The 129,289-nt window shown below is 38.3% G+C and overlaps 2 protein-coding genes and 1 pseudogene across 8 annotated transcripts in view; 1 reads left to right on the forward strand and 2 right to left on the reverse strand.

The window, feature by feature from the left end:
- Positions 1-19,949, forward strand: part of LOC106881670 (cubilin) — a 217,162-nt gene extending 197,213 nt beyond the window's left edge. Inside the window, exons 60-68 of the mRNA XM_052967022.2 lie at positions 1,500-1,702; positions 3,907-4,106; positions 8,262-8,409; positions 9,900-10,111; positions 10,716-10,845; positions 14,011-14,192; positions 15,692-15,857; positions 18,801-19,060; positions 19,653-19,949. Coding sequence (XP_052822982.2) covers positions 1,500-1,702; positions 3,907-4,106; positions 8,262-8,409; positions 9,900-10,111; positions 10,716-10,845; positions 14,011-14,192; positions 15,692-15,857; positions 18,801-19,060; positions 19,653-19,766 — 1,615 coding nt within the window. The 3' untranslated portion in view covers positions 19,767-19,949. The remainder of the gene's footprint in view (positions 1-1,499; positions 1,703-3,906; positions 4,107-8,261; positions 8,410-9,899; positions 10,112-10,715; positions 10,846-14,010; positions 14,193-15,691; positions 15,858-18,800; positions 19,061-19,652) is intronic.
- A 37,362-nt stretch (positions 19,950-57,311) lies between these two features.
- LOC106881688 (retinol dehydrogenase 14 pseudogene) lies at positions 57,312-75,164 on the reverse strand (annotated as a pseudogene). 2 transcript variants are annotated; one of them, XR_016241471.1, is made up of 3 exons: positions 74,496-75,164; positions 69,842-69,894; positions 57,312-62,678 (listed from the first exon to the last, which is right to left on the reverse strand). The product of XR_016241471.1 is annotated as a retinol dehydrogenase 14 pseudogene, transcript variant X1 (transcript). The 2 variants fall into 2 exon arrangements; XR_016241472.1 differs by lacking the exon at positions 69,842-69,894.
- A 24,492-nt stretch (positions 75,165-99,656) lies between these two features.
- LOC106881699 (retinol dehydrogenase 14-like) lies at positions 99,657-120,289 on the reverse strand. Of its 5 annotated transcripts, none has more exons than XM_052967024.2 (4): positions 119,518-120,289; positions 118,250-118,311; positions 115,727-115,845; positions 99,657-100,822 (listed from the first exon to the last, which is right to left on the reverse strand). In XM_052967024.2, the coding sequence occupies exon 4, from the start codon at positions 100,817-100,819 to the stop codon at positions 99,929-99,931; it is 891 nt and encodes a 296-aa protein (XP_052822984.1). In that variant the 5' UTR covers positions 100,820-100,822; positions 115,727-115,845; positions 118,250-118,311; positions 119,518-120,289; the 3' UTR covers positions 99,657-99,928. The 5 variants fall into 5 exon arrangements, with proteins under 5 accessions (XP_052822984.1, XP_052822985.1, XP_052822987.1 ...); XM_052967025.2 differs by having other exon boundaries at positions 115,727-115,842; positions 119,518-120,236; XM_052967027.2 differs by having other exon boundaries at positions 115,727-115,842; positions 119,823-120,227.
- Between the last annotated feature and the right edge of the window lie 9,000 nt (positions 120,290-129,289).

Genomic DNA, 129,289 nt, shown 5'->3' on the forward strand with positions numbered 1-129,289 from the left:
ATGAAGAAGAGAATTACATGATGGTTAAAATGTTTGTTGAAGAGGTAGAGAGAAATATAAAGAGCTTAACAGAAATTTTTTTTAAATGATGTAACATATTATTGTACTGGAAGTGAAATAACACAGCAAAATAAAAATTATCCTTTCTCCCTTAAATAGCTTCTCTTAATTTTTTTTTGTTCTGTGGAATTTCCAAAGGTCCCACTAGTAACAATGATAATAATGATGATGAAGATGATGGTGGTGATGGTGATGATGATTGCAAATTTTGACACAAAATCATCAAGTTCAAGGGAGGGGATAAGTTGATTAGAGTAACACCAGTGTTCAACTGGTATTTATTTTATTGATCCTGGAAGGATGAAAGGCAAAGCTGACCTTGGCAGAATTTGAACTCAGAATGTAAAGACAGGCTAAGTACTGCTAAGCATTTTACTCAGTGTGCTACTAATTTTGCCAACTTGCTGCCTTATAATAATAATAATAATAATAATAATAATGATAATAATAATAATAATAATAATAATAATAATAATAATAATGACGACGACGATGACGATGACGACGACGACGATGACGATGACGACGATGACGATGACGACGATGACGACGATTGCACTGATGCAATACCAGGCAGTAGCTCTCATGACTTCTGATCTTAATTGATTGGAAGTGTTATCATATACATTGTTTTGTCTTGGTATAAGAGATGGACTACAGCAAATATTTTGCTCAATGCCACAGATTGGCTTGTCAATTGCTTGACCTTAACCAGTTGAGCATGTCCCTTGGTGGCTGACGATATGTGCATCCCTGATCATGAGCAGAAGTAGTGGGGGACCATCATAGCCATGTATTGAGAGAAAGTCTTTGAGGTTTGGATAATTCACCTTTGGAAACAAGGGTGTTTTGTTCATCATCCTTAAACAAACCTTTATTCAGGGACCTTTTGAGTGAGATGGGCTACTCAACCTGAAGAAAATTCTAACTGGGCCCCACCTGCAAGGTCACGCACTGTTTATCTTGATATGGGATCACCATGTGGCACACATATGGTTGTGATGCATGTGCCTGGTGTACCCTTATCAGACGGGTAGCCATGATGGGTATACTGGGCTTCGTATATTTTAGCCCAGTGTCACTTTGTTGGCATGCACTGCTCTCTCACTCAATAATAATAATAATCCTTTCTACTCTAGACATAAGGCCTGAAACTTTTTTAGGTTAGGAGTTTAATCGATTACATCAACCCCCAGTGCTCAACTGGTATTTATTTCAATGACCCTGAAAGGACAAAAGCAAAGCTGACCACAGCAAATGCTACTAATCATTTTGCCTGGAATGCTCATGATTATGCTAGCTTGTTACCTTAATAATAATAATTATAATAATAATAATAATAATAATAATAATAATAATAATAATAATAATTTTTTCTTTGTTTGGTGTTTTTCAGTTTTTTCTGCTCAAATTTCTCTTTTTCTTTACAATTTTCATAGGCTCAACCTCCTTTCTCCTTCAACAATTAGTTGTTATTATACTTATATTTTAATACTTGATGGAGATAATCAATTGGGGAAATATTGTGGCAGCGATTCATCTGAGATTGTTCGTTCAAGAAGTAATAAAATGACTATTAAATTTTTATCAAGATACAGTTATAATTTCCAAGGATTTGAAGCTACTTATGAAACAGTTTTTGGTGAGTATTTTAAATATCTTTACAATATATTCACTCTTTACAATATATTCACAAATTGATTTGTCCTGTAAACACATAATGGTGACACTATGAAGACACAACCACAAGAAGTAATACTGCAGTTTTTTCAAATATACATGTGTTGTCACTATCATTGGTATTTATAACAGCAGCTATAGCTTTGACAACATCAGAAAAATACCAATCAAATAGACAAGTCATTTATATTTGAGAATTCAAGCAACACTCAATTTTTTGCCCATTGTGGTTCTATCATCATTTCTAGTAAACTGTGCTCAAATTGTCCATGTACAATAAAAAAAATTCTTCTTCTTCTTCTTGGTTAACATTAAGGCCCTTTGATTCTAGGTTTTGCTTCCATACCTGGGATTTCTTCTCTAATTCTGCTACAGATCCTTTCATAAGAGTAAGGTCATCAACATATACTAGTTCCCACGGGTGTGCAGTTTTGAATTCCCCTGTTATGACCTGGAAGACTATGATGAATAAGAGTGGACTGAGAACTGATCACTGGTGAACCCCTACTTATACGCTAAATTCATCATAGCTGACTCTCACCCTACCGACAGCACCACTGTACATGGCTTGTACAGCTCTAACAAGCCACTCATCTACTCCTAACTTCCTTAGAGACCACAAATAACAGAGTAAGGGACTTTGTCAAAAGCTTTCTCCAGGTCAACAAAAGCCAAGTACAATGGCTTACTCTTGGCCAAATACTTTTCCTGCAGCTGATTCACTAGGAAGATGCTATCTGTGGTACTCTTCCCAGGTACAAAACCAAACTGCATCTCATCTTGTTTAATTCTATTCCAAATCAATTGAACTATAACTCTCTGTGTAACTTTCATGACCTGGTCCAACAGTTTGCTACCGCTGTAGTTGTTTCTGTCTAAGGCATCACCTTTACCTTTTAGCTGCTGACTATAATACTACTACACCAATCATTATGGATCATGTCTTCTCAAATTAACTATACAAGTGACTGGATTGAATCCTACACTACCAGATATTTTAATCATCTTGGCAGTGATTCCTGAATGTCCAGGAGATTTTTCTGTCTTTATATCCTTAATTGCCTTGTCTATTATACTACCGGCTGGTCCCTCAGTTGGTTTGATATTTGAAAGACTCTCCTTCTCCCATGCATTTTCCACATTTAGTAACCTTTCATAGTGGAATCTTTCTTCTCTGAGCCATTAAGTGCAAGCATACCATTATCCATTTACACACATTTCTCACCCATCACATCACTATTCTCTCTGATACACTACTTTACAATATTATTTGCAATATATTATAATAAATAGGAAGACTATATCTTATAAATGATATATTCTTACATCCAGAATATAGATTTATGTCTGTGCACTGTATGGTCTGGATTCATATTTTTAATATAATCTCTTGAAATATTATGAATTACAAAGAATGAGTAAAGACAATACACCTGCTGTTTAGGTGTTATTAAAATAGGTAATAGCTTGCATCTAAAGTAGCAAGTTTCCCTTGTTGAAGAATAACTCTTTCTTTGCAATAAACTTTGAAACAGGTTTTAAAAGAAAATATGTATGCATGTATGTGTACATGTATTCATATTTTCTTCTATCTTTAATTATTTGAAGTCATTCTGCAAGGAAGAAGCTAGTTTTTAACAAAGATATGAAGCATCATTGTTGCAAATTTACATTTTGAAATTGCAAATTGCAAATTCACATTTTGAAAAGCAAATTCACATTTTGAAATTGAGAGAACTTCTACTTACAGAGTATATTTGTAATGTGTGTGTTAGCTGATTGATTTCTTCTTTTGAAAATACCATTATTTCCAGATTGTAACATAAACATTTCCTAACAAAACTAGGTGCACCAATTATTATCATTAGTATGTATATAAGTTGGCAAGCTGGCAGAATTGTTAGCATGTCAGGCAAAATGCTCAGCAGTATTTCATCCATCTTTACATTCTGAGTTCAAATTCCACCGAGGTTGACTTTGCCTTTCATCCTTTCCAAGTTGCTGAAATAAGTACCAGTTGAGCACTGGGGTTGATGTACTCAACTATAGCTCCTTCCCCAAAATTTCAGGCCCTGTGCCTATAGTAGAAAGGATTATTGGTATGTATGTGTGTGCATGTATGTACCCATCAGTAAATATATAAATGTTATGTATATTACTTGACAGGAATCGAACAAGGATGTGGTGGACGTCTTTTCAATAAAACAGGATCAATATCATCAGTTAACTTTGAAAACATCAATCTTTATGAGAAAAATCTTAATTGTGACTGGATAATCACAGCAGGTGCCAATGAATACATTGAACTGTCATTTGATTCTTTTGATCTTCAACAGACAGAAAATTGTGAAGCTGATTATCTGAAAGTAAGTTGTCTTGGTCTTATCTTGTGGATTGGATATCATTTCTATGTTTGATGTACATATGTACAGAGTTTTGGGGCTAAATTTGATGATTTAGCTGTCTGAATTGAGCCTAAGGCCCTGTTCGAAGATGTGGGGATGAATTCCAGCATGTGGACACAGTCAGAACACCTGCCATGTCCCTTTCTGCTGAATTTGAGTCTGTGTTGGAGTTATCCATGTAATATCTTAGAGCCTTTAGTGTTCACAGAGCGCTGAGTAGCTCATAATGTTAACAATTTGATACCTGGTGTGAATCATAATGATAGAGGTAATTGTTTTCTAATATACAGATGGTTTCCAGTCATTCATGTCCACTAGTTTTTTCTCAACTACAGCTTTAATCTTTATGCTTTCCAATACCATTGATTGTACACAATACAAGCTGTTCTTGAGAAAACAAGACATAAAATTGTCAAATTTAGCCCATACAGCCTGTACATACACATAAACATGCAAACATGGAATATTACATAACTGTGCTGTTATATAACATGCTGTTTCAGTATTCAGTGAGAAACTGACTGGTATGATTGGCTGTTATGGATCTATAATACTGTATACTCTGATTAATATTATGTACACACACACAGACACACACACACACACACAGATATGTGTGTGTGAGTGTGTATGCACACACGTGCAATGAAAGTGTATTGCAAAATATGCTTAGTGTATGATCTAGTTATTTCAAATTCATTATCTCTTAACATTCTGTTGAAAATGTGTCAAAATCCCAGCCCTGTAATGATTCTGTTACAGAACAGAAATAGATAATGGAAAAAGTGATTAGAACTTTTCCCTAACATTAAAGCGTTTGTCATTTCCTTCAAAATGAATGTAAACAAGGTTAGTGCAATAGTTGTAATGTGTGTTTCAGGACTGGCTCACCAATGCTGTCCCCTGTGGTACTATCATGCAGGAAGTCCCAGTGATTGATCATAAATTTAAATAGTGAAAACATTAACACAATTCTTGCTGTAATAAATCTAGCCTATTAGTATCATTTTTCTCTCATAGTTGAGATATTCAAATATCACAATTATTCAAATTTCTATTGCCTCTAAATCACATCAATATAATTGTGAAATTCATTGAAGTGTATTTATGCCACTTATTTACGGAGTGGGAAAGATTCTAAACTGCTGACATTGACGTCATTATGTATCAGTCTCAGACAATGCATTGATATTTATTAAGATTAGTTTATCATTCTCAGGTCTTATTCATGATTAAATGAAACTTATCTTGTATTTGCTACCATCTGGATGAGAAACTGATGGTGAGGCTGAGATGTATTTAGCTGAAAACAAGTGTAGCTAGTTTTATACTACCAGATAATTTTCCATTCTCCCTATCTTTTAAATTGAGCTACAATATCTGTCAACCCTATAATAAATGCAGAACAGATAAAAATATTGTAAATATTGTAATTCATCGAATTCAGAAAATTTTTCATGAGATGGAAATTACAGTACACCCCTGTCCCTCCTTGTAGAGGCAGAAGATGAAGTCACAGAAAAAAAAATGTTTTATTTTAGAGTAATTTCATCACACTCATTAAAAAGCTACCCGAAGAAGATGTAACGAAAACTGTATTTTATAGCTAATAAATAATAAGAGGCATTTCATTCCATCTTTTGATGCATTTGTCGAGACAGAAGATATTGTCAGAGTTCTAAGATTTTACACCAGTTATTTTGATGTCTGTTCACAACTTTTCCACACTACCCTCACCACAAAATCGAAAATTGTGAAAAAAAGCTCCACCCTAGTATATACATATATATGAACAGTAGTAACATCTGATTTCAAATCTCAGTGTTTGAATGTTTAGTTTATAAATATTTATGCACCATGTGCTCTGTTTTTGGTGCAAAACAAAACCAGTTGCACAGTCAGAGTTTAACGTGACAGTCATGGATTATTAACCGGTAGGCCACACCGATGAGGCTCAGGGTTTAAATACCTAAAAGCCGAAACCTGGTTTGTGGATGTCCCTAATTGCATAATATTTTTATTTGTACTGTTAAATGTTTTAATTCTTTCTGTTTTCCTCGCGTACTGTTTTTCTCTGTTACCTTGGTGCGCTACGGTGGATTAATTTAAGACTTTAGCTCTTATTTCTAGCAGGTAGATGCTTGTTAAGCATCATTACGCTTTGAGCAAATTTATAATTCATAGCTATTTAATGCTATTACATCTGCGATCCACCTATGTCACTGCTGGTGATATCATCAATTTTAAAATTTATCCACAGATGATATGAACAGTAGTAACATCTGATTTCAAATCTCAGTGTTTGAATGTTTAGTTTATATATATATACCCAACCCATACTAGCATGGAAAGCGGACGTTAAACGATTAAACGATATATATATATATTATCATCATCATCATTTAATGTCTGCTTTCCATACTGGCATGGGCTAGATGGCTTGACTGGAAGTGATAAATCAGAGAGCGGCACCAAGTTCCAGTCTGATTTGGCATGATTTCTACAGATGGATGTTGTTCCTAATGCCAACCACTCCGAGAGGGTAATAAGTGCTTCTTACGTGGCCGCGGTGTGGGTGCCATTTACATGACAATAGTAACAGCCATGACTACCATTTCATGGGTGCCACTTAGATGACACTGGTAATAGCCACGACTATGGTTTCACTTGGCTTGGAAAGTCTTCTCAAGCACAGCTTATCACCAAGGTTTCAGTCACTTGTCATCGCTTCTGTGAAGCCCAACATTTGAAGATTATGCTACTGGCAAAGGCCATGATTACAATTTCATAGGTGCCATTTACATGTCACCAGCAACGACCAACGACAACAATTTTACTTGGCTTGACAAATCTTCTTAAGCACAACATATTGCCAAAGGTCTCTGTCACTAGTCATCGCCTCTATGATGCCCAATATTTGAAGATCATGCTTCACTACCTCATCCCATGTCTTCCTGGATCTATCCCTTCCACAGGTTCCCTCCACAGTTAGAGGTCAGCTCTTCTTTATGCAGATGTCCTCATCCATATGCATCACATGACCATATCAGTACAGTCTTCTCTCTTGCACACCACACCCGATGCCTCTTATGCCCAACTTTTCTCTCAAGATGCTTATACTCTGTTGTGCATGTACACTGACATTACACATCCAGTGAAGCATACTAACTTCATTTCTTTCAAGCCTACACATGTCCTCGGCAGTCACAGCCCATGTTTCACTGCCATGTAGCATGGCTGTTCACACACAAGCATCATACAATCTGCCTTTCACTCTGAGGGAGAGACCTTTAGTTACCAACAGATGTAGAAGCTCTCAGAACTTTGTCCAGCTTATTCTTATTCTAGCAGCAATATTCTCAGAGCATATACCTCTACTATTGACTTGGTTACTTAGATAATAAAAGCTGTCAACTACTTCTAGCTATCCTTCCTCTGCATTTGATGGAGTCTATAAATATATATATAGAATAAATAAGTACCAAGTTTAAAAACAAAGTAAGCACTGGAGGCAATTTGTTTGACTAAAATTCTTTAAGGTGGTGTCCCAGTATGGCCACAGTCTAATGATTGAAATAAGTAAACGATAAAAGATCATGATGCAGAAATACCAGATGGTTAACACAACGCAACATTGAAAATAATTAAAAATAAAGTTTTTTAAAACTCAATTCAAAATCAATATTTAAAACATTTTACACACAAGTCAAGTAATTGAACTTCTGAGCCATTTATCAGGACTTCAAACTTGATTTTATTATATGCACTTTAAAAGGGTACATTTATTATCTCACAAACTTGTCTTGTTCTGCCTCTGTTAAAGGTTAAATTGTACCTGCTTAAAAATGTTGGACTAATTCACCAGGCCATGACTCTTAGGAAAACGAAAAAAAAGAAGAATGAAGCAACAAATAAAATAAAATCATTAATTCATTTATAAATTGATTAGCTTATAAACATTTCACAACTTTTTTTTCTGTTTCCATAGAAACATCTGTATTGAAATAAATGTTATAATAGACTATTGAAGATGTTAAAGATTTGGGATTTGGGTTTAAATAATCTGAAATACATGTTTCAAGTTTCACAACTCCTTGTAATTTTTTTAATGTTAAGGTATTTAATCATCTGGAATCAAAAAAACTTTGTGGCTCAACAATTCCATCAAACATAACTTCATCAACAAATACAATACATTTAACATTCAAAACGGATGATGAGACTGAAAGATCAGGTTTTAAAATGACATACAGAATAGTAACAAGTAAGTTCTTGTTTCTTCTTGCATAATGAAACTGGAAATTGTTTTACCTGTCTATCTGTCTGTTTGTCTTTGTCTAACTGTTTCTGTCTTTGTCTCTCTGTCTGTCTCTCTATCTGTTTATCTGTCTGTCCCTCTATCTATTTGTCCATCTATCTATGTCTGCTGTCTCTATCTTTATATATCTCTTTCCATATATCCATCACCTTCATTCTCTCTCTCTCTCTCTCCCTCTCTCTCTCCTCTCCCTCCTCCCCTCCTCATCTCTCTTCCTTGCTCTCTACTTGTCTGTCTATCATTTTGTGTATCTGCCTATACTTAGATATTTTTGGATAAATCTGTTTGTTATAATCATATCATAGTTATACTTAGAGCTTTAAAACATTAAAATAATATAAAAATATTTTAATAGCAATAAAATGTTATAAAAATCAGCAAATTCTTGTGGATTTCATAAATGTATTCTTTAATTCTTTCAAATTTATCACAAATAAAACTTCACTCTATAACCAAATCATTTGTAAGATCTCATTTCATTATTTGCTTTACAACTTTCAAGGTCTAATTGATCTTTCATTGTCACCTCACTGCCAAAAGTTCATCCTAAATACAAATTTTGTGTAAGTCCAGAAAACAATTCAGCCCCTATCAGTTGCAAATCCTCTACAAACCTCAAGTAAGCCCATAACCAAAGTACTCTCATATATCTATAGTATTGCTGCAACTACATGTATGAAGATCTAAAACAAAGGCAGTCCACCTAGCTGGCAAAGGTTTACTCAGAAATATATTGCAACAAATGACTTACATACATGCTATTTCTTGTCTCAGCTTATTACATCTGTAACAGCTTTTATAGGGATGTTAGCTCTATTAAAACATAGTTTAAAAATAAATGTTCTATGATCAATCCTTGCTTAAAGTTGCCTGTATTTTATTTTTAATCTCCTTTGCAGCTACAAAAAAATATATTGTGGAAATCAATTACCGCCAGTATTTTATTCATTAGGAAATTCTGTTGAAATCAGCTACAGATCTCTTTCACTATCAGAAACACCAAAATTTGAATTGTCCTTCAAACTTGCAAACTGCATACTCCCTCCATTTAGGCCAACCTGACTCACCTGTCCTTTCTCCTTCCCTGACTCCTTTTGTTACACCTAGATCCTGGACTAAACACTTTGGTTAACGCTTTTGTTTTAGACAGTTTCCCTCTATAATTTTCTTCTTATCCATGTTTTCCTAGAAGTCTTAGAACTACAATTACTCAAGCTAATCATCTGCATTGATCTCCTCAGCCTTGCAGGACCTAGATGAACTAGATACAAAGTAACTTTTTAACTGTTCAACTTCTATAATATCATTTCAGTTAGATGAGATTCTATAGAGTAGTTACTGGTGATAATCATTAAATGTACTGCCAGTAATGTAGACTTAAGAGTGTTAAAGACTTAAATGTGGTATTATGGATGTTATTGTTTTTTTTTTTTCAGTTGAGTGTGGAGGAAGATATAATGGTACTACAGAATCTCAGAATATTTCTGGACCAACAGTTTCTACTAGTATGGAGCATGTAACAATGTGCCGCTGGATTCTTACTGTTCCAACAAATCTAAATGTTAGAATACAAGTTACTCTAATGAATATGAGCCAGAACTGTTTAGAAGACTACATTTTGTTCAAATGCTTAAGAATGCCAAATATGGTATGACTTCAATTTTTAAAAAATCTTTTTTTATGTGTGTATGATGATGATATTGATGACTACTATTGCTGGTACCATAATTAATACCATTTCATTATTGATTTCATGGTTTCTTTTTAACAATGATTATCTTTCTTCGAATTTCTTCTTAATCATAAAAATCATCTTTATATTTTTTCTTTTGACTCTTTTTCAAGATTATGTATACATTCCATGTATGATATCCAAAATTTGCTTATTCATATTTTGCACAATTATCCTGCTCACATGATATTCAAACTATTATCCAACAGAATTAATTATACACCCATTTCCTTGCTTAAGACTACAAAATTAAAGGGCAACTAAGTACTCAATTTTAACAAATTTTCATTCTCTGTATATGTACATTCCAGCCTCTCAGGCCCCCAGTAAGGATTTGTGTAATGTTAATAATGTTAATAGTCTTTTGAACTCCAAGAAAAATCTCCCCACCCCTCTCTCTCTCACACACACAAGCTTTTATAGGGATGTTAGCTCTATTAAAACATAGTTTAAAAATAAATGTTCTATGATCAATCCTTGCTTAAAGTTGCCTGTATTTTATTTTTGATCTCCTTTGCAGCTACAAAACATATATTGTGGAAATCAGTTACCACCAGTATTTTATTCATTAGGAAATTCTGTTGAAATCAGCTACAGATCTCTTTCACTATCAGAAACACCAAAATTTGAATTGTCCTTCGAACTTTCAGGTAAAATGATACAGTTGGTTTTAAAGATATTTAATTTTCATAGGAGAATATTGTAGTTTGCTTGAAGCATTGTGTATTTTTTGTAAAATATAATGTCTTGAATGGTACAACACTGCACTATAATAACAACAATAGACTATAATAACTGTTATAATTCAATTATCCATAGTTTGATATAATAATAGTATTTTGGAATACAAAAATTCTTTCTTCAGATATCGCTAGGAATTGTTCGAGTCACTGCTACAATCGGTTTTCCAACGGTTACTGCAATTTTTTTTTCTAGAAGCATCTCTGCAGTGGTCTCACAAAGCTCCTTCTGGAATCCCTCATGAGAAGTGCATGAGCATCCATGTCTCAGGCTCGTATGTTTTGGCACATCCATAGTGCTGCTTCTAAGTTATGTATTATACTTGCAGTTTCTATTTTTTTTTCCCCTCTTTCTTTTTTTTAAAATAGGACATGAGCATGTTATCAAAAATGAACCTACACACATCCAGATATAGCTAAATAGTATATTGATTGCCAACCTCCATTCTATTGTTAATTTGGGGCCCTAGTCTGTCTATGAGGATAGCTTCCTTTATTCTTAGATTACCCAAATTTCTTTCATTGGCCTTAATTGTGACTGTTATGCATAGACAGACAAGGGTCCCAAATTAACAATAGGCTAGAGGCTGGCAATCAATATATTATTTAGCTACATCTGGATGTGTGTAGGTTCATTTTTGATAACATGCACATGTATTATTTAAAAAAAAAAGAAAGAGGGGAAAAAAAAAGATACTGTACATATAATACAACTTATAAGCGGATGTGCCAAAACATACGAGCTTGAGACATGGTCGCTCACACACTTCTCATGAGGAATTCTGGAAAGAGCTTCATGGGACCACTGCAGAGACGCTTCCGGGGGAAAAAAAAAATTTCAGTAACTGTTGGAAAACCGATTGTAGCAGTAACTCGAACAATTCCTAGCAATATCTGAAGAAGGAATTTCTTTATTCCGAAATACTATTATTATATTGCCGGAGCAGCTGTCTGGCTTCTGTGCCTGTGGCATGTAAGTAGCACCATTTGAGCATGATTGTTACCAGCATCCCCTTACTGGCACTTGTGCTGGTGGCACGGGGAAAAACATTCAAGTGAGGTCATTGCCAGTGCCGCTGGACTGGCTCCTGTGCAGGTGGCACGTAAAAAACACCATTTGAGCATGGCCATTGTCAGTACCGCCTGACTGGCCCTCATGCTGGTGGTATGTAAAAACACCCACTACACTCTTGGAGTGGTTGGCGTAGGAAGGGCATCCAGCTGTAGAAACTCTGCCAAATCAGATTGGAGCCTGGTGTAGCCACCTAATCCACCAGTCCTTAGTCAAATCGTCCAACCCATGCTAGCATGGAAAGTGGACGTTAAACAATGATGATGATGATGATGATATCAAACTATAGATAATTAAATTATAACAGTTATTATAGTCTATTGTTGTTATTATAGTGCATTGTTGTACCATTCAAGACACATATTTTAATTTTCATAGTTTTTCCATCAAATCTTTGCATGTTTTACTTATTATATCATTCCATATATCTAAAGGTGCAAATATATATATAAAAAGATTGTACATTTTATTGTAAGATTGTGCATATGTACTGACATAGCTGTGAGGTTATGCAACCATATATTTCCAAGTGCAATCTCACTGCATTGCACCTTAAGAAAGTGTCTTCCATTGAAGTCTTGGTTTGATCAATACCTTGTGGAATCTCATGAATGGAAACTGTTCAGAGGCCCATCATCTATATTTGTGTTTTATAACAATATGTTTAAATGCATAAATATGTCTATATATGAATAACTGTAGCCACTGAGTCACAAGCATATAGACTTACCCATTACTGTTTAATATTGTCAATTATCATATTGAAATATTTTTGTTTGTGACTAACAGCTGCTGCTGATTATGAATAAGAATTAGCTATAATGTAAATGGTTAAGCTCTGTAAATATATATATATATATATATATATATATATATATATTAGATATTAAGAAATTCACTGTACATGTGGTTCTCTAATTTCAATCTCACTGCATGTGACCTTGGTCAAGTGTCCTCTGCTATCGTGAGTTTCAGGTTGAGTAATATTTTGTGAAAATTTAGTGGATTGAAACTGTGTGGAAGCATCTCTCTCTCTCTCTCTCTCCCTCTCTCTCTCCTGTTCTCCTCCCTTCTCTCTCCTCTTCACTTTCACAGTGTGTGCATGTGTTCATTGGTGTAAAAACTATTGTGTCAATAAAAGTTATATATAAGCCATTCAATAACTAGACATCAATAAAATAAGTACCTTACTGAAATAAATATAGGTATTGACTTGATTGACTAAAATTGTTCAAGGTAGTATCCAAGCATGAGTTCAGTCCAGTGGAGGAAACTAGTAAAAGTAGAATTGGTGCAACATGTCCCATCTGTCACATTTCATCCCATATAATGTGATACTATAGACTAGCAATGAAGGATATGTACACATGCCCTTTGTACTAGATTAATGAGCTGCTTCGAAATATTTCATTTGTACCATAGAACTGTTGAAAGGGCTAGATAAAGTAATTATATGTTTTTGCTCTACCAGGCTGTTTATCTGTAATATCCATCAGTATTAAATATCTAACCCCCCCCCCCAACGGTAGAGGAGTAGGGGCCGAAACCGGACGTGGTTCCTCCTCATGATGTCTTGAGCTAACTGGATCCTATAAAGGAGCTGTTGTGGTAGCAGACCACGAAACATGGTTGAAATTCCTCCTATCTACCTTATTTTGGGGCTAGAATTGGAAATGTAAAAAATTAACAAAGCTCTCTAGTATTATTTATGACTATATAATATTGCTTTCTTAGATTGGGTACAAAGCCAGTTTTGTTGGGTAGTGGTATAGTTAAGGGAATCTACACAGCATATAATTTGGGGCTTATTTTGTTGATTCTCCATGAGGATGGATTCAAAGAATTTAAAATTAGGAAAATAATATGTAATGCATTAAGTCCAGTCTGCCACCAATTCTAACAATATTTTTTTAATGTTCTAGTTTTTATAATGAACATTTTATTGTATTAATTTTTTATAAATCCATTGTTAATTTTGATCATTTACTTTATCCTGCTGCCAGGTTGTAATCGCACCTATACAGCTGCTAATGGAGAAATTTTCAGTCCTGGCTGGCCCGATAACTATCCAAGCAATAGCAGATGTTCTTTCAGAATAAACACACCAGAGGGCACTAAAGTCTCATTGTTCTTTTATTATTTTAATATTGAGTATCATTATAGATGTAACTATGATTATCTCCAGGTAAATATCTATATTTCATTTCATCTTATTTATCCTTTTAAGCAGTTTCACATTTCTTTTCTTTTTTTTTTAGCTATAAAAAACAGTAACAATATCAATTGACTAAGCTGTTATTACTAATTTTCTTTAACTGAAATAAAGGAATATATATAAACTAATATTGTGAATAAATTGTGTGAGAAGAATTTTCGATGCAATCAACAATTATATCAACAGTATATGGAAGATAAACTGAGAGTTAAATATACAACTGAATTACACAATTGATTCAATGCACAGCAGGACCTATATGATAATGAAAATGCAGGCACTATGTACAACAATATTTTTGAATCTCATAAGGCTGCACCTGAGTTTAGCATCCCACTGAAACCAAAATTTAGACAAAGAGTTCCATGGGAAAACAGAAATGTAACCAAAGTGATTTAAAACCTCAAGGAGCTGAATATTCGTTTCTACTCTAGGCACAAGGCCTGAAATTTGGGGGGAGGGGGCCAGTTAGTTAGATCGACCCCAGTACACAACTGGTACTTAATTTATCGACCCCAAAAAGATGAAAAGTAAGGTCAACCTTGGCAGAATTTGAACTCAGAATGTAAAGACAGACGAAATACTGTTAAGAATTTTACAGGCACAACAGAAACATGAAGAAAGAGTGAGAGAAAGTTGTGGTGAAAGAGTACAGCAGGGTTTGCCACCAACCCCTGCCGGAGCCTCGTGGAGCTTTAGGTGTTTTCGCTCAATAAACACTCACAACGCCCGGTCTGGGAATCGAAACCGCAATCCTATGACCGCGAGTCCGCTGCCCTAACCACTGAGCCATTGTGCCTCCTCTAGTGGCATGTAAAAAGCACCTTTCAAGCATTGGGCCTAACAGAGGCAATTTGGCTGATACTGGTGTCACATAACTAGCATGTAAAAGCACTTTTCAAGTGCTGGGTCTTACAGAGGCAATGACAAATGACCTTTGGCAATATGCTGTGCTTGAGAAGAAGTTCCATCAAGCCAACTGAAATCGTAGTCATGGCAGATACTGGTGTCATGCAAACTGGCACCTGTGCTAATAGCACATAAAAGCACCCACTACACTCTTGGAGTGGTTGGCAATAGGAAGGGCATCCAGCGATAGAAACCATGCCAAATCAGATTAAAGTCTGGTGCTTACAAGCCCTGGTCAGCTTACAAGCCCTGGTCAGCTTACAAGCCCTGGTCAGCTTACAAGCTCTGGTCAGCTTACAAGCCCTGGTCAGCTTACAAGCCCTGATCAAACCGTCCAACCCATGCCAGCATGGACAATAGATGCTAAATGATGAAATAATCAGGCTGTAACAAATATATGCAGTTAAAATTGAAATAAACTAAGAATACTTCTTCAGAATTCTGTGAAATATAATAGCATAAAAAATTTAAAAATATCAGTTTTCTATCAAGGCTAGACTAAAATTAAAATTTTATTTTAAATTCAGTTGCTTATTCTAAATAATAATTTTTATTTTTAGATTCACTATCAATTCAACTCAACAGGTAATTATTCTTCACAATACTGTTACCATCGGTTACCAGGTCCAATATTTACAGAAAGTAATTTCATAAACATGAGTTTTTACAGTGATCATATTGTTAATAAGAAAGGTTATCATCTAATATTTACGTCTACAACAAAAGGTAAGTATACACTATGTTTCTGTTCATTTATTCAATCATCATTGTCATCATTTTGCATTTACTTTTCCATGCTGGCATGTTTTGAGACAATGTTTTTCCATGCAGGGATGTTTTGAGACAATGTTTATGAACTGATGTCCTTCCTGACACCATTCTTTTAGTCACTTCTTACAACATGCAGGAATATGGTGTATCTCTTCTAAAAACAAAGACACCACAAAACACACACAGAATCTTTGTAGTTTGTTTTACAAGTGTAAATAATATCCTGTAACAATATGTCTTTGGAAAATCACTGAGTATTTTGGCTTCATGCAGTGTGTACTTGGCAAGCCAACCCTGTAGAGCTTATTTCTTTTGGATCTGAACCTTTGAAAAAAAATTGTAAGGTTACAGAGCATTTATTAATTACATAATAATATTACCGTTTGCTCAAGTGAGCTATATGATAATATATAATACCTACATATATATATATATATATATATATATATATATATATATATACATAATTAAGGGATCAGCAAATATTTGCTTCACCATATATTTGCTGATCCCTTAATTATGTTTATAAATATATATGAGCTTTTAAATATGTTCTCCACCAATAATGGTGCTCTCATACCGATGGGCTTGGTAAAAATTATTAATTGTTAATTGATTTATTAATTAATAAATTGATAATCCTTTACCCTTTTAATTTGTAATATATATATATATATATATATATATATATATAAACAGGTTTGGTTATGGTAATGGTTTTTATTAGACAATCTTTCACCCAACAGATGATCTCTTATTGACTAAGTCAACCTTGTCTTTTTCTTTTTCTTTTTATTTTGAATTTTTTTATTACCTTACACATAGTTTTACAATTAGTTTAACTTGATTATTATCATTATTCGTTTCCAGTTCAAAGGAAATTTTAAGCAAATATTAGGATTTAAAGGAGGAGAGAAACTGACCATCAAGAAAAATAAAAATGCATAGATGTAGAATAACCAATATCTAGTGCAATGATGAATATAATAATTTCCTCATTTACATATGGTACCCTAGATTTATAATGTGGTAGTGTCAAAAGAAGTTCTGACATTTGTATTTTATCTTTTAGCATTGGCATATTAATACTTCATAAGAACCTATATAGTTAGTATTTCTCTAAGACACTTAGAAAGAGAGAATGTGTGTTTAATGAATGAAGTATCAGGATTTTGACCTAGTTATGATGGGTGCTCATTAAAGATTTCCCCTGACCCACTTCTGGTTATTGCAGAAAACGGAACTTGTACAGTTATAATGGTACATGTCGTTGCATGCCACATTGTAAATTGCAGCTTTCCACTTGTATTTGTTTGTTTTTTATGGCTGCTGAAGTGGACTAAGCTATTATAATGGAGGTAGTTGAATGCAGATCAGTAATCAGGTTCTTATACTTGAAAGGTTGCACACCAAAAGAGGCTTTCAATGAGATGAAAGAAGTTCATGGTGATGATGCACCATCATATGACATAGTCAAGTACTGGCATCGCCCGTTCAAATTTGGTTGGACATCGGTGGAAACTACTATTCCTGGATGACCACATTCCACCATTGATATCAACACCATCCATAAAGTGGAAGCTGCCATTTTGGAGGTTCGCTTCATAACTATTCGGCAACTAGCCCATGAAATGAAGATAAGTGTAGGGTCTGTGGAAAAAATCATTCACTACCATTTGCACATGTGGGAGCTGCCTGCACGATGGATTCCCCAGATGCTCACACCTTTTCAGAAGCAGGAACGAGTAAATTGCTCTCAGGCTCTTTTGGCAATGTGCCAAGAAAACGAGGAGGACTTTTTCAGCAGACTTTATCACACAGGATGAAACATGGGTCCATCACTATGGTCCTGAGACTAGAAGCAATGAAAGCATGATAACTCACAACCTCTAAAGAATGCTTGTGTCCAACCCTCAACAGGCAAGGTGATGCTCACAGTCTTTTGGGACCAGCACGGAGTAGTGATGATGGGTTTTCTGGCAAGGGGCACCACAGTTAATAGAGCATATTATGCTTCTCTGCTGCAGAAATTGCGGGATGCCATCAAAGCAGAAAGGCATAGCATGCTGACCAAAGGAGTCCACCTCCTCCAAGACAACACCCCAGTTCATAATGTGCATGTTGCTCAAATGAAAGTACACTCCTGTGGCTATGAAATCCTTCCTCATCCCCCTTACTGTCCCAATCTCGCACCATCTGACTTCCGTCTCTTTCCAAATATGAAGTCTTTTTTGAAGCGGAAGCACTTTTCAGAAGATGATGAACTTATTTTTGGGGTAAAGACTTTGTTCCAGACATAACCTACTGACTTTTACAGATGAGGTCTTCACAGCTGCATAAAACAATGGAGAAGTGTGTCACCATTGGTGGTGACCATATAGAGAAAGAATAGTAATTATGTCAAGTTTTATTTATCCCAGTTTATCCCAGTCCTTGAGAAGTGGGTTAGGGGAAAGCATTAATGAACACCCCTAATACATTTCATTTGGTTCTTGGTATAGTTAAAATTATATCTACTCTCTAGTTAAGCATTTAGTTATCTGCGTTTAATTATCTGGTTGTATAAATTTGACAATAAGTGCATGACAGGAATTACATAACACACCATAAAACGAAATAATTCTGTTAGAGATATTTAGAGTTGCAGTAAAATAATTTAGATAATTTGCCTGGAAAGCCTGTATAAGTCTTGATTCCACAAGTGCTGAACAAGATCCATTTAGCAATAAATTGTGATATTTTGCTTGACAGAGTCTCCTCCTCCGCCGCTGCCATCATCGCTACCACCACTACTACTACTAAAGCCAAAGATTTAGGATTGAATTTAATACTCTCTGCCTTTTCTTTTCAGTATGTTTACAATGTTTGTTATAATTTTTCCAATTAATACATTGACAGAAAGTGGCTGTGGTGGAAATCTGACAACTATGAATGGAACATTTGCCAGTCCAAATTATAGACTATATGGCAACTTCAGTTTGAGCAATACAGAATGTGTTTGGAAGATTACTGTACCACATGGCAGAAAGATAAAACTGGATTTCTCTCAGATTAGTTTGGATGACAAAAATGCAACAGTTAGCTGTACTACAAATTATGTCAGTGTTTACAGTGGTGTAAAAAGACCTGAAAATTTCATTGGTTCTTATTGTGGACAAGTAAGTTCCCTTTTTATAAGTGTCTCTGTCTATTGAGCTAATCTCCAAATTTGTAAGAAGTGGTTAAGTTTTTTTGAGCACAAACTATTCTATCGTGATGAGGATACACCAAGAAAAGATGAAAGGACTTTGCAACATTTTAATGCAAGATTAATATGTCATGAGTTAAACACTTAAAATTTTAAGTTTCTATCCTATATCTTACTTTTTTTTTTATAAATAGTTTATAACTTCGATTATTATGAAAATTTGTCCAAACTATACTTTGGGGTTTTACCAACATATTCATATTTTTCCAGTTCTTAATTATAATATCATGTTCTACTTAAGATTATTATTATATTAAAGATATCACTCATCACTGATACTCTTATTTTCAAATCCAATGAAAGAAATATTACCTAGCCCACAATTCAACATAACATTGTTATATGAAGTGAACTGAATATCAAATTAAATGTAGCTCTGAAATCATTTATTGTAACTTATTTAGAATTTCAGTTTTTGTTTTATATATATAGTTGAAACTAATGAAATTTGTAAGTTGAGGACGTTATGTAAATATATTATTATTATTATTTCTCCTTTCCAGGATCAACCAGATACTATTATCTCACCATCAAATGTGTTGAGTGTGATCTTAAAAGTTGATGGCATTTACAAAGCTCCAAAGTTCATAATCCGGTATATAAGTGAGTGGAAATAAACATTTAGATTTCACATGCAGCCTGTTTGGATCACAGAATCACATCCGTTCACATTCAATTAATTAGATTTGTTTTTTTTCTCCTTTTTGTGTGTGTATGTCAATTTACTGACAATTTTGAAGTATGAACAGTTGAATCTTAATGTACTTGTCTTTAAAAAGTAAAGTTATTTATATTCCAAATTAGAATTTGTTTTTATTTATCAATTTCTATAAGTGCAGGCATGGCTATAGGTGCAGGCATGGCTGTGTGTATATATTTGTATGTTTGTGTCTGTGTTTGTCCCTCCACCATCACTTCATAACTGATCTTGGTGTGTGCAAAAGAAACCGATAGAATAAATACCAGGCTTACAAAGAATAAGTCCAGGGGTCGATTTCTTCAACTAAAATGCAGTGCTCCGACATGGCCATAGTCACAAGTAAAAAAGTAAAAAAGTAAAACAAGAATTTTGAAGTGATGAATTAAAACTGTGATTTGAAATCCCTCTGTAAACTGGAACTCAAATCAATACTCGCATGATTGCAGTTTTGAAGTTGAAACATTTTAAAGAACATATATATATATGTAGTGAAACTACCTATCGTCATTAGATACAAAACTACTATCGCCATTACATACAATCTTCTCATTTAAATATAAATAAATGCGAGCGTAGTAGAGAACCCATTCCTTGTCCATCACATGACTGATCATTATTCGAATCGGCAACTTCTTCGAACCTTGGAAAAACAGAGGACTCCTTTTATTTAAACGTGTCACACGGTCGAACATACAAATATATATCAAAGATGATATACATGATATGTTATGCGACGATAACATAGATGACCAGTAATGAAAGACCACAACCGTATAAGATGAATAACAGAGATATTTATTATAGCGTTAAAGATGTATGTCTGTGTGAGAGTGTGAATGCGACATATAAGAACATAATCAAAGACAGGCCGTCATACAAAGAAAAGTGTGTATGTGAGTGATACATGTGTGAGTTATTACGGCAGATAGAAAGAGTCAGTAAATGACACGTGAGCAATTATACCAGTTCGTTAGTACACTATAGGAAAAGTTCTGTATGTGAAAGTGAGGAGAGGCTGAGTGTGGCAGTGCTGATCACTAGTTGTGATGTCGTGGCATCGATGCCGGGCCGTGATTCTTGTTATACAGATGTTCGTCGCTGGCTGAGAATTTCTTGTCTGTTTATTTACCGTGGTGAAGCTGAGTCACCTAACAGAATCGAAGAGAGAGATGTGCCGCGGAGGTTTGGTGTGGTGTACATAGTAAATCGTGTTGACGCTGGTAGCGTAGAGGCTGCTTGGTAGGTGCTGGTTAGTAGTCGTAGACTCTTGTTGCTGATATGGCAACGGCGGAGGTCATCGTGGCTGGACGAAGCTGCTGAAGTGGTCGCTGGCTGCTGCTGCTGTCGTGTGGTACACGGAACAGTTCTCAAAGAGAAACTGGACCGAGACAAATTATTGGGTATGAGTTAAAGCTATTTATAACAAACTATGGGCTCCCGAAGGCTTCAGAATTTTACTCTATCACGTGACCTTATTAGGGGCCGTGATTGGTCAGTTTGTGTTCTGGCGGGAAAGGTTCGAAGAAGTTGCCGATTCGAATAATGATCAGTCACGTGATGGACAAGGAATGGGTTCTCTACTACGCTCGCATTTATTTATATTTAAATGAGAAGATTGTATGTAATGGCGATAGTAGTTTTGTATCTAATGACGATAGGTAGTTTCACTACATATATATATATATATATATGTAAAAGATATATATATATATATAACAAAAGAAGGGGGGTGTTTCCATGCAGGAAAAAATATAGGAAAATTTAGTGTTGAAAATGGATCAATTACAAGTTTTCTGAATTTAGGTGCATTTTCAACACCAAATTTTCCTATATATGTATATATATATATATATATATATATATATATATATATATATATATATATATATATATATATATATACACATACATATATATATTTATAAAGACCCCCTTTGGTCATGAATGACCATAAGATTGCACCTAGAAAGTTCCCCTCTAAGGCACACGTCTGGGCAAAATTGTTTATGGAAGACCAGCAGTCACCCATGCATATCTGCCTCTCCTCTCCACGCCACCAATGCTATCCAAGGAAAAGACAAAGGCCAACACAGCTTGACACTAGTGACGTCTCAATTCATTTATTTCTACAGATGAGTGAATCGGAGCAATGTGAAATAAAGTATCTTGCTCAAGAACACAACACACAGCCCGGTCCCACAATTGAACTCTCTATCTCATGATTGTGATCCCGATGCTCTAACCACTGAGCCATATTCTTAAACAAGAATGTCATCGACAGTGACTTTGAAGTTTCGACCAGCTGAGCCATCACCGGCAGTCCGACGATGTTTAATTGACACAAACTTCGAAGTCACTATCAACAACATTCTTGTTTAAGAATAATAAATTTGTACTCTATGTAAGTATAAAGTAACTCATATGATAAACTTTTGATCTATTTCCACCAACGAAATTTCATTCACATGATAAGATAAAAAGACACTTAACTTGCACACTTACACAGATCAAACATGAGGCCTTGTGGTTGCGAGTGAACTTATATCATTCACACACTCCATTGTTGTAATTTAGCCCTTCCTTCAAAAATGAATTAAAGAAGTTTGTATTATAAAACAATATTATGTCATCTGTTTAGAATGTAAAAATGAATGTAACTTGATATCGTATTTATGTATAACCTGGTGCTGGTGGTGGTGCTGCTGCTGCAATTGTTGCATTAGAATGTCAAAGTTATCAGCCAATTATATTATCTTAAAATTTAAAAAAGGGTGAAGAAATTTTATTAAAATGTTAGGCTTGTATTTTGTTAATTAACCGTGACACTATGTGGAACAAAATATATTTGTGTGTGTGTGTGTGTGTGTGTGTGGATGAATGTGTTATGAATTTGAGAACGTATGTGTGTTTTTGTGTACATATACGAATGTGTGTATGTGTGCGCGTGTGTAAGCTCATGTGTGTGCGCGTGTGCATATGAATGTGTGTGTGTATTTGTGCACATGTATATGTGTAAGTGCATGTATGAATGATAGTACCCGGTCTTCTTTTATCTTCTGTTATTGGAAGAAGTGTTGTCGCAGACCTGTCAGGGACAACAAACATGAAACGCTCTTTTGTTTCTCTACAAATACCTCCAAAAACCCATTGTTGAGGTAGTTGACGTCCGACGCAATTTTTTCAGTAGTCATGTTGTGTCCTCCGATCACTCTTGGGTTAGCCAACATGTGTGCAGCACAAACTTCTTTCAAATAGTTATTCCAGTCAACAACGCAATTGGCTTTCATTTCAAGCCCACGTTCACAAAATTTGATATTTGTCATGTTTAAGATAAGACATATAAAGTTCACTTGAAGGGAGATAATCCAAGCTTTTAGTGGGAAGATAACCCCATTTTTTAATGGTAATTTCTTTTAATAGGGGTGAGATAACCAAAAAGTACTGTAGACGACCGTGCGACCAAGGAGAATAGTGACGAAGGAAAGGCTCCTTTTAGTGCGTCGCACAGTCGACACAACATATATAAATAACTCACAAGTGAATGTGATGAAGTACCAACAAGGAAAAGAGAGAGACACAACTGGTAAAGATTATAAAGAGAAAGGTTTTATTGGAGGATTAAACTGTATGTCTGTGTGTGAGTGAATGCAACATAATAATAACACAATATAAGACAGACCGTCATGTAAACAAAAGAGTGTGTGTATACAAACATGTGTGTGTGAGTGCGAGAGAATACAGAGCATAGAAAAGAGTCTATAACAAGGACGTTAAGTGTCCTGAACACAAGGATGAGAAATACCAGTTCGTAGTCAAAGTACACAGTAGTTGAAAGTCTGTACATAAGAGGTCGTGGCCGAATAGCAGAGCCGAAGAGTCACATGTCGTGAGAAGAAGTTGAGGCTACGATGCTGCGACCGGTAACTTGGTACAGATGGTTCTCGCAGGTTGAGTTCTGGCTGTTATTTCGTGGTGAAGCAATTCACAGTAACACTGTTGAGAGAAACTGCGGGTGCTGTTTAGTTGCTGTGTACGTAGAGACGTCGGTGTAGACGCTGGCGACGAAGCTTGTAGTAAACAGTTGAACGGTGGTGTTGATTCTCCAGTAGAGCGGAGTTATGTCGTCGCTGGAAACTAGCTGGTTGGTGCTCTGTGGTCAACGGCTAGACCTCAAAAGGTCTGAAGCCGCAACAACCTAGCTCAGACGAAGCTCAATCCTGCTGCCACACGTATGATCTTCCAGCAGCAACCTCTCTAGCCAGGATTTGACCACAGTCTCCAGTAACTTTACATGACCATTTGAATTGAACCCAGGATCTTGTTCAATGATGTGGAGATGAATTCTGGCAAGTAAACACATTCAGAATGACTGCTGTGTTCCTACCTGCTGGACACAGCTTTGTAGTCTCAGTTGCAGCTGCCCATATCATGTCTTATAGCATTTACAATGTTCACAGAACATTGGGCATCAGTCATGATGTCAGCATTCTGATATCTGACGAGAGCCATCATGATACAGGTAACTCTTTTTCAACATTCAGATGACTTTCATTCCTCAGTCAGCTAATTTTTTCTCAACTGCAACTTTAAAACCTTTTTGCTCTCCAACACTGTTGACTGTTTACCAAAGCTTCCAGTACAAAACTTTCACATCTTGGCTATGTCTCCATTTCTTATATTCTCCCTGATCCAGGGTGTTATATGGACGGTTAGATTTGTTTGTTGTTCGTCTGAAGTCTTATATTTCAATATAGTTCGTCTGAGGTCCTTGTTTCGTTGCTGTTTTGGAGTGACTGTCGAGGTTGAAGGTTATTTGGATATATATGGCGAGGACAACATTCTTGTTTCTTGATAACTAACAATTCGGTGAGTGAGTTCTTTGTTTGTAGTTAATAAATAAATGTGATAACTAAATTGTATAACTCGTTGTGTTTTCTCTGCGAGTCCCCCGAGAGGAATACAACAGAGTTTAGTGGCGTCGCAGATAGGATAACATGCATACTTTGCTGTAAAATTGTTCATCTTAATAACATGGCGGAAAAACAAACAGTAGAACTTATAAAGTTGTTTAGGGAACAAATGGAACAGCAAATGCAGCAACATAAGAGAGATATGGACACTCTGTTAAAACTGTTTGGTGCCCGACAAGTTGAAGGCGATTCCAGTGGCTGTTTTTCAGCTTCTTCGACAACAGTGTCGATTCTACCATTTGCTGCATTTGATTCAACGACAGAACTATGGCCTGATTACTGGTCAAGATTCCGCACGTTTGTGGCTGCTAATGCTGTACCTGAACAACGCATGGCACAAGTGTTCCTGACCAATCAGACCGCTACTATTTACAAGGAACTTGCTAATCTGGCTACTCAACAAAATCCGCCTAAAGATATCAACAACTTGATAATGGACGAAATCGTTGACTTCATGAAGGAACAGTTCGACCCAAAACTTTTCATTGTGAGAGAGCGTTTCAAGTTTTGGAGTGATATGCAACGGAAGCCAGGCGAAACTCTCCAGGAGCTGGCAGCATGTATACGTCAGGATGCGGCTACCTGTGATTTTCCATCGATTACCAACCCACAGGATGAAGCTCTGAGACAGAGATTCATATGTTCGGTCAACAATGAAGCGGTTCTGAAGGCGCTTTTTAAGTTCAAAGACACAGAACTAGATTTTGCCCGTGCTGTCTAAGTTGCTATCGAGACTTAAGACGCAGCAAAGGTTGCAAAAGAAACTGTCTACGGTTCCAAAACCAAGCAAGTCTACAGGGTCCAACAGAGCAAGAATAAGAGTCCTCAAAAGAACCATCAGCAGTCTTATTCCACAGACCAGGAGAAATGCTACCGATGTGAAAAGGCCCACAAAGTGACAGACTGTCCTTTCAAAGAAACCAAATGTCATTTTTGTGACAAAAAGGGACATTTGCAAGCGGTGTGTAGAAAGAAACAACATCAGCAACGCAATGGCCACTCACAAACTCCCGTGAAAAGAATCACAAAAGCTGAACTAGTCAAGGCGATCCTAGGCGAAGTTTCCCGAGATACTCATAGTTTGATTGTGCCAATAACAATCCAAAACAGACTGTTCACAATGGAATTGGACACTGCCACTACAGGCAATTTTGTTTCCTTGTCAGTCTGGAAACAGCTTGGAAAACCAAAGCTGCAAGATGTCAAGCATCGCTATGAATCTGCCAGCAAGCACGACCTGCCTGTTCTGGGAACTTGCATGGGCCAAACCAAGGATCCAACAACCAGTAAGCAGAATCTAATACCATACATCGTCACCAAAATCTCTGATCTTAATTTGCTGGGACGAAATGCTATCCAGATTCTGGGAATTTCCGTGGACACTGCTCTAGGTTTGAAAAGCATAGACAGCCAAGCCAAGAGGGAAGGTGCAGAAGTGATATATCCAAAGACCTCAAGTGAGCCCTATGTTTCCCTGCAACAAGATTGTCACAACATGTGTGATGAATTCCCAGATCCTTTCAAGCAAGAATTGGGATGTCTCAAGAACTTTGAACTGGAAGTGAAATTCAAAGCGGACGCAACACCAGTCTTTCACAAGGCACGTCCGGTCCCGTTTGCTCTTCGTGATGACCCGGCCAAAGGTTACGAAGAAGGCATCGCCAAGGGAATCTGGAAGCCAGTCCAGTTCAACGAATACGGAACGCTAGTGGTACCGATTCGTAAAGCACACGCTTCAAGCAACCTGAAGCCCAAACTACGGATTTGTGGTGACTACTCTGTGAGAATTAATGACCAACTTGCAGATCACCGTCATCCAATGCCACTCCCTGTTGAACTGATGCAGAAACTCGAAGTTGGATTCGGATATACAAAGATTGACCTTGCTGATGCCTATAATCAGATCAAGCTGGCTCCAGAAAGTCAACGCAGACTCGCACTCAGCACTCATCGTGGAGTACTCCTGCAGCAACGACTCCCTTTCGGAATCAAGTCAGCACCTTGTTACTTTCAGGAGATCATGGAAAACCTGACCCATGATCTACCTGGAGCGGCCGTCTTCCAGGACGACATGCTCGTCAGTGGGAAAGATGCAAACAGTCACCTGAACAACCTAAAGTGTCTGCTCACACGTCTAAGCGACAATGGACTCAAATGTCGCTGTGAAAAGTGCCAGTTTGCACTACCCAGTGTAGAATACCTTGGACACATTTTGTCGGCTGAAGGGATCATGAAGGGATCCAAGGTCGAAGCAGTCTTAAAGATGCCACCTCCAGCGAACGACTGGGTTCAGTTCAGTTTTATGGAAAGTTTATCCCAAACCTAGCCAGTATAGCAGAGCCACTCTATTGCCTTACGAAAAAGTCAACTATTTGGAAGTGGGGAGATGAGGAACAGTCAGCTTTTGATCACTTGAAAAATGTACTTTCATCGAGTCAAGTTCTGATACACTTTGATCCAAACAAAACTTTGGGACTGACTTGCGACGCATCAAACGTTGGTATTGGAGCAGTCCTGTTTCACCGCTATCCTGATGGAAGCGAGCGCCCAATATCCAATATGTCCAAGACTCTCACTTCTGCACAGCATAACTACAGCCAAATTCAAAAGGAAGCCCTGGCTATCATATTTGGCTTGCAAAAGTTTTACCAGTATTTGTAAGGTCGTAAATTCGTACTCGTAACTGACCACAAGCCACTGACATCACTATTCAGTCCGAGGAAAGAGACGCCACTTCTCGCTGCAAACAGACTAGCACGGTGGGCCCTGTGGCTGAACCAGTTTGACTACACCATTGAATATCGGAAATCAGCAGATCATGGCAATGCAGATGCCCTCAGTCGCTTGCCATTCGGTGATGACAACGACTTTGACAGAAAGGAAAATGGTGAAGACATAGACATGGTGTGTGCCATCAAAGCTCTCAGTATTCAAGTCCAACCTGTGGATGCTAACGTCCTCCGTCAAGAGTCAGGGAAAGATCCAGTGATATCTACTGTGATGCGTTACGTCCGTGAAGGCTGGTCACCAAAGAACATGGAGATCAATGACGAAGTCAACAAGTTCCGGAAGTTATCAAACTCACTCAGTGTCTGCCATGGATGCCTTATACATGGATCTAGAGTTTTGATTCCACATAGCTTGCAGCCAAAGATCCTCAATCTTCTGCATCTTGGACACTTTGGCATGGAACGCATGAAACAACTAGCAAGAACTGCTGTTTATTGGCCTGGTATCGATGCTGCTATAGAGATAGCCAGTCGACGATGTGATTCGTGTAACGATCTAAGCCTCTAGTTCACCCATGGATGTTACCAGAAAAGCTGTGGAGCCGCTTACACCTGGACCACGCAATAAATTTTATGGGTAGAGATTGGCTGGTGATCACAGATGCTTATTCCAAGTACCCATGCATTCATTCTACTTCCTCCACGTCCTCCAAAGCCACTTTAAATCTGCTTGAGGAAGACTTTGCGCACTTCGGATTTCCTCACACACTGGTCACCGATAACGCACCAACTTTTACGTCTGAAGAGTTCCAGAGCTGGTGCAAAGAACGTGGGATCACACACCTGACAGGGGCACCTTACCACCCAGCTACCAACGGAGCAGCGGAACGTTTGGTGCAGACCTTCAAACAAGCTCTGAGGAAGTCTTCTCTTCCGCCGACACGAGCACTTCAAGAGTTCTTGATGCAGTACCGGAGAACACCGACATCCTGAGGATTCTCTCCAAATGAACTTTTGAATCACCGGCAGATACAAACAAGGATTGATTCTCTGCTGCCATCGCCAGCACACATTGCTCAAAGCAAACAGTCTAAGGTAGCATATAAGTCTCAGGTGACTCCGGGCTCGGGTGATGTCGCTAAAGTTACCAGGCAGTACAAGGCTGGAGATCCTGTGTATGCACTATACTATGGACCTCGCCGAGACAAAGATCCCCGATGGGTACCAGCAATCATTAAGAAGTTATTGGGTACTCGCTGCTTTAACGTCAAGGTCATACCTCATGGCCCGATGTTGAGACCACACTGGGAACAGCTGCGACCGCGGTACACGACTAAGGAAGACAATGAACCTGGTGATGCAGAAGACACTGTATTTGAATTTGCAACAGATCACCCGATGGAGATCACGGAAACTGTGCCACTAACTCAAAGACTGACCAGACCCAAGACCATGTTACCCGTTCCGGAGTATGGACCAGACAACCCAAGACGGTCCAAGAGAACCCGTAAAACCCAAGAGAGACTTTGCTGTTGATACTTCTTGTATAGCATCAATTTCAGTGGGGAGGTGTTATATGGACTATTAGATTTGTTTGTTATTCGTCTGAAGTCCCATATTTCAATATAGTTCGTCTGAGGTCCCTATTTCGTTGCTGTTTTGGAGTGACTGTCGAGGTTGAATGTTATTGGGATATATATGGCGAGGACAACATTCTTGTTTCTTGATAACTAACAATTCGGTGAGTGAGTTCTTTGCTTATAGTTAATAAATAAATGTGATAACTAAATTGTACAACTCGTTGTGTTTTCTCTGCGAGTCCGCTGAGAGGAATACAACACAGGGAGACATAAGAAAAGCATTTCAAGCTGCTTCTCATTTTTCACATAAAGCTTTATATCATCCATAAAAAGATGATTTATCTGCCCATATTTTTTCCCCAAATCATAAGCTATTTTTACTTCTCGTAATATTAAACTGAGCGGTATTATGACCAAAACAAATAGTAATGGAGATAAGGTATCACCTAGAAATATACTACGTCAGATGTTTACGTTTTCAAGTATTTGTTTTCCTCTAATATATACAATATTTCATACTTTCAGTGAGCATTTTCTCTATATTTTTCGCCACTCCAGTCATGCTCAATGTTTTACTTACCAAACTGTGTGGTACCATGTTATATGCTTTTCTGTAATCCAACCACGCTACATTCAAACCTGTCAATCTGCGTCTACAATTTCTAATTATCATTTTATCAACTAAAAACTGGTCTTTAGTTGCCCTACTATGCTTCGTGCTTCCTTTCTGTTCTACAGGAAGCAAATTGTTACTTTCCAAATGATTATATAACTTTTCCTCCAAGAGACCAGTCATAAGCTTCCACATATGCTATATAGCTTGTGTTGCATGCCCCTTGACCCACGAATAAGTCAAGAAGGAAGGCGCAAGGGTAGACAGACAGACAGACAGATAGATAGATAGATAGATAGATAGATAGATAGATACATTTCTTTTATTAGCCACACAGGGCTCAACGAAGATGGGACAAATACAATGTAGAGCTTTTCTTTTTGGGAGGGGGAAGGAAGGAAAAAAAAAAAAAAAAATTGGTGGTGTCGATCAAAAGGGATCGTAGGAAGGGAAAAAGGGGCAGTTCGATCAAAAGGGATCGAAAAAAAAAAGAAAAGGAAAGGCCGATCAATAGGGATCGTGTATCACACAGTAATGTTCTCGTGTAAAAAGAGGGGAGGACAGTTTAGGTTTAGCCGTGGAAGGAAAAGCCCACGGAAAAGACCACGGTAACCTTGGTCAATATTCTCATTGAAGAAACTATAACAGTAAGTGACTCTCTTTTGCCTTTTTGTTTTATTTTTTTTTCTTGTTCATAGGGTTATGCTCAAGATGGCTCCGTCGTTCACACGTGCCATCCTTGCTACATTCACCCATCTTTTTTTGAAGCATTCACTAGACAAGACTTCCCTTTCTACTCTCAACTTCCTCTTCAGGTGATACTTGAAGAAGTTGATAAGAGATTGCCCAGAGAGGAAAGTCTTTGTCTCTAGACCTTTCAGACGCGTCCACCATACACATTCTTTCGCCATAGCCACAAGTACGATGAAAATAGCTCTTCCTTCCCGTTTAAAGGAAGGAGGCGCGACAATATTCACGATAGACTCGGCTGATAGACCGACTCGTCCCACACGCGATAGCAGTTGTTCGACGTAAGCCCACAGCTCGGAAATGGTGGGACACTGTACGAGTGCGTGCAGAACGGTTTCGTCGCTCTGCCGGCATCTCGGACAGGTCGGCCCCGTGTTTCTCGAGCCATGCCTGTAGAGCTTATCCCGAACGGGTAGTGCTTCTCGATAGCACTGCCAGGCCAGGGATCTCTGGAAGTTGTCCATAGGTCCCGGCCCGAAGGTCGTCTTAAACAGGCGGGTCAGGTATTCCTCGTCGACGCCCAGGTTCGCCCCGAGATCGTCGTCGTACCTTCCCTCCACTAATCCACTATAGAATGCGTTAGTTGTGATGCAGTCGCTCAAGGTTGACCCGGGTTGTTGGAGTTGCCGAAGAGCAGCGCGACACTCGCGGTGCCATTCGCCCTTCCTCGGCCTCTTCTTGATCCATGACTGCAGTTCGGTCATGGAGACGAGCTGCGGGAAAGCGCGCCGCACAAACGGTGACCACACCTGTTCACCGCTGTCTACGTAGAGCCGGAGATGTCGCAGTCTCAGCGCGTGTCTGCGCATCATCAACCACGGCATGCCCAGTCCTCCTTTTAACGGGTGTTGGCAGCAAACGGATCGCCTAACCATCGGAACGCTTCCTTTCCACAAGAAGCGGAAGAGGATGCGCTCCAGTTTGGTGATGGTAGGTCGGGACAAGGAACGACGGTCAGGCGGTAGTAGATGACGGACGCGATGTACGTGTTCGCCACCTCCGCCCGACCTTTCAGGGAAAGCTTCCTCTCGGCCCATTGCCGGGCTAGAGTGGCCACCCTTCTCGTTATCTCGTCCCAGTTCTTCTCCGTTTGGAGGTCTGGACCAAACCAGATCCCGAGCATCTCAACCGGACCGTCAGTCCAACGTCCCACGACGGAGGCGCTACTTGACGGCATGGGGTTGCTTCTCCAGGTGCCGAGCCGCAAGCCCACTGACTTATCCCGGTTGATTTTCGCTCCCGTTACTGCTTCGTAGTCTCTCAGTGTCTCGCCGACAAGCTCGATGTGCTTTTGGCTAGACACTATGACGGTGACGTCGTCCGCGTATGCCGACACGCTCGTCCCGCATCCCAACTCTCGCGGGATGCCCCTCAGCGTCGCCAGCTTCCGCAGTAGTGGCTCGAGAGTCAACACGTACAGAAGCGACGAGAGGGGGCATCCCTGACGGACCGAACGTGCAATGTCGAAGTGTCTTGATAGATGCCCATTGACGCGAACTACCGAACGGATGCCTCTGTACAAGGCAGCCATCCAGCCGCGGAAAATGGGACCGAAGCCGGCTGCTATGAGGACAGCCTCCAAGTATTGATGGTCTACCCTATCGAAAGCTTTCGATTGATCTAAATTGATCAGGGCCCCACCCATGCCAGGTTCCTTAACTACCCTCTCTATGATGTAGCGCATCAGATGGAGGTTGTCATGGATGCTCCTGCCCGGCACCGCGCACGTTTGCGCCTTGCCGATCAGTTTCTCGATGACAAGCGCCAACCGCTTGGCTAACACCTTGGCCAAAATTTTCAAGTCTGCATTGAGCAGAGTGATGGGCCTAAAGTTATCTATGACGTCCCCCTTGTTTGGATCTTTCTTCAGCAGCGTTACGGCTGCTCGACTCACAAAACCGGGAATGCTCCCGTTTTGCTGCCAGTTGCAGTACACCGCCACCAAGACGTCTCCAAACAAGTCTGGCTTACAGTTGTAAAGCTCGTAGGGCAGACCATCCAAACCCGGAGATTTGTCCCTCGAGCATCCCGCCATCGCGTCCCTCACTTCCGCCGCCGTGATGGCACCTTCGCAGCACTCCGCCTCTCTTGCCGAGAGTCGTGGCAGGCTGTGCAGGTAGGCACTGAAGTCCACCCTGCGTTCTCGCTCGCCATTCGTCCCAAACAGTCGAGCAAAGTGCCGCTGAAAGGCCTCACACATTTTGCTTGGCTCGAGCAGTTCGCGCCCCTGTTCGTCCACCAGAGACCGAATGGTGGCTTTGTTGCCCCTCCGCCACCCGGGCCTCTCGTGCGGCTCCAACACCTTCGTTTCTTAGAGCACGCATCCTAGCCCTGACAACGCACCCTTCGTGTTTGGCGTTGAAGTGTTGGTCAAGGGCCAACCTCGCCGCCAAAACGTCGGATGCGATGCCACTTCTAATTGCCTCTTCTAGCTTCTTAACTAGTTCACCCTCTACTCTGTTTCTGTCTATGGCTAGTGCTTTGCTATACCTAACCGCTTCTGCTTTTATTGCTCTCTTGAGGGCAAACCACCATTTGTTATTGATGATGGCTCCTGTCAAAGCCCTCTTTACTAACGTGCTAATCCGGTCTATGAAAACTGGTCTCGACGGGAAAGACGCGTTTAGTTTCCAGTAACCGGAGCCCTGCCTATGTGTCTTATCTAAGTCTAGCGTACACGTCACAAGTTTGTGATCCGTGTAGCTGACTATGTGAAATTGTGGACACCCTATGCTATCTCTATCTACTCTCCTACACAGTATTCTATCTAGATACGATCTCGACGACCCGATGCGGTTTGTCCATGTCCACATTGGCGCATTCGGGTAATCGAGTCGGTACCTGTCAGACAGTTGAAAGCGTCTGAGCAGGTCTTTGAGGCATTTGCATCCCCGTCTATTCCTATCTCTGCCCACATAGTCTAGATGCGTGTCCAAGGTAGCATTCCAATCCCCCACTAAAAGTAAAGGACGAGACGTTCCTAGGAATACTTCTAGACGTCGAAAGAAATCCGGCCTACCTGTTAAAGGTGGTGCGTATACTGATATGAGTCGAAAAGCACACCCATCGCTGCCATCGACATCCAGAACAACCAATCTACCCTCCGGGTCTATGAATACTGTCTTTACTTCGAGATCCAGACTCTTGCGAAAGAGTACCGCCGTGCCACTACCGCCCATTCTCGGCAGACAGGGAGAAAAATAAATGTTAAACTGTCTGCCAAACATGGACGATAGGGCCCGCGGATCATGGAGTCTGGTCTCGCTTATGGCTATGATTTCTAGTTTATGTGACTTTATGTCATTTAGGAGGTACCCTTGTTTCCAAGGGGACCCCAAGCCACGCGCATTTACACAACCAATCTTGAGCATCATTTTGATTTGAGTGTTAAAGTTTTATAAAGAGAGTCCCTTACCGTTTGAGAGTTTTTGTGTCTCCTCCTTCGGGTTTTCTTCGAGGAGATCACTATATAGTTTTTTCGCCAGGTATTTTTGGCATTTGCCAACTGCCTTTGGAAAAATAGATTTTAGTGTGTGGTGCAGGGTTGGTGTTATGTGTAGTATTTTGATGTGTTCTGGCGGTGTTGTGTATGGGTGGTTGCTGGTTTTTATGTCTTCGTTTGTTATGTTTGTTTTTGTGTTGATGTATTCCATCAACTCTGAGTTTTTTGTGTTGATGGCAGTGAGCATTGTGTGTGTACTTGCTTTTGGGGTTTTGTTGCTTGTGTGTGCTTGTGTTGGTGTCTGGAGTGTTTTCGGGAGTTGTGTATCTCCCTGCTTTGTTTGTGTTTTCTTTTCTTTTCTTGCTCCTCTTCCTCCTTCCTTTCTGGGCTATTTGCCATTCCTCATTACTTTCATCTTCCGACGAAGGTTCTGAGGAATCGGAAGGGGGTAGGGGCAAATTGTGAGCGTCTGTGTGTGCTTGTGTGAGTGGTTGTGTTGCTGTTTTTGTTGGTGCTGATGGCTTGTTATTTGTGTGAGGTGTGTGTGATGTGGGGGAGGGGGAAACAGTCTTGGAATTTTCTTTCTTTTCCCCTGCTTCCTCACTTGTTGTTTTTGCAGATGCTGTTGTCTCCTCAGTTGCCAGTGTTGCTTGTGTTTCTCTTGTTTTGATTGTTGATGGTGGTGTTGGTAGTAGGGGTTTTTTTCCGGGTTTTGGTGGTTGCCCTTGTTGCTTTTTTTGGTTGGCGGCGGTTGGGCAACTGTCCTTGAGGTGTGCCTCGCTGCCGCATACATAACAACGTGGCCGCCTTCCTTCCACCACTACATATAACTTGTGGTCCTTTGCCAGTTGGATGTGTGTGGGGATCTTTTGGCACTCCTCTTCAGTGATGTGGAGGAGGACTTCGACTTTTTTTCCCCCTTCCCAGTTTTTCTCCTCTGCAGTAGCAATTTCTAATATATTTGCCTCCTCCATTTCGAGGCATATAGAACCTACTATCCACTCTGTTTCCACTTGTGAAGGGACATTCTTTACTGTCACCTTCGTCACTCTCTGTCCAAGATAACTCGGTATCATCACCAAGTCATCTGTGTGGAGAGAGAGTGTTGAAAATTCCTTCGCTAACTGTTCGCTCTTAAAGCGTACTAGGACCGTGGCAAATTTTCGTCCCCAAGTAACATGACTTTGAAAGGGCCATATCGGTTTGAGACAAATCTCAATTTTTTGGGTGGAGAAATTCTCCGGTCGCTTCGTTTTCTTGTTGATAAGTCTGTATGATATGTGCTTCTTGTTTGTATTTTCAATGATTGCTTTTGGTATGTGTATTTGTACAGTGTCACCTTCTTTCGTGAGAAGGGATTTTGTGTCATTGATTTGTTTTTGGGTGAATGTTAATATTGTTCTTTTTTCTTTCGTTGCATCGGCAAAATTTGTTTTTGTGATGCTGGCAGATATGTTGTTTGTGGCGTTTGTGGTGTTGTTTATCTTGTTCGTCTTGTAGTTGTTGATGGTGGTATTGACAGTGGTGTTGGTACTGCCAGGTTCAAAGGTGGTGGTAGTGGCGGCAGAGTTTGTCGAAGTAGTGGTGGTGTTGGTGTTGAAGGTCGGTGTCCTGTTGTTGTTGCTGTTGTTATTGTCACTGGTAGTAGCAGTGGTGAGGACAGTGGTCGTGTTAGCAAGGACATTTGTGTCGTTGTTGTTGCTGTTGTTGTTGTTGTCTTTGTCGTTGTTGTTGTTGTTGTCACTGGTGACGGTGGCAGGCAAGACTGCTGTAGCAGCAGAGTTTGTACACGTGATGGTGGTAGTGGTGGTGGTTGAGGCAGCAGCAGTTGACTCAGAATCATTGCTCTTCTTCATCACTTGTCTGCGTTCATGCGGAACGGCATTAAGTGTTTTCGCCTCTGGCATTAGGAGCGGGAAGTCGGCCTCGTTGAAAACCTTAGCCATATTCGTTTTAAAGAATATGGCTAGGAACGAGGAAGATATGTTTGAATTTTTGGAAATAAGGCTCTAAATAGAGCTATTTCCGATTTGAAAAATATATGTTCACGAAGTATTTTGTGTTATACACAACTTATACAAAATTTTAAAACAAAATAGGTCTTTTAAGAGGTGAAAAATGCAACTTACATGGGAGCCGATGTGTCTACCGTCCGTCCATGATGATAGATAGATAGATAGATAGATAGATACAACCCTCTTAAGTACGAAATAGCCCGGCTATGGAAAATGAAGAAGGTAAAGATAGTGCCAATTATTGTTGGGTCATTGGGGACAGTATCAGAAGACATCAAGAGGAATATAAAAGAAATTGGAATAGAGTGCTCAGTAGAACTGTTACAAAAGGTTTGCCTCCTTGGCACGGCCAGAATAATCAGGAAAGTATTAGAAAGCTGAAAAGAACGGATAGCATGGCACTGTAGGCTACAGGTAGTAAGCCCGCTGCGCATACAAGACTCCAGGAGCTCCAACAAAACCTATGATAAAGAGAAAATATAAATAATAATAATGGTAATAATGATTTCAAATCTTTGCTGCTAGGGCAGCTTGAGGAGGAGATTAAGTCGATTACATTGACCCCCAGTACGTAACTGGTACTTATTTAATCGACCCCGAAAGGATGAAAGGCAAAGTCGACCTCAGTGGAATTTGAACTCAGAACGTAGCGATGGACGAAATACCGCTAAGCATTTCGTCCAACGTGCTGACGATTCTGCCATATCGCCGCTTTAAATAATAATAATAATAATTGTAAGAACGACCGTGCGAACCCAAAAGGAGGAATGGTGACGAATGGAAAAACAGGGCTCCTTTTATTAAACGCGTCACACGGTCGAACACAAAATATATCAAATGATATATATGTTATACTTCGATAACATAGAGAATTCGTAAATGCCAGTAAGTAAGACGATAGGAACACAACCGCATGAGATGAATAACAGTAAGATTTATTGTAGCATTAAATTGTATGTCTGTGTGTGAGTGAATGCGACATAATAAAACACATTAGAAGACAGGCCGTCATGTAAACAAAAGTGTGTGTGCGAGGAATACATGTATGTGTATGCGTGAGATACAGCGGATAGAAAGGAGTCAGTAACACGTATAAGAATTTAAGATACCAGTTCATAGAGTAGACAGTGGTAAGTATCTGTATATAAGAAGTTAAGGCGTGTGGGGCAGAGCGATCACTAGTTGTGATGTTGTGGCTTCTATGCCAAGCCGGGTTCTTGAGTACAGATGTTCTTCGCAGGCTAAATTCTGGCTGTTATTTCGTGGCGAAATGAATCACACAAACAGGGTTAGAAGTTCTGCAGTTAGCTGTTGGTAGCTTGTGTACGTGTAGAGTCATGTTGACGCTGTTGGGGACGCTGGTAGTCGTAGTGCCGTGTTGACGCTGGTGGCGATGCTGGTAATCATAGTGTCGTGTTGCTGCTGGCGACGTCGGGGGCGATGCTTGTAGTTCGTACGATGATGTTGATGTCGTCGCTGGAAACTGATTGCTGCTGTGTTACGCGTGTGTGGTCAACGCCAGCCAGATCTAGGATCTGAGGCGCGACGAATTGGCGGGTATAACTTAGGCTATTTATAAGAAAATAGGGGCTCCAGGAAAGCATTAGAAAAAACACTATCACGTGACCTTATTAAGGGCTGTGGTTGGTCGATTTGCGTTCTGGCGGGAACGGTACGAGGCAGTTGCCGCTTCAAATAATAATCAGTCACGTGATGGATATAGTAGGCTGCTCTCTACTACGCCCGCACTTGATTATATTTATAACAGCGGGGAAGATGGTTTGTTTGTATATAATGGCGATCGAGGTAGTTTCACTACATAATAATATTAATAATAATAATAATAATAATAATAATAATGTATCTAAATATTAACAACAAACATTAAGACAACAAGCTGGCAGAATCGCTAGCACGCTGGGCAAAAACGCTTGCAACATTTCGTCCGTCTTTTCGTTCTGAACTCAAATTCCGCCAAGATCGACTTTGGCTTTCATCTTTTCGGGGTCGATAAAAAAATACATGAGCACTGGGGTTGATGTAATTGAGTTGCCCCCTCCCTCGAATTTGCTGGCCTTTCACCAAAAATTTGATACCAATATTTAGCTTCATTGTCAGTTGTTTATACTGCCGACTAAACACCAGAGTACTTTGAGTGCATTCCAGTTAAATCACCGATATAAATTTAAATACATATAAATTCCCGCGCGGAAGTCTAAGCATGTTTTCTTTGTTCAACTCTGTATGTCTTTTGTGTGTGTTGTTTTGTTATTTACGTTTCAATATGTATATGTTCTAGACACAGTAAAATTAGTTGTTATTTGCTTACAGCCATACCACACTGTTAAAGTTAAATGAGGTTGTCGTCTGCCTGTCGTTCAAGTTGAGCTGGTCAATGAAGAGATATTTCGTTGGCTGCGTGAACAATAACTGAAACAACGCGCGAATATTTAACTGTTTATTGCCAGACATAAAAATTTGCTGACCGAGAAAGAGACAAACTATTTTGAAATTATTGAAAGCTATGTGTGTAACAATATACGGTTGGCCTCAAAATATTCGAAGCCAGCCGCGCAAATCTCTGTAGTGACAGAGGTTCTTGGTTACCCTTAGCCGTCTGCTCTCTAAACTGCACGCCAAACGGTTTTTATAGGAGATTGGAAGCTAAATTCTAGAACGTTCGAGAAAACCATACCATGCTACAGCCTTACACTAATTGGTCGATCACGTGAAACTGTAGATGTTCCATCGTAGTGTCTGACCAATAATCTAGCCGCTGGAGTTTCGAATCAACTTTACAAGATTATTAATTACACCGCTATTTTTGGGGGGCGTGGGGGAGTTTATCATCTGAACTAAAGAAAATATTGTCCCCGTCACTACTTTTACAAATTACACCTATGCATACAAATACATCTTTACCACCAAATCACTACGAATATGCTAACTTTAAGACATTATTTTAAAGATCTTTGGTTTTTGGCACATATATCCGCTTAAGGAAAAAAGACAATCCGGAAAAATGCAAAAATAGACTTTGGTATCCAGAGTAAGTGGGACGAATATGTAAACGCTTAAAAGTCACTAACTAAATAATCTGTTAAATAACCATTAGGGATCTTGGTGAATTTCTTCCAAACACTTGAATTTTTTAAATTTTCACCAGATTATTTTCAAAAAATGTAGTTCTGGTGTAGTCTTGCTTGCTGATGAGGAAAATAGCATCGCGATTTATTTTATTATTTCTTTTAGAACTGTCTGTCCTCCGAATTTTCCCCTACTCAGCTAGAGGTGGGTACAAAGCTAGGTTGTGGGGTTGCTGTTCATGCCACTAGATCTTTCACCAACATGCCTTCTGAGTTCCCAAAGGTCATTCTCAAACTAGACCCCAGGAATGCCTTCAATCCATCAGTCGAGATATCATCCTCTGTGCAGTAAGGGAGAACGCCCCGCAGCTTTATCACTTTGCTTGGCAAGCCTATCGGAAGCCCCCCTACCTCTCCTTTGGTGACCACCCCATCCCATCTGCCTCTAAAGTCCGACAGAGTGACCCACTTGGACCGGCTCTATTTGCACTGGTATTGACGATGTTACCAAGATGGAGACTGACCTGCACTTGAATGTCTGGTATCTTGATGATGCTTGTTTGGGGAGTCCTCCTGATAAGGTTTTTGCAATTGCGAGGACGATGATTGAGGAACTTGACCATAAGGGTCTCAGCGTTAACAGTTCCGAATGCGAGCTCTGGCTCTTCAACCATCAAGCTTCACATCAGCAGACTGTAAACCTGTTTACAGACTCTTTTCCCTCTATCGCGTTTTCACCTTCATCAGCATGCTCTCTCTTGGATCCCCAATTACTGACCGAGCTTTCGAGTCCTTCTTTCAATCCAGGATGGCTAACCTTAAGCAATTTTTAAAAAGCCTTGTGGTAATTGAACCCTGCCAGGTTTTTGTTTTTTTATACTTGTGAATTACTAGTCGATTCCTGAGTTATTGTATTATAGATTATCCTCAAATTTGTTATGCTCTAGCACATGATCTGTTTGGATTCGGAAATCCCAGAGGATTTTGCATGTCTCCGACTTTTCCACTCTCTGCGGTTTGTACTCATACCGCGTCTTGCCTCTCTCTTTAACCCCCACGTTTTGCATAGTTTCCAATGTAGCACTTTCGTTACCTAGTTGTGTTGCCACAACTTGTAGTGGTTTTTGGAAAGTCTAGGGCATTCATTCGTGATATGGGCAATGGTTTTATCAACTGTGTTGCAGATACGGCACAGCGGAGACACTTGCTTATTCCTCAGGTTGATCCTCCGGTTCGTGGTCAGAGCTTGGTCCTGCGCTGCCAGTATAGTGCTCTCGTTCTATTTTTTTAGGGTTCTTTTCATCAGTCACATACTTTTTCCAGCTAGATATCTCATTAAACTTTCGAGTTCGATGGGCACACAGTCTTCGACACTTATCAGTCCCCTTCCTCCATTTGCTCTCTTCATGTATAGGCGATCAGTGTCTTCACGTGGATGATGGGCTCCAAGCATCGTTAGGAGCTTTCTTGATTTTCTGTCCATCTCCTTTTGCTCCTTGTTTGTCCACTTAAGGATTCCAGCGCCATGCCGAACTACTGCGACTGCGAGCGTGTTTATTGCCGAAATCATGCTTCTGGCATTCAGCTTTGAAGCCAATATTTTCCTCGTTCGCCGCAGGTACTCTCGTTTTGTTTTTTATTTCATGTCGTGGTGTTTGATTCCATCTGCCTCAAGTATTCCCAGGTATTTATAGCAGGATTGAGGTTGAATTGCCTTCATCATTTCACCACTTGGCAACCATATGCCTTCTGTCCTGGCAAGCCTTCCTCGTCTCATCACCATCGTAACCATCGTAACACATTTTGAGAGTCCAAACACCATCTTAATGTCATTTGAGAAAATCCTCACAGACTGGACTAGGCATTCCAGTTTTGGCTCAGTTTTTGTGAATAGCTTCAGGTCGTCCCTGAATAGCAAATGGTTTAGTTTTCCCTTACCTCTTCCCAGATCATACCCCAACTGTGTTTTCTGCAGTATTTCATTCAAAGGAATAATAATAATAATAATAATAATAATAATAATAATAATAATTATTATTATTATTGTTATTATTATTGTTATTATTATTATTATTATTATTATTATTATTATTATTATTATTATTATTATTATTATTATTATTATTATTATTAAAACGACAAACTGGCAGAATCATTAGTATGCCGGGCGAAATGCTTAGCGGTATTTCGTCTGCTGCTGCGTTCTGAGTTCAAATTCCGCCAAGGTCGACTTTGCCTTTCATCCTTTCGGGGTCGATAAATTAAGTACCAGTGAAACACTGGGGTCGAAGTTTCAGGTCTTGTGCCTATAGTAGAAAAGATTATTATTATTATTAGTAGTAGTAGTATTAGTACCAGCCATGTATGGGGTTCGATGTGATCGATTGTCCCCCTCCCCCAAACAATTCAGGCATTATGCCTGTAGTAGAAATGATTATTATTATTATTATTATGATTATTATTATTATTATAAGATGACAAGCTGGCAGAATCATTAGCAGTGCGGGCAAAATGCTTAGCGGTGTTTGTCCGTCTCAGCGTTCTGGGTTCAAATTCCACCGAGACCAACATTGCCTTTCATCATTTCGAGATCGATAAAATAAATACTAGTTGAACATTGTGATCGATGTAATCGACTTAACCCTTCCCACAAACTTGCTGGCCTTTTGTCAAAATTTGGAAGCAATATTTAGATTCACGAAGGCGGCGAACTTGCAAAATCGTTAGCACACCAGACAAAATGCTTCGCAGCATTTCTTCCGGTTTTATATTCTGAGTTCGAATTCCATCGAGACCGATTGTGTCTTTCATCTTTTCGGGGTCGATAAAATAAGTACCAGTTGAACACTAGGGTCAAAGTAATCGACTAGCCCTCTCCTCCAAAATATCAGTAGAAAAGGTTAATAACAGAAACTAATATCTAAGGATCTCCGTCGGTTTCGACAATGAGGTTTCAATAGTTGAATCAACTAAATTACCTGGTCATTAAATAAGCGTGTAAACGACTGAATATTCCACAGACACATGTACCCTTAACATAATTATCAGGCAAAATCAACGAATGACACATTGTGCGGAAAGGTTGTTCTAAAGGTTACACTTCTGAGTTACATGTTCCTGTGAGCTTCTGCACAATTTCTGTCAACCCAGTTTCACTCAGAAGGTGACTCGAAGAAATTGTAGAAATCAATTGTCTAAGAGGGCTGGGTTGCTCTTTTTTTTTTTTTTTTTTTTTGCGTGTTGGCTTTTGCAAATCGATCTGAGGTTTGGAGTGATCGAAAAACAGATTGCCAGACTTTTGCTAATGGTACACATAAAAAAGGGGATGGGGAAATCACATAAAAAGTGAATCATAAATAAGCAGAGAAAGACTGTTCAACAGCAGAACTGTTTTCACTGACCTTGTCAATGCGAAGACACATAAAGGAAAAATGGGAACCTTTTAACTCGTATTAAAGATGCGTTACTTGATGTCTGTTGTACTAATATCGTTGGAATGAGTTTGTTGTAAGCTTTGTCTAATAACTACTCAACGTCAAATAAATATTTAAACATGATTCATTACCATCACACAAATCATAAAATGTTCATACGTTACTAATATAACCGTTGACTCAGCGAAATGAAAATAGCATAATTCGATAGGAGTGGCTATGTGGTATGTAGCTTGCTTACCGTCTCTTTGTTAGACGCGTTTTTGTTTGTCGGTGGGCCGGAAGTTTTGTTGGAGCTTTGATTTTTTTTTTTTTTTTTTTGGATTTATTAACTGTGTACCATTGTTGAATTGTTGAACTTCGAACTTCTTTTTGTGCTGTTTCCCAGTGCCGGGCGACAAGGATTGTTTGTGTGAAGCCATTTTGGCAGTTGTTATTTGTTGAAAAATTGAATTTGTCAAAGCTGTTCTGGCTTTATTGTTGCACCCCGCCCCCAGTGGGTGTGAGATTTGAACTGTTGTTCTCATTTAGAGGGGGGGGGGGAACATTATAGGTTTCCCTTTTTGGGGATTTCTAATTTATTTATTTTTGTGTGTAGAATTAATTTCTGCCGAGTATGTCGGTCGAAATAATTCACGAAAAAAGTCCACTGGATGAGCCAGTAAAGAAATTTTCGGCAGTTGCCGCGGTGGCAACTGAAAACGTTGTGTTACCAACGGAAAAACGCTCTCCGAGCTTTTTGAAACGATGAAGGAGGAGGGTGGGGATATAAAGATATTACCCTCCCCCAGCGTCGAAGAATTGAAAAGGAGGACAGTCGTTTTCAAAACGTACTGTCTGCCAACAAGAAAATTCAAACACATCGAACAGTGTAAAATTGAAAAAAATGTCTGACCCCCATATGGAAAGACGTAAATTACGTAGCGTGGTGCCGGACATATGGCACAATAGAGGCCAGATTTGGAACCGAAGAAAAAGCCCAAGAGTACTCACCGAGCCCCTGAAAACGAAGGAGGTGGTGCTTTTGCCAACCTATATGAGGAGAGGAACTGCCGGCATAAAGGTGGCAGAGGTACCACCCGAAATAGAGGCATGGAAGGTAATGGCCGCCCTGTTGTATAACCGGACGGACAAAATAAGATTCCTTCAAATTACATGCACTGCCCCCTACAATTGGCTCGGACAGAGAATTTCAGCTATTATCCAGGGGGCTCAGGAAGACATCGAAATGCTGCCAGACAGAGTGCTCTTGGGCGAGGGCATTGTTCTCAAAATCCATGTCGAAGGGAAGAACCCGACGTGCTACGAATGTGAGAAAAAAGTCCACATTCGTGTAGACTGCGAAAAGTGGCAGAAAAAAGTGGCGCAGACACCCGGCCCTTCAACTGCTCAAAAAGACTTCAAACCCGCACACACATTAGCCCCCACAGAAACAAAACTTCCCACTCCTCCATCTGTGGTACCCGCCCTCTAACACGATACCCAAAACCCCCAGCCTATGCACACATCGGTCCCGACAACATCAAACACACCCACCCCCTCTAAAGTGGCACCAGAACATGTAACTCCCCCGGATGACACCATGGATATCTAGTTTAAACAAGAATACAAATGTGCAATATTTGTATTCTTCTAAGGTGGAGCGAGCTGGCAGAATCGTTAGCCCACTGGATAAAATGCTTAGCGGCATTTCATCTGTCTTTATGTCTTGAGTTCAAATTCTACCGAGATCTACTTTGCCATTCATCCTTTCGGGGTCGATAAAATAAGTACTAACTGAGCACTTGGGTCGATGTGATCGACTTACTCACTTCCCTGAAATTGCTAGCCTTGTGCCAAAATCTGAAACCAGTATTTATCATCTCGGAATTTTAATGAAATATGTAAGACTGGTGTGAACGTGCTTAAGAACCTCACTTTGTAACCGTATGGTTTCGAGGCCAGTTCTGCTGCGCCGCATTTCGGGCAAGTATTTTTATTATAGTCCTGAGCCAACCAATGGCTTGTGAATGAATTTGGTAGACAGAAACTGTGTGGAAGCCTGTCGTGTGTGGATATATGCATGTATGTAATTGTGTTTGTTCCACTACTTGACAACGGGTATTGTTTTATGTCCCTGTAGCTTAGTGATTTAACAAAAGAGACCGATAGAATAAGACTTTAGAAAAAAGTACTGGAGTTGATTTGTTCGACTAGAGTTTTCAAAGCAGTGCCCCAGCATGGCCACAGTCCAATGACTGAAGCAAGTAAAAGATACGTGTATATGTATACACAGTAGCAACTGAGACTGGGGTATTTTAAATCATCGACACTCACAAAGCTCATACATCGACGTGTACATTCATTCATATAATGTTTCTTATTTCTTTACTGCCCACAAGGGGCTACACACAGAGAGGACAAACAAGGACAGACAAACGGATTAAGTCGATTATATCAACCCCAGTGCGTAACTGGTACTTATTTAATCGACCCCGAAAGGATGACAAGCAAAGTCGACCTCGGAGAAATTTGAACTCAGAACGTAGCGGCAGATGAAATACCACTAAGCATTTCGTCCGGCGTGCTAACGTTTCTGCCAGCTCGTCACCTTATTCGTATAATGTTTCTGCACACTCGAACGTGGACATGGCTCTTCATTCTCCGATACTATGCTATATATATATATATATATATATATATATATATATATATATATATATATATATATATATATATATATATATATTGTTGTATTGCGGGGACGGTCATTTTTTTTCCAAATAAACACACGCATTATATATTCGTTCTTCACTTGTTTATTACTGTTCTTATCCTAACTCATGTCCATTGTCCGGAAATCTTTCGTCACACGTCTGTGACTTGCTCAGCGACACTTTTCTCTGGAATAAGCAGAGCAAGAGCCCACACGAAGGCAGAAAATGTCGTTGAGGAGGTCACAGATGTGTGACGAAAGATTTCCGGACAATGGCCATGAGTTAGAATAAGAACTAGAATAAATGAGTGAAGAACGAGTGTATAAGGACGTGTGTTTATTTGGAGGAAAACATTATCATCCCGAAATACAATAATATCTGTTTTAACACACGATTTGACATCAGGAATATTGCAACACAAGTTCATAAACGTATATATATATATATATATATATATATATATATATATATATATATATATATATATATATATATATATATATATATGTGTGTGTGTGTGTGTGTGTGTGTGTGTGTGTGAATCTTCCATGCCTTAACAAGTACCTCCTTGCGGCAAGGTAAACTTTCATTTAATCAAGATATCCTTGGTCTGAAGAGTAGCCTGCGGTATACACCGCGCCTAGATATTTACCACTTCTGAGGTTCCACTCGCTATGTAACATATGTAGCTCAGATCTTATCTACTCCATTCCGTATCTCTTGCTGCTTTCCGTGAAATATAAAAGGAACTTTCTTCAGTTCATCGTACTTCGATACAAAAAAAATCCACAACCTTCCGTCTAAATAAACCACTATTGTCCCTGGAGGTTGTTTTTTTTAACATTTATTACGGATTGCTTGAAGCTCTCTTTCTTCTTACACCTCGATCCCTGTATTGTACACACACACGCACACACGCGCGCAGACGTACACACGCGTGGATGCACACACACACACACACACACACGCACACACACACACACACACACACACACACACACATGCAAAAACTAACACTTCTTTTTCCGAGCTGAGATTCGAAACCGAATCTAAAGATTCTCGTTCGGTTGATCCACCACTGGCCAAACAGGCGCGAAAGAACTTTCTTTGCCCTGTCAAAAAGTAACGGATGGATTTCCCATCGACACACGACCTGAGCTATGTCATTTAAGGTTCAGGTGGACAGGAGGCGACCTACACCGGTAGAAATTACCTCTGTGGTATGCCTGTCCTTCTAGCTGTCATGATCATCACATTTACTTTTACACCACTGAAGTCACACTATTTTACGAACAACAATGCCTGACACATGACTGCCATTATTATCACTGCCTTTCCGCCGCCACCACCCCAAGGACTGATATTTATATGTGTCATGTTTTCTTCAAAAAGTATTATTCCCACTCCTACTTTGACACGCTTTATACTTATAATGACCTCTCTATTTATTTGAATAGATGTTTATGTTTTTAGATTGTGGTGGATTCACGTGGTGAAACCATCTAATAACAACTCCGTTTAGAAGACTAGAATAATACATATATGCCAGTGAGAAAGCGCAGAGACACAACCGGGTAGAATGTTTGAGAGATATTTTATTGATATTAACATTTGTCTGTGTGCGCGTCATGTATACAGAACAAATGACAGGCTGTCATGAGAACAAAGTGTATGTGTGTATAGACATGGATGTATGTGTGCGAGTTAAGTACACATAAGAACAACAATGAAGAGATCAGTGAAAGAGTCTATAATAAGAAGTTGGAATAGAATGCCCAGTAGAACTATTTTTGCTCAACATCCTTAAACAAACCTTATACAGCTGCTGCACCAGTATAAATAGAGTGCCCAGTAGAACTATTACAAAAGGTTTTCCCCCTTGGCACGGCCAGAATAATCAGGACAGTATTAGATAGCTGAAAAGAACGGATAGCATGATACCGTAGGTTGCAGGTAGCAAAGCCGCTACGCATGAAAGACTCCAGGAGTTCCAACAAAACCTGTGATAAAAAGAAATAATAATAATAATCCTTCCTGTTGTAGACACAAGGCCTGAAATTTTGGAGGAGGGGACTAGTCGATTACATCGACTCCTGTGTTTCACTGGTACTTAATTTATCGACCCCGAAAGGATGAAAGGCAAAGTCGACCTCTGTGGAATTTGAACTCCGAATGTGAAAACGGACAAAATACCGCTAAGCACTTCGTCCAGCGTGCTAACGATTCTGATAATAAGAATACTCCTCCTCCTCCTCCTCCTCCTCCTCCTCCTCCTCCTCCTACTACTACTACTACTACTACTACTACTACTACTACTACTACTACTAATAATAATAATAATAATAATAACGGCCTGAATAGACTTCAAAAAGGCTTAAGACATGTTGCCGCATTCGTGGATTTAGAAACACTCGACATGTGTGGAATAGCTGAGAACGTGTGTGCACTAATTAAGAGCAGCATGCCAAGTTAGGAAACACGTCTTTCCTGCAACAACCAGCACTTAGCCGAGATAACAATAAAAAACGCTATCTTTCAAGGAGACTCTGTTATTTGTTATAGCCTTGATCTCACTTTCTGTAGTCTTACGCAAAGTCAACGCACACTATGAGCTGAGAAAGAAAGGACCTCATCTCAAGCACCTTCTCTTCATGGATGATTTAAAACTGTTCGCAAAAACAGAGCTGAAATAGAGAGGCTAGTTGAGACTGTACAAATGAGTAGCAAAAATACAGGACTGGAATTCGGTATCTTGAAGTGTGCGGTGCTTACTTTGAAGCGGCGGGGAAAGAGTAAATTGTAGGGGTATAGAATTGCCAAACGGAGAAAGAATGGAAGACCTGGATGATGATGGGTACAAGTATCTTGGGATCCTGGCACTGGACAATATCTTGCACAAAGAAATGAAAGTCAAGGTCATCACTGCATATTTCAAGCGCCTAAAACTTCTCTTGAAATCAAAACTCAACTCAAGGAACCTTGTGACTGTCATCAACATATGGGCGGTTGCTGTAGTGCGCTATAGTCCACCCATCCTGAAATGGACACAAGCGGAGATTAACCAGATCGATCGTGCTACCCGAAAGACAATGACAATGTATGGTGCCCTCCACCCTAAGGCGAATGTACACGGGCTCTACATGAAGAGGGATAAAGGTGGACGTGGGCTGATTAGCGTACGGGAGTGCATCAACATGGCAGAATATTTGGAAAACAGCAAACAAGACCTGCTACAAGTATGCTGCTAATGCAGAAGGATTTAACAAAAATAGACTTGAGAGTGCTTAGGAATTCCGATCAAGAACAGCCAACGAGAGAGAAGAAACCCTGCCCTGCGTGGAATTACATGGTCAGTTCCACCGTGACATCAACAAATTAAAAAACCAGGAAGCATCATGGAAGTAGCTTAACAAGGGTGACCTAAAAAAGAATACCAAAAGTCTAATCATCGCTGCCCAGGACCAAGCATTGAATACTAACTCAGTGAAAAAGAACACATACTACACAAGTGCAATGGACCTCTGCAGAATGTGTGGGAAGAGGGTCGAAAGCGTGACTCACATTGTTAGTGCTTATGAAAGTCTTGCGCAGAAAGAGTACAAGCGTAGACACGACAACGTAGCCCAAAACTTCCACTGGCTCTTATGCCATAAATATAGATATGAGGTTACGGGTGCTTGGTACCAATATACACCGGGAAAGGTAATGGATAAAAAATGGGAGGGACAAATCCTCTGTGACTTTGACTTCCAGACAGACGAGGTATTAGAGCACCGAAGGTCGGATACAGTGACCTTTAGGAGGGACAAACAAGAGTGCCTAATAATTGATGTGACAGTGCCAGATCAACATATCATTATGAAAGAAAGAGAAAAGGTTGATAAATATGGAGACCTGAGAATTGAGATCGCTAAGATGTGGCAGCTACGCGAGTCAAACATAAAGGTTATCCCTATTGCCATTGGAGCATTAGGTTCAATACCACCCAATCAGAAAAAAAAAAACATCTGAAAACTTTAGAATACCCTACAATCTTGGTGTATTGCAAAAGTCGGTGTTACTTGGAACTGCACGCATATTGCGTAAAGTGCTGTCTCTTTGAGGTCCTTGTTGCGACTTGACAAACAGTACAAACTCCCGGTAGATACAATATCTTCAATCAAAAATAACATTCACAACACCATACTGTAACAAGGGCGTTCTTAGAATGTTTTAATCTGAAATGTTTGTTTAAAAGTTGATCTTGTTACTTCAACGTCAACTCAAGGAAAGTCTGCCAACATAGATAGTTTTTATCTTGTACTTTTAGAGTTTTGGTCACCTTAAGGGTAATATCCAGTGGATATCAATGTAATTATTCCTTTTTGGTGCCACCCACACACACACACAGGCACACGCACACAGGCACACGCACACAGGCATATGCATACAGGCACAAGCACACACACACACACACACACACACACACACACACACACACACACACACACGATTGGGAGCACTCATTACATACAGAAATACGAATGCACGTACAGAAGCATACGCAATACAACACTAATACGCGCATACGAACAGAAAAATGGATGATTAACGATGCTGCCTCAGTTGTGTTAAGTGGTTTATGCGGAAGAAAGTAATTTAAGTGTTTTAAGTATGTACAATCGTACTTAAGCCCACTCTAACTGATCATGAAATTATCTGATAAGAGAAAGGACATTTGTTAGTTGTACAATTTCAAACACAACTAAGAAAACTTCTACGTAAAATATAGAAAAAAATAAGAACTTCGCCCCCCAACATAAAAAAACAAACAAACATACAAACAAACAAAAAACTTGAAATTAAATATTGTGTAATAGCACGCTTCGTTGAGATCATTACAAGAAAAGTAATTCCGTAAAGACAAGCAGAAAGTTCTGCTTGATAAAATTAATATGTTGATGGGCAAACTAAAATCATTAAAACTTGCGGTTAAACTTCGGGAAAAAACGCCTTTGCAGCCTATACAAAGAAATAAAACCCGTTGGACTAGTACTTGTGACATGATTGAGAGGTACATCCAACTCGAGGCATTTTCAGACTCTTTTCAAGGCGATCCAAAGCTGGTTGATCATCTGTTGACTCCACGTGATCATAATAATCTGCAGATTCTAAAAGACAATTTAGGAAAGTTACGCTCAGTAACAGTCGCCTTGCAAAGAACAGAAATAGATTTGGGAGATGCCCGAATTATTTTGACTAAATTCTCGCATTGTACCCTTACAGGGAGTTTTTTAAATATTTGCTTCCATCGGCAGTCATTGTGTACAGCCCAAATTTTGAAAGTGGAATTGTAAAAATTTTACAACAAGCAGAAGCAGAGCTAACTGTGGATGAAGCGGCTGCTCTAGTGGTGACAGACACATCACTGCAGTCTGATTTACCTGTAGAAGATGATGATTTTGCTTCAATTTGTTTGAAAAAACAAAAAACATAAAATGTCACCTCGGCAATATCTGAACTGTAGATTTTTGTTACCAACGCTCAACATCTTGGAACGTTTCTTCAGCAATGAATTTAGAAATGCAATTATTTCTAAAAGTCAATCGCGCTTTCCGGGTTGAAGACCTAGTTTCAGAAATCTACTATCGTTCATGGCCTTTCGCTATATTAGAACATTTTAATTGTGCTATTCGTTTGAGAATACATGCCCCTAAACATATAATGCATATATACTTGCATACTCACATACATTATGCAAGCATACAAACATGCATTCATATATACATGCATTTGTGACTTTAAATTCTTTCACTTTTATATACATGCATGCAGACATACACACATACATACTTAAAAGCCACTGGTCATAACAAACTATATACACATAAATATGAACTCAAGAGTCTGAAATTCCGCTTCCCAAAACCTTAAGTTCAATGAGTCAACATTAACTATAAATGTTCAAGGAATAAATAGTTACTTAACAAATCGCTTATTCGATTGATGAAGGGAAGAGATATTTATTTCAGAGTTTTCGAAACTCATGTTTGGAAAGGAATAAGTTATTCCCTGACCAGAAACTGCTACGGAATAGATTCCAGTAAAGGAGCTCCAGGACCAGCTGATGGTGTTAAATCGGGCTATAAATTAGCTCTTATTACTCAAGAATAGGAATGATTCTTCCGACGAACTACCATACAGTTTTCGTCTATCAAATTTCATTCACAAGACTGTGGTTGATCTGAGGCCATGACAGAGGACATACATATGCATAATGTGTTACCGCAAAATGGATTGAACCTGAAATCACAAAGTTACGAATCGAACTTCTTAACCACACAACCTGCGAGCATGTCATTTGAAATTTTCTTAAAAATATGGAATGGTATTCTTTGTAAAGATACAGCTCTTTTAGGCGAATCTCGGATCTGGTACTAAACAACAACAATTACGAACACATGCGGTATTTAATTGTGCATCAAATAATTTTCCAACTCACTAACTGCACATTGATGAAAATAGCCCATTCTCTAGAAGGTTTGAAATAATTTTAGTCTAAGATCTAGAATAGATCTTTTAACAACTGAATTTTATAGCATACATTTTGGAAGATCTACAGTACTATTATTCGGATTCCTTAAAAAGTCTCTATTGTTGTACTTAGAGCAGAAGACAGAGTCACCACTTGTAATGTCAGCTAGTAGTACTGACTGCTGGATGCTGGCTATTATTTATAGCATTGGAGGTTACAATTATACACAAGACGATGACGAAATCAGTCGAGATTTAGCAAATGACGTTCCAGCGAATCGCGAAATCGGGTGATTACTGAATGTATGTATGTATGTATGTATGTATGTATGTATGTATGTATGTATGTATGCATGCAAGTATGTATGTATGTAATTCTTGCAGTATAAAGTAACAATGTATTTCCACAAAATGAAAATAAATGTAACATCTTATGAGTCTACTTAACTGTTGCGAGATAGTAGACATTTTTGTTAAACGCGCGAACCAAGTCTGAGAAAGAACTTCAGTTTTTGGTATTATATAACATAAACAAATTTTTTTATGTATATCATACTAACATTTCTGGTATGTGAAGTTTCTAAATAAACCTGTTCCTTTGTTTAGTTGGTATTTAAAAACAACAATTGCATATGATAATCTTTATAGTGCAGGGAACCCATTCTAACCGTTTTGTTGATAAGATCGATTTCTAAGAGTTTAAGTTCCTGTGTGGATCCTGAAACCAAACTTATTGTGTGCAACTGCTGTGCCGAACACTTTTCAGTTTTCTTGGTAAAGAATTTGACAGAGAGATGTCTGCTGGTATCGTAATATCCTTCGTAAAATTTCATAAAATGATGTCGGTGTATATCCAGTTATGTATAGGATAGAAAGAGTAAACAAAAAAAAAAAAAAAAAAAGGAGAGTGGATTGGGAGGAAATATTTGCCATGTTTTGATAGTGAGTGTTGTATTATATTGATTGGCAAGGTGTAAGTCACTGATAGAAACAATATTTGTGTCTAATTTATGCACAAGTTCAGCACTTTTCAGAAGGGGGAAGCAGTCGATTATATCGACTCCGTAAGAGTAAAATGCAACGTTGACGTCATCGGGATTTGAACTCAGAACGTAAAATATTGGAACGAATTCTGCTCTAACGATTCTGCAAATCCATTGCCTTTAGATTATTTGTCATATAAAAACAAGACCTGAAACTGAGTAGGAAGAAATCAGTCAATTAAATTGACTTCAATGGGATTTGAAGCCCGCGCTCTTAACCACTACACCACAGAATACGGCGTAGTGGTTAAGAGCGCGGGCTACTAATCCTAAGATTCCGAGTTCGATTCCAGGCAGTGACTGGAATAATAATAATAATAATAACGGCAACAACACCGAAAAGATACCTTAGGAATGAGAACCCAGGTTCGAAATTTCCCCAAGACACCTGATGAAGGCCGGAGGGTATATCAGCCGAAACGTCGTGTTTACAATAAACAAGATGAGGACAACATCCGTCAAAATGTAAATAATGTAAATAATGTTTATTTTTATTTGGGTGCATAAATATATATACACGTTAATTTATATATTATTTGTATACTTGCATATTCTTTCATTCTTTTACTAGATTCAGTTATTTGATTGAGGCCATGCTGGAGTCCCACTTTGAAGGTTTTTAATCGAACAAATCGACCCCAGGACTTAACATTTGGAAGCCTAGTACTTATTCTATCGTTCCCTTTTTACCGAACGCTAAGTTACGGGGACGTAACCACACCAGCACCGTTTGTCAAGCAGTGATGGAGACACACACACACATACATAACATACACGCATACATACATACATATTTATATATATATATATATATATGTGTGTGTGTGTATATATAATATATATATATGGGAGAATATACAAAAAATAACAACAGACGAGGACAGGTGGTGTAAATAACAAAAGTATATATTAGTATGACGCTCGGGAATACGGAAAGTCTTTGACGTTTCGAGCTACGCTCTTCAACAGAAAGAATACGGAGACAAGGAGAAAAACACGGAGAAAAAAAATTGAATAGTGTTCAGTCAACGTTCAATCATATATATATATATATATATATACATACGTATATGTATATACTTACATCTATACGTATATATATGTGTGTGTGTGTGTGTATTTATATATATATATATATATATATATATATATATATATATATATATATATATATATATATATATATGTATAGGACAGGAGACAAACAAGAACACGTCTCCCTTGTTCCAGCTCCAACGGAGAGAAAGAAAGATGGCCGATGGCCACGTGAGCAAGGGAGGAGGAGTGATGGAGAGTGACAGAGTAATAGGATAGAATACTGGGCTCCTCTTCTCCCACTAGAGTGTGTGCCGCCCGGAGCAGCCCTTCCGTTTGCCGCCCTTGGACCCCGCAAAAAGCACGTATTGCTTACAGCAATAGCCTACAACAAGATGAAAAGTGCAGCCCGGGGCGGACCGCCCCTACCGCCCCACCTAACTTATGTAAAATAGGAATCAAAGGGGTCTATAGACAAAAATGGTTGAGAACCACTGTGTTATAGTCTCCTTGTGTGCATTTGGTAGACGGAAACCGTAGAAGCGCGTTATATAGTGTGTGTGTATGGGGGGTATTTGTTTGTATGCGTGTATACGTATGTGTATGTATACTTGACTGTATGTGTGTAAATGTGTGTGCGTGTATGTGTACGTGTGTGCGTGTGTGTGTGCGTGTACAGGATGTCTCAAAAGTCACTATTTTGAGAAAGAATTGGAATTGTGTAAAACTGGTTTAAATTTGAATAATATGTAACAGGATGTCACAGTCTGTGACTTCTTTGATCCTTCCCACATCCTGAAGGCCACGATAAATGAAAGAGTCATTGCTTCCGTTGCTGAACGAAGCAAAACCCTTAAGTATCGGGACTTGGCAGTGAGCCACTTCTCCCAGCCTTTAGCGTTTGAGACGTTTGGAGGGACTGGGCTGCTATTTCTGTGATCGATGGCGGCTCGTCTTACCGAAGCGTCAGGTGACGCCCTGAGGGTACTTGACTGTTTCAACGCCTTAGTCTGGCCGCCCGTCGCAATGCAGCGAGTGTGATGGTTTACAGTAGACTCCATTGAACCAATTGAGGCACTTGATGTTGAATTGATGTTTTTTCTTGTTTTTCTTCGTCCTCTTCTTTTTTCTTTTTCTTTCTTCGCCCATATTTGTGTTTTGTTCGGTTTGGGATTTGTATATTAATGTGGTTTTGCATTATATATTCTTTTATTCTTTTACTTGTTTCAGTCATTTGACTGCGGCCATGCTGGAGCACCGCCTTTAGTCGAGCAAATCGACCCCATGGCTTATTCTTTCTAAGCCTAGTACTTATTATATAGGTTTATTTTGCCGAACTACTAAGTTACGGGGACGTAAACGCACCAGCATCGGTTGTCAAGCGATGTTGGGGGGACAAACACAGACACAAACATATACACACACATACATATATATATGGGCTTCTTTCAGTTTCCGTCTACCAAATCCACTCACAAGGCTTTGGTCGGCCCGAAGCTATAGTAGAAGACACTTGCCCAAGGTGCCATATTGTGGGAATGAACCCGGAACTATTTGGTTGGTAAGCAAGCTATTTACCACACAGCCACTCCTGCGCCTAGATGGTAAATGTTTTTATTTTTCATTCCCTTCGAAGTTTATCCCTAATAGTGGTTTGAATTTTGGCTGTTCCTTCTAGCATGCCAGGAATCCTATGACAGGTACCTCTTATGTGTTTAAATGTACACTGTATTTATTTATATATATATATATATATATATAGATAGATAGATAGATACTGATTATCCATGAATTATCTTTGCAATTTGAAAAGTTCAATAAATAAAAATAATCAATAAATAAAATAAGGATAACTCAGAAGGAATTTATTGGAAAACATAGACAAACAAATAAAGTTTTAGGTGCAGGAGTGACTGTGTGGTAAGTAGCTTGCTTACCAACCACATGGTTCCGGGTTCAGACCCACTGCGTAGCACCTTGGGCAAGTGTCTTCTACTATAGCCTCGGGCCAACCAAAGCCTTGTGAGTGGATTTGGTAGATGGAAACTGAAAGAAGCCTGTCGTGTATATGTTTATATATATGTGTGTCTGCGTTTGTCCCCCCAACATCGCTTGACAACCGATGCTGGTGTGTTTACGTCCCTGTAACTTAGCGGTTCGGCATAAGAGACCGATAGAATAAGTACTAGGCTTACAAAGAATAAGTCCTGGGGTCGATTTGCTCGACTAAAGGCGGTGCTCCAGCATGGCCGCAGTCAAATGACTGAAAAAGTAAAAAAAAAAAATAGGAATGACACACTGGATAATGTAGTTCCAGATGTACTTATATCGAAATAAAACTATTTAATCAGAACTGACCAGGGTATAAACAACAATAATACTTCAGAATACAATAATAGATACAACAGGTTGTGTGGGTACATCAGGTGTCAAGAGGTTAGGTGAATGAAGAATGATGTGATAGACAAGCAGATGTTGAAATGCTGGCTGAAGGGTTGGCAATTCACACAGGGACAACTGGTACAGTATTGTAACAATGACATTGACACAAAGTTACACTTTTTCTTAGCAGTATTTTCGGTACAAATGAAATGGAGTGAAATGTCCTCAGTTTAGAATTGAACTGGCTTTACTGTGCCTAAGTATGGCAGCATGAAATGATAAATGAATCTGGTCTTTGATACACAAGGTGACAAATTCTAGACAGATTTCAGTTTTATTAGACCTTATCAGGAATGCATAGTAGTTATTCTAAGGTCTTATGAGTACATGCTAGACTATATTTCAGACAAAGCGGCAGCTAAACAGCAATACAGCAAAAATTAATGTATTTCATTAATAGTATATCTCTGTTATGCGTACAAGTTAGGTCGGAGCTGGCAAAATTGTTAGCATGTCAGACAAATGCTTAACAACATTCTTCCGGCCTTACATTCCGAGTTCAAATACCATCAAGGGCAACTTTGCATTTTATCCTTCAATAGAACTCTTCCCATTTGAACCATCAGGCACGTTGCGCTTTTGACTGAATTAAAAACTTGACATTTGAGTCTGCAAATTTCTGTATAATGAAAGTAGCACACAAGGAAATAACCAGGTTAGCTGCTGAACAGAGAGTTCGTGTTGATAGATACAATATAATCCTCAATAAATTTCTGTATTTTATTATAAATCAAACTAGTTATTCCAACAGATACTGAGATACTGTCTAGTGTTAGTGACCTCTTTACCGATTTTGGTAAATGTGTTACATACAGAATTATGAGATTATTTAGCAATATTTCCATCTGTACATTTGAGGATGAAACTATTGCTGAAAACTACATTTTTAAGTGCTTTTTTTTGGAAACATGCAATGAATTACACATGTGAAAAATGCAATGACTGATATATTTTTCAGTTAATGATGTACCAGTTTTTTAAAACTTCTTGGGTTTAAAACAATAACTTGGTCTTGTATTTTAGAAGGTGATACCAACTTATTTCAGTGAGATTTAAGTCTTTAATGTGAATAAAAATCATGAATAGCCATAATAGAAATAATTCAACTAATGAATTAAAATTAAATTTCACATTTATTATATAAAAGAGATAATCCTTTTTTTTTTGTTTTTTAGTGGCCAGAAGCCCAATCTTTCAAGTCCATGTAAGAACACTGTAATGTGGCAGGAAATAAATTCTTGGCATTGCAGACAGTAATCTTGCACTCCATTTTTTTTTATCACTTCCCATATCTGTATACATTTTGATGTTGCTGATTGACCTAGTTTGAATTTCTTTATTTTTTGTCATTTTATTGTTAAGTTTCCCAAAAAAAAACAAAAAAAAACAGAGGAGACTTTTTATACTGAATGTAAATGTAGACATTGGTGATACAAGCGAGTGCTGAAAAGTTCCTGGCCTTAAGGGTATTGCAAAAAGCTTGGTTGGAGGCCCGACCTTCCAAGTTCTTTTACAGAGCTTAGCAAAACTGAAGGGCCTCTGCAATAAGTGTGTGAAACTGAGAAGAGAACATGCTGAATAAAATCATAATTAGCTGATCCTTCTGTGTGGGTGCTTTTACCCAAAACCAGGAACTTTCTAGCACCCCCTTGTATATAATATAGACATACAAAAAAAAAAAAAAAAAAAGTCAGACGATCTTCAACACACATTTCCTGGCTATTTCTACATTTTTGAGTTGAGTTCTTTTACATTCTCTTTATCCACTGTGTTTGAGATTGCAATATTGAAAATGTAGTTCATTAGGCCAATGATACATATATCATGGTAGATAGCCTCAAGCTGTTACTTGTCTTAACACCAACACTTATCTTTTAAATTCATTTAATGGTAACTGAATTGTTCAAGACACACACAAGTGCAGTTATGAAGTTTGCTTCTCAACCACATGATTTTGGATTTAGTTCTGCTATGTAGTAAGTGTTTACTGCATCCATGGGCTAACTGGAGACTTGAGAATGGATTTGGTAGACAGAAATTGAAAAACACTGAAGGAAGCATGTCGCATAGGTGTGGCTTAAAGCATAAGACTGTGTGGTAGGAAGTTTGCTTCCCACTCACATGGTTCTGGGTTCAATCTCACTGCAATAGATAACTGGTATTTCAGAAAAAGGATGATGAAATATTCAGTTCTGCTCTCAATTACAACAGCAGAATATTGCAGTTAAAAAGGGTCGGTGATAAAGAGATAATGCATGTTCAGGAAAGCTTGAGGAGGAAATTGAGTGAGGGATCCAGTTGTGTGTGTGTGTGTGTGTGTAGTAATAACGAAAATGACTTGTGGAAATTTTTAGACTTTATTAATGTACTGCAATATATGTTTCTGCATCTCTCATGTTTATTTGTGAGGACATTTTCACATTCAAAGGATATCAGTAAATATTAATAACATCTATAAATCTTGAGTATTCCTCTATTCCATGTGCATACTTCCTAAAACTTTTTACAATAATGTCTTTTTGTTAGTTCGATGTTTCCATTTAATCACAATTACCATTTTACACCGAGCAGGAAGCAATATAGCACAACATAATTTAAAAGGAGTTATGGAGAAAAAACAAGTGAGATGCCAGACCTCTGCTTTCTCTCTGTCTATCTCGATCTCTCTGGTTGTGTGTGTCTCTTTCTCACTACCTCTACCCTTTTTGTCTCTAGAGACAAGATACATGTGACAGATAGAAAGGGGATAAGGGAGAAAAAAATGACAGAGCATGGAAGACACAGAAGAAAGACATATATATATATATATATATATATATATATATATGTCTTTTTATGCATTTGTGTGCATTTAAACTAATTAAATATTATTTTACAGAATAATAGAATTAAAATTTCTTTGATTAAAACCCTTTCTAACATAGAAGTATCCAAAGAGCATTTGAGGCACATAATGCTTTATGAGTACAAAAAAAGGAAACTCTGCCGCTGAAGTGACTCGAAACATTTACTCAGTTTATGGGAAAGAATGCTTGAATGAAAGAACTTGCAGAAGATGGTTTGCAAAATTCAGAAGTGGAGATCTCAGCCTTGAAGATGAAGATAGAACAGGACGTCCAGTTGAGTTTGATGATAAACTCCTTGAGGCATTACTTGAAGAAAACCCTGCATTATCTGTTGAAGAATTGGCAATAAAGCTTAGTTCAAACCATACAACTGTTCATAGTCATCTAAAACAACTTGGAAAGATTCCTAAACATGGAAAATGGGTGCCTCATGAATTGTCCAAAAGTAACTGCAAATCCCAAGTTGACATCTGGTCTTCTCTCCAGTCTCGCAAACTCGTTTCACCCTCTTTGGATATACTTGTAACTGGTGACGAAAAATGGATCTTCTATCAAAATGTTAAACGTCGTAAACAGTGGTTTGGTAAAAAGGAAAAGGTTTAACTGCCACCGAGAAGGGAACTTCATGGGAAAAAGGTTCTTCTCTCTATCTGGTGGGATTCCAAAGGAGTAATTCACTTTGAATTGTTACCACCTAATGCAACAATCAATGCTCAAGTCTATTGTCAGCAATTAGAGTGTTTGAATCAAGCTTTGAAGAAAAAATGACCCGCTTTAGTGAATCGAAAACGAGTGATGTTTATTTAGTGTTTTCAGCAGTCAATATACAAAGGAAAAAAAGTGTTTGCTTTATATATATATATATATATATATATACATATATATTTATATATACACACACACACATATGTATGTACACATACACACACATATCCTCCTTAACATCGCTTTAACATACTCTTTTCCATGTTTCCATTGGTCAAATAATAATTTCATCAAAAGAGAATTTTCTATGACTCACCAACACATATAGCATTTTCACTATTCTGTCAAACAATGACCACTTATTCATGCTTTGTAGAAGATTGTAAAAAAAATGATATTGATAGTAATTTTTTGTTTACACTCAGTACACACATCTCAAGACAAGGGTGAATACATGCAGACACATACACAGGTTTCTTCTAGTTTCCTTCAACTAAATTTTTCTCAGAAGCCATTGGTCAACCTATGGTTACAGTGGAAAACACCAGTTGACGGTGTCCACACTCTGGGAACAAGCCCTTAAACATGTTGTTCAGGAATGAACTTCTCAGCTACACAGCCATACTTGCACATATATATATGGATTCAGTACCACTGGGAAGCACCTTGTGCAAGCATCTTCTACTATAGCCTCAAGCTAACCAGTCTTCTGAGTGGATTTGGTAAGCAAAAACTTATAGAAGCCCAATGTGTGTGTGTGTGCGTGTGCGCGTGCGTGCGTGCGTGTGTGTTGTTTCAGTTATTAGACTACGGCCATGCTGGGGCACTGCTTTAAAGGGCTTAGTTGAACAAATCAATCTCATTTTTTAAGACTGATACTTATTCTAGCAATCTCTTTTATATGCACAAGAGCTTTTATGCACCATGAGTTCATATGAGAAGTCCTCCTCTCAAGGTAAATAATGCAGTATTTTGTGTTCTAACACAACATTCATATTAAGTTGGAGATAAAGGCTGCCTATTGTTATTAATACTGCTTCTGTCTCAGTTATTTTTAATAAACTCACTGGCTATTTGCAACACCAGTGCTTGAATAGACATTGTCAGGAGATTCAACTGTTATGTTGCTACTTGTTCTCTGTCACTGATGAGCTCACAGCAGAGTGAAATCAAGTGATCTGAAAGTTCCAGCAGCCATAGCAGACAATTCTTGTCTTTCAATGATATAAATACAAGAATATACTCTTAGTATATTGGAATATTCCAGCAGATCATAATGTAATCTTTGTATTGTCCTTTTTCCTGTCCTGATGATTTTACACCCAAGGTACTTTGAAATGCAGGATTATATATTTATATATGTTTTGTAGTTTAAATTGGATGCAAAATGAAACTCTTGTCGGTAAAGATGTTAATTAATTAAAAAATTAATTTGTATCCATTGGACATCTCCATTCTCAAACTTAATATTTGATATTTAATGATATTTTATGTAATATATTCATTGAAGAAATAACTCTTCAAAATACAATACATTGAACCAGTGTATCTTGCATAAAAATATCCCTATAACAGATCTAAATATCCTCATAGTGACTATACACACACACACACATATATATATATATATAATCTCCAACTTGACTTGGATGTTGTGTTAGAACACAAAATACTGTTATTTACCTGGAGATGAGTTTTTGTATGAACTCATGGTGCATAAAAGCATTTGTGTATATAAAAGAGATTAATAGAATAAGAACCAATCTAAAAAAAAAGTAACGTGATTGATTTGTTCAGCTAAGCCCCCTAAACCAGTCCAATAACTGAAATTCATTAAACAAACAATAAAAGATATACATATATACATACATATATCGTAGTGGATTGTGGTAATATATTTAGGAAATGAAGCCAAGTTGTTGACTTGGCTCAATAGGAGCTTATATTTACTCCACACAGTGTTTCAGAATTTCACTGTTTTATTCGCTTTCAACAGCTTTTTCACTAACTTCCCATAGTCTTTTGGCTCCATCCTCATTTAATCCATTGCTATTAAGGTCCTCTTGGCTGCAATTTGAATAATAGTATCCGGATTCATTTTGTAATTTTTCAGACAGAATACAATATAAAGTTGTCTGTGCTCCTTGTGCAGGAGTTTTAAAAAATAATCTGGAAATGCAATCAAAATATCTAAAAAATTGTGGCACTGTGTGTCGCATGATGTCTGTAAGAACAATTCCTGGATTAACACAATAAACATTAACCCCACTGCCTTCTAATCTCTTGGATAATTCACGGCAAAACCAGACATTTGCCAGTTTGCTAGATTTGTAAGCTTCAGTGCCATTATAATTGACCTTCCAGTTAATATCTTCAAAGTCTATCCGAGCATCTTTGTACATGAAACTGGACAGTACTACAATCCTTGATGGAGCAGACTTTTTTAGCAAATCCAGAAGCAATGTTGTTAATAGAAAATGTCCCAAGTGGTTTACTTGAAAGTGTGTTTCAACTTCATCTTCTGTATATAATGAAGGACAGCGATAAACTCCAGCATTATTGACTAGAATATTTAAATGTGGTTCCTCCTCGTTTATTCTTGCACAAAATTTACGGACAGACTTGAATGAAGACAGATCTAATTCACGTACGACGACCTCATTTTTACCAGAATCTTTTGTAGCATCACGTATTACTTTTGCAGCTGCTTCAGCCTTTTCTAGATTTCTGCAAGCCATAATCACCCTGGCATTCCTTTTTGCACACTCTAAAGCTGTCTGTTTTCCAAGTCCTGTATTTGCTCCAGTAACAATTACAGTTTTACCATCCAAATATTCAGAACATTGGTGCTTTATAAAGCGAGGGAAGCAGGCATTAATAAACTGTTGAATCCTAGTAGCACCAAGAACATGGGTACACATTTCAGGGGGCTGCAAAATAAAAGAAAAAAGGAAATTAGAAAGATTCTATCAATAACTGTGTTTGGATTATTGTAGAAGAATTAGTGACAGTCAACTGACTGAAAGCACAATTTGTATCAAGTTGCTGCTGTCACAGTACCTTGTCCCTCTGTCACGATACTTAATACTCACAAGCTCACTCCACATATTTATAAAGCCAACGATGGAGCATGTGTAGAAATAGTAGCCAAATTACACTTAAATTGCACCTTACCCTCTTGGACACATTAGGTAATGGGTTGATCCTTGGATACACTATCAGTGAAAAGACCATTATGATTGGAATATCTTTCATGACAGACTTACTTGATAAGAACTAATCTAGGGCCTAACAACAATAACTTATGCAATACTGTAAATATCCCTCTCATATCCTGAGGTCCAGCTATTGATTCGGGTTCATACTGTGGGCATCATGGATCTGTGGTTAAGAAACTTGATTCCCAAACATATGATCTTGGGTTCAGTTCTAATGCATGGCACCTTGAGTATGTCTCCTACTACATCTCCAGGTCAACCAAAGTATTATGAGTGGATTTGGTAAATAGAAACAGAAAGAAGCCTGTCAAATGTGTGTGTGTGTGTGTGTCACAATAGATGGATTCAAGTAATCCAGTAGTGCTTGTAAAAAAGTTCCTTAATGTTTCGTTCTACAAAACATATACAATATATAGTACAATACAAGAGAAAATGATAAGTGCATATAGTCATAAATGACACATATATTCTTTATTCTTTTACTTGTTTCCACCATTTGACTGTGGCCATGCTGGAGCACCACCTTTAGTCAAACAAATCGACCCCAGGACTTATTCTTTGTAAGCCTAGTACTTATTCTAACGGTCTCTTGTGCCGAACTACTAAGTTACAGGGATGTAAACACACCAACACCGGTTGTCAAGCGATGGTAGTGGGGGACAAACAGACATACACACAAACATATACTAATTGGGCTTCCTTGAACTATGAACAAAGCATTCCAGCCATATGATCATCCCATTTGAATTTTTTCCAGCTGTGCTATATTCAAGAATATCTTCCAAGAATCCAGTGTATCTTCCACCCCTTTCAACTCCTTTGTTACAATATTTCTGGTTCAGATATTGCCTTAGTTTCAGTTGATTTTTAAAATCATGCTTTGCCATTACTTAGCTGGTGTTTAGAACATAAATTGACATGAAATTTTGAGGGAAGGTTTTATTTTAGTTCATTTTAAAATATGAATTTTGTATCACAGAAACAGTGGTGGTCTCATGTAGATTGGTATGTTAGGGATATGACCTGAGGGCAATTTGGCTGCTATTTCTTGTGTCCATACAGATCTGCAAAACAGATTTAAATGACCAAAAGCATTTTTGTTACAACTTCTTTTTTTGCCAGGTACTGTCTACCTTACAGTCAGTATATTAATGGAAATTTGGCAGCTATTTTAGCAGGTCGAGTGACATTGGTGTATTCTCACTGACTGGTAGACAGTTTATTTAAAAGGGAGGTATAGTTAAATTGACTTTCTACCATGAATGCTGTATTTGCTTAGAATGTTTTTATTGTATTTAAATGTAAAATAGAAGCTGGCTTATACACTGTGCTTTATATATAGTCAGTCCTATAGGTTAGAGCAGCATTACACATAGAGGAAGGAAGGGAGGGTGCCCTGGTGTGTGTGTATACATTCTCTACCTTGCTCTCTCGAACTGGGTAACCATGTATCTCCTCTACTGCAAAACACCTGTTTCTTTCCTCCTCCCCCCATCACTCTAACCTCTCATCACCTGGCAGAAGGCTACCTTATCTAATTTCCACCCATCTCAAAGGATCTTCGTTTTGCAAATAATTGGGTGACCCCACCTGTGCTGGTGCAAGGTAAAAAGCACTCAATCCACACTGTAAAGTGGTTGCATTTAGAAGGGCATCCAGCTTTAAAAACCATGCCAAAACAGACCTTGCCAGTGCTGGTGTCACATAAAAAGCATTCAGTCCCCTCTGTAAGATGGTTGGTGTTGGGAAAGGCGTCCAGCCATGAAAACCTTACCAACACAGACAGTGAAGCCTGGCAGCCTTCTACCTAGCCAACTCCTGTCAAGCTGTCTAATCCATGCCAGCATGTTAAATGGTGATGATGCATATATTTATATGCATACATATATACACACTGCATATATATACATATATATATGTAAATATTGGGAATATCTGATGCATTTCAGCTTTCTTCAGCATTGTCCATGATATATACACACTAATCACATGCCTAGATGAAATCTCTTCCATGGTATATCTATGTAAGATAAATGTAGACTTGCTTCCCAAATATGAGGTTTCAAATTCAGTTAAAAAGCACATCTTGAGCAAAGGTCTACCCAGCCCACCTCCCCATGTATGTGTGTGTACACAATGGGCTTCTTTCTTTCAGTTTCCGTCTACCAAATCCACTCTCGAATTATTCTGTTTTCGCACTGCCGCACTCAGTGGGGAGTCCTTGTAGCGACACAAGCAGTCAGCGCCATGTTGGATGAGATCTCATGGCAGCCATTGCCATCTCCGAGACTGGAGCGAGACCTCACCTGCATCCATTTGCCATGTGCGAGCTTACAACGAGGCTCACGATGGCAAACTATATAAAGGAAAGAAGCCACGAGGTACACTCTCTTTTCCCTGCGACCACTTGTAGAGCATACTTCCCTGGCTGAGCCTCTTGGCTAGCCTGCTTGCCGCATCTCCTGAGGCAATGGGCCCGTGTAACGGAGAACGATGAATTGACACCGCATGAGATGGCTGCAAAAGAGCAACATACCACACCTTTGTATATATTTTAAATAAAAGTAATGGAGAACCTGCATTTTAATACTTCTTTACTCGACTGCTGGAGCCTTAGCAACAGGAAGAATAAGAAATTAATGGGAGAAAGGCGATATTCAACCAACATCCAGAACCTTGCCTCTCATACTCCCCTAGTATGCAAGGACACAGTATATAGGATATGGTAATTAATTATATTGAAGGAAAGTAAAACGTAAAGGGGGAAAAAATAGAAATGATATTCGGCTCTATGAATTTAATTTTTTTTTAATGCTTTCATCAATTGCTTGATACAAGAAAAAAGATATTGGAAAAATCCTGACCAAAACAGAGAAATTCTAACTTAACAAAAAATATAGAAAGAGAATGTTGCATTTATTTCCACCATGCGACACTTATTATTGCATACACACACATACATTCATATATATATAAGTGTGTGTAGGTGTATCTTTTAGTTTTTGTTTACTTATACACATCAACAAATGAGCCAATGGAACAACTGTGTGTGGTTGTTCAATTTGCTAGAAATAGCAACCAAATCTCTCACATACTATGTTCTTGTTAGTATTAAGGAAAGGGAAAAAATAGAATATTTTTGATTTTTTTCGGCTCTATGAATTTAATTTGTTTTAAAATGCCTTTGTCCATTACTTGATAGAAGAAAAAAGAAATTGGGAAAATACTGACCAAAACAGAGAAATTGTAACTTAAGAAAAATATAGAAAGAGAAAGAAAAGTTTGTATTCAAAAGCCAAAAGTTGTTTTGTTTTTTTAGCTGAGGTGTGATTTTACAATTAAAACAAATTCAAAATTTAAATTTCAGAACATAAAACTTAACATGTTATCTGGTGTATGGCCGAATTCAAATGGGTAGAAGACCTAAAACAAATGTGTGAGTGTGTGTTTGTGTGTGTGTGGTTGGGCTTTTAATAGCCAGATGTCAGTTTCAGTTCAATCGTAGAAAGGAATTCAAATACCCATCAGCCACTCTCTCTTCCTCTCTCGCTCTCACTTGCTTGACACACGCGTCAAATTTAAGTGTCTTAATTTGCTCATTAACATCGTTGCTGCTTCGGTGGCCCAGTAGGCATGGGTGTTGATAAGTAGTAATACTACACATGAAATCTCTTCCAGAAATTACAAGAGATCTAGTACAAAAAACAAATTGGCGTATTGTGTATGTATTAATATATACATGTGTGTGTGTGTGTACGTGTAACATCGTGTCAACTAAAGCCTTATGTGTGTGGGTGGGTGTGGGCGTGGATGGGAGGTTAAAATTACAATCTTGTTCTGACACAACATCCTTGTGCATCATGTGTCAACGATCTGTAAAGATAAAATCTTGTTCAGAAAAAGGGAAAAAATTCTGGGTCAAGTAGTGTGCTGTGCAAGATAGCTTGATGCGCTAGTAATAAAAATTAAATGTCGTTTTATTCACACCATAACTTCTGTATGTGAAGGCGCATGGCTCAGTGGTTAGAGCGTCGAGCTTACGGTTGTGAGCTGTGGGCTGCGTGTTGTGTTCTTGAGCAAGACACTTCATTTCACGTTGCTCCAGTTCACTCAGCTGTAGAAATGAGTAGTGATGTCATAGGTGCCAAGCTGTATCGGCCTTTGCCTTTCCCTTGGATAACACTGGTGGCGTGGAGAGGGGAGGCTCGTATGCATGGGCGACTGCTAGTCTTCCATAAGACAATTTTGTCCGGATTTGTGCTTGGAAGGGTAACTTTCTAGGTGCAATCCCATGGTCAGTCATGACCGAAGGGGGTCTCAGCAACTTTTGTATACACGGAAAGAAACACTAGACAATATAGTCCTAGATAGGATAAGACAGGACAGTTTAGGCTAGAATGTCATTGATTAAACAGGACTTTGTGGTCTGAAGAACATTAAGTATACATGCACGTAAAAAACTGATACATACACACCAACATCTAAGCACGAAAGGGACACACCCATATAGAATATAAATGCAGATGCATACACGTATATCAGGCACGGTCCCAGGAATTTTTCGAAGGGAGGGAACAAGGTCAGACGGGAATACAATTCCAGGAGAAAAGGGCGTAATAACATTAAGAAGGGCGCACTTCTTTTCTTGAGTTGGACATGTGCTCCTCATCCCCACCTCTTGGGTCCGCCTTTGTATATTCACACACTAACTCTACGCATTTACAAACCTCGAGAACTCTCTTCACTCAAAAAGTATTGCCGACTTGAACTCGATTTAAAATAAGTTGAATACGTCTGAAAGAAAAAAAAACATGCATAACAACAGTAACTAAATCTCTTTGAAATCCCAGTTATTATATTGAATAAAATGAAAAGATACGCTGGATAATGCAATAATTAATCAGATGGTCATAGCTTAGATTCTTTTGATTGTATCATAGTTCTCCTTTACAGGATCAACCTGAGGTTTAGCAACAACAATGGGAGGGCATCTACAAGATCGTTATGTTAGCTTTTTAAAATAAAACATTTTAGATAATTTCATCCTGGATATATTTAACCCGTAAATAAAAGGGGGGGGGGAGAAAAAATGGTCAAACTAAAGGGTTTGACCCGGTGGGAAATAAAATAAAATAGTCTAATAGGTGTAAAACAACTTGCTGCGAACGAATATGAAGAAAAAAACGCGCGCTCGCGAAAATGGGGGAGTGGGGAGAGGGCTCGGCACATTCACATCGTCACACATTACACACACACATTCGTTCCCAGCAAGTTGTTTTACACCTATTAGAATATTTTATTCTTTTATTTCACACCAGGTCAAACCCTTTAGTTTGACCGAAAAGAGACAGGCAAGTTCTGAGCGGACATTATCTTTTATTCTTCAACATAGACTGGGGTCTTGTTATGCTTGAGCATAAGTAACTACAGATGTGTACATACCCAACTGACTGAGTTTCGTTATCATTACGTATCAGATGCCGAAAATTACAATTATTGTGGAATTTGGTGAGGCAAAAAAAAAAAAAAAAAAAAAAAAAAAAGTAGAATGAGAGATACTTCACGCATCTCATCAAAACGTACGAGAAAACAAAAGTCCAAGTGAGTGTGTGAATTATCCGACCCCACTCCAACATTTTTCTCATGCGAAATTTCTAGACAATCGTAATCCGCATCATTTGAAACGTATTTGTAAAAACTATTATCAAATGATACCAAATTTTAAATAGCTATGAGGAAACAAAAAGAGATGTTTGAATTACCGAAAAAAAAAAAAAAAAAAAAAAAAGATATTATCACAATAGAATGCGAACTACTGAAACTTAGGAATAGAAATAATCAGTGCTTGTGAGAAGGGCACATCTGTTGTGCCTCGACCTACGAATATCTAAAGGTGTTACGGGGCTAATGCAGTTTCGCACCTCTCCTTGAAAAATGTATTTTTCGGATTCTTACATTTTAGATGTCGCAGATCACGAATATGCAAAATAAATAAATAAATAAATAAATACCCCCCACTACCACCACTCCCCGCCCCCTTTTAAGGAGAGGTGTGAAACAGCATTAACCCCGGTGTTACGTATGCTATTCATTTCTAAAGAATTTTTTCGCTGACCTTATTAGATTTTGGGAGTGTAAAAAGAACAACAAAACCGGTAAACAGTAATAAAGAAAGACGTAGGCTCGTGTATACATACGACGAGCTTCAAAATTGTTTCCGTCTATCAAATTCACTTAACAAAAAATTGATCAGCCCGGGACATTTGTAGTAGACACTTGGGTACGGTGTACTGTCCAGCGGCACTGAACCAAGCGCATGGCTGCGAATCGAATTTTTTAACTACATGCTCAGAAAATACTACGTAATCTACTATGTTGGCCTTGACAAGCAATAAAAACCGAAGACCTTTTAGATTGAACATGTATGCAAATTATATGTATGCACGTGCCTGTGGGTTCGAGTGGAGTTTAGGTGTACAATAAATAAATAGATGCATTCACGTCTTGTCAAATTCCTTCGTTTCCCAATCATTTCCTTGTTATTTGAATTAACATGAAAAATATTTTTCATCTGTGTGTGTGTGTGTGTGTGTAGTTCTGGTCTTCCACAACAGCTTTTGTTTATCGCTTGACATTTATAATACTCATATCGAATGTATCCCAATTTTAATATAATGAATATGGAGTGTCAAAGAAGAAAGAAAGAGAGAAAGAAAAAAGCAACAACAAAAAAACGAATTCATCAAAACAAGTGCATTGCTCTAGCAAAGTCAGGTGAAATAACTGTGTTTTAAATAAAAGTTACTGTATAGATAGAAGATATTTTGTAAAGAGAGTCATGTAATTTATGTCGAAGTTAACTTTAAAAAACTTACTTTTACGCCTGGTCACTTTGATTAAACAACGATTGGTTCGGTTCTATGTGCGACTATAATAAGCAATAAAAAAAGACAACGATTGGTTCGCCACGTTGTGGATACAGTGAAGCTGCTGGTGGAAAAGAGTAAATAGAAGTGGCGAACAAGAGGGGGGAAAAGCGTGTATACTCTAGACATGCATTCAGTAGTTGTTGGAGAAAGAAAGAGAGAGGTGAGATAGGAGAGAGAGAGAGAGAGAGAGAGAGTTGACGGGGAAGCAAATGATACGAGTTACAAATGTTTTTAGAGATTTGTAAAACTTAATTGAAATATAGATATACAGAAAGAATGAAGGAGGTAGAAAAGAAACTAGTATTACACAAAGGAAGGCAAGGGGAGAGAAAGAGGAACTTACTTTATTACTCATAGTGTGTGTGTATGTTTAGATTTCGCTATCGAAAGTTGTTTACCGCGCGCGCGTGCGTGCGTGGAACTAAAGAAAAGAGTCTAATATTGGGACATATAACTCCTCGACGGAAAAAGTGGGTTTGCGTACGCATGGGACTCGAACCCAAAAGAAAACGCACTTTTTCCGTCGAGGGTCTTATATACCCCAATATTAGACTATTTTCTTTAGTCAATACATGGTGATTGTTTATAAGCCAGAAGCTTATAGAATATTATTATTTACAGAATTGCCACCAGTCATCTATCAATAAATTCATCTCATATATACTCTTTAATTGTTTCAGTCATTTGAACGCCTAGTACTTATTCTATCGGTCTCTTTTGCCGAACCGCTAAGTTACAGGGACGTAAACACTCCACCATCGGTTGTCAAGCGATGTTGGGGGTGACAAACACAGACACTAAGATATATACACATATATACGACGGGCTTCTTTCAGTTTCCGTCTACCAAATCCACTCACAAGGCTTTGGTCGGTCCAAGGCTACAGTAGGAGACAAGGTGCCACGCAGTGGGATTGAACCCAGAACCATGTGGTTGGCCAGCAAGCTACTTACCACACAGCCACTCCTATATATATATATATATAAGCAATGTTAATTCTCTAAATGAAGTATTAACAGTAACTGCACATCCACCCCTAGGGGTCAGCCACACATAAGTGGCAATATACTACACTATATATATATATATATATATATATATATATATATATATATATATATATATATTATTAAAACAAGGGTGTTGAATGATTTGAACACCAGTCTGCTAGAAATAGACCCAAAGTGGTCTATGAACCACTTAGATTATTACTCCACAACACGAGTAATAATCTAAGTGGTTCATAGACCATTTGTGGTCTATTTCTAGCAGACTGGTGTTGAAATCATTCAACATCCTTATTATAATTTTAATATAAATTAACCATCATGATATTTTTAGTATGCTGACCACTGATAAATCATTAAATAATGACTTTATCCTAATTAGGTGCGTTTGTGTGTGTGAAAGAGGATTTGAAAATGCAGAGGTCTTTTAAAGATGTTTGACTTGACCGGTTTCACTTTTTAAAAAAAGATCGGCCAAGTTAATAAACATCTTTAAAAAACCTCTGCATTTTCAAATCCTCTTTCCTATATACCTTCACTCGTGCGGTACCTTACAATTTTACTTTAAATATATATATATATATATATATATATATATATATATATATCTCGAGTGATTGACTTCAGTTTTCATCCTTCCACAGTTGTCTAGCTCCTGATCAAGTCTGACAAATCAAAAGCATATCAGTTTTGATCCTTGCTTGATTAGAAGTATATACAAGACGGCATTACTCAATGTATTTTCTCTATTTTTTTTTTTTTAAGACGGCTGGTGTGTGCCTGAAAGGAGATTTAGCTGCAATTTCTCGTAGGTCGCACCACTTGAAGGCTCACTTGTTGGTTGGAGTAAATACAATAGGTGACGATGGTGGTGGGGACGATGTAGTTTACTGCAGTACTTCTCAAACTATCTAATGTGGCTTACTGTCAGTTCTTCCCTACCCACAAAATGTGCCAGGGACCGGTAATATGTCTTAGTAATATTAATTTATACCAGAAACAATATACATAATGAATATAATAAAAGTTGACAATTTTTAAAACTTATATTTATTTTGTAAACAAATAATACAATATTGCATAAGCATTTTATCAGTACTTTATGTTTCTTTCTTTTCTGGAAGCTCGCCGCGTATCGGCAGCTGATAGCTCGCGGACTATCACTTTGAGTAGCACTAGTTTACTGTACTGATATTTCTCACGCGGGGGAATCCCGTGAGCAAAGAAAAAAGGCGAGCAAATAAAACCCAAGTTGGTTTTATGAATGCAAACTACATTTTCTACTTCATAATATGGGAGAGCAGGTACAAAAATTCAACAACTTGTTTAGGCATGTTTTGATATTTATCAGTTTGACAAGAACTTGATATACCCTAACCTTAACTACAGAAATATTTTGAAGTTTTTGTCCGTATTTTTCCGCATATTTAGAAAAAAAATCTGAAAAAAAGTAAAAAAAAAAATGAAGGAAATGGGAGTGGGGTAATTTAAAAAAGTCGATTTTTGCCAATTTTTTTGCAGATTCGTCCTCCCCGTATCCGAAGGAGGGGGAATTTTAAAGGGTTTTTTTTTTGGTGGGGGGGGGGGGGGAGGAGTCTTGCCCTCCTGTCTTGTCAAATTCGTTCCCCATCCCCCTAACGTTGGCTTTGTACCAAAATTACAAAAAAATACCAGTGGCTCTTTGTGTTAAGCTCAAATCGCGCCTGCTTTTCAGTTTTCCGAGGTCGGTAAAATAAAGTACCAGTCTAATATTGTTATCGATACCATCGACTTAGCCCTTACCATAAAAATTGCTGAACTTGTGCCAAAATTAGAAAATTATCGTTGCTATTGCTAATAATAAGTGCTAGCGTATCGGACAAAATGCTTAGCGGCATTTCGTCCGTTTTCACGCTCTGGGTTCAAATATCACCAAGGTCAACCTTGCCTTTCATCATTTCGGACTCGATAAAATTAGTACCAGTTGAGCACTGGGGCCAATAAAATCGACTAGGTCCTCCCTCAAAAATTTCAGGCCTTGTGCTTATTGTAGAAAGAATTATTATAAAGGTGGTGAACCGGCAGAATAGTTAGTTAGCACGCTGAATCAAATGCTTAGCATAGTTTCTTCCGGATTTACGTTCTGAGTTTAAATTCCATCGAGGTCGGCTTTGCCTTTCTTCCTTTCGCGGTCGATGAAATACGATGGAATACGAATCTGCAAAAAAGATTGGTTAAAAAAAAAATCGGCATTTTAAAATTACTTTTTCCAGATTTTTTTTTCCTAAATACGCGGAAAAATACGGACATTATGATTCGGGCAAAAACTTCAAAATATTTCTGTAGTTAGGGTTAGGGTTAGGGTTAGGGTATATCAAGTTCTTGTCAAACTGATAAATATCAAAACATGCCTAAACAAGTTGTTGAATTTTTGTACCTGCTCTCCCATATTATGAAGTAGAAAATGTAGTTTGCATTCATAAAACCAACTTGGGTTTTATTTGCTCGCCTTTTTTCTTTGCTCACGGGGATTCCCCCGCGTGAGAAATATCAGTACAGTAAACTAGTGCTACTCAAAGTGATAGTCCGCGAGCTATCAGCTGCCGATACGCGGCGAGCTTCCAGAAAAGAAAGAAACATAAAGTACTGATAAAATGCTTATGCAATATTGTATTATTTGTTTACAAAATAAATATAAGTTTTAAAAATTGTCAACTTTTATTATATTCGTTATATATATATTGTTTCTGGTATAAATTAATATTACTAAGAAATATTACCGGTCCATGATACATTTTGTGGGTAGGGAAGAACTGACAGTATTAGTATTAGCCAAGATCTAGGGTGGATTTAATCGACTCGCCACCTCCTCCAAAATTTCAGGTTTTGTGCCTATAGTAGAAAGGATTAACAATAATCAATAGCGCATCGGACAAAATGCTTAGAGGCATTTCTTCCAGTTCTTTACGTCTTGAGTTCCAATACCGGCGAGGTCGACTTCCCCTTTCTTCTTTTCGTTATCGATAAAATAATGCACTAGAGTCGATGTAATCGGCTTCTTATCCTGGAGGTTGCTGGCCTTGTGCCAAAATTAGAAAGAAATTATTAGCTTGGCCTGCTTAAGAATCTCTCCTGGTTCAAATCCTTCGGCAATATTGCTAACAAGACGGACATTATGTACAACGTTGAATGGCAGTTTAGATACTAACTGAGCAGTCCTACGACTGGTGAACAGTATTGCAGTAATTCTAGATGAAGTCACTGCAACAGTAATCTACTTGAGTGAACGAATTTCATCAAATTAGAAGCGTAAAGTAATTTTTTTTTCTCCCGAGTCAGTTATCAATTGTTTGATCCTTGTAGAAGCTTCTTTTAACTAGAACCAAAAGTGTTTAATTTTGGTAAACAGACTGTTCCAAGTGTTGAATGCTATTGTTAGTGGTGTAACGAATATCTTGTCTAAGAGTTGCATCCACAGTTCGTGTTGGACTTGGTAGTCTACATTTCAAAATCCTTTCTAGTCATAGAATGTACAGTATTTTCAATGAGGATTAGTGCTTAGTTGTACATGGCAAAGGTAAACTCATAACGTCATAAAAATTATTATTTTTACCTTTCTTTGTGTTTGATGCTTTTTGGTGCGTCTTCTGTCATGCTGACCTGGTAATTATGCTAAGGTTCCCCAAGATTGCCTGAAAAGGCAGAGGAAACGATAGCAAAAAGGCTTTTAATCTTGCTAGGAGAATGCGACGTTACATTCATTTTCAATGTATTGTTCTTGTCTGCAACATCCAAGAGGCATCTTCTCCAGCAAACTTCTCATGATGTTGCACAGATATATCAAACAAGAGTCTTGAAGTATTGGAATGAGGCTGGACCAGAAATATCGTGCAGGTGCTGTCCGAGATTTAAATACGCTATTATAGTAAGATTGCTTGGCCACAATGTTGCGAGGGGGATTGGCCGCCATTGTGGTGGTGGTTGTTTGATGAAGACCAACGTCGTATGGCTGCGAGCAACACTCTCCGCTTCTCAACATTGTTTTGCAAAGCACGAACTTTTGACCTTAAACATATTTACTGCGTTGGCTGTTTACATTAAAAAGAAGCTGATAATATAATCGCCGACTGGAGGAGAGAACTGTGCTGTGTCTTGTGGAAGGCTAGTGGTGGTACATTGTGTGTGTCGTTTCTTGACCAAGGTGGTCTGTCATAGTGCTCATGGCGTGGTCTTGGTAGTCAGCTTGAGTGCTCGATATCTTCTGACAGAGTTAGGCACCAAACAGTTTTTATTGGGTGAATGTGGGGGGGGGGCGATATTGGATCATCCTAGGAGCCATATGACACCACAACTTCACGCTGATTGGTTGATCAATCATGTGAAACTGAATCACGTTTCCTTGAGTCGTTCGTATTTTGATGGTTTCACCGAAAGGTTGGTTGTTTTGCTTTGCGTGCTGTTGATATTGTTGTTAATTGTGTTTCGCTTGTTCCCGTAAGGGTGACTTTGATATTATATTATTTGTACTGTGAACTGTGATCCTCCCCCTTCGGGGGAAGGAATTTTGTGCTCAAGTGAACTGTGTTGATGTTAAACCAAACGATTATCTCTCCGTTAGACGGAGTTGTGTTGTGTTAAAAAATTATTTAAAAAAAAAGGAAATGGCTTCTATGGAGGTCCAAAATAATATGAATTTTGCAGCGGCCGTTGGCGGTCGTGAAATAATTCAATTTAAAATTGAAGAAATACAGAAGTTTTACGGGATGATAACAGAAAAAGATGGTGAAGCTAAGATCTCACCTCCAAGCGAACTACAAAACAAAATAAAAGAACGAACAATTATCTACAAAACCTACAATGTAGAGACAAAGAAATTTGAACACTTGGAGGAGGGGACGATTGAAAAATGTCTCGGTTCAACAATGATCGAAATTAAATATTTAACAAGGGGAATGAAATTCGCAACTGTGGAAGCAAGGTTCGAGTCGTCAGAACGTGCAAGAGAATATTCGACTCGAACTTTGCAAAGTGGAAATATTCTGCTGCTACCGTTATACCTGGGACGGAGAACATCCAGGATTAAAATTAAAAACATCCCTCCTGAAGCAGAGGTAGGATGGATTTTGGCCACCCTCCTCCGCAGGAGAGAGGAAAAAATCAAAATAATCGAAATAATACGAGACGGTCCACTAAATTGGCGAGGTCAGACCCTAGAGATTCTGGCCCAAGCCACAAGCATCGACCTGGAGGATTTACCGGAAACTATTGTAATGAACGACATGAACATCTCTATTCACGTAGAAGGGAGAAAACCAGCAAGAAGGGCCACATAAAAGAGAAGTGCCCCGAAAACAAGAAATCAGACCAACCTACACCTGTCCCCTCCACCTCCAAGGAAGTTACCCCAAAGGATAAAAAAACAGAATAAAAAAAACCTGAAGCAAAAAAGGATGTACCTGAAAACAATAGAAAAAACAAAGAAAGTGCGCCCCTGGATACAGAGGTTGCGGAAAAAAACGCACCTACCAAAAAGGGTGAACTCCCAGCCAAGGAGGCTGTTACCAGGAGTTCATCCCACCAAGAGGTAACACACGTAAGAGAGGAGTACATTACGGATAGTGAAGAAGAAAAAAGTGTGACTACAGACGAGTATAAAGTGTGCTCTAGGAAGAGACAAAAAAAAACAACTGATTCCCCGAAAGCAATTCGAGCTAAAATACCCAAGCCCCTGAACACAGAAAGGAAAAAAAAGAAAATGTCCTTCATAGACATATCCATAAACATCCCCGAATCCAGTGATCTAGTAACAGTGTCTTACAAAGCCAAGAACATTTATTTAGATGGGGTCATTAGACCCCATCGAGAATCCCTAGTCTATAGAAATGACTATGTTCAAAGCCCTTTCGTAATAGCAAAAATTGCTAGAACATTATTTTACGACATGGTGAAATTACACCCCAAAGACATACATTTATTAAAAAATCAAACAAAGGTGTTCGACCCGCCGATGGAGCCATTCTTAGACGAAAAGGATGAGCGTAGGGGAATGGTTTCAAATGTTTTGAGAACCATTCCCCTAACAACAAGATAAATGAGGGTAAGGTAGCTTTCTTTTCTTCTATGACTCATAATGATTGCGTTGGATATTGCTTGTTTGAACGTGCGTGGCTTGAACTCGAAGAGGAAGCAGGCGTGCCTCCTCGACGACCTCAGGTCACATGATATAGATGTGATGGTTGTTACAGAGACCAGGCTGGACAAGCTGCAGGCCTTCTCTGCACTCCTGAACGGCTACGAGAAAATAATTTCTTCTAGCCGGGAGGGAGGGAGCAGAGGGGTAGCTGTCTTGATCCGTAAAAGCTTGGTCATGCAAGTAAGTACAATCTTCGTGGACCCAGAAGGCGAGTTGGTCGTTCTGGATCTAACATACAGTGGTAAGGCCGTCAGACTGGTGGGCATCTACGCGCCTAGTAATGCAAGCAAACGGGTTGGCTTCTTTCAACGCCTGGAGAATTTCCTGGTAACATCCAAGACACTAGTGGTACTAGGTGACTTCAACGCTATACTGGATGCACGCATAGATAGCGTGGGCTCAACAGATAGAAAAGGAAACTCTTGCCTCATCGATCTGCTGAAGCGTTTCAGGCTGGCAGATCAATACAGACTTGACCACCCGAACACTCCAGTGTGGACCTGGACAGGAAGTGACGGAATGGTCAGGTCTTACATAGACAGGATAGTGGTAAGCACTAGAGATAGTCACAGTTTCAGTTGTCCACAATTTACATACGTACCCTACACAGATCACAAGTTAGTGACGTGTAAGGTGAATATAGATAAGGTACATAGACAGGGATCTGGCTACTGGAAGTTGAACAAGACTATATTGGATTGCAAGGCTTACCGTAGCCAGATTAAGGAGTTAGTGAAGAGGGCGCTTACCGGCGCTGTTATCAACAACTGGTGATGGAGCGCCCTCAAAAGAGCCCTTCGAATTGAGTCAATTAGATTTAGCAAACAGTTAACTCTAGAACAGACTAGAATAGAAATGGATTTAGTTAAGGCATTAGACGAGGCATTGAGAACGGGCTCTGCGTCACAAGTGTTGGCGGCGAGATCGGCACTGGACCGACACCTCAATGCCAAACATGAAGGATGCAGAGTCCGAGCTAGGACACGTGCAATGGGCCGTGAAGGTAGATGGGCTCGCTCGGAAGAAACCCGTCGTGGCATTGATGCTACGATCGGGTCTTTGATAGATGAGTCCGGACAGGAAATCCAAGGACAGGAGGAGATGTGCAAGGCCTTTCACAAGCACTTTGCCACGTTGTTCGGGAGGAGCGGGACATTGGACCATGGGGATGCTTTACGGCATTTTCTGGACGGCGGCCCACGTCTTTCGGCTCGTGACGCTGAGCGCTGCGAAGGACCAATCACAGCCAAAGAGATCAGAGAGATGCTTTCCGAAAGCCCCCGGGAAAAGTCGCCGGGTCTGGATGGTCTTCCCTACGAGTTTTACAGTAGCATGCCAGACTTGTTCGGGGACATACTGGCTAGTGTGTACACGAATTGGCAGCAGAATGGGAGGACACGAGCAAGGGGGATAACGTTAATAACTTTAGGCCCATAACTCTGTTAAACACAGAGTTAAAGATTTTGGCCAAGGTGCTCGCAAAGAGAGTTAGGGTTGGCAACGGTGGGGCACTGGTGAATTTGGACCAGTCTAAGGCGTTCGATAGGGTTGACCACGGATACCTGGCGGCTGTCCTTCGAGCGGCCGGATTTGGCCCGATCTTCCGAGGCTGGATTAAAGCCATGTGCGACAACATCGAATCAACAGTCCGGGTGAATAGGTTCCTTTCGAACCCCTTCGCGATTAAGCGTTCGGTTCGTCAGGGCTGCCCCCTGTCCCCGATTCTGTACGTGTTGGCACTCGAGCCATTACTGCGGAAGTTGAGGGACGTGGGGGAGGACCCGCATGATCTTTGTAACGGAAGGAACGTGACGGCATACGCGGATGACGTCACCATCATCGTGTCAGACGAAGGGCGTCTACCTCACTTAAAGGACGCCACCAAAAGATACGAGACGGTAGCAGGGGCGAAAATTAACCAGGAAAAATCAGTCGGCTTGCAACTCGGCACCTGGAGAGGCAAGTCGATGCCTCCCAACAGCGTCGTCGGGCGCTGGACGGAGGGCCCGGTTAAAATGCTCGGGGTCTGGTTTGGACCGGACCTCCAGGTGGAGAAGAACTGGAGTGAGGTGGCGAGCAAGGTGACAGCCGTAGCCCAGAAGTGGTCTGGAAGGAGGTTATCCTTGTTGGGAAGGGCGGAGGTTGCACAGGTTTTCATAGCATCTGTGATAACCTATCGCCTAACCGTCGTGCCTTGCACTGTTTTGTGGCTGAACAAGTTGGAGCGGATCCTTTTCCACTTTTTGTGGCGCTCCATCTGTTATCAGAAACCGCTAAAGGGTGGGCTGGGGATGCCCTGGCTGATGATGCGCAAGCACGCGCTGAGGCTGAGGCATCTCCGGTGCCACCTAGATGGTGAGCAGGTGTGGTCAACGCTTGCCGAGCAGGATTTCCCAAAGTATGGGTCCCTGAGGGACTTAGGAGCATGGATCAGACGAAGACCCAAGACGGGGGAATGGCAGATTGAGTACAAACAAGCGCTCTCCCTCTTCTCTCGAGTGAGTAATGCTAGCAGCAGGGTTACCACAGCGGATATTTATAGCGGGTTGGTGGAGCTTAAGTCTAATGATGTCCTGGGGGAGAGTCTGGGCTTCGACAAGAGACAGCTAACCAGCCTGTTCGGGAGGACCTTCGGGTCGGGACTCCTGGATAATTACCAGAAATCCTTGGCCTGGCTGTGCTACCGATCGGCGTTACCGGTTCGGGAAAGATTGTCAAGACACGGTTTGACACCTCCCCCACATGTCCGAGGTGCGGGCGGGCCAGTGAAACGGTGACGCACGCCTTCGTTCACTGTGGGGAGCTGAGTGATTTGATAACCTATGCCGAACAGCTGATGTCGGATACAGAAAGAGTACGACTCTCGACTGAGTCCATGATTAAGATGGTACCGCCTTCCTCCTTTTCCAAAGAGAGGAAGGCGGCATTTCTCTGCGTAATAACCATAGTGAAAGAAACGGTATGGAAGACGCGCTCGAAGGAATTGCGACAGGACAATTCATCTCCAGACGAGGGCTGGTGAACTACTTCACCGCCCATCTTGTTTCCAAGATCCGTCTGGAGAGGAGGAGCTTGTCGCAAAGAGTATTTGCCAAAAGATGGAAGGATGTCGCAAGAAAGTTGTGTATGCAAGGGGCCATGCCAACACGGTCGGACCGGGCATAGAAGGAAAAGAAATGGAAAAGAAAAAGGAAAAAAAAAATCAACCGGTGGGTTATTGGGACACCCCCCAACCCAAAAGTAATCCAATTTTTAAAAACAATAACATCATCACATTATAATATATTATTCTCATGTTAAAATCATTCGTTAAATCATCTGTAAAAAGGCTCAACGATCTATATGTTCCCCCTTGTCTGTCCTAGTTCGTCCCCTCTATGTATCCTATTTATTAGGAAATAAAAGAAAATCAATCATGTGAAATTGTGGTGGCTCACTCATGGTCCCCAATTGAACATCTTGCGATTAGGGTTCGAATCCCTACAGTAGTTTGCTCTCGGTGATTTACGGTATAAGCGAGAAGAATGAAGTGAAAAAATAGCAAAATTACATAGAGTACAATATGCCAACACAAATGCAAAAAAAAAAAAAACCAAACAAAATCATATGGATTGAATGAAGAATAAATGTTGAGATAAAGTTCATGTATCAAAGATTAAGCAATAAAATTGTAAGATATGCAAACAATTCTGTAGGTTTCTTTTTTAAGCAACCGCAAAAAAAAAAAAAAAAACTTTACGTAAGTCTTGGTGTAGCTAACTGGCTACTGAACTCTTCTACTACTTTTGGTTACTCTGTCCGAATCGGTATATGCTCTTAAAACTGCTTTAAGATGGCGATGAAAACTTTTCATCATTCCGTTAGACACGGAGTGATAAGCTGTAGTACGAATTCTTTCTGTACCTAACAGATTATAAAAGTCGGCGAAAAACTGGACTCGAATCGACGATCATTGTCAATTGCTACTATGAGTGTGCCAAAATGCAAAATTCAGTCAGCCATTGGGACGTTTGTGACTGGAATGGATGATACGTCGTCCTTAATCGGTATGGCATCATGCTATCTGGAAAAATAGTTTATACAAGTGATACATTTTATCCTGTGCAAGGGGTAAAGGACCAACCATATCTATGTGGGTATGTTTAAAACGAGCGTCAGCAACAGCAAATGATTAGGCGGTGAACTTTTTTATTTTTATTTTGGCAGGATATACATCATGTTAATTTTTCTTTTATGTCATTACATTCTGTTGAAGTTAAAGAAATAATTTTATCCCCTTGTTTACGATGATGTAGTGATTCTATTAGTAGATATACAGTCTCTGTGAAATGCAGGATAAATCACCTATAGAAGTTAAAACTAAGAAATTCTTGCAAATTCCTCAGTGATGTAGGAACAGGAATATTTATTATCTCATCTGCATTTTTATTCAACGGCCAGATTCCTTTATCAATAATATGTCCTAAAAACATGATGGAAGAAACATCAAAAAGACATTTACCATGGTTAATTACGACGCCGTGCTGTGGTAACCTCGTAAAAAGTTGTTCTAAATTCTGTTCAAGCTGCTCTTTTGTTGGACTGGCAATCAACAGGTCGTCGAGGTAGGCAAACACAGTGTAGACCACGTAGCGTTTCTAAGATCAAAAGGCATTTTAAGAAATTCGAAAATTCCCGAAAGAACAATAATAACAGTTTTAGGAACATCAGCAGGTTCTATAACAATCTGATAATAGGCACATACGAAATCAATTAAAAAAAAAAAAAATAAAAAACAATACAGCCATGTGAAGAAGCTGAGAGATCGTGGATAGAATGAATTAGTTATTTATAAGGAACAGCTAAAGCATTCAATCATTTGTAGTCGCCACAAGTACACCAATCTCCCTCAGTCTTCTTGGGAACCATGTGCTGTGGGGAAGACCAATTACCACAGGAATGCGTCCCTCATTCTCCATCATGTAGCTGAATTCGTCCTTAGCTATTTTTAGTTTGTCAGCAGCGAGTCATCTAGGTCGCGATGAAACAGGGGATCCTTTAGTGATGATATGACGCGTAATCGAGTGTACTGGATTCCTAGTATTAAAAACGGTGCGAAATTTCTGGATACCTATTATTAAAAACGGTACGAAATTTTTAAAGAATCATGTGATAACGATTAGATGTAGGGGTACAAAGAGGACTGACGGTAGCAGATTTGGTGCTCATACCTTGTGCTAACAAATCCATTTCATAGTCTATCTGTCTCTTGTGTTTCAAATTAATGAAAAGATTAAGTGATGTGGGAAATCGTCGCCAATAATGGGATGTGGAAAATCCACAATCAGAAAAATTCGCAAATTAAGATCAAAGGTCATAGATTTCTCACCATAAGTGGGAATAGGAGTAAGGTTATCGCTATCGGTTTTCGCGATTCGCATACAAATTTCACTGACCAAATGTTACGATCTGTTCCCGTATGTACCAGGAACCAGTATTTAGAAATTGTGTCGTAAATATATAAAAGACGTGGCTTATTGAGATGTAGTCGCGCTTAGTCCATGATGCTGCCGTTTGTTCTGCAGTTGAATGACTAATTTACAAGAACATGATTGAGTGCATCTGTGTGCGTTGATACCAAAATGTTTGTGATACCAACAAAATATAGGTCTCACGCGAGGGCTAAATGAACGATTTCTTGAAGTCCTTCGGCAACGAGAATTCGAGAGCACAGAATATTGACGTAATTGCAATTGCGCGATTTTGTCCGAAACTGCATTTTGTTTTCAGTCATTTTACGAAATGTTGTCAGTTCAGAGGAAGTGAAAGAAATTAATGAGTTTCAGCGTTAGAAATATTGGAAAAGGAAATATCTATAATATCATCTGCTAAGTCGGTCAACTGAGTAATAGATCTCTGCTCATTTTAGGTGTTAAACTGGCTTGCATGGTTGACAGTAGATGCGATAAAATACAGACTATTCAAGCGGGTTATCCATTACTAATTTTTAATCCTTCTCAACAGTTAGGAAAGGCTTCTAATTACCTAAGACTATCTTGTGAAAGAGTTAGTGAAAACGTTTTTGTTTGGATGTAGAAGTACGTCACAAATTTTCTGCTTCCATATTCTGATAAGATGTGGAATCGGGAGGGTTTGTAATCAAACCTTTGACTTCACTGCTTGAGGTTGGACACTGGTTAAAAGGTGAAATTGGGCGCGTATCCGAAGAAATTTTATCCACTGCAAAATTTGCTTCGAGCTGCGAATACCAAATTAAAGGAACTGCAGTGAATGAAAGTAAAGTGAAGGACAAACCTGCCTGTATAGTGGTGCTATTTTCAGAAGAAACGGGACTGTTGCTATATTTAAGCGCAATTTATATGGAATCACTCAAAACGAAAAGGATATGAAGAGATTGAATACCAGTTGTTACTGTGAACTCGGAAAGGTTTAGATAAAATTCACTCCAAAATCATGCATTCGAAGGTGGACGAAACGTTCCTTGGCATTGAACAGTTGGTTTTAACTGCTATGTCGCGTGGACAAAAATTTATGACTGAAAAATACTTGTCTAACCCGTTAATAGACTCCCTATAAGCATATCAACGCTGTAGGTCAAAAGGTGGAGTGGGTTGCAGTAGTAAAAGCTATGCGCTTTCGGCATCTGGCCCTTTAATTTTACTGCTGTTTGCTTGCCTTCTGTGTCGTGTACAATTACTACGTTGGAGATTTGGTTTTCACGAGCTCGACACTAATGTTGCGAGGGGGATTGGTCGCCATTGTAGTGGTGGTTATTTATGGAAAACCACCGTCGTATGGTCTAGCTAGCTGCGTGTATAAAAAAATGAAGTAAACTCAAGAATTTTTAACATTCATTCCTGGACATAATTTACTGCGTTGGTTGCTTATAAAAGAAAGATGCTGATATAACTGCCAACTGGGAGGAGAGAACTGCGCTGTCACTTAAAGAAGGCCAGCTGTGGTATATCGTGTACGAGCGTCCGAAGTCGTTGCTTGCTTGATGTGGTCTGGTCTAAGCAGTCTACCTTCTGTAAGAGCCCGAGATCATCTGCTCCTTGCTGCCTGACCGAGATAGGCGCGAAACAATTTTTATTGGGTGAAAAAGGGGCGAATTTTAGATCGTCCTTGGAGCCCATATGACGCTTATAGTTTCACAATGATTAGTCGATATATAAATAAGTCACGTGGAAATGGTGGTTCACTCATGATCCCTAACCGAATGTCTTGCTGTTGGGGTTCGATCCCCACACCATTATTTCAAATTTCTCATATCTTTGAAAAGTTAGTTCGCATTTTCAAATACCAAAAAAGATGGAAAATACAATTTATTTATTCATTGTTTCACATTTAAATTTATATATATGGATATCAAATCATCTTGAGGTTTACAACTACCACTTTCTGTATCAATCCCGAAAGGCAATATTTCACAAAAAATATATCGCTTATATTAGAACTGTCAGCATAAAATTCCTCATTCAAGATATCACCGCAAAGAAGTTAATATGGGGTTTTTAATACATTGGAAGCCAGGAAATAATATATTCTTTTATTATATCACGTTTAAAGTTATTTTTACTTTTTAAATATTATGTTATAAGAATAGGAGTGATAATTATTATAATATTTGAAATATATTAAAAACATATCAATTTATAGAACATAAAACTGTTTACATTTTAGAAATAAAAACAAAATTATTTCCTTCCATCCATTTAGCGATACATACTATTATTTTATCAAAGAAGAATCTGACTGACATTGAAGTTTAAATTTACTTGCAGTCATCAGACTTTCTGTGTATGTGTGTATTACGAGTGGTGAATGAAAAAGTGAGTGTGTGTAAGAGAGAAAGAGATTAAAAAAGATTGAAGTGGGGAAAAAACAGTTTCATGGAAGACTTTCCTCCCCGCCCCCGTCCGCATCCCCCTCGACCTCTTCTTCCTCTGCTGCTGCTGCTACTATTTTTTTGTTGGGCTTTTAATCTATCTCAAATCAAACATCACCCGTTTTAAACAAAGAAGTACTCAATCAAAAATGCAGTCCTGGAAACGTCTAAAACTGAAATGCTTTTAGGAGTGGCTGTGTGGTAAGTAGCTTGCTTACCAACCACATGGTTCCGGGTTCATTCCCACTGCGTGGCACCTTGAGCAAGTGTCTTCTACTATAGCCTCGGGCCGACCAAAGCCTTGTGAGTGGATTTGGTAGACGGAAACTGAAAGAAGCCCGTCGTATATATGTATGTATATATATATATATATATATATATATATATATATATATATATATATATATATATATATATATATATATATATATATATACATATATTTAAATTATGTCAGAAAAATGTTATAAAATCTTTTTGGTATATAAACATTGTATTTTGAGAAATAACCGGTTTCGTGTTGTCTTTTCAAATTTCTCTACTTCGTTGTAACGTGTTCGCTCCGGTCTGAAAAAGAAGAGTACAAGATAGGGGGAGGTAATTAGGGATTTCTTCCGGTATAAGGGAGATAATCGAAATCTAGAAGGTGGTAGAATTTGATTAATTTACCATGGTTTTGTTCTATATTTTTTTCCTTTTTTTTCCCAGTGGGGTGATGAATTTCCTTATTTAAATGTGTTAGCAATGGTTAAGTTTGGGTTTGTATTTTTGAATGAAAAAGGTTTCCTTATTTAATCTAATCTGTGTTGGTGTTTTAAAGGCACATTGATAGAAAGGAAAGATTATAAATTGTGGTAGCATTTATTTTGCGCATTTCTCAATATGATCATTAAAAGGTATCATTCGGTATTCTGGGTATGCAATCTGCTGGCGGTGCAGAGTGCATCTACGTCTGAGCGATAATCCTGTGTCCCTATGTAGTGGATATACTAATTAAAAAAGTAAACCTAAAAATAGAAACGGACATATTTTACAAAACCACAGACGCCAAACAATATCTACTATTTGATTCATGCCACCCAAGACACACCAAGACAAACATCCCCTTCAACCTTGCAAGAAGGATATGCACAATAGTGTCAGAACAAAATACTAGAGACTACAGACTACAAGAACTCAAAAACACACTAATTGACCCAGTTCAACTCATAGAGGATGGAATCAGACGTGCATCACAAATTAACATAGAAAACTTAACAAAAGTTAAACACAGCAACACACATTCCCCGAAAATACTGCCGTACATATCCACATACAACCCCAGAAACAAAGAAGCCTTCACCATCATCACCCAAAACATACCAATGCTACATAAGGACCCCAAATTAAAGGAAATTTTACACACACACAAAATCATCAAAAGCCACAAACAACCAAAATCACTGAAAAAGATCCTCACAAAGGCAAAATTATTTTCCGAAACAACAGATGCGAAAGTAAAATAATGTGGTCGACCAAATTGTGCAACATGCCGAAACATTCTAGAAGGTTCAGAATTCCTCTTCAAAGAGGGACACAAATTCAAAGTTAAATCTAACTTTACTTGTGCCTCAGAAAATCTTATTTATGTAATAAGATGCTCGGGCTGCCACGAGAACTACATAGGGTCCACAGGATTATCGCTCAGACGTAGATGCACTCTGCACCGCCAGCAGATTGCATACCCAGAATACCGAATGATACCTTTTAATGATCATATTGAGAAATGCGCAAAACAAATGCTACCACAATTTATAATCTTTCCTTTCTATCAATGTGCCTTTAAAACACCAACACAGATTAGATTAAATAAGGAAACCTTTTTCATTCAAAAATACAAACCCAAACTTAACCATTGCTAACACATTTAAATAAGGAAATTCATCACCCCACTGGGAAAAAAAAGGAAAAAAATATAGAACAAAACCATGGTAAATTAATCAAATTCTACCACCTTCTAGATTTCGATTATCTCCCTTATACCGGAAGAAACCCCTAATTACCTCCCCCTATCTAGAACTCTTCTTTTTCAGACTGGAGCGAACACGTTACAATGAAGTAGAGAAATTTGAAAAGACAACACGAAACCGGTTATTTCTCAAAATACAATGTTTATATACCAAAAAGATTTTATAACATTTTTCTAACATTTTTCTGACATAATTTAAATATATGTATATATGTATATATATATATATATATATATATATATATATATATATACATATATATATATACATACATACATATATACGACGGGCTTCTTTCAGTTTCCGTCTACCAAATCCACTCACAAGGCTTTGGTCGGCCCGAGGCTATAGTAGAAGACACTTGCTCAAGGTGCCACGCAGTGGGAATGAACCCGGAACCATGTTGGTAAGCAAGCTACTTACCACACAGCCACTCCTAAAAGCATTTCAGTTTTAGACGTTTCCAGGACTGCATTTTTGATTGAGTACTTCTTTGTTTAAAACGGGTGATGTTTGATTTGAGATAGATTAAAAGTCCAACAAAAAAATAGTAGCAGCAGCAGCAGAGGAAGAAGAGGTCGAGGGGGATGCGGACGGGGGCGGGGAGGAAAGCCTTCCATGAAACTGTTTTTTCCCCACTTCAATCTTTTTTAATCTCTTTCTCTCTTACACACACTCACTTTTTCATTCACCACTCGTAATACACACATACACAGAAAGTCTGATGACTGCAAGTAAATTTAAACTTCAATGTCAGTCAGATTTTTCTTTGATAAAATAATAGTATGTATCGCTAAATGGATGGAAGGAAATAATTTTGTTTTTATTTCTAAAATGTAAACAGTTTTATGTTCTATAACGACTTCGGACGCTCATACACGATATACCACAGCTGGCCTTCTTTAAGTGACAGCACAGTTCTCTCCTCCCAGTAGGGTCGATTTGCTCGACTAAAAGGCAGTGCTCCAGCATGGCCGCAGTCAAATGACTGAAACAAGTAAAAGAGTAAAAGAGTCCGTTCAATGAAGGTTGATTTGAAGTTAAATGATACTAACGACAGTAGAAAACGTGGATGATAAAGTTTATTCGGTAACCAATCGAAAGGTCAGGCGTTCGTATCATGCCCATTTGTATGACGTTGTGTCCATCCACCAGATACAGTTCTATAAACCAAACTTCAATTATGTTCAATAGGGTGATATACTAACATAACTAGGAACCCCTGGTTTTATGTGACGTACTATTCTGTAGTTGTAGTAAAACAAACGATTAAGTCGTTTAATGAGCTTCTGGTTTTAAAGTTTGATATGTAGAAGAGAACTCCTTCAATAGAAAACTATTTGGTTAGAGAGATAACAGCAAACTCTTTTAACGCTTTAGCAGTCAGATTACTCTCAAATGTAAAGCTTATTTATTCACATTGTTTTAAATTAATCATGCATTATGTCAAGGCTGTGAGATTTAGGCGATGTAACAGTTTATTTTTAGAATGACATTGTAGGGTTGATATGAGAAGTTGGATCTGGATGATATGAATGTAAAACAGAATATTTGGTCAAGATAAGGCAATGAGCTGGCAAAATTGTTAGCATACCGGGCAAAATTGTTTGCATACTGGGCAAAATGCTAAGCGGCATTTCATCTGTCTTTATGTTCTGAGATCAAATTCCACTGAGGTCGCCTTTGCCCTTTCAATAAGTACCAGTTGAATACTGGGGTCAAAGTAATTGACTCCTCCCCCGAAATTGCTGGTCTTGTGCCAAAATTAGGAACCAATGTTTGGGCCACATATGGTTGATTTAAATGCTAAAAGGTTAAAAAGTAGATACATATTTTGAGCATATTGCATGACAGTGCTGTGCAATTTAGGGAATTTGGTACTTAGGAATATTACAACCTCCCACACACACGCACACATGTACTGGGGTCAATGCAATTGATTGGCCCTTCTCAGAATTATCGTCCTTGTGTCTAAATTTGAAAGTTTTTATTAGGGTGATGGATATGCAGAATCATTGCAGCATTGGGTAAATGCTTTGCAGTGTTTACTCTGATTTTGAGTTCTGAGTTCAATTCTGAGATCAACTTTTGCTTCCAAAATCAATAAAATGAATACCAGTCTATTATCAGCTCCGACCAAACTTCTGGTCTTGTATTTGTATTAAAAATTATCTAAGCGAAAGCGAAATTGTGATGGCACCTGTGCCCAGCGTCGCCTTTCTGGCACTTGTGCCCGCGGCATGTGTAAGGACTTTCGAGCGAGATCATTGCCAGTGCCCCTGGACTGGCTCTTGTGCAGGTGGCACATAAAATACACCATTTTGAGCGTGGCCGTTGCCAGTACCGCCTGACTGGCATTCGTGCGGGTGGCACGTAAAAGCAACTACTACACTCTCTGAGTGGTTGGAGTTAGGAAGGGCATCCAGCTGTAGAAACTCTGCCAAATCAGATTGGAGCCTGGTGTAGCCATCTGGTTTCACCAGTCCTCAGTCAAATCGTCCAACCCATGCTAGCATGGAAAGCGGACGTTAAACGACGATGTTGATGCTGATGAGTATTATTCAGGTCAAGGCCATGAGCTGCCAGACTCATTACAGAGTCATACAAAATGCTTAGCAGCATTTTTTCTGGCCCTTTGCACTGAGTTCAAATTCTGCCTAAGTTGATTTTGTATTTCATCTATTTGGGATCAGTTGAACACTGAGGTCAATGTAATCAAGTTTTCTCTCCCCTCAAAATTGCTAACCTTATGCCAGAATTAGAAAGAATTATTATAACTCATTAAAGCAAGGAGCTAGTAAAACTGCTAATATGCCAAATAAAATGCTCAGCAGTATGTACCAGCTGAACACTGAGGTCCATGTAATTGACACTCCTCTTAAAATTGCTGGCCTTCTTCTAAAATTAGAAAGAATGATTATCCTTCAGGTTGCTATATTCATTACCAACAATTTAACTCCTCTCTCATGTTGGAGGAAATTCTCTGTGTTTTTAACATGAAGAGAAATTTGAATAAATATATAAATGAAACTGAACTGGATTGATGGCCCTATTTAAGTACCCATTACGCTTACATTATGTACTGAATAACCAGGATCAGGAATTTAATTTTCAACTTTAATTTCGAAATTATTTTAAAACAAATATTATACCACAAAATGAAATGAGATATATTAAAAACTGAAAGTAAAAAAATTCTATAATAGAAGTTTTAATAAATCAGTTTTAATTATTAATATTTCTTTGAGTTTAACTGTCATAGAGAAAGAGGCAGCATTTTTATCTGGTTAATTCTACAGGGTGGAGGCACAATGGCCCAGTGGTTAGGGCAGTGGACTCGTGGTCGTAGGATCGCGGTTTCGATTCCCAGACCGGGTGTTGTGAGTGTTTATTGAGCGAAAACACCTAAAGCCCCACGAGGCTCCGGTAGAGGATGGTGGTGAACCCTGCTGTACTCTTCCACTACAACTTTCTCTCACTCATTCTTCTTGTTTCTGTTGTGCCTGTAATTCAAAGGGTCAACCTTGTCACACTGTGTCACGCTGAATATCCCCGAGAACTATGTTAAGGGTGTACGTGTCTGTGGAGTGCTCAGCCACTTGCACGTTAATTTCATGAGCAGGCTGTTCCGTTGATCGGATCAACTGGAACCCTTGATGTCGTAAGCAACGGAGTGCCAACAACAAATTCTACAGGACCTTTGTGTAAAACGAATATATTTTCATAAAAATGTAATTTTCTTGTCTATTATGAATGCTCAATGTGGCTTTCATATCTTTTCAGTTAAATCCAGTGGTGACTATTAGTCACAATGTTGCCCACTTTCTGTCGTCATCTTTAAGACTATTCACTCGTTCATCACTTCTACTTTTTACAAACCTCACACATAAACATTCACATCAGTTATCTTTATCTTTTACATGGTTCAGTCATTGGACTGTGGTCATGATGGGGCACTGCTTTGGAGGATTTAGTCAAACAAATCGACCCAAGTACTTTTTTTTTTTAACACTAGGTACTTATTGTATTAATTCTTTTTGCCAAACTGTTAAGTCACTAGTTTATAAACAAATCAACACCAGCTGTCAAGTGGTGGGGAAGGACACACACACATACACACGTACACACACACACACACACACACACACAAGCACAAACACACACACACACACAGACAGGCTTCTTTCAATTTCCATCTACCAAATCCACAGATCTTCTCACAAGGCTATAATAGAAGTGGGACTGAACCTAGACCATGTGGTTGGGAAGCCAACTTTTTACCACACAGCCAGTTACTGAATTAATTTTTTGTTGTAGTTGTTGATTAATCAGAATTTGGAATAAATATGGGGATTTACAGTGTATTCCACACCCCTGGGTAGAAAAGAGAATGTATAGCACCATTGTTTGTTTGAAATAGTAAGGAAAAAAGAATAAAAACAAAATATAGTTTGTCTTTTTTTCTTCAAGGACAAAAACTACTTTTCTTTTAAGGACATATCAACTAGAGTCAGCAGAAATTTCAAAAAGATGCAAATAGTAACAACATTTTGTGAACTACAATGTTTTTACACTCATCCTGTTTAGTGGGGAATTATGCTGCAGTTCTCCATATTTACAAAAGTTTTGAATAAACACTTCAGCCTGTAAATTATTTTTTCTTTAAATATCTTTTTAGATTTCTGTATTAAACATCTAGGATACACATGCGTTATTTATGTTATTTCTGTGTTATTGCTATTCATGTTTGCATGGTTGTTACTTAATATGGGACTGCGTGATTGTATCAGATTATTGTTCAAGACAGGAAGCTTACTATAAAATTTTTTACGTTTATATATTCGTTTTGCAAGATTCTTGATGTGAAATCGTATGTTGAAACAGATATTGTTGTATTTAGAGATGGTCATGTTGCCGGTTTAGCCAATAAAAACATACGTACTATATATTTGGTGTTAATTTGCTTCAGCTTTATTTTATTTTTTTGCATTAATTGTATTTCGGCCAGAGTTCTTTCGTCACACTTCTGTGACCTCATCAGTGGTCCTTTGCTTTCTTCTTTCTTATTTGTGTGTCTTTCCTTACTAACGATCAGCCATTTTGTATTTTGTATTCCTATTGTATATGTCTTTATTTGCGCATGCCTATACCCCTATGTATGTCTATGTTTAGTAAGTGCATGTGTGTGTGGGGGGAATGCCTGTATTACCTGTATCCCCTGTTTATAAACGTTCATTTAATTTGTTTTTATTTATTTTGTTCATGTGTTTATACTTATTATTTTTTCTATTCTTTTTTGTTTGTTTGTTTTTTGTATTTAATTTAATTTAATTTTGTCAACGTATATAGTTATTTAATTCCATTTGTTTATCTGTGTATTGTATTATATTTTGTTCATATTGTTATCAGTTTATGGGGATCTTATTCTGTCATATGTTGTGGTGTGTTGGAGGTGTATGCTAGTGTTCCATTCCAGTTTCCTATTCAGGCTAGGTTTATCTTCTGTTATGTGTGTAGCTTCTGTAATTTGTCTAAGCACTGCGTCTGTTCTATATGTGGACAAGATTTTAACTTCCACGTTGTTGGGTGAGCCTATGTGTTCCTGCTCGGCATGCTGGTACAGAACCGATGAGCTCTTCTTTTCCTTAAGTTCCCTCCAATGTTCATTTACCTGCTCTCCTATGCTCTGTGCCGTTTCCCCTACGTACGTCATTGTCTTGTTACTGCATCATCCCTCTGTACATCTTATACTATAGACTACATTTCTGGCTTTACAGTTTGTTTGTGGGCTAAATCTACATACAGTACAGTTCCTATCAGTACAGGGTGTTCTACTAAAAGGGTAGGTTCTAACAAAAGTGAGACCTTAGATATATACAAAAATCAAGACCTAGAAACTGTAGCTGACAATGAACAAGCCAGTGAAATTGAAGAAATTATTTTTTAATGCTAAATGTAATTAAGGAATGTTAACATTATAAATAAAGATTAAATTTTTATAAAATAATTGAACTTTAGCATTTTTTTTTTCTTATCTAGCATTTTTTTAGCAATTTTAGCATCTTTTCTACTGAAACTTAGCATAAAATTGTGATTTTATGTTGGCAACACTTCTTATGCAATCACTCGACCAACCAGAAGTCACAGCTAAGCCACCTTGTGATCATACTCTCCTATTATAAACAACAACTAAATGATCTGATACAAACAGACACTCTTATATTAAGCAACTAGCACAAGCAAGCTCTGCAAAAGAAATCAAGTTTCAGAGAAAGCTGCTGCAACTGGATTTTGTTTATTTATTTAAATCTTTTTTAATTTCTGTTTTAAACATCCAAGATGGCAATCCCCTAAACAGACAATAGACAGTCTGGTATATTTTATAGTAACATTCAATAAAATTTAGTACAACTTATGATATATACTTTTGGTTAAAAACCTAATTAGAGTTCAGCTAAGGTTTGAACATATACAAAAAAAAAAAAAAAAACTGCTTTCAACATAAAGTAGCCATTTCAAAATAAGCATTACTTGACATACAAAATAAAGCTTATGTGAAAAACTTGAATTTTGGTGGGATTTTGATTAAGGAGACAAATGAAAGAAAGAAAAGAAGAAAAGAAGAAAAAAAAAAATGAAATGCAGTAGGAAAGCTTCTTGTGTCCTTGTAAGCTTGAAGGTTATATTGGTAAGGGTATATAACAAGCAGCCAGTCAGGTTCCAAGGTACAGAGAGATCAGACAAAAAAATGCAAGTAACTGTTGGCACTTGTATGTTGAGAGCTGAATGTGGTGGGGTTAAAATGTTCATCTTATAAGAAGTATCTTGTTACTGAAACTATGACAAATGAAAAATAGACTGAAGTAAATTGCTTCCTTAATTTTCACCAAGAGTGATTCAGTAAGTATACTACAGCTAATGTGTGTGTGTTTAACCCTTTTGTTACCAACCCAGCTGAAACCGCCTCTGGCTCTGTAGTACAAATGTCTTGTTTTCATAAGTTTTGAATTAAAATCTTCCACCAAACTTTAGTCACAATTTATGTTCCTAACGCTAGCTTAGTGATAACTAAGTTATTTTACTAAATTCTCTGTTATATTTAAAGTAATTGAAAGAAACACAGAGCATCTCAAAATAAATACAGTAACGAAAGGGTTAAACATACATTAGGAAAAAATCCATTGGAGAGTGTAGCTATACTAGAAGAAAACCACTCAGAGGGTAGTGTTTGTGCTTGTAATATTGATAAATTAATAAAAATAGAACAGAAACAAAAACATCTTATATCTAATTTGGAAATTATTCCATTTTTCATTGTAAACATCAAAAATTAATTAACAGAACAAATAAATGAAATGTAAACATAAAATACTAAAAATTGTTTGTCGAACAGGAAGAAAAGAAAGATTGTAATTTAAATGCCTTAATCAAGGATTGGAGAATACTGTATTGTGCTCTCTGGGCAGGATACGCAAGTGAGCTCATCTTACATTGCTTGACTTTGATAAGCAAACAGAGAAATCAACTACATGGCTGCCTAACCTCTGAGCAATAGTAGACAAATATTCGTCAAAAGTACATGTTAAAATGTTGTATTGTATGTGATGTAGCAGGGTTTAAATTTGGCATTGCAGACAGTAATCCAACAACAAAATGACAAAAGTACTTCTTTACTCACTCTTCATATCTGAAAACTCAATTATGTTAAAATTTGACCAGGTTTTGAATTTCTTAGAAATTGTTTATTTCTTTGTCTCTCGATGATATTTTATTGTTCCTTAAGCTTCCTAAGAAAACAAAGGTTATTTTTTTATACTCAATGTAAATGTAGACATTGAATAAACAGAATACAGAATTCAGCATAATTTTAATGTCCTCTTTTCTATGCTTGTATGGACTGGACAAAGTTTACAGAGATAAATTTTCTATGGTTGGACACCCTTCCTCTCATCAACCCTCTCCTATTCCCAAACAAAGTAATATTTCCCAATGGCCAGACATGTTTTTTTTATAGAATACTAGAAATAAATGACACTGCTTGTATAACTGTGACATAAACACACACACATTATATATAATAAGCTTATTTCAGTTTCCATCTACATATCAACTTACAAGGCTTCAGCCAAATCTGAGGCTATAATTGTGGTGCATGCGAGTGATTAGTAGTAAACGGCTTACCTCATCTTCCTTCCACTGCAGACATGAGTCTGTCCTGTGGTATCCTGTCCTCGTGCCTGGCCCGAACCAACGAACGCTAGAAATAGCAGCTGCCTCTCCCTCACCTAGACAATTGCATCGCACGTCTTCGCGTTGCAACGACCCTACTACAAAAGGCACGAAATCCCAATCGTGGCTCCCTCTGCCCCTCTTCCGAACGTGACCTCATCTCCTGCAATCCGGACACCACCAAGGCGGTTGATGGCGTCTATCCCCATCATGGCATCAACCCCGTCTATCACATGTTCGATTACGATCACCCGTAGCCTTAGCACCGCTATCTCCACACTGCAGCTGCCCTTGCAATGGATCTCTCTGCCGTTGACCGCCCGGACGCTACTCGCCCCATCCCATTTCTTCGCTACCTTTGGTGTCACGAGGGTAGTCATGTAACCCGTGTCCATGAGGGCCTTGAACTTCTTCCCCTCGGCCTTGACCTCGACTATGGGCAGCGTCTCCACAAGCGCCCCTACTTGGTTGCGGGGAAAGTTTGAGAGGCAGCAACTTCCCCACGGTCGTTTTCCTGGTCGCAATCACGGACGATATGCCCCGTCTTCCTACATCGATAGCAGATGGGCCCCGATTCGGTGCATTCCCTCGCCATATGTGACCCCTAACATTTAAAACACCGGCCCGAGAACAGCCAATGTCATTGCTTGGTAGGCTTCCTCACGCCTTTCTCTGGCTGTCGTCCGTCGGTACGCACCTCCGTCACTGCCATCGCTATCGTCTTCCATCCGACGCATTGCGTCAACATGCGAGCTTGTGCTACAAGCTCGCTGAGCGCCATCTTTCTCCCACCAGGCAGTTCCTGTAACTGAATCCCTATGTCGTCAAGGAACCCACTCACAAACGCCAGCCATGCCGCTCTGTCCAGGCCTTCTCCCATAAACTCAGCCAGCATGGCCAGCCTCCGCACCTCCGCCGCGTATTCGTCCACCTGTTCTCTCCCCCCCCCCCATCTAACAGTCCCTAGCCTAACAAAGGCAGTATACTCACACTCCGTTTATGCCTCTCTCAATCTCTGCTCAATCTTCTCCGCACTCAACCTCTCTTCCTTGTCCATCTCTAAATACAGGGTCAGGGCGCTTCCTTCCAAGTATAGTGTCATAAGACTCGCCACATCGCTTATCCCTTGCAGTCTCGCCACAAGCCTGATCTTTCGCATCCAGGCCACTACATCACCGTCCCCATTAAAAGGCCTGATCATGTCACTGGCGATTCTGATCTTAGCTGCCATCGCGGCGAAGTTTTACACGTGGTGCCGAAATAGCTTGTGGTGAATGCGAGTGATTAGTAGTAAACGGCTTACCTCATCTTCCTTCCACTGCATGAGTCTGTCCTATGGTATCCTGTCCTCGCACCTGGCCCGACCCAACGAACGCTAGAAATAGCAGCTGCCTCTCCCTCACCTGGACGATCGCCTCGCACGTCTTCGCGTCGCAACGACCCCGCTCCAAAAAGCACGAAATCCCAATCGTGGCTCCCTCTGCCCCTCTTCCTCTTCCAGTCAGCTCCCAGTTCCAGTCATCTCCGGGTTCCTGTCAGCAGTCAGTTCCCCAGTCGCTGACGTCATACCACAATAATAGAAGACACTTGCCATGCAGTGGAAGTGAATCCCAAACCATGTGGTTGAGAGGCAAACTTCTTAACCACACAAACAAATAATTGTCAGATGGGGTTTGAATACACATTACCTGGTTATCTCTAGATTTGTTAGTGGACGTTGAAATGTCTACTCACTGTGTCTGACATTACAATATTGAAAGAAATGTAGTTCATTAGGGCAGTGATACACATACCATTGTGTAACTTTAATCTGTTACTTGTCTTAACACCATAATCTACCTTTTGGATACATTTAGTAGCAACCTTATTGATTCAAATATCTAAACAAAGTTTCCACTTCTCTTCCCCTATCAGTCTCAGTGGCCCTGCTCTGTATTACAGATGCTGCTCTTCTACCTATAGCTAAAACAAACATACGATAATAAATAAGCGCAGGTCTGGCTGTGTGGTAAGAAGCTTGCTTTCTGCGCATGTGTTGGTCTATTTGCTGTGTTGATTTTTGACGAGACTGATGGAATTTTTTGAGCTGCTTGGCAGCGGTTTGTCAGTGAGTGTTGTACCGGTGGAAAGGAATGTATTTGGACCTTATTGAGTATGAGCTGTCCTCAGCGGAGGAGGAGCTCGTTAAAGCGGTAAATAGAATTGACGAGCATTTGGAAAGAGTAAAGAGCTTTGCTGAAGCTGTAGAGGTGAAGAAAAGGGAAGTGGACCTAGCCGGACTGAAGGAGCTGTGTAAGATGACACAGAAGGTGGGTGGTGATGTAAAGTTATTACCACTGAAAAGGGCTATGGTAAATATGGAAAAGAAGACCATTACCTACAAGGTGTACTCAGTGGAGAGTAAGAAGGTGGAGTGGATGGAGATGGAAAAAGTAGAAAAAGCATTGAAAGGGCTTTCGAAGGAAGTGACATACATAGCAAAAGGAAATGGATATGGGATGGTGGTTTCCAGTTTAGGACAGCAGAGGAGGCAAAGAGGCTGGCGAACACAACGGTAAGAATGGAGGAAGTAGTACTTCTACCCAAGTATTTTGGAAGAAAGACTTCTAAGGTGAGGGTAGAAGGAATCCCACCTGATATAGAAGTGGCTTGGGTTGCAGCAGCTGTCCTCGTTGGTAGTGAGGAGGAGGTGGCTGTCCTCCAAGCCACAGAGACGGAGAAAGGAGGATATAAAGGAAAAACATTGGAAATCATCATACGAGCAGAGGCGAAGCAGCTGGAAAATTTGACGGAGACGGTGACATTGGGAGAAATAGTATTGACAGTATGGGTAGAGGGCAGAGTTTCGCGATGCTTTAAATGTGGCCAAAAAGGCCACATTAGAACTCACTGCTCTCTACAAAGGAAAATGACAGAAGCAGTGCTGGAGATAGAGGAGAAAAAGGAAGAAGTACAGATAGATTGAAGGAACAAGGAGGATGAATGGAGAGTGACAGAGAATAAAAGGAAAAAAAGAAAGAAGAGGAAGCACAGTCAGTGTGATGTGGGACCAACCAACTCCATCCGGTGAAAAAGGTTACGTGTACATGGAGGAGAGAGTGTTGTCACTCAGTAATGGGGAAAATGGTAAACGAAAGACTAGATCAAAGACTAAAGAGGACTCAGGACTCAGAGGTGGTGAGTAATGTTAGTGTGGGGTGAGTAACACACTTTTCATATTCTCTTTTCTCAGTTATCATTCATGTATCATTATTTTAATATTTTGATTTTAATGTTTTTCATGTTCATTTTCATGTGTCATTCATTGCATCATATTTTTATTTTAATTGTTATATGTCCCCACATGTGTTATAGTGTCCCCCTCTCTGTAATGCCTTTATGGCAATTTAAAAAAAACAAAGAAGCTTGCTTCCCAACCACATGGTTCCAGGTTCAGTCCCACTGTGTGGCACCTTGCGCAAGTGTCTTCTACTATAAGCCTTGGGCTGACCAAAGTTTTGTGAGATGGAAACTGAAAGAAGTCCATTGTATATATGTATGTGTATATCTGTATATATGTGTGTATTTGTGTGTGCATGTTTGTTCCCCCACCATCGTTTGACAACTGATGTTGGTGTGTTTACGTCCCTGTAACTTAGTGGTTCGGCAAGAGAAACCAATAAACAAAATAATAGTCTTAACAAAGAATAAGTCCTAGGGTTGATTTGTTCGACTAAAGGTGGTGCTCCAGCATGGCCACAGTCAAATGACTGAAACAAGTAAAAGAATATAACAAGCATTATTCACAAAGGAATTCATTAGAATATTCATTATCATCATCATCATCATCATCATCGTTTAACGTCCGCTTTCCATGCTAGCATGGGTTGGACGATTTGACTGAGGACTGGTGAAACCGGATGGCAACACCAGGCTCCAATCTATATCCACTAAAATCAGCTAATGAGTATATAAAATGCAAAAAACATTACACATGCTCTTTAAACAACAGCTATACTTTGTCTTGAGTAACTTTAAAAAAAAAGTCAGTTTACTAAGGCATGATGGCTGCATGGTAAGGAGTTTGCTTCCCAACCACAAGGTTTCAGGTTCAGTCCTAATGTATGGCACCTTGGGCAAGTGTCTTCTTCTAGAGCCTCAGGCCAACCAAAATCATACAACTGTTCCTTGGTTTACATGGTTCCACTTTGATGTGGTTCTGATTGCTTTATTTTATTTACTTTATGTATACAGAAATACCATTTTGTTCACCCCTCAGTTTATTTTCCTTTCCACTTCACTTTTTCAACGGATAGGCAACACACTAAAGCAATAATTAAGTTAGATTTATGTTTTTTTCCTGCTTCATTAAACATTACCGCATTTAAATAATAGAATTTCATATGTCAAACCAGAAACAGACTAAATTAAAAATGAAAATATAAGTTTAAGAGAGAAAGGGTTCAACAGAGACTGTTAAACAGTAACTTGTGAGTGTTTTTGTTTTTTTCTTTTATTAATATTATTAAAAACATACTCTCCTCAAGTTATACAGTTTTCATTTGCATAGGAACTTGCAGGATCAAGGGACAAGTGTATATAACTTACATAAATTATATATAGGATGATTTAATAATAAAGATGTAATGGGTTATGGTGATGCACTTAGGAAATGAAGTCAACCTATTGACTTGTCTTATGAGGAGCTTATATCTACCCCACACATTGTCTTTCGGAATTACATTGTTTTATTCGCTTTCAACAGCCTTTTCACTAACTTCCCATAGTCTTTTGGCTCCATCCTCATTTAATCCATTGCTATTAAGGTCTTCTTGGCTGCAATCTGAATAATAGTATCCGGATTCATTTTGTAATTTTTCAGACAGAATACAATATAAAGTTGTCTGTACTCCTTGTGCGGGAGTTTTGAAACATAGTCTGAAAATGCAATCGAAATATCTAAAAAATTGTGGCACTGAGTGTCGCATGATGTCTGTAAGAACAATTCCTGGATTAACACAATAAACATTAACCCCACTGCCTTCTAATCTCTTGGATAATTCACGACAAAACCAGACATTTGCCAGTTTGCTAGATCTGTAAGCTTCAGTGCGATTATAATTTATCTTGCAGTTAATGTCATCAAAGTCTATCCGAGCATCTTTGTACATGAAACTGGACAGTACTACAATTCTTGATGGAGCAGACTTTTTTAGCAAATCCAGAAGCAATGTTGTTAATAGAAAATGTCCCAAGTGGTTTACTCCAAAATGCATTTCAAATCCATCTTCTGTACATGATGAAGGACAGCGAAAAACTCCAGCATTATTGACTAGAATATCTAAATGTGGTTCCTCCTCGTTTATTCTTGCACAAAATTTACGGACAGACTTGAATGAAGACAGATCTAATTCCCGTACGACAACCTCGTTCTTACTGGAATCTTTTGTGGCATCACGTATTTCTTTTGCAGCTGCTTCAGCCTTTTCTAGATTTCTGCAAGCCATAATCACCCTGGCATTCCTTTTTGCACATTCTAAAGCTGTCTCTTTTCCAAGTCCTGTATTTGCTCCAGTAATAAGTACAGTTTTACCATCCAAATATTCAGAATATTGATGCATTTTGACACAATGGCACATCGGCTGTAAAATAAAAAGAAAACAAAAAGAAATTAGAAACATTCTGTTTGTAACATTGTCATAGGAAGCAGAAGAGTTTGAGAGATAGTCAACAATATCTTATCTCTGACGCAATAATGTGTCAAAGGTTAAGATAATTAAGTCACACCAACCTACTCCAGTTATGAAATCAAACAGATAAAAGGAGCCTCTATGCTAAGGATAGCACCTAAATCAGCCTCAAATTATATCCTGTTGTCTTGCAAGAAGGAAAGATGCATATTGGATAATGGGGTCCTAGATATATTATTCTTGAAAACAAGATGATGGCTATGAATAGAATGTGTTTAATGATAGGTTTCCTTGATAGGGACTAATTCAGGGCCAAACAACAACGACAACTTCTGTAATACCTTAAATATCGTAAAGGTTTTCCCAATGGCCAGCTGTAGAATTATTTTATGTTGCGTAGATGAGTAACTGCCTTCTTGATTTTAATCTATCAATATTCTGTATGACCAGCTAGATCAACGGTTTCCAACCCCACCTTTTTTTTTTTAGTCTCTGGACTCCCTTGAAATCTTTAAACTTTCTGTGGGCCTCTAGACATTATTAGTAGAAAAACCATTTCGGTTTTAAAATGAATGGTTAGTAGCAGAAACAGGTCATTTAAAAAAGATTTTAAATCTTTAATTAAAGTACAATTTGTAATTATTTATCAAATAACAATGAAATTTTAAATAATTGTTTTAATTAGTTTTATTATCATAAAATTTATTTTTATGAATATTTAAAAATTAATAATTTGTAATGAAAATCTATTAACAAAAATGTACAATAAATAAATATTAAGAAAATTCTTTTAAGAAGGTAATCTGTTTTCTACCATTAATGTAATAACTCCACAAAAATATTAGTGTCTGTTATCTGCACATTTATTCTCCAGTATTCTATTTCAGAAAACAAAATATTATGCGAGTTCAATAAAATAACCGTTTGTAATCATACATTATTTTCCTCATATAATACACATAATAAATAACTTGTATTGACAGCCAGAAGATTAATAACTTCTAAAAAAAAAATTATTGCTTTTTTTAGTTCAAAAATAAAATCCTTTAGCAAAGTAAAAAAGAGAATAAATATATATAATTTTACTGTTTTATTGTATTTATTTAGGGGGAATTTTGTACCTAATGCAGTTTCACAAGTTTTCCACTCTCAAAGGTCGATGGTTTTTAGAGACAAATAAAAATCACCTTCTACTTACAATATCTAAATAACTGTGAGCTATTGATAGTAGGAAATACATTCAGTTAAAACTTTACTCAACTAGGTAAGAAAGTAGGAAAGGCCATTTTATTTCCTGCCAAAGTAATGGGAATTTCACAGCAATTTCACTACATGACCATAAGTTATTGAGCCCACAATTAGATTTAGCTTGTGTAGTCTGTTTACACTGCAACTCATTAAGGCTTTCTTGCAGTTTGATATCAACATCAGCTACATTTGTCTTAAATGATTTTACCACCCAGTTTGGAATGTTTATTTTCAGGTGATCTTTGAACCTAATTTATATATCATTGTGCAATTTCTTCAAGTGCTCAGTGTCCTCTTGCAGCCTCTTTCAATAGTGGCAAAGGTTGGAAAATACATCAACTCCTTATGCCCAATATCTATTCTGAAAAACCCATGCTGTAAAAAGCATCCAGTACACTCTGTAAAATGGTTGGCATTGCCAATGCCAAAGCAGACAACTGGAGCTTGGTGCAACTCTCCAGTTTGCCAGCTCCTGTCAAATTGTCCAATCCAAGTCAGTATGGAAAACAGACCCATGATGATGAACTTTTGCTGGTACAACTTTGTTTTTTCTTAGCTTATTATAATGTAGTGGGAAGCAATTGAATTATTAACAAAAATAAAAAATTGAAAATACAACTTATCAGTTTGCCGCTAACAATTCTTGTTTGCTGCTTACAAATTCTTGAGGTGAAGAATACTGATTCAGGAAGCTGGGTGGCCAACTTATTAAGTGGAAAAATAAAATCTGCAGAAATCCTAAAACTGTGTTCTGATATAAACCTGGGAACATCATATTTCGCTTCCAATCTTATATTTAATATCTATTGGTAAAACCACAAATATAACTACAATACTTAAAAAAAAAAGTAAGTAGAAACATAAAGGGGAGACCCTGCTACCCCTGTACTTCTACACAAGATATATAATCCAAAACAAGCATGAAAATACACAGGCATATTTTGAGACAGTCAAACTGAAAGTAAATCGTTTCAATCAGTCATAAAAACTCATCACTACAGAATAAAGCATTGTTAGGACGAATTTCCATGCTTTCATTCTTTGCAACATATTTACTTTATTGTGTAGTGAGTTCAGGGGATGACATGAGTTATCCCCCCCTCCTCACCAGCACCACTCTGTATCCAAGCGGTTGGGAGGGGGGGTTAGAAAAGTTCATAACCTGATAAACTTCCTTTTAGTAAACTTTCATTTGAAGTTTCATGAAAATGAAACAAAAAAATCAACAATAGCTGATAGTACAAAAGTTTGGCTGTAAGATACTTTAAAGAAAGTAGAAAAGGAGGAAAAAGAAGAAAAAAAGGGTAACTATTGTGGAAATGTCATGCTCAGAGAAAAATGGTAAATAAAATTTTAAACCTGTTATTTTCCCTGCTAAATGCTAGAATGAAAAAATATTGAAAAAAAAAAAAAAATGCTAGATCTAGCATAAAATATGCTAAATTGGCAACCCTTTAATATCATTACGTATGAGTGTGTGTGTGTGTACTGCTTATACAAATATGTATGTGAATGCCGATATTTTTTAAAAAGTTGTTATATTTTTGTGTGGTACTGGTCGTGCAGCCCAGTTTGCACTAAGATAAATCTGGTACTGGAAAAAAATATAAGACAATCTCTGTTGTTCTCTCTTCCCTCTGTGCACTAAGCACATACTTGTTTTGCCTATACTGTCAAATAAAAAAGAAAGGCCAAGCCTTCAGCTTTTACATGCTATTTTTAGTCGGTTGAGCTGTTACGTAGAGCACTAACAGAGCTTTTTAGCAGCAAGGACGAACTGCAGGTGCAAATTGCATGTGCGCATCGGTTTTGAGAAAAACAATATTTTTTAATAATAGAAATCCATGGCTATGTAATTTATATAATAGTTTTCATCCTGCTTTTCATACTGGATTTAAAGATCATTTGGAACGGTCTCAGATTCGAATACAGGTCAAATTTTGTTAACCGGTGTGAGGTTGCTTCTATAATCTGATAGAAATGGGTTTTTAGGTATTAGGGGTGCGCTGATGTTCGTAAGCCTGAGGTGAGAAATCGTGAGGAAGGTAGATGCTGTAAGCAACAACGTGAGCTGAAAAGTTGGGGAATGTCATTCATGTGCATACCTTATCCCATTTCTATCAAAGCCAATGTTAAACATTGAGTCATTCACTGGCGCAATGGAGTCATGTTTTTCGTTTGCATCGTGCATTGTGTTTAACACTCAAGTTACATCACACACACACAAGCTTTGTACAAGCGATTTTTAACCAAGGCAACTAAATTCATCAGTCTAGGTGCACTTAGATTCCTAATGTATGTAATTAATATACAATGTTTTTTGATAAACTATTTCGGTGAAGTAACGAGATCATGTTAAGGATAAAGTTGATAAAGAATGAATTTATACTGTGTTGTTGTTTAGGCCTTAGATCATAGTCTGGCTGCAGCAGGTCTCACATGTTAAAGTAAACCAATTATCAAAATCATTTTAGTTGTCTCCATACATCCTGTTTTATTCTGAGTATATCTAGTCACATTATTCAAGCTACTAAACACGACTCTAACGATAAGAATTTTTTTTACAGACGCTTGGGATGAGAATTAAGTCTATATACCTTTGCTACTGGAAATAAGGTCGAGCAGCTTGTCGTGCTATTAGACCAGAAACGCTTGTCAACGACTGTCTTCTTTTATCCAAACAATACATGTATCCTTTTCCTTAGTGGCATGTCAGTTTTGGGAAACTTTTGAATTTTGAGATTATCTCCCTTCTTCAAGTGGAGCTTGCCATTTGGTAATTATGAGACATCTTCCAGAAGTGGAGATAATTTTACAACATGAATTCTTGATTTATATCAAGAATTTATGTCGTATTGTATTTGATATACTGTAATTGTTTATGTTGTTCAAAGACATGCCACTTGTCACCGAGTTATTTCTCTCAGCTCGTTTTTGTTTAAATTAAGTAAATAACAACGGTTTCGCTGTTAGTGACAATTATGATTCACTTACTTCCCCTCACAAACTGAAACTGACGTGCTACTATCTATACCTATTGTATAGCTGAGTTTGTGAGTGTGTGTGTGTGTTGCATCTATAGAAATCCACACCTTACAAGATAGCAATCTGGGAGTCGCACCAATGGATTCCTCATGGCCGAAAATGCCCGGAATCGGCCATTTATTATTTTTTTTATTGCTTCCTAAGACCTGAATTTTTGTATTAAAAATAATTTTAAGCCATAAATTCTAACAATTTTCAAATCGGAGCATTAGTTAAGTCCCCTTCTAGTAATAATATAAAACAAAACTTTTTGCGAGTAAGCAGCTAACTGATGCAAGTCAGCTGTAGAATCGTGCTATTTTGACAGTCCCATAATTACGACATTACCAATACAATATGGGTTATAAATAAAGAAGCGGGTTCATATTTAGAAAATAAGCTTGTGAGGCAGAACCGTTTTAACAGCATTATGGGTCTCCAGAGCAAAACCATGTAGTGGGATTCCCACATTCACAACCACAGCGTAGACTAGCAATGGGACCACTAAGCCACTGGGCGGAAGGTTCTCCAGACAATCGGCTAATATACTAATGCCTTAAAACTACTGAGAGGGCCTTTCCAGTATCTGAATCCGTATATTTATAACACACATTGTATAAATGATCTCTCCCCGCCTCTCTCTCTCTCTCTCTCTCTCACACACACACTAAGAGATTATATAAATGAGAAAGGAACAGGAAATTATGTTTTGAACTTCATTAGCTTACAGTTATTTCTGCCATAAGAAGCAATGCACTTATAGTTGAGTGTTTTGTGCCACTTCATAGCTTCCGTCGGAGACTATAAGACGATACACAAGTATAGCAGAAACAGGTCTAAGCTAATGATGTACATTACATAATTTCTTGTTCCCTTGTCATTTATATAATCTCTTTTACGCTCTGTACTCTACAAACGCATTTCTCTGAAGCATATGCATATCGAGTCCTAACACTGGGTTATTAATATCGCTATACCTAAGCGATATATATACATGTATAAAAAGAATTAAAAGTAACGTTATGAAATAAATATTTTCTTTAGCAAGCTCATTGGCTAATCTCAGCACTAGAGCCTGTTCTGACACTGTTATTCTATATATTGCTGGCGGGGAGGCGAATCGCTGCTATCTCTAGCGTCCACCATTGACGAGATCAAAGAAGGTCGAATCACGTGATCTGGTGGTCTCGGCACTGGAGACGGCTGGGAGTTATCTAACAATATAAACAAGAGTACATTCCGCACCAAAAGCCAATATGAGAGTTTCTCTCATGGAAACTGCTGTGGTATAGTTTGTTCTAAGAGAACATCCACGTTTAAGTGGGGATAAACATTACCTCTCAGTATTAATACTACCTTTGTCGCTAGAATATATATATATACATACATATATATATATATATATATAAATATGTGTGTATATATATATATATGTGTGTGTGTGTGTGTGTGTGTATATACCGTAAATCCTCGAGTATAATCCACCCCTGAGTATAATACGCACCCCTTCTCTAACTTGAGTCAAGGAGATCTATATAACGTCCTTGGTTTGTAAACGTGTTTACAGTAACGTCCTTTATTATTATTGTATATATAACAATGCAAACGTGTAACTTTTTTGTGCACTTTGTTTCCAGAAAATAAAGAAATAACAGTAATAACGTCAGTGAAAAATAAATATTAAGTAAATTGCCTTTACATATTTATCACTTAGAAAATTTTGCTTAGAAAATATTTTTCATTTTTAACCTCGTATATAGTACGCACTAGAAATTTTGACCTTTAAATTTTGGGAAAAAAGTGCGGATTATACTCGAGGATTTACGGTATATATATATATATATATATATATATATATATATATATATATATATATATATATATATATATATATATATATATATATATATATATATATATATACACGCGCACTCGCAGACGTGGGTATGTAGTAAGAAGTTTGTTTCCTAACCACATGGTTCCGGGTTCAGTCCCACTGTGTGGCATCTAGGGCAAGTGTCTTTTATTATGGCCTTGGACCGACAAAAGCCTTGAGAGTGAATTTGGTAGACGGAAACTGAATGAAGCCCGTCGTATCTTGATCGCTAAATCCACTGGTTTTTTATATTCTCTGTTTATTTTTTCTTACTCCATTCTGTTGAAGAGCGTAGGTTCGAAACGTAAAAGATTTTCTCACTTCCCCAAGCGTCAAACTAATACACCTGCTTGTTGTTCATACATCTGCCTTCGTCTTTTGTTTTTCTGTAAATTTCAACTATATATGTGTGTGTGTGTGAGAGAGAGAGAGAGAGAGAGAGAGAGAGAGAGAGAGAGAGACAGTTGTGTGTGTATGTGCGCGCGTGCGCGCATATGTTCCTTATGAATATCACGATATTCTCATTCGTGCTTGAGATAGCAACCTTAAATATATTTCAGAGACTCATCCCTCTTATGCTGCTCTCCAGTATCCTCTTATTCTGTGGAATGGACAAGATTCCACAAATTGAACCGGCAACAGGAGAGCCAATTACAAACAAAATGGTATCGTCAAATGACTTCTATTCTTACCAATTGATATTAAGACCAGAACAATCAAATCAATTACACACGTATCATGATCTATTTCAACAATACCTGGTTGATATGTATGCTAAAGTTGAGAGTCAACATCTCCTCTGCATTCGTAAGAATCAAAAAAGTTAAGGGCTAAAAATTATGTTCATCTCCAAGATGTTCTGAGGGCAGACGGCGATATTCAAAACATGGGGCAACATATAATTCTCCCATCATCATTCACAGGTGATCCTCGATATATGCACCAACGAACACAAGATGCTATGACATATGTCAGGACATATGGAAAACCAGATCTTTTTGTCACTTTCACCTGCAATCCTAAATGGGATGAAATAAAATCTAACCGTCTTCCAGTGTTGTATCTTCTGGTATTACAGCTACCCTCCTCAATGGGGGAAGAACTGCTCAATTCACGTTCAAGCTTCCTCTAAACCTTGCAATGAAAGAATCTAAATGTGCAACATTTCCCAAAACTCTGCAATGGCAACAGTTCTCCAACAAACTTACCTCATTGTTTGGGATGAGTGGAGTTCCAGAGGTACTTGACCGTACCCTCTATACGAGTTAATTTGTTCCCGGAGGCCGCTCGTAAAGCGAAAACTCGTACAGTAGAGCAATAATTTCCCATAATAGCAATGTTATAAATCGTAATTCGTTTCCAGAAAAATGTTTTACCAATAAAATTTATAATACTTGTAAATGAATGGCAATAAAACAACAGTAGAATGTAATTAATATTTTATGTAAAGTAAAAAGAATGTCAAGATCATTTATAATAAAAAAAATATCGTTTTCTGAATCACTTTCACTAGCACTAGACTCGCGCACACCATCACTTGTAGACGCGATCGCCGATTCACAAGCACTCGTAGTTGGAATGGTAGATTTCTTTTTAGAAAACTAGTCTAGAGTTGTTTGCTTAGAAGAAGTTTTTATTTTTGCTTTATAAATTTCTTGGTAACACAGAGAAGCATTTGTTATGGTAGTAGAAACTTTCGCACTTCATTCAAAATTTGGATCTTGTACTTGAAAAATAAAACTCACAAATGCAAAGTCTCGTAAAGCGGGTCCTCGCAAAGTGAGGTATTACTGCATTTTTAGATTTAAAAAAATGTTATTCTCATTCATATGCGTTTAATATATTTCTTCTTTTTAAAGTTGACAAAAAGCAATGAGTCAGTAGTAGCAGTAGTTCATCCTACCAAGTGAATAAGCATGTGGCAACTTTAATGCCTTGTCCATCGTGCGTGAAGATAAAAACCTCTTAGCAAAAGAAAACGATAAAATCAATATCCATATCGAACCACAGAAATCTGCCAATAGCGATTATAAAGGGAGAAAACAAAGTCAGAGCAAAACAAATAAAAACTGGACAAACAAAATGTAAAACAAAATTAGGTGAATAAGCAGCAAAAAATATTTGAAGTACAAAGGAAGACTACTTGAAGTTGACCCAATAACCTAATTGAAAGAGGAGTTTCTGCAAAGAACTATTTAAGGATGTATGAAAATTATAGCTGCGTCTGCCACCAACATCACACTAGTTTGAAGGAGAGAGAGGGGGAGGGAGGGGAGAGAGAGAAAGAGGGAGAGAAGGGGGTGAGCCAGTTAGAAAATGAAACCATATACTGAATGGCCTACCATTGGCGTGTTTCAAAAGATAAATTTGTGGGACTGAGTCAGCAAAACGACTTTTCATCAACTTTTCTATTTTTCACTTGCTGGATTTGAAGGAAGGGGTAGTGCCCACAAACCAGAGCGGTTCATCCCCTTAATATGCTCCACGAAACACTGCAAGTCAATTCCACAGACCGACATTTAGGGAAGGAAGGAAGGAAGGATTAGGCGTAGTGATTAGTGCTGCACCGGGAGTGGGTGATTAGAGTAGGAGAAACTAGGGATGAGGCGGGAATGTCTGTAACGTAGTATGACCCCTACCTGCTATAGGCTGAAATATGTACTTGCCCTGGATAGAAATGCCATTCATTAGGATGTGACTAGCTGTTAAGGATGTACTTTCGGCAAGAGAGAGTAATAGTGAGATACTGTAGTAGTGATAGAAAAGGAGAGAGAAGACAGCATATCTGTGACCCAGAGACTAGAGTGTATATATGAGTGATGCGATCTAGGTTGTCTATGTGTAACTGTAGTAGCACCGTCCTCAGTGTGAGAGCAATACTCCATTGTGGACCCACCGTGGACTTTGTAGAATGTCAATAATTACTATGGGCTGGAGAAAAGGGTCCGTCATTGTGATGTAGCTAAAATGTGCTTTCGCGACTGCAAGGGCCCTAATTTGCGTGTTACTCATGGATAAGTTTAAAAAAATATTTTTTTCTTGATATGAATGAGTAGCGTTTGTGTTTTCTTGGTATTGAAAGAGACGAGACTGATATTACTTTCATTTAAAAAGGCTTTTGAGGTCTCTGTTCTTGGAGTCAGTACGGAAATTTAGCGTGTGGTGTCTAGGTTGTGAGTAGATGGTGCATTGCTGGGGTAAGCTGAGGCAAAATGAAGGATAGTGGCGATGTTGGACATAACGGCAATAAATCGATGGAAGAGAATAGAAGACTGAGTAGAGAATGAGGACAAAAACCTTGAGCACACCGGAGTTGATAGACTGTGGGACAGAAAGAGTTCCATCAACACACACTGCGATAATGCGACCTAATAAGAAGCCCAAGGGTGTAGAGCGGATGTGAGCCGCCATGTGCAGTAACCAAATTGGCAGTCCACCTTTAGTGTTTTTTAACATAACATACCTTCAACTACAGCAAACACACCTACGTAATGTGGCTGGTCTGTGCAGTCTGTACACTTAATTACACGCCATTGAAGAAACCATTAATCTAAAAGATGGGAGGAGCCCACAAGTGAGCAGTTTCAGTCAATAGAGCAGCCAGGTTTAAAGTTAGTAGGAGCGAGCACATAAAAAAGGCGCCATGACATTCTAAACAATTTTTTAAAACTCATTTCTCTTATATTACGCGAAATATATTATTAGTTATACGCAATAGCATTCTACATTCATTAATTTTGTTTCAGTAAGAATGTCATTATGTAGGACACAACTACTAATGTAGGTGCGATGTGAGAAAGATGAAACTCTACGGGATCGTCCAGTGTCAAGAGGTTATGACGTCAGGATTTGTTTGGGTTTTTCCGATGTTAGCAGCCACTAACACATTACAGGAAATTGAGTAAATGGATCGTTTTTAAAACGGGGGCCACATTTTTCATTAATGTTTACGTAGTGTTTTTGGTACCGAAAAACTTTTAAACTTCTATTTTGTGTTATAGAACAGAAAAATATTTTTGTACTCGAATTTATTTCATGTAAAAAATTGTCTTATTTCGATAATTTCAACCAATCACTGACAAGTATTCAGTTGTTTATATTTACCCCTTGGCTGATTAAGCGATGTAAAGCGTATTTAATCTCCATACCTTCGTTTTATTTGCTTTTTTCATTTTAAATTTGCTTTAACCCTAACCCTAACCCTAACTCTAACCCTAGGGTTAGGGTTAGGGTTAGGGTTAATTGTTTCAGAATCGTTTGTTTATGTAGTCGGCACATCGGCTGAATGGACGTCAGTGATTGGTTGAAATTACAGAAATACGACAACTTTAACATGGAATAATTTATGGATTTCTTTTTTTTTTAAGAAGACTAAGAGAAAAAGATGTTTTATATGACACATTCTACCAGTGTTCCAAGTTTCAAAGTGTTTCGTTAATGCAAAATGTGGCCCCCGTTTTAAAAAAGATCCGAGTAAATAGTTAAAAAAACACGGGAGTAATGACTCTAAAAAGTTCTTCCGAGGTCATATGATTAACAAAACACATCCCCCGCCAAAAAAAACAAAAAAACAACACACACACAAAAACATCAACAGCAAAACAAGAGATTCGACTTTTATTGCACAACTAAAGAGTTTCAAAAATTGTTGAAAAGGCACCAATTTTGAAAAATGTACTCGGGAAAAGCGGTCGCTCCCCTTGCTCCCCTATTAGCTACACTGCTGGTTACAATAAAGGATTCGCTAAACATATATATATATGTGCATATATATATATATATATATATATATATATGTATGTATGTATGTATGTATGTATGTATGTATGTATGTGTATATATTTGTGTTTGTGCTTCTTCCCACTACAGCTTGACAACCAACAACTAGTGCTGGTTTCTTTACGTCCCCGTAAAATGGCGATTCGGCAAAAAAAGACCAACAGAATAAGTACCTGATTAAAAAAAAAAAAAAGCACTGGGGTCGATTTGTTCGATTAAAATCTTTCAAGGCAGTTCTTGAGCATGGCCGAAATCCAATGACTGAAGGACAGGTGTGTGTATGTGTGTGCGCGCGCGTTTCAAATACATAAAAAAAAAAGCTAACCTAAATGTGGCGGTACATTCAAATATCTCGTAGTCTCCATTATTATTCAGCGAGTTGGTAGAATCGTCAGCACGCCGGATAAAATGCTTAGCGGCATTTCGTCCGTCTTTATGTTCTGTCTTCAAATTCCCCCGAGGTCGACTTTGCCTTTCATCTTTTCGGGGTCGATGAATAAGTACCAGTTGAGTACTGGTGTCGATGTAATTGACTCACTCCGCTCCCAAAATTTCAGGCCTTGTGCCTATTATTATTATTATTGAGTGAGAGAGCATTGCATGCCATCAAAGTGACACTGGGATAAAATATACGAAGCCCGTTATACCCATCATGGCTACCCGTCTGATAAGGGTACACCAGGCACATGCATCACAACCATATTTGTGCCACATGGTGATCTCATATCAAGATAAACAGCGCATGACCTCGCAGGTGGGACCCAGTTAGAATTTTCTTCAGGCCGAGTAGCCTATCCCGCTCAAAAGGTCCCTGAATAAGGTTTGTTTAAGGATGCTGAACAAAGCACCCATGTTTCCAATGGTGAATTTTTCAAACCCCAAAAAATTCCTCTCAACACATGGCTATGCTCCCCCACTACTTCTGCTCATGATCAGAGATGCACATATCGTCAGCCACCAAGGGACATGCTCAACTGGTTAAGGTCAAACAACTGACAAGCAAATCTGTGGTATTGAGCAGAATATTTGCTGTAGCCCATCTTTTATACCAAGACAAAACAATGTACATGATAACACTTCCAATCAATTGAGATCAGAAGCCATCGATTGTAAGTATGATAGTATGATCAGTATATGTTTTGCTGTTTTACTTAAAACCATGAAAAAATCTAAAACTGCTCCGTACAAGCAATACAATAGGATATGTAGACAAGCAAGGCAGCTAAGCTAACATAGCATTAATGTTATGTCAATAACAACAGATAATTAAGTCAACTGTCTAAACCGAAATCTCTTGTTATTTTAGAACACATTTTGTTCGCTTTTCTAACACTTCAGTTTATTTCCCCCAGCTCGGTTTTGTTTCGTATTTCGTCAATAGATTGTTTTTTGTTTTTTTTTCCAAAGGCCAAAGATGTTTTGTAAATGAACGCATATACATTTATACATAATTTTTGATAGTTTCTGCCGATTAAGAATGATATCTCTCTCTCTCTCTCTCGGAAATATATTTATTTATTTATACAACGAAATGTTAGTGCCAAGCAGTGTTTAAGTATAAGCAAAATTTAGGCTTGTCAAAATGTGTTTGTGACATATTGCAACTGCTAAAAAGCAAACTCACTGCAGTTACCGTGGAGAAAATATCTCTTTTATGGTAAAATGGTGTGAAAACATTCGGTTTGTTCAGTGTCGCCATCTATCAGGAATCCCAAACATCGATGTTTCAAGTTTTTTGACTCTTGTCAATGGGATGTATTATATATATTCCAGGAGTGACAAGTTCAAAAATAATCAGCTCGGTCACTTAGAATAAAGTATTTAGAGATAAGTTACAGGGTGAATATAGTAATTTTTCAGATTAACATCCGCACGATTTTCACTAGGGTATTAGGGTTTTAGAGTCAGGGTTAGGGTTTTAGGGTTTAGGGTTAGGGTTTAGGGTTAGGATTAGGGTTAGGTTTAGGGCTTTAAGGTTAGGGCTTGGTAACCGTGCGTGTATTAATCTGAAAAATTACCGTGAATATAAATATTTAATCCATAACCATTAGTCCTACAAACTGTATTTTATTTCTCCCCTTCCCCCACACGTATTGAGCTTGTTCCACTAAATATATACAAACACAGTGTATGTATCTGACTTGGTTAAAAATGGAAGGAAAGCGCCGATGAACTTTCTTCAAAGCTTTTGAAACTGGTAAGAGGATGGGAAAACGTCATCCTCAGACTAGAGACTCAGCTCGAATACTTGCAACAGAGCAGATCCCGCTCAAGGCACCCGAAGACCATATGGTAATAATAAAATGGGCAATGGCTTAACTCTACTCCCCCAGGAACAGGAGCGATTCTTCCGATAAACTTCCACACAGTTTCCCTGCCAAGGCTTTGGACGACAAACCCGGGGATTACGGTAGAAGACACGGTCAATATAAAGCTCTTCACGCGGGGGGAAAAAGCCAGCCTAGTGGGTGTTAACAAGTATGCAGAAAATGAATATGGGCGATCTTTCGATACCAGTACCAAATATCGGCCTTTTCCGTAAAAAGTGTCTTCGGCGATCTTTACCAAAGATCGGCCTTTTCCATAACACCAGCACGATCTTCACTAGGGTGTTAGGGTTAGGGTTTTAGTGTCGGTTTTAGGGTTAGGGTTAGTGTTTAGGATTACAGTTAGGGTTACAGTTACGGTTAGGGACGGAATTCCCTAACCCAAACCCTAACCCTTAAACCCTAACCTTAACCCTAACCCCTTCAAAAGAAATCGCGCTCTCTGTATCTCTTTCGCTTTTACGACGTCGTTTCCCTCTTTCCCTCCAACTCTTTTTACGGAAAAGGCCGACCTTTGGTAAAGACCGCCGAAGACACTTTTTACAGAAAAGGCCGATATTTGGTACTGGTATCGAAAGATCGCCCGAATATAAAAAAGGAAAATGCGCGCTGACGACCCTGGGGAGTGGGGAGGGGACTTTCGGAAAATTCACAAGATCCAATTTTTCCGTCATAACTTTCGGTAAAATGGATATATATTGATTTTTGTTACGGAATGCCACGTTTTTGGTTACGGAGGATCCGATTCTGAAAAACGGTAACTGGGTCCCATAATGTAGGAGTTACGCTGTTTTGGCTGTTTTTTTTTCTTTCTTTCCATCCACTTCCTAAAACACCATACTGAATGTGTAGTGATAACATAAAATCAAGTACATAAAATACCAGAAAAGGAAAGGATACTAAATAACGCCGGACAAAACGTTTAGCAGCATTTTTTCTGGCTTTATGTTCTGAGTTCAAATCCTACCGTGGTCAACTTTGTCTTTCATCCTTTCAGGGTCGATAAAATGAATATCAATCAAGTACCGGGATCGATATAATCGATTAAACTCTTCGCCCGAAATTGTTGGCCTTGAGCCAAAATTAGGAAGGATTATTATTTTTGAGAGTACGATGATGGTTAAGCTTCGTTATTTTCTTGACAATATTTCTTAACCGACATATTCAATAGTAACAACGAAAGTGACTATCGTGAGTGAGCTCACTCGTCTCTGGGGGAAAAAAAAGACCCCAGCCCCACCCAAAAAGGTTGGGAGCTGGGGAAGAAAAAGAAAACAAGGTGGAGAATACGATCTGAGTGATATTAGGTTTAGGCATTTAAGTGTAAAAGTCTAACATGGTAACTTTCTATGTTGTTTAAAGATGAAATAAAGGCCGAAGTACTTTTAGATGAGACTACATGTAACCATGTGCTTGTAAGTGCGTGTATACATTGATGTGTTCATATATAATAACAATGTTGTGAATTAGACAAGTACAAATAACAGAAGTTATTTTAATAAAAAGTTACTATTTATATATATATATATATATATATATATATATATATATATATACTCTCACACAGGTAAAACTTTATGTCAAGGTTAATTTTACACTCACCTTTGTTAAAAGAGCGAAGTGAAATGTAAATGAATTCTTGAAGCTAAGCGCTTCTTTCTTCGTGTTTACTCTCTCTCCCACTTCTTTGAAACTGACGAGAATCAAGTGCGCTACTGCTGCTGATTTGATTTGATTGGCAAAGGAATAGAGAAAGAAAGAAAGAAAGAACATATAAATGAAAAGAAAAAAAAAAGAAAAAAAACTAATGGCGAAAAAAAAAAGAGGGAAGAAAAAGTAGGTTAGTAGGAAAAAGAGGAGGAGGGAACAGTCTGAAGAATATAATGACTGAGAAAGCAAAGTACAAAGCTCGAAAGAACATGATGAGCAATGCAAACATTAGCAGAGTATAAGCAAATGTGTACGTACATACATACTTAACATATAAACCTTTCATGGGTCCTGCAAACGAAGAAGCAAGGTCGTCTTAGCAGCATTATAAGCCCCCGGGCAAATCAGTGCACTGGGCCCTTTCGTATGTATTTATTGACAGAAAGACACAGCATACATAAATTAGAACTGGGCCCTTAGACTACCTAATGTGCCTAAGCCTAAAGGGAGCACTGCGAAGAAGCACCCGTCTCTTTTTATGTATCTGGAACTGGATTGTCCAAGATGTCCCTTCTCTTTTTTGGATGCTAATATGTGTGATTTGAGAGAAATTTGGCTGCTATTTCTAGCAGATAGAGCAATCACGTAGAATCTACGTGATTGCTCTTTCTGTAATGTCGACGCGACCTCATTGATTAGTTCCTATCGTATTTGTTGACACATATTATTTCCACCCCTCACACCGGGCCTATAAGGGAAATTTACTAAAGTGGAGTAAGACTGTTTTTAAGCTCCGGATGTGGACAGAACCCTTAAAATGCAGGGATCTGGGATATTTTATTTTTATTTTTATTTTTATTTTTAAAGAAGGGAAACCAACAACTAATTAGAGCCCCTTCCCTCCCGCACCTTATTAGCTATTCGAGACCCGGAATAATGTGTTGAGTCCCACTACTCTCTGCTAGGAATTGTACGCTCGCACACACTCGCTCATCTATGAATTAGAAAAACTGGTAATAAAATCTAGTTGATTATATTTAGGAAGCGCTGTCTTGCTCCAATGAATATTTATTTTTCTGCCTTTATCAAAAAAATCAAGTTTTAGCAAATAGTAATCACTGATAAGCCCACTTCAGATACAGTGGAATCTAATTTAATTTCTAAAGTACATAGTGTAAAGAGATAAATATTACACGAGCTAAGATAGTCTTTCAGGCATGAGCAATTTTTTCGAGAAGTGGGCCGCATGAGACATGACTCATTATCTGGTGGGCCGCTAGAAACAGCAACCAATTTGACCTGTTAGAAATAGCAACTAAATCTCATTTAAATTGTTCTCTACTCTCTTATATAAAGGAAGAACACATTGGACAATGTAAACCTGATCACTGGCCTTCGATTGATTTTTTTTCGTGACAGTAATCTTAATTACTCGCTCAGTTCTAAATCAGTTGTTCTTTGGGTTTCTGGTTTTGAGGATACCTTCCGCCCTTCCACCAGTCTAGGAAACCCAGCAAAAATAAATAAATAAATAAGCAAGGGACATGGTACTGTTCTTTCGTCCCTAACTAAACAGGAGAAAAAACCCCAGATGTTATGTAAAAAAAAATATTGCCGCAATGTTGCAGTGAAGGGTTTTTGTCGAATAAATCAACTCAAGTATTTTATTTTAAAGTTTGGTACTTATTCTATCGGTCTTTTTTTGCCAAGCCGTTAGATCAGAGGAACGTAAACTAACCAACATAGTGGTCGCTGGGGGAGGGGGATAAAATCAAAGACATACACATATATACGTATATGCATACGACAAATTTCCACACAGTCTCCGTCTACCAAATTCACCCACAAAACATTGGTCGACTCTAGGTTATAGTAGAAGACAATTGTCCATGGTGCCGCACAGTGGAACCGAATTCGAAACCAAAGCGATCTTCTTAACAATAGAACCATGCATGCGCCTCTCTAATGAAGTGCAATAAAAATGTTCAATCCTCGGTCAGAGGATCATGTGTGTTTAGTTGTTCTGTCAACTTAACTCCCCAGCATGCAAAACTACATCAGAACTAGATTTTTTGAAAATATTATGGTGAAAATTTGAAAAATTTCAAGTGGTCAGAAAAGATTTAACAAAATTCTTACCTTGTATTTTGGTTTTTTTTTTGTATGGAAGTCACATTTGATTCCAGACGAAGTGATATATTCAAAGATATTTATTTTGTTCTTAAATTTTTGTTCTTAATTTTTTAGACACAAGAGACATCATATGATTAAAATCGAGGGCAGTAAATGTGTCGATTTCAGGAGTGGATTTTAAGAAAATGAATAGAGAGATTCTTCCGATTTGTCATCGGAGACATTTTTACTAAATTATAGGATCGAAGGTCTAAGTAAAGAGAGGAAATAGGAAATAAGAGAGATTGACAATGTATAAATAATTGTCTAGAAGTGGTTGCTGAGGAATTTGAAGTCACTAACCTGATTGTCGTTACTAGCTTCATTGCATGTCCTATCTGATGCCATCGCTATTGCCATTGGTACTGAAATAAAAAGAGATAATTTTACAGCGAGTTGAGTCAGTAATCCAGATTAATGTACAGCAAAAAAAAAAAAAAAATCTCGTCGCATGTATGTAAGCGTAAGTTTGGATAGCCTGTCCTCAGCACAAACTACCTACCTGTATATAGGTACGTAAACAAGAAGCGACTTGCTGTTTAAAGTAGCAATAACACTTTTGATTTGACATCGTAAGCAATAATAATTCCTAATGTAGGAAGAGTTATCTACAGTAAACTAAGCGTTCTAAGCATGTAACTTTAAAATGGTAAAGTTATATTCACGCATAGCTCCGAAAACTAGGCATAAGCACCACGCCATGTACATTATTTGTATATCGGAAAAGATTAGTTAGCATTTAATTCAACTGTATACGAAAGCACTCTCAGGAAGAGACTGTGGCAGTAAGTCCCATACATCATTTGGGACTTACTGCCACCGTAATTTGGGGTACGATAGATAACTTAAAGTTCAAGTAGTCTTACTAGTCAGCTTGAAAAGGTAAATATCTTTTTACATTACGAAAGTTAAAGTCAGGACCCGATTAAACTAATTACCCACCGGTATTTCTGAAATTACCACTACATACAGTAACACATTACACATAAAGGACCAATTTATAGAAGTACATTACACCAACCTGTAGTACCTAGTTACAACAGCATATTACACCGATATATAGTACCTAGTGAAAACAGGACATTACATCAGTCCTGCAGCACCAATTTACAAAGCCATGGTATCTAATTACAACAGTGCTACATTGACCTGTGGTATATTGTTAATGGAATGCATTACAGTGATAGGGAGACTTAACACTTGGAAGAACCCTGGAGTCTCTGAGTACTACTTTGGTATAAAGAGGTGCAGTGTGATGATGTTTTCTTGATAAGTAGCGCTTCTGCTTGTGGCTTAATTTATTTGTTGCTATTGGAAAAGACAAGATTTAAATAGTCCAGTGGATGGTATTTTAGAGATCTCTGTTAATGGAATCTATGGGTTTGGCGTATGATGTCTAAGCTGTATGTACACTAGTAGTCATGCGCTATGTGTGAAAGGATACTCAGATACAGTCACACACATACATACACGTGTATGTGGTGTGTGTGTGTGTGTGTGTGTGTGTGTGTGTGTGTGTGTGTGTGTGTGTGTGTGTGTGTGTGTGCAAATGATTTATCAATATCACGTACCTGAATCGAACAGGGGGCAAACTGCATCGCCAGGTTCAGCTACTTGATATTGAAAAGCTGCAAAATAGCGAAATGTCGATATCCATCACTCCTGAATGGGATTAGAGACGAGTTGCCTCACTATCTATGGCTTACAGGTATTTTAACACCCAGTGCTTTGAAGGAATCATCTCCACCGTACTAACCCGCAGCGTACCGGCGAACAAGCAAAACACATGTATTGAATATATGCAGTCGATAATATATTTTAGTATGTATGTATTCAACGGACTTCCACTCAGATTCTGTCAACCAAATTTACTCACAAGGCTATCCGGAGCCTATTATCTTTTACTTGCTTTTTATCTTTTACATTTCCAAGGTGTCGCGCCGTGGGACTGAATCCGAAAAAAATGTGTCTCAAAGGCGAGCTTCTTAAGCACACAGTCATTTGTTTCCTCTATTTCCATTAGATACAAAATTCGTTTTCTAATGGAATGTTAAACAAATATGTTCCACCAGCTATTCGGCATTTAAACACGATATTTATATGCTGACGAATATCCGCCTGGCATATATCGGACATACAAGGAAAACTGAACTGATGGAATGAGAGATACTTTTAGATTCTTCCTATTTTTCTTTTTCTATACATTTTCTTATCTCATTACGAGGTGGTCGGCGGCATGGTAGGTAGGTCAATTATACGTGCACTATTTCTCGGTTATTCGTTTATTCTCCTGTCAGTCTGAAAAGTTATCGTCTTTCCTTGTTAATAGGAGTCGGTAGTTGTGTTGGGAACACACGATAAAAAGTTATATAAATAAAACAAAATAAAATAAAATGTGATTTGGATAAATATATAAATAAATGAAAATAGAAAACTCTGACATTAACATTAAAAACAATCTTTGGAGAAAGAGTAAAACGTTTGACATTTAAGGAATGCAAAAACAAAATAAGTCAAATTTGTTACTCGATCTACTACAAATAGCAGCCAACTCGCCCTTAAAGCACACCCTCACATGTCTTTAAAAACAGTCAGAGATATGACAATCGTTCGGTATTGGTCTAGAGCAGTTGTTCTCAACGGTGATTCATATGACCCCAGAGGGCCAATATATAATTTTGCAGGCTCCACGCTAGCAAAATAGTAAATTGAGGATCCACAGTAGCATATTAAAGGCTCATGAAAAAGCTTTGGCCTAGATCAGGGGCTTTCAAACTTTTTGACTTGCGGACCCCTTTATATTTCAGGCTTTACCTTAGGGACCCCTTTATAAACGCTTATGAAATTTATACATAAATATTTGCTTAAAATAACATATATTTTTGCATTTATTTATTTAACAGCATTTTTCAAATAGGTTTATTGTCAATTAAAAGATTTCGATTAAAAAACATATATAAAATCAAATTGCTCATAAAAAGTATTTGCTGTCCACGGACCCCCTGTCTTGTCCTTGCGGACTCCCTGTGGTCCACGGACCACAGTTTGAAAACCCCTGGCCTAGATGTATTTATTGCAAGAAACAGCTTAATTTCTTTTCTGAAATGTTTTACCATAGTTCAACCGACACAAGTTGATGTGTGAAAAAAAAACAAAATCGGGATTGTGAAAGAAGTATCAATAAAACAAATTTTTAAACACCAAATGGCTATGAAGATTCACCAGAGTAGAATAGCAGCCAGAGCGATTCATAGATAAAAAACATGATTGAGAACCCTTGCACTCGAGTGTGTCGGTGAGAGGAGACAACTTTATTCACCCTCGTTTTCAGTCTAGAGTCTTCGTCTGTGTCATGAGTGAAGGTTGCGTGGGCGCATGACGTCGAGTACCAGTATCGAAGGATTGCCAGGAGACATAATATCGTGCTGGACACTAGAAAACAGACGAGATAATCAACGTTGGAATGCATTTGATCATGGAGTCTCTTTGCTCTATCAAGGATGATCTGGAATTTAGCGACCACTGAAAAAAAAAGAAACAAAACTACTCGTATAATTCGCAATGTTTTCTTTGTTTTGTATTTCTATAAATAAACTTATTTAACAATGACAAGGGGATGTGGCGGTGGTGGTCGTAGATACAAGAATAGCAGTAGTAATGAGTGAAAGTAAGACGAAAGCGGAAGCTATGGAAGTGAGACGGTGAATGGTTGTTTTAGACTACACTATTAAACGACCAGTCACTGATTGTCGGAACGGAAATTTACCAAGTGTTTTAAGTTTACTTGATGACACTCTCTCTCTCTCTCTCTCTCTCTCTCTCTCTCTCTCTCTCTCTCTCTCTCTCTCTCTCTCTCTCTCTCTCACACACACACACACACACACACACACACACATACACACACACACCTACACATGTATGCTCATTCTCATTTGCCATCGCATACACAAATTTACTTCTGTCCATAAATGTCCAAATGTGAGTATATGAGCGTGAGAGTGTGTTTGTGCTTATATACGCGCGCGCTCACCCGCGGATAAAAGACAAAGTTGACCTCGGTGGAATTTAAACTCAGAACCTAAAGACGGTCAAAATAGCATGGATTTTTGTGGCGTACATAAAGATATTAATGCTCAAACCACGAGCTGGAATAAAATCTCAAGCTTTATCAAGAAGTTATTTAGTTATAAATGGATAGAATTCTATTATTGTATTCTTTTCTACTCTAGGTAGAGGACCCGAAATATTTTGGGGGAGGGGGCCAGTTGATTAGATCGACCCAGTACGCAACTGGTGCTTAATTTATCGACCCCGAAAGGATGAAAGGCAAAGTCGACCTCGGCGGAATTTGAACTCAGAACGTAAAGACAGACGAAATACCGCTAAGTATTTGGCCCAGCGTGCTAACGTTTCTGCCAGCTTAGAATTCTAGCGAGCTAACGACTCTGCCAGCTCGCTAAGCGCTAGTTGCGTACTGGGGTCGAACTAATTGACTGGCCTCCTCTCCAAAATTTCGGGCCTTGTGCCTAGAGTAGAAAAGATTCTACCAGCTCGCCGCCTTACTGCTATTATATCACGGAAAAGATGTTACTTCTTTAATCAGTGTTCACATGGGTGCATGTTTAGTTTGCACCAAATAACACAGCGTTCCTGCAACAACACATACATTATTAAACATTCTTGCTGATTAAATGCACTGAGTTCATCCATAAGGATGTTTGCAAATAGATATATTCAGTCTACTCACCACTTGTATTGAGTACTCATTTGAACAAAGGTCTTCCTAGTCCGGAAACCAGGAAGTCTACACATATGCACAAACACGAACACACGCACACACACACACACACACACACACACACACACACACACACACACACACACACACACACACACACACACACACACTCAGCTATAGATGCTGGAAGTCAGCGTGTTCAAGTGCAACTATTCCCTGGACACTGATAGTCCTCCTAGCATAAGTTTACTTGTACTTCTGAGATGGATCTTTAGTCCAGCCAGGCGACTGCAACTCATACTTTAAAAGGGGCACTTCATCTTATTTGATGTGATTTGTCTATTTGGGTGGCTTGCTTTGAGCTGGTGCTTTATGATCTTCAATCCAACATACGTGAGGTTTCGCGTAAAAGAAAATACAGGAGTATCAGTTAATTATGATTTTAATTATCATATCCCCCTCTCAGGTTCACACACTTATTGTGGCGGTCCTTCGGTTTTTTTAAGCCCTGTAAAAGAACTCGGAAGATTGGGCCTCCACCCAAGCCTTTCGTGATACCCTTAAAGTGAGGAACTTTTCAGTACCCCCTCCTACTTTACTTTATAGACCATATATAGAAAGATAAATGGGCTGTGATAATGTTTCACAGTATCATGAGTAACATGGTTCTGTTCATGGCTAACCAATTTCGTTTTTGATTTGAATATGCGATCGCATTGCATTGTAAAGACTGTTTAGAGTCCCTTTCTAAGAGAAGTACTACAGCCTTCATATGTCAAACTATGTACTTGCTCTCAAGCTCTTCAAACTACTGTTTATCAGGCTTATCCATCGGCACCTCTTTGGTGCATGGCCTTTTCAGGTATTGATATCAATACTGGTTTTCTGTAATAGATATTCGGGTAATTTTTATATTTATTCCTTTGCTTGTAATGCAGGCCTTTCCCCTGATTCGGCTCACTAGTCAGTGCCTGTTTCGCTAACTGACAGTTATCCAGATGTACTAAGTGACTAAGTGACCAGATCACCCAAGCCGTTGTTTCATTCATTCATTCATACATACATACAAACAGACAGACAAACATCAGCTGAAACACTAGTTCACCTTGGCAATCCCTCTCACAGACTGGGGAGCTGCAACTCCTTGCCAGGGTAAGCTAGTGTTTCAGAATGAATGAATGAATGAATGAATGAATGAAAGGGAGTTGCAACACAGAGGAAAGTGTGTTGAGACTGCATCCAGAAAATCGAAATTGTAGTTTTGAGAAACGCCACAGTAGGGGGGGGGGGTCATCGTCACGACCCACCCCCATCTGACCAAATTTCTCCCAGGAGCGCCAGACCCAGTCGTTCAAGGATCGGTTTTCATAGCCACTTAAGGGTATCTTGCTCTTCTTCATGATGTACAGTGACTAAGCACTACCATAAAGCATACATATGTGTATACATTTATATATAATAGAGAGAAAGGTAGAGAGAGAGAATGATAAATGGGAGCGAGAGAGTAGACGTGAGAGACGTTGAGAAATCTAGGTTTCAAATATTTTGCACAACGTCAGCAAGTTCGGTTGCTGGGGGTATAAGTCGATAACATCGACCCCAGCGCTCAGCTGGTACTTACTTTAGAGCAGGGGTTTTCAAACTTCTTGACTTGCGGATCCCTTTATATTTCAGGCTTTACCTTAGGGACCCCCTTATAAACGCTTATGAAATTTATACATAAATATTTGCTTAAAATAACATATATTTTTACATTTATTTATCTAACAGTATTTAACAAATAGGTTTATTGTCAATTAAAAGATTTCGATTAAAAAACATATAAAATCAAATTGCCTATAAAAAGTATTTGCTATCCACGGACCCCTGTCTTTTCCTTGCGGACTCCCTGTGGTCCGCGGACCACAGTTTGAAAAGCCCTGCTTTAGAGGATGAAAGGCAAAGTTAGCCTCGGTGGAATTTGAACTCAGAACGTAAAGACGGCCAAAATACCCGCTAAGCATTTAACTCGGCGTGCTTATCAATTCTACCAGCTCGCCACCATGACATTGAGTAGTATTGTAATGTTATCATTTATGATTGAATGCCCGAGAGAGAGGTGCCCGAGAGAGAGGTTTCACTACAGTATTAATATATTTTGATATTTCAGTCGTTTTAGAATCTAGAACAGTTTTATTTATTTAAAGAAAAATATAATAGAGGAACGTGAAAAATATTTCATTCTTCAAGTATAAAATTTCATATGAACTGTTGTATTTATCTAAGTAAATAATCTATAGGAAAGTTGGTTATACATCATTAGATGTATACCTGACTTTCCTATATAAAATTAAGAAACATAACGGAACGCTGAACTCCAGACTATCAACTTAAACAACATTTATTCAGGTGGTAAATATATACATCTTTAGCTCTTGTTGTTACAGCTTCTGTGTGTATGAGTATAGTTGTTGGGACGTTGTCGTGTAGATGTGAGCGAGCTGTCAAGTGTAAGTCCGAAAGATGGAGAGTGACAGCTATACACGTAAAGAGACTGTCTCCAGAGTTGGGTGTTGGAGACACTGCTTGACACGTCCATGCTCTATTGCTGGCCAGCAAGAAAGAGAATGAATTGAGCGGGAACGCTTGCTTGTTTAATTCCACGCATGCGTGAGACTACGCATGCGCACGGCGTTACTACAAATCTAAATATGTTTTTAAGGTGGATGCTTTTTGAGTGGATTTAAATTACAACTTGTATGGCTACCGGAAGTATTATTATGGCTGTCATTGCGTCACTAGAGGATACGGTTTGTAAACATAAGCATATACGTACATAGAGTATACGTATATACATATGCACAGCACACATAAATACAAATACATATGCATATATACATATACATGTAACCACACATGCATACATTCAGAGAGAGAGAGAGAGAGATGGGTGAAAGAGGGGGTAAAGAGATATGAGGTATTTCAGTCGTTTATATTCGAGGAAAGTTTTTACTCAAATAAATAAATAAATAAACAAGTAAGTAAATAGAACTTGTGAAATATTTCAAATATTTCATGTTTCAGATCTAAAATTCATATCAATAGATTTATCACTTCCAGTAAATAACCCCAGTATTTTTTGCTTTTTAGAGTAGACGCTCACTGAATGGATTTAGGATTAAAACTTGTATAACTACCGGAAGTATTATTATGGCTGGCTCTATATTACGGGAGGAAAGTTCTTCATTAGCTTACGTCATAAATTGGCTCTAATTCCTTTACGTCAAAACTTCCTTTTGGAAATGCACGAACGTCCCAATAACACCGATTCTCTCATTCCGGTTCCCCAATATATTGGATTGTAAGGACATTTCTATAAACTCCGTTGTATTATTGTCAGTTGGTGAAGTCCATCATTCTCGCAACTAAGCCCACAACAAAAGTTGGACTCAACACTTCAAGATAAAAAAAAAAAAAAAAAGAAAAAAAAAACAATCAAACATTTAGTAATTTTACTTTTCTTGAAGTGTTACTCTATAGTATCTATTTACAACTAGAGGTTGACTAACATATATAATGCTAAAAATGTTCTGGCCGAAGACCCCGCCCAGCATTGGTGAAAACATACACCAGCAGACCGCTCATTTAGTTTCTATATTTTCTTGTACGTTATCCTCTCGACCATGGACCTTGTCTTAGTTTCTGTGTGTGCTAGAAATAATCATTCGATATCTGGATTGGTATAAAGCGACCAAAAAAACAAAACAAAAAACAAGAAAATATCAGAAATCTGATGCTGCAGATTCAATTTTCTGTTGAAGCCATTCCACTTAACATTGAACAAATTAGAAATAGCTTCAAGGATACGTTCACTCATTTATATGAAACGCATCCTTCTACATTCTGATTTCAAATGTTGATTTTGGATTTTATCCAGAGTGAATAACCAGGATGGATAAAACAAATATCACAAGATTAGTTCCAAAGATAACACACACTATATTCTTTTCTACTCTAGGCACAAGGCCCGAAATTTTTGGAGAGGGGGCCAGTCGATTAGATCGACCCCAGGACGCAACTGGTACTTAATTTATCGACTCTGAAAGGATGAAAGGTAAAGTCGACCTCGGCGGAATTTGAACTCAGAACATAAAGACAGACGAAATAGCGCTAAGCATTTCACCCGGTGTGTTAACATTTCTACCAGCTCACCGCCTTATAGCATACACCATATTACAAAAAATTAGCACTATGCTTTGACAAATTAATTGAGTGCTAAACCCTGTATTGCAGTAAATTCACAACACGGCAAATCTGCCTGGCAGTTTTGATTTTGTTTTGAATCTTTTCATTTCAAGTAGGTTAGTCATGTTCTATATTTTGCATGCAGTTTGCACTGCAAAACATTTTGATTATCAGTTGAACTTCAGATTCTTTTCAGCACTTTCTACAGAAAGGAGTGTTCTCAATGAATTGGCGAAAAATGTATTCGGTAACCTGCACATGAAACTTGACAAGTTTGTTGGAAAATATTTTGATAGAGCAGCAATAGACCTTAGGCAGCAATCAAAGATAGAAGAGCGTTCTCCGCTTGTCGTCTTTTGTCCATATCCGTGATTCCCAACGTGGGGTACATGCTCCACCGGTGGGGCATGGTAATATTTTGGTGAGACATGCGTAGGGTTATGCTGAATTTTTATACCTTTTGTACACAATGTTTGATATACCAATAGAGAATGAGTTATTAAAAAAAAAAATTCTTTACATCCTTTCTATGGACAATTTTATCAAATTTTGGACACTTTAGAGACAAGTTGTTTCTACCATATTCATAATATCTGATGTCACTAAAGAGGGAATAGATTATTTCCTTCGATTTAGTGGTATGTGAAAACATGTAGGTAATTACAAACGCGTATGTGTGTAAGGTGTGTGCGTGTCTGTGCGTGCGTGCGTGCGTGCGTGCGTGCATGTAGTATAGAACTGGTCAGTACTGAAGGCAATGCCATCTTAATTCCCTATGGAGAAATAAACTGGAGACAGACTTATGTGTGCGTGTGTGTCCAAGAGTATTAACTCTTTTATCTTTGGCGACAAAAAAAATCTAGGTACACAAGAAAAATGTGGTGCTGCAGAGTGTTGATAGGGCAATAAATGGCGTTGGAAGTGAAGGATGAAACAATTGAATGGTGTGAAATGCGTTGAAATGGAGTGGAAGTCAGTGAAGGAAGAGAAAGAGGCAGAGAGAGAGAGAGAGAGAGAAAGAGAGAGAGAGAGAGAGAGAGAGAGAGAGAGAGAGAGAGAAAGAGAGAGGTGAGAGAGGGAGACATAGATAAATAGATAGATAGAGATAGAGATAGAGAGAGAGATTTATGGTACTAGTAACGCACACATACACACACACATACGTATATATATGAACAGAGATGAAAATTAACAGGTCATTTTATTCTCACCAGTCAGTTTATAAATTCAGCAAAAAGGTAAAAAAGAAAAACTTCCATCATTGGTACAAAGGCTTTGCAGCTGAGAAGATTCACGGAATATTTTTTGTTTCTTTTTGAGCATATTTTCCGAAAGTTTATACTGAAATCCTTTTGAAGAAATCGTTGAAAAAATTTGCTTAAACTGAAATTTCTTCGTATTTGATTCAAAAGCATAACTACAGATTTCTGCGACCCCATCCCGACTTTGGATGATAATAACTTTCAGAAAAATGGATATTTTTTTTAATGAAATTGTCTACGAATATGTGTTATATCATGTAGATTCTGAATATACAAATTTTTTTATATAGGTAGTTCTTCTCAGTTATCTAAAAGGATTTCTAATCATTACTCTACATTTAGGGATAGGAATAAACGTAACAATACAGGGCTTAGTAAATTAATTTGGTATCTAAAATACCATAATAAACAATTTAATTTAGATTGGTTGATTCTCTCTATTTCTTTCCCTTATGATAAAGGCAAGAAATTCTGTCTTCTCTGTAATTGTGAACTATTTTTTATCTTTTTTCTAAAAATCCCCAGTAAATACGGTTATAGAGCGTGCTTACCGATGTAAACATTGGCAGAAACAGACCTTTAGCTCATATCTACGATATCTACCATTATATATAATTTAAACATTGATTTTCTTCTTGCATTTCATTTCCACTAGATATATCTTGTTCCAAGACTTTATGGCTTTATTTAATCTACATATCGTTCTATACTTCTCATTTATTTGGTTTCTGATTTTTTCTTTCCTTTACCCCTCCTCTTTCTATAGGCTACCTTTGACGTTATACCCTCTAACGTTTTTTTTATATAATAGCGTTCAGTTCATCGCTATACATATCCATCATATTCTGTTGAAATGTATTATTGATGAGTTTTATTTCTTCACTTCCTTGAAGAGAAGATTATATTGTTTTACACCATTTTATTCCTTTGGAATAATACGAATGATATCTTCGAAACATGTGTCAGAAGTAAAAAAATTTGAATAACACCTGCGTTTAACTCCATTTATTTATATATAATATACAAAATATTTCACATAAATCTGGAGTTTCTACATTTAAAACAAGGTGTTACGCCCTTTTCCCTTGTGTGATGTTTTGCTACCCTGGTAACTGTTTA

The sequence above is a fragment of the Octopus bimaculoides genome, chromosome 4 (assembly GCF_046866305.1).
Source record: "Octopus bimaculoides isolate indiv1 chromosome 4, ASM4686630v1, whole genome shotgun sequence".
Lineage (NCBI taxonomy): Eukaryota > Metazoa > Mollusca > Cephalopoda > Octopoda > Octopodidae > Octopus > Octopus bimaculoides.

Coding starts and splice junctions, on each gene's coding strand:
- LOC106881699 (XM_052967024.2), bottom strand. CDS start 100,819: ATGTGCCATTGTGTCAAAATGCATCAATATTCTGAATATTTGGATGGT.